A 131,008-nucleotide genomic window follows, 5' to 3' on the forward strand; every position below is an offset into this window, starting at 1 on the left:
CCTACGAGCTTGCTAACGTCTTACGTAGCTAAATCACCATGGTAACTTAGGCTGAGTGACTAACCTGGTCGTTTTGTTCTGGCTAGGATCTGAGCGAATACTAAAGCCCCGCCTCCTGATCAGTCAGTTATCTTAGAAAACAACCTGCCCATTGTTAGAAGATCCTGATTGGCGCAGATCTGACAACTGCAATTAGCAAAGAAAGATTATTGATGCATAAATGCAATTGTTTCCTATACTGATGACATCCTTTAGGAAAGACATAGATTTATATCTAATGGACGGATCTACAGTCAGCTGATGAAGCCTGTGTCTCTGTATGCGCAGACGGGTGAAGTCATTTGTTCATTTTTTCATTCATTCATACATTATAGTAAGGCTGACAGCATCAGCAGGAACATACTACAGTGAAACAACGTGCTCTCATCCTAGTGTGTGTGTGATAAATAGAGGTCTACCTGAATAGAAACACGTGTACTGTAATAAAGTTTAACTGATCAGAGCGCTGTCCGTTTATCATCCATTGGATTAATATCATAAATAATCTCACGCTTTTACGCATTAACAGTGTCAGCAGCTTCCTGCCTGTGTTCTTTCATTCCTGCCTTTTCTGTAACAACAGTGTTGTTTTTGGTCTGAATTATGGATTTTATTTATTCATAATTTTACACCTAACCTGGTCGGGACCAGATTATGAAGTGGATCAAATCTGAGCGAGTATAAAAGCTCTGCCTCCTAACCAATCCCTCCTTGCACAAAAGTCAGTTAAATACATCCAGGATAAAGGAGAATGGGTGGTTAGACAAAGTTTGATCAGCGCTATATTGGTTAAATTGGTTGCACGTTTGCCCAGGCAGGACAAAGAGACAAGGCTTAGTGAAGCCGGCTGTGGATGTTTGAGATAAGTGGGCAGTCGCGGGTTTCTTAAGAAGATCATGAATTAGATAACGGAGTCACCGATGATGCTGCTCTGCAGCAGGTTCAACTTGGAGGCTAAATCACCATAGTTACTTGTCCTGGATAAACTTGGCCGGCTTTTGTTCAACGAACTTGCGGATAAGTTTATCCAGGATAGCTGATTTGTCCAGGCTTTATCCCCTATCCTGCTTCTGTGCAATACCCCCTACACTAACACTGTTGCTCTTCGCTGTCATCATGGTTTTGAATTCATTATATTTGTTCAAGATTATAAACTGTTCCTCCATTGTAAAAAAAAAAAAAAGAGGTTGCTCTGCCAGGTTTCTCCATTGTAATGATTGGTCAGACGCTACAATCTCCACCCCTTTTATGGTAGCACGCACGTAGGCAGGCTGAAATCACTTGGCTTTAATTAGCTTGTTGTTATCAACCTTCGTAGGACAGCTTCTCTCTGACAGGGAATGTTTGTAGGTGAAGCCCGCTAATGGAGATAAATCCAGGATATAATTATCTAGCTTTGTCGTATACCCCCCTAGTGTCAGTGAACCACATCACGCCTCGTTAAACTACCTCACTCCTCAATGCGTTCTAGCTGGGAAGTTGATTGCATTTTATTTTCATAAAACATACTGGGCACTTTTATAAATGTAAGTAGTTAATTTGTAAAAAAAAAAAAAAATCTAAAATTAAGACTTAAATCTGTTGTAGCAGCAAAAGTTAAACTTTTTAAAAAAAAATGTAATTTGCAAGTTTGATAAGCATACAACTTGTTTTTGATATTGGTACTTGGATTACAGTCAGTTACGCTTTACTTGTTTTTGCAAGTTTTTAAAAAATGAAATAAATTGGATTTCATACCATTTTGTACAAGTAAAGGTGAAATTTCTAATTATTTATTTTGCAATATATTGCGATGTATTTTGTATTGTTTAGTATCGGGATATATCGTATTGTGACATACAAATCGTGTATTGTGTCGTCAGATTCATGGCAATGCACACCCCTAGTTTGTTGTCCTTTTTTGTATTTTTCGGTCATTTTGTATGTTTAATTGGGGATCGCCCAAAATTGGTCTGAGGGCCGCGTGTGGGCCCCCAAGCCTGCAGTGGCCATTGTCGGGTATAGAGAAACAACTTGTGTATTTGTGGTCAGGTCTGATAACATCTGTCCTAAAGAACGGATGTTTTCAGGTGTGATAGCATCTGTTTCTGAGGAATATGATTTAATGCGTTACACTACTTTAAAAAGCTCTCAATAAAATGCAGTGTACAGTATAATATGACTGAGGGATTTATTAGTTTACAGGCACAAACTTGGCCAAATAAAGCCCATTCTGACCCTGATGTTAAAGCCATAAGTGCAGAGTTTATGTGAATACACCATAATGTCATTGTTGATTTGCCAAACAAAGCCAGGTCCTAAAATAAAATGTTGTTTTTTTTAATGACACACTGCTCCAAGTGTAATTAAGTTGTCTCTTTAACTGGACAATCTGCCCACACAATACATGCCACACACAGTAAAGCTTGTTTAGGGGCTTCTGTGAGGTGACTTAATTAAATAGAGATGACTCTGTGGTGGGCCTGAAATCAATAAAGGATCCACTTGGTTCATGTCAGGGTGTTTACATGTCGTCGTCCTGACTGCACGTCCAACAGAAGATGGTTTTATTTTAAGGTGGGGTGTATCCGTGGCAGACGGCTCTCGCTGTGGGCCTAAAGGACCCCAGCAGTCCTCCTCATGAAGGGCAGAAAGCACTCAGTGGGAGAGTGTGAGCATAATTACAGCAGTTTGGCCTCATTAGGAGAGAAAAGGCGTGACTCTGCTCTCAGGTCCGACTGTTGAAGCACAGGAACGGTGATGCTGAGAGATGATTCCCACTCAGAGGAAGCAGAGAGGCCTTTGTCCTGTTAGGAATGTATTGTTTTCAGTCATCAGCACCAGCTCAATATTTACCGTATAGTAATTCAAATATTCAAATGTTTGCGTTTAACCAAACAGCTATCCACTTAATGAAACAAAAGTAAATGAAAACACAAAGAAAAGATAGAAAATATAAAATGAGGACTTCAATATTACTCATATTGATAATAATAATAATAAAAATAATAATAATAATAATAATATTATTAATAATAATAATAATAATAATAATAATATACATATTTATTCTCTCAAAGTGCTAAGACAACGTTTCTCAACCTTAGGGTTGTGACCCCATTTGGAGTCGCCTGGAATTCAATTGGGGTCTCCTGATGTCTTGCAATCGATTAAAAAAAATACTGATTAAAATTATACTTTTGAAATGTTTTATCATTATTCTTTTTCAAAATAAATCACCACACACAAAATCTCAAACAACTGTACTCTATAGTTCTCAAATATAAATCTATAGGTAAAAAGAAAAATGTAAAATATCTGAGCTGTCACATCTTGTCACGTGTATTTGTAACACAGCATAACAAACATGATCAAAAATGAATTCTAGGGAAAAAATGTTTCTGGGGGTCGCCAGAAATTTGTGATATAAAAATGGGGTCACAACCTGAAAATGGTTGGGAACTCTTATGCTAAGAGATGAAATAATCAAATAGAAAGACAGAAATAAAAAAGAGATCTGAATGATACTAAAAACTCTAATGATAAAGTAGTCAAAAAAAAAAAAACAAGCTTCTGCCAATTCAAAGTCAAGTGCTGAGAAAAGCATGTTTTAGAAATTCAATTTGTGGCCGAGCAACAGACAAAAGTAGATTTTTTTTTTCTCAGTGAAGCCAGGGAGTTTGACTTCAACCTCACAGTTATAGACTGTCACTGGCTACGTTTACATGAGAGCTTTAATTCTCCATTAATTCAGAATAAAAGTTAAATCCTCTTTAAAAATCACCTTGTTAACACCTAATTCCAAATGAAAATGGCCATCCCGAATTAAACTTAAATCCAAAGTAAGTGGCTGGTTTATTAATAATTCCTTGAACTTGTAAATGATCATTCTGCTTTAAATTAATTACCATCATTCTGCGCATATTCGTCTAGTCACAATGATGCGGCAGTGACGACATAATCCAAGATGGCCGCCCAAAACAAGCATTGGACTCGAGCCGAGACCATACCTGTCAAGTATCCCGTTTTGGCCGGGAAACTCCCGTATTTTACCCCTCTTTCCGCCATCTTCCCGTATTATTATTTTCCCGTAAATATCCTGTATTTGAATGTAATAATAATTCAAAGATGCCGTACTAAACTGAATGCCGTCACTAGCCTCGCGAGAACTGCCACCTGAAATGGCCTGAGTGACAGTTCTCGCAATATTAGTGCCGACAGCGGCAACAAACCCGGAAACAACTCAGAAGAGAGATGATGAATGAAGACGTTCCGGTGAAAAAAACAAAGAACTGGTGTAATTACGTTATAAAATGTGACAGAGAGTTTACCTTCCTAAAGAGCAGCAGGATGGGACACAGTTAGCAATGTGAAATTAACAGTAAATATGCAACCTGTTGACTTGTATATATATTAATCAAACACATGTGCTTCATATACTGTACACATTTATGTTTTTATTTAGGCTGTTTTATAATTTAGGAATTAGGGCTGGGCGATATATTGAGATTCAAGATGTATCGAGTTTTCTATTTTGGCGATATAGAAAACTATATTTTTATATATCATATGTATCAAAATACTAGTTTTAGGAGTCGCTGCTTTTACTTAACATGTAAAGCTCAGTTAGATGGATTATTGAGTGCACATGTTGTGCAGCTGTTTGTTAATAAATGAGCCTGTGTAGAATTTTGCATCAACAAATTTAACCCAGAATCGTCTTTCTGGTCAGACTTCATTTGATAAAATTATCTAGATTTATATCGTATATCACCATTTTGAGAAAATATGGTGAGATATGAGTTTTGGTCCATATCACCCAGCCCTAGTAGGAATGTTCACAGCATTTCAATGTTAATAAAGGTCGACCTACCAGACCCTAATCACATAATTGTATTTAGTAAGTGGTTGACAAGTGGGTATTTTAGATTTCTTGTACACCTATTTTAAAATATAAGGGATACTGGAGCTTGTTTGAGCAGGTGGGACGGCTCGTAGTGGGCACCAGAAAATTTCCCTCATTTTCAAAACCAAAACTTGACAGGTATGGCAGAGACTATTTATTTAATAAGAGCCTTAGAACAGCTGTCCCAAACCTTTTTTGCCCCATGGACCAGTTAAATGTTAGACAATATTTTCTCGGACTGGCCTTTAAGATGTGGCCAAAAAAACAACAAAAAACTATCATTTTCTACATATAATATTAAACGTGAATCCACTGTGTATACAACTTTATCAGCAGCATCAAGGTTAAAAATGCCCTCAACATAAGATATACCACAAAAACAAATATGAAGTGCATGAAAAATACAACTCACCATACCGCTAAATCAGTGGGAGCCCTGAGCTTGTTTCTCTGCAACGAGACGGTCCCTGGTGCGTGAGAACTACCTGTGGTAATAAATCCATATTTTAAGTCGGACTCCTAGTATTGTCTGTTAAATGCAGCTTTATTTTTCTTCGATGTCGTAGGCTCGTCTTCTGTCTCCTGACTGGCTCTTTGGCCGGTGACCGAGGCAGCACCGTGACTTGCGTCAAGAGTGAGAGTTAGACAGATGTAGCAGAGTGAATCGAGTACTTTTCCAAAATAAAACATTGTTCAGGCTCAGATGATAAATACATATATATATATATATATATATATATATACATATATGTGCTACCGAAAAAATCAATTTTTTACTCATATCTCCCTTCTCCTTCTCAGCTGACGAAAGTGAAACAGTATGTTATTATAGAGCTGCTGCTTCAAAACTACAATCAAAATAAAAGTGAAAATAGTACTTATTATGTAATCTTTTTTTTATGTTGTGGCCAAAAATAAAAGATTTGTTGTGTTTTTTTCCTGATAGTCGTGATACGTCACATTCGTCTCCTGTCCAATCAGAATCCTTCCCAACCCCCAGACCGAAAGTGGAATTCAATAAAGGTGATTAAATGTGTTTCCATGTAAACCTCAGAATTACAATTTCTGTGTAAACATGAAGCAGAACACTTTGATTCAGAATTATTTAATTCAGAATTAAAAAAAACATCATGTAACCGTGGCCACTGACTACTTGCCTCTGTTTTTCGGGTTGGGGTGAACTCTGTGAAAATGGTAAAGTTAGGTTAGTGAGTATGGTACACGGCCTATAAAGGTGTCATTGCATATAGTCGTGGTAATGAGTTGTTCAGTAAGTAGTTTAATCAAAACGCCCAGACATACTGTAGTTGTACTCTCCTATGAGATAACATAAAACAATGCTTGTGTCTATAATACCAAACCTTTCACAATAAAAGCATGCCTGCAAAGAGGACAATGGGCAGCCCTGGGTACTGAGATTGCACGAGACCAACGTGATGGAATGAAATGAAACAGCTAACGCACACACACACACCACATACGCACACACACTGGGGCACAGTGCTGAGCTGCTCGTCACACATGTTTCGGGTGTTTCTGCACAGGGCTGAGGGTACTGACTGGGGGATGGGGGGCTGCTGTCTGAGTCAGGATGGGAGGGATAAAGTCAGGGCATCCCACTCACCCACTGCACGGCCTGAGACACTGCTGTGCTGCTGTCATGGCAACAGCAGCAGTCACCACCACCAGCATGGGCCTGTAATCCACATGCCAGGAGAAGTCTGACACACTCACATGTAACGCACACACACGCACAATGAGAGCACAGCACACGGACAGGACACAAACACACACATGAACATCAGCACTCACAACAGAGCCTCCAACTTATCTCTCTATGGACCAATCAATTCATTTCACAGTGGGGGGGTTCGATCTTGGATTGTCGCAACACATAGACACACACTCATTAACTCCTAGTGAAAGACTCATTATAGGGAAACCAACATGCAAACTTCACACCAACAGGTTGTCAATGCCCCATCCAAGAGATAAACACATTGTTTGGATGTTCATCAAGTTGTCTTTTAGCGATCAGCAAAACCAATGTGGTGTCATCTGCTAATTTAACAATCGTGCTTGTGTAAAGAGAAAAAAACTGATTGACATGTGGAAAGGTGATGAGATCTGATTTGGACCAACTGTGGCTGGTCTGGGAGGAAGTCCTGGATCCACAGGTGGATTTGTTTAAGGCCATAATGGACATAATGATGAACATTCAGCTGGGAAAACTGGAATTGATTAGAAGAACAAAAAGCAGTGGAGTGTAAGAACCTCAGGTGCAGCATGTGTTTTCTAGTTGGCATTTCAGGAATGCTGGACTGGATTAAGAACTGTTTTTAAAAGATATATAACAAAGTCGTATTCTGGCTACATCACACAATCCAAAATCATGTGTTAGTTTGATCTGAGCTGAAATCAAACTCTACATGTAGCCGTGCGACAGGCTGGTGTCCTGTTCAGGGTGTACCAAGCCTTGCACCCTGTGTGAGCTATGGGATGGGCACCAGCAGACTGAGTGTAAGAAGAAGTGGGTATAGAAAAGAAATAGATGGATGAATGAATGGATGCTTTACACTTCATAACTGTTTCCAGTATGACTTGTCATTGATTTGGGAAACAGAAGCTCTTTTGTTGGATTTGTCCTTCTGTCCACAGTAGCGACACAAATCCTTGGCCGTGCAGCTCATTCACTTCTTTCTACATCCATTATATGAGTTGAATAGATGCTGACTACTATTACAGTACACCTTACAGTATTTAAGTCCATGCCCATTAATTGTTTGTATATTGTAGGTGCTCTGAAATCTTTAGGGTCAAAAAGTCCTCACTCTCACACCTTGTAAGTGGTGATGGATGACCCAATCGCAGAGAGAGGTTGGGTCAGCAAGCAGGCCTAGCATTCATAGATCCAGTTCATTTTTATAATAACACAAGGAAAACGGGCAGCAGGAGACAAAACGCGGCACACACGGAGGGTAACATTGACAATGAACGAGCAATCATTCAGTGTCCAAATATGCAGCTAAATAGTGAGGGAGGCTTGACTGGGAACGGGCCACACCTGGATGCTAAAACATGAGGCAGCTAATCACTCACAACCCTAATTACTGACATGGAGGAGGAGTCATGAGCAGGAAGACCTGGGAATACAAAAAGACAAGAGTTAACAGAAAAAAAGACTACGAACAACAAGGGCTAAATAACCAAACTAAACCCACCCTGACACTTACCAATTACAATATGTTGGCATCCAACGTCACTCCCACATTTAATATGGAGCAGCTAATTAGACCAGCATCAGATACATTTTCTTAAACACTGATTTTTCTTGTAAACATCAGGATCAGTAGGGTTTGCACATAGTAAAGTTGTGTTTGTGCATCCTGATTTGGATTTGCAACTATATGAATGAATCTCAATCATATTGGCAAGTTATTTGGATTTACATAAAGCAGCTGAAGATATAAAACTCTCATTACTCTCTGAATTAAAAGATATAAGCGTATTGAGTGTCTGATGTTATTATTATTTTTTTTATTATTATTGTTATTATCATTATTATTGTAGTCGAATTTCGATATTATGCAAAGACTTGTATCAATTATTACATTTTAAATCTTTAAAGATATAGATATATTTTTAAAGTGATTTTGAGGAATCCCTGGCGACAGCGGAAACACCAGAGTCTGAGGTCTGATAAGTTTGTTTTGAAGAAAAAGAAGACGGAAAAAAAGGAACTGAAAACAGCTTAGTGCATTTTTTTAAAAGCAGAAATGAGGTATAACAGTTTATGACTAACATGGTTTCAGCTCGCCTTTGCATCTTTTGTTTCTCTGCGCACACACCGCATTAGTCTAATTCAGATTCGAATCACTCTGAATTGTTAAGTCAAATTTCACAACTGTTTTCCTCACAAATGGAGCCCATGGTTCCACCCTCTCCACTGTCTCCAGCTTCACTCGTCTTCAAATCGGACATTTTCTCTGACGCTACTGGTGGCCCGCACACTTCCACAGCAGCGTGATGCACTGATGCGGGCACGAGTGCGGGATAAGGTGTCGGAGCAAAGCGCACATCTCATTCAAACAGGTGTGTGTGCAACACAGACGGTCCCAGCTGGCGCATGTAGGTCGGACACGCTGCAGACTTTCGTGCGTATCCGTGCGCCTTTATAACGTTTTTGTGAGAAAACGTGTCTGAAATGAACGTGTGCTGTTAGAAAGTAGGTCGGAAATAACTAAGAACGACGCCTTTTGTCCACGCGTTGTCTGCTCTTTGTTGTTTGGAGAGGACTGTAGTCACTAGTGGGCTCATTTGTTGTCGGCCCGGCCGTGACGTTTTTACGCACAGGTGGGAGAGCATATAGGACGCCCCCCCCCCCCCCCCGATCTCAGCCGCCGCGGAGGATGTGAGGAGGGACATTTCTTTGCGGCTCGGGACAGCACCGCTCCTCCGCTGCAAACAGGTGTGCAGCCGTCCGGGTCATCTCAGCCCAGGAACCATCGGGACTCAGGCACCGCACCGTCCCTCCAGCACACACCCTTCAGGACGCGGGACGAAAAGAGAGAGAGAGAGAGAAACGACAACCAAAACCCAAGTGTGTGTTAATTATTAGCCTGGGCTGTTTGACACACACACACACACACACGCACACACACAGACAGAGAGGGAGAGAGGCGCGATGGCAACCAAGAAGGCGTGCGCTGTGGATGCGCCCAAACGGAGCCGGAGCCCGGTGGTGCTGGAGGCTGAGATGTTCAGTGAATTTCAGGACTGGTGTCTCCGGACTTATGGAGATTCTGGCAAGACAAAGACAGTCACCCGGAGAAAATATAACAAAATCATGCAGACACTGTTGCAGAACGACGAGTCGGACGGCGTGTACGTGGACAACAGCCACATTAACGCCAAATTCAAATTCTGGGTGAAGTCCAAAGGATTTCAGGTCGGAACCAACGTTTTGGGAGAGCACAACAAGAAAGGAGCTCCAGGAAAGCCCGTCCTATACGTCCCAGTCAAGTCTACGGTACGGTGTGTGTGTGTGTGTTGTGTGTGTGTGTGTGTGTGTGTGTGCGTGCGTGTGTGTGTGTGAACGGGCACGAGGTGTCCCGTCACCGCCTGTAAGTTGCCTTTAATTATTCCAGGCTGTGCATGTGTTTGTCCTGTCACGAGGATTAAATGATAACTTGTGATGTTCTCTGGTCCCGGTTTCGTTCTGCTCTCTGTGTGAAAGCTTCACTTTGTCCTGCACATCCCGAGCAGAAACAGCCCCCTTCTCTCATCCTCTGCTGCCATGGCAACGCCGGTGCCTCCCGGCGGTGGCAATTGTGAGAGGCAGGGTACACGATGCGTGGCCGTCCCCGCCGGATTGCGTGCAGTCCTGTCAGACGAGAACAGCACATAACTGACAATATTTAGCCCGTGCAGGTCTCAATATGACCCGGTACGGTGGGGCAGGATACTATGCGCGCGCACGTGGGATGCAGCGGCATGTCGGTGGCTCGGTGGTCCGTGCTGGAGGGTGGGGGTGGGGGGGGGGGACTATTGTGCAACTTCAGACTCATCTCTATGACTGACAGCCGGTGAATCAAGGTGCACGTGCCCCCTGCACGCCCCCTTTTCGTGCATGTGCGCCCTCTGCGTGCGTGGCTCGTCCGACCAGGAAACAAGGAGATGTCCCCCTGGTTTTTTCTCGGTGTGAGCCGACGTGGCAGGTGCACTTCTCATTGTCCTGCGCGGGATGCGGATCGGCGCGTTGCTCTGGCAACACGTGTGCAGCCCAGGATGGTTTCCCCGCACGCACACGCACGCGTTTTCCTTCTGCAGTAGCAGTTCATTGTGCAGCATCCGAGCAACAGGGGTAGAAACTACAACTAATAAAATAATGATGCATTAATAATACATTTATGTGTGATTGATAACCACGTGACGGAAACAAATATAGGCCCAGCCTGGGTCTCTCTCTCTCTCTCTCTCTCTCTCTCTCTCTCTCTCTCTGTCTGTCTGTCTGTCTCTCTCTCTCAATTTCAAAACAGCTTTATTGGCATGGGAAACAAGTTTACCTTGCCAAAGCAAGTGTGACAGAACAATGTACACACCAAAAGAATAAATACATATTTATAATAAGCTACATTTTTGATGTGCAAAACAATAAAATAGAATAAAATAAAATTATAATAATAATCTCTCTCGCTCTCTCTGTGTGTGTGCGTGCGTGCGTGGGGACCTGCTGTACCAGCTTGACGAAAACCACCATTTTAAATAAGTACCTTTGGGAATGACCTCCCCCCCCCCCCCCCCCCCCCCATACCACCCCACCCCTCTGACAGGGTCTCCTTGGACCTGGGATACACATTGTGTTCTGAGACATGGACCATGTTTGTTGACCTTTATTGTTTTTTTTTAAAGTACTAATCCCTCTACAGGTGTTTTACCTGTGTGAATGAACAGGTTTAGATTCAGACCTTTACAAAAAACGCTGTAATCTCTGCTCAATATTAGGTTTCGCTCTGGGCAGGGGGGCAGGTGTGGTGGTCTGTCTCCACAGGTGCAGATGGAGCCTGTAATGTGTCACTGATGAGCTTTTTGTCTGTGGCTTTTGCCTTTTTTTCCTGTTGACATTGCTCTTTTTTCCCCCCATTCTAATCCAATATATTTATCAGTGAAACATGCTCCAGGTTATTTCTTTTGGTGAGTTTCTCAGCGAGGCCCAGCTAGCTGATATAACTCTGCTGATACAACAGCCCAGAGGACACTGAGAGAAAGACAGATTCCCTTTGAGGAAGCGTCGTCGACTCCTTATTGGATAAAAGTGCACACGCTTTGTAGCAAATATCACAGGGATAGTGAAACCTCCCCCTGACTCAGCTTCACTTGGGAATTTTAAACAACAAAAACATCTGTCTGCTGCTTATGATGAGTCAGATGAGACAAAACATATGAAAATCACAGTATGGGGAAGTTATGGAGTCTCATTCATGTGTGTGTGTGCTGTAAACATCCACACATGCAAGTAGGGTGGACAGTGGCGGCTCGCAGGGCTGCAGGGCTTTGGAGCTCTGGAAGGTCTGCTGCAGCTGCTCCCGGGGTGTGCCAAGTTTCTGTATGGGGGGCAGGCATGGGCCAAAGTGATGGGGAGGCAGTGTGGGGGCAGGGATGGATGCTGGCCGATGAACAGACAGAGAAGGTCTCTTCCAGCGTCGGTGAAGCACACAAGGCGGCTTCAGTGTGAGATGGGACCTAAGAGTGAGGGCAGACTATGGGTGTAGATATCTCCTTTCAGACCGGACAGAGAGTTATTTTCTCTCTGCACTCAGAGAAAGCCAGCAGGCCTCAGCGTGGAGATACAACCTCGTTTAGCTCTCATTATGTCCTGATTAGAGGATGCTGCTGAGGAGGAGGGGAACGGGACCAGAAACAGACACAGTGATGCACACAAAACGGCAAAAGAAATGCCTAGACGTCCTGTGTCATCCCCCTCAGCACAAGTCCATTGTACTAAATATTTGGAATTAAATTATTGCTTTTTGTTTCTATGCCAACCAATTCTGTTAATACCTAATTTCTCAATGATGAAGGGTTTGGTGGATGTCCTTCTGAATAAACTCACCCAAATGCTACAAAACAGGCTGTCAAAAACTACTGGAAAAAATGACCAAATGCTGAAATCATCATCAGTAAAGCATCTGGAAATTTCAACCTAAACACAGCAAATATTAGTTAAAGCACATGATAGCATAAAGCAAAGATAGCAACCTTTATCACAGCGGGGGGCAAAACAAACATGATTGTCTGATCCCAGTGCTACGTCAGCATTTAGAAAAATGAGCAATATTAGCATTAATACAGGAAAGAAAAAATAGAGCGTTTTTCTGTTGTGTATTTTTGTTTTTTGTGTTGTCATTTTGCATTCATCTTCTCTTATTTTGTGCATTTTTGTTGTCATTTTATTAATTTTTGTCATTTTGTATCTTCTTGGGTTCATTTTGTCAATATTCTTCTGTCATTTTTGTTTATTTTTATTCTCCTTGTGTATATTTTTCTACAATTTTGTGTGTTTTTGGACTCATTTTTGGGTTTCTGATTTACTTCGGGTGTTGCACAAACAGTTGCCGATGTTTGCCATATAGTGTTTCAACTCTGCCAACTCTATACTAGGGCTGAACGATTGTGGAAAATGATCTCATTGCGATTTTTTTCCTCAATATTGCGATTTAATATGCGATTATTTTTTTCCAGGGCCTCCTGTCATGTATTTTTCAATGAACACAAGCAATAAATCAATGTGCTTCATAATAAACTATTTCAGATTTATTTAAACTTTAAATAAATATAAAATATACCTTTTAAAGCAGAGATTACCAACAATAAAGCAAACAGATCTGTGGCTTTACCTCGTCAACATATCTAACTAAGTTTATGTTTCATGAAACATGTAAACATGTGGACTGTACTTCTTAAACACTCTCTGAACTTAACAGGACAGGACAAGACAAGACAAGAAGAAATAAAATAAAATTGCAGCCTTTGCGATTAGAACATCGCGTTTTATGATATTGCGATGATATCGTAAATGCAAATGATTGTTCAGCCTTACTCTATACTTAATTATTCAGGATTCAAAGCAGCTTCCCTATTTTTGTATGAGCACCAATGATTGCCTTTCAATAAAAGTGAGATAAGAATTGTTAATTATAATAATGGCGCAAAAATAAAAGATAGCAAGAAATGTTGAAAACTTAAAACTCGGGGTAATCTTTTTTGATGTTTAGTATTACTGAAGTATTTAGTACAACAGATCAAATATATTCAAAATATTTTAACAGAAGTAATTGTTTTTGATATTTGTTTTTAATTACATATGTAAATTTGTATGTAATATAAATGCTTGTTGGAATTTAGTGAATAAGGACGCAAAAAAGTCAAGTGTGTTGGTTTTAACTGACCCTGTAAAATGTTTTATCTTTCAAAGTAAAGTGTTTAAACAATAGAGCATAATTAGTCAATATTAAGAGTGATTTTATTTTTTGATTCAAAAGCAAATATTTTATATATTACTTTTTTGTTGTATTTGTAACAGGTACAAAAGTTTTGGAACTAGATGTTTGCTTCATCAAATTTCAATTTGGGAACATTCTATAAAAAGTTCTTGTTTTTTAGCATTAATAAATAAATCAAAACTGCAAGAAAATGATGTTAACTGTTCTGTGCAGTATGTCAAAGCTCAGCCTGATTACATTTAGCTGCAAAATGTTTGTATGAATATAGATGATCATTTTCAAGCATGAAATTGGCATATTCCAGTTTTTCCACAAAATGTGAATATTCATCTGAAAAAATTTAGGGTTTGAAATTGTCATTGTGTCTAACAAACCTAGGTACATACACAAACTGGTTGTGTATGCACTGCAGTGGTAATTTGTGACTCCAAAAAACACAAAATGACAACAAAAATGCACAGAATGAGAGTTAAAAAAATATACAGAATATCAATGGAAATGCACAGGGAAAAAAAACCTAAATTATAGAATAAGTAAAGCACACAAAATGAGAGAAACATCTGTTTTTGTAATTGAAAAACAACAACAAAAAAAGACGAAATGAGAGTAAAATATACAACAAAAAAAAAACAAAAAACAACAAAAACAAGTAAAATGTCTCCAAAAAAGCACAAAACCCTTTGTTGTTTCCTGTATTAATGCTCAGTAATAATTGGTCAATATTTGAAATGCTTACATGATTGTTGATAATGTGGCCCTCGGATCAGGCAATCACATTTTTGTAGCCCCCATCGTGATAACAGTTGCACATCTCTGATTTAGATCATTCTACAAGTAGTTTCTGAATGTGTTTCCTGCTAATGAGAATAAATTTAGTTTTTGTCTGAAACGCTAAATGCATAAACCTTTTTAGCCTCTATAATCGTATATGTAGTTACTGAGCACTAAATTAATAGAATAATATATGTCACATAAGTTTGTAATTATCAAAGTACATTCCCAGAGTATACGTTGTCAGAGGAACAACAGATTATATCCTTTAATGATTTATTGCATTTGAACTATATTTATATTGATAATTTTTTTTAAATAAATATATTTTTAATCAGTAGTTTAAACAAATAAATAAATTACTAGGCATTTCAGGGAATCTTTGGGTGTCTCACGATTCGAATCCAATTCTTAGGGTCACGATTCGATTCAAAATCATTTCTCGTTTTAACCGATTCTCGATTCAAAAATTGATACAATGCATGCATGTGTTAAGGCAAAGTATGACATCAAAACAATACAGTTTGTATCAGATAATTTTAAATAAACTGATTCCAACGATGCAATCACACAAAGGCAAACTTACAGTAAGACAAAAGGTAACATTTATTCATGCTAAACAAATAAAAACTTACTTACTGCACGAGAAATAACTTAACTTGCATTGTTTGACTTGCAATAAAAAAGAAATGGAAAAAAATTAAAAGAAAAAAAAATGGATTTTTGAAGTTTATGAATTTTAATCAATTCAGAATTGTGGATGATTCAAATCCACATAAAATAAATTCTTATGTGAATCAATTTTTTCCTCCACCTCTGGGGCCTGTGGCTAACTCTTCGTGCTAACAGGTAACAATTCAGAAATAGTTTAACGACCCTCTTATCGCATGAACAGGGTTTACAAAACTTTAAATTACTTTCTAACATACTTATGACTAAAATAATAATAGTATTCTGTGTATATTTTAAAGTTTTAAAGTGTGAAATATGTTAGCTGTCATGATAAAAATAACTATTTTTACATATTTGAAAAAAGTAACTAGTAACTTTTACTTTAAGTATTATTTGATTGAGCTACTTTTTACTTGTAGTTGAGTATTTTATGTATGACTTACTTTTGCTTGTACTTGAGTACAATTTCAATCAAGTAACAGTACTTCTACTTGAGTAGAATATATCAGTACTTTTTACACCTCTGGTATTTTTTTAGATTTGTTTATTGAACTTCTGCTGTTTTTTTTTAAACATTTTTTAACGGGAAGTTTCCTTGTCTGCTTCTGGTATGGAAATGGTCTTTTTCTAATCCGCGCAATAGAAAACGAGTGTTAAATGTTTTGCACCCCTCCATCAGACAGGAAGGGGAACATCATCATTCTTATCTGATTAATTAGTCTGCATTTCCCCTGAGAGCCCAGCCTTTGTGGAGGAGCCACATAGTCCAAAGAATACTGGCCTTATTATTTGGCAGAATTTGCATTTATGCCACTTTTGGTGCCTTTGTCAGGCTTTTATGTGGTTTTTCTCCCCTCATTGGAAAGCACTTAGTAGGAGCAACACATGCTTGTTTGTGGTGGGTTCAAACAGCAAAACAGTCCAGGTGACCAAACAAGGCCTGTATGAGAGGAGAGCTGCTTCCTTCCATGTGGTGTCAGCAACGGAGACGATTTTTCACCTGCGAGGTGGAGACACGTCTGATTGAGGGCAGAGCCTTTTTCTTTGTTCAACATTGAATTAACAAGTTTAAATGTGTTCATCTGGTCATTGGAGACGTTGCTACGTTACAGAGACTCACTGTAAACTGGAGGTGAGCTCCTATGGTGCTGGTTTTGTGCGTACATGTGTGTGCTCGTACAAAGAGGGGGTCGCTGATCGCATGCTCTGCGTTTCCTCCCTTCAGCACCCTCTCTGTTGCCATGGAGAGCCCGTTCTTTGCTTTCCCATAGGAGGAGAAATTAACACCATTTTTAACTGGCCCGGGGGCCTCCCCCCTGTGTGAGAGATAGTCTGTGCTGAGTTGTGCTCTACACACACACACGGAGAGACACACACGCAGACACACACTTAAAGACGGTAATAATCTCCCCGCCGCACTGCCACTGTCATCTCTAATACTGTTGGAGGCCAGAATTTAACGAACTGGGACAGCCCGATGGAGGTCGGAAAGTGGTGGATTGGACTCATGGATTGGATGATATTTGTGCAACTAATTTGCTTCCCATTTTGAGTCAGCGACCAGAACGTCAACAGTGCAAGTCTGTGTGGGCCACTGGGACTGTCTGTCTCCCTGGCTCAGTGGGATATTGAGGATGTCACACTATCAACTATTGCTTATCACTGGAGTGGATGGAAAAGAAACACACACTAGACACACACACACACACACACACACACACACACACACTAGACACACTAGTGCTGGGAAATATATCGAGATTCAAGATATATCGAGTGGCACATATTGTTAAGAAATGTCCCAGTCCCATTGACTCTTTCTGAGCCCTTCTGCGTATTTTTTAGTATGTATGCTTTTCTTGTCCCATTGTGTCATTTTTCCTCCTTTTGTTTATTTGTGTTCTTTTATGTATTTATTTTGTCCCATTATGATTTTTTTTTAAAATGTATTTATCTTTTTGTATCCTTTTGTGTATTTTTGAACACTTTTGTGTACAGAAATATTTTGTGTCTTTCTGTATTTTTGCATATTTCTCCGTTTATTTGTACATTTTTGTAGGTTTTTATTTGTGTTCTTTTATGTATTTTTGTTGTCCCATTTTGCATTTTATTTTAATTCTTTTGTGTATTTTGTTGTCCTAATAAGTATATGTGTTGTACTTCTGTGCATTTTTGTTGTAATTTTGTGTATTTTTTGCTACATTTTGTGCATTTACTTTCGGATCAGCAAATTTAACCCAGAATTTTCTTTCCGGTAAGACTTTATTTAAATTAGAATTATTGAGATTTATATCATGTATCACTATTTTGAGAAAAAATATCGAGATATGAATTTTGGTCCATATCGTCCAGCCCTAACACACTTAAAGACGGTAATAATCTCCCCGCTGCACTGCCACTGTCATCTCTAATACTGTTGGAGGCCAGCGTTTAATGAACTGGGACAGCCCTATGGAGGTCGGAGAGTGGTGGATTGGATGATATTTGTGAAACTAATTCCGTCCCATTTTGAGTCAGCAACCAGAACGTCAACAGTGCAAGTCTGTGTGGGCCACTGGGACTGTCTGTCTCCCTGGCTCAGTGGGATATTGAGGATGTCACACTCTGTCAACTATTGCTTATCACTGGAGTGGATGGAAAAGAAACACACATGCACACTAGGGCTGGCCAATATTATTGAGATTCAAGATATATCGAGTTTTCTATTTTGGTGATTTAGAAAATGACAATATCGCCTATATTTATATATTTCTTTATTTTATATATATTTTGGATTAAAATACTTGTTTTAGGAGTCACTGCTTTCACTATTTCTCAGAACAGCACGATAAGAACAGTTAGATGTATCGCTGAGTGTGTCCTAACCCAGACCTTTATCTAAACAAGCCACACTACAGAACTCACTCGCACGTGCTGTCCGTTACAGGAGAAGAAGCCAAAAGTGGCACATGTCCCTGTCCCATTGTGTATTTTGTTTTCCTATGTGTCTTTGTTGTTCTTTTGTGTATTTTTTGGTAATTTTGGACATCTTTCTGAGTAGTTTTGTGTATTTTTTGGTATGTATGTTGTTCTTTTGTGCATTTCTCCATTTATTTGTATGTTTTTGTATGTTTTTTTTTCTTTTTCTGTATTTTTGTCGTCTCATTGTGCATTTTTTTTCCTCCTTTTGTGTATTTTGTTGTCCTATTAAGCATTTGTGTTGTTATTTTGTGCATTTCTCTGTTAATTTGTGTTTTTGTAGTAATTTTGTGTATTTTTTTTGCTTTCATTTTGTCCAGTTAATTTTGGGGCCGCCAGTTGCCCATGTTTATGACACACACACGCACACGTTTTTTTTGTTTACCAATCTTAAAGCACCATGATGTTATTTTAGCCTGTGTGGTGTTTAGCATCAGCAAATTTAACCCAGAATTGTCTTTCTGGTGAGATTTTATGTAAATTAAAACTATCAAGATTTATATTGTATATCTGCATTTTGAGAAGAAATATTGAGATATTAATTTTGGTACATATCGTCCAGCCCTAACACACACACACACACACACACACACAGCTGTGGACAGAGGGGTTGAGCTCGATGCACCAATAATGACAAGATTGTATGATTTGTGGCAGAGGATATGAGTAGAAAGATGAAATAGAAAGAGGAATGTGTGTCACTTATATAAAAAAAATGAGAGACTGGATTTAACAGCGTTTTTTAACCTATTTTTCCATTAAGCAAATTTTTATCTCCCACTGTCCTCCCCCAGAACAAATCAGGTTTTGTTCCATTTACGTGTCCATTAAGCGATCCATAGATTTTACAGGACGGGACAGGAAAGATGACCTGTTGTCACAACTGCAGTGAGATAATCTGACTCATGAGCTCTGTTGACACAGCCATCTTTACTCCATTCATTCTCGAAAACACACACACGAACGAACGCACACATACGCGCACACACACACCCTTAAGCAGCTTATTGTGCAGCATCCCACCAGTTCTTTGGGAAAATCGTTGACATTGTAAGTTCTTTCTAAACCTTGGAAGTGTTGAATGTTAATATCTGTATGTATTTAATGTCACTCTCACATGTAACCATGGAAGGTCCTGAGTATTTTTGTGCAGTGTTGGTATAACCATCCTAAGCAAACATAGTTTTCATATGCAGTACATTGGTATTTCTTGATTTTACCCTTTACTAATGAACATGTAAGGCAAATGTATTTGTATAGTGCATTTCATGCACCATTGGTGTACATTGGTGTTTCTTCAATGTGTTGTAGGACCGAATGTGTGAATAGACATGGCAGTTTGTTCTTTTGTTTTTTTGCATTGAGGATACCTTGCCAGGTTGTGAAAAACAACAGAAAAATCCTTTACTTACATTGCCGACATCCTACCACGCCTTTTCCTCTAGCTCATTAACAATACTATTGAAAAATATTTAATTGCAGGTTAAACTTTTTTAGAAGTCACTTTTATTATGTTTTGTTTTTAACTTAAAGCTGAGTTTCTGAGAAACGTCTCGATGTCCCGCCCTAAACAGCCTCACTTCCTCCCACTGCCTCTGCCAATCTACCAGAAGCCACGCCTCTACTTTTCTGCACGCGCATCGCGGAACATAACAAGGTCACATTGATATAGGTCTATGGATCAGGTAAGAGCCAAAATCATATTTACCTGTTTGCTGTTGTGACGCGCGGCCTTGTTTCCGTGCACAGTTCGGCATTCACTTTGATTGACAGTCTCAAAAACAGGAAGTTGAAGCTTATTGGCTGGGTGATCACAGCACTTTTCCATTTATATAGGGGTCAATAGGACGAAGGAGGGACTTCTATTCATTAATGTATATGAATGACTACCGGCAGTAGACCGTAGTAAAAGACTAGTTAAGGCTGGGATACACTGCGATTTTTTCAACCGTTGTACTCAGCTTTAGCTCAAACTGTGCGACTCATGTGCAGAGCCCGAATGTGCGCAGCTCAGGATTTATGTTCTCACACTGTATGGACCGACACTCTGACACGATCTGACTGCTCACATTGTACGTCCATATACGACACGTTAGGGTCTTATTTCCGGAAATGCAACGTACGAAGAAGAAGAAGAACTCTGAAGCGTCGCTATTAAGGAAGAACCCGGAAGTGGAGAGACACTTGCAAATCTCAGCAAGAAGAGCTTTAAAAAAGAAAAGGCGGCGATGTGATGAACCAGGAGCTGGCTGGACAGACGTGGGCAGTACAGTCCATCAATTTTACAGCGGCCCTATGGTGTTTGCGCATGCGCAGTGTGAGAGTTTAAGGCAATAGTCCGTGGCACTGCTTCATCTGTGAGATACCCTCACGAGGAGCGACCAGGATATCAAACATGTTTGATTTCCTTACGATGGGGAGCTGGATCGTGAGGTGTTAATCGCTTCTCGTGACCCCATGTATATGTAGCACTTAAATAAGTGTTTGCTAAGCTGAAATGATTCTCAGAATTGTTAGAACTGCATGTATTGTAAAGCCTGTTTTGTTTGACTGTAGCGCCACCCGCGCCACCCGCCAGCGGGTGGCGCTGGAGAGCAAGGAGATGCACTAATACAGTGGGAGAGTGAGAAACAAAAACGTAGCCTTGACTGCAGTGAAGATGTGTTCCTTTCTGAGGCAATAAAGAGCTCATTTTGACAACTACATCAACGTGTCCGGGAATGATGTAACATATACTACACGATGCCCGACACATGATCGAGCAGACACTCGCACAATCCCAAAAATAGACGCACGAGTCGAAAATCACCTCAAATCTAAAGCTTTTGTCCCATTGTCATAGTTTAATCCTAACTTTCCTTTCATTTGTCTTCCTCAGGTGAAATGGTTTTTAATGAAAAACCACAACAAAAATGACTTGTTGAGAAAATGAACACTCTTCAGTCTTCAGTCACTCTTCAGGTTCAGCCTAAATGATGGAAAATGTCACCCAGTTCAGAAATAAAACAATCCATCGAGCTTCCTGTTTGTCCTGCTAGTATTGCACAGCGCAGAAGCCGAGCCTCGTTTACTCAGGACAGTTTGTTGTACATACTAAACAAATCATTAGTGAAACTGGCCATCGTACGGAGATACACATGCTCACATTTACCTCTATGTACTTCCAAAGTAAACGTGTCTGGGCTTTGAGAGATAACCAGAGAGCTCTTTGAAAATTCAGGAACACTGGAGAACAGGTTTGAAAAAAACTAGAACAAACTAGACTTGTAACTAAAAGAAGTGGCCAGGGTAGCAGGGAGTGTGCCATTTTAATGATGTATACACTATCGCATTATTTACATTAAACTATTAAATGCTAAATAGCATCAGATTCACATTTATGGAAGCTAACCTGGTTATATTTTATATTTTTGGGGGAATTAAAGGGAAACAATTTATTGTATTGTCTTCTAAATAAGTTCAAATCTTAAAATCCAAACTTAAACAAGTCCTCCATCCAAACCAAAGAGTGTCCAATCAAGTATAAACCTATAATTCTACTTTAGCTTTCTACTGATACAGGAAACACATGGTTATACCAAAATAAAATATAAGACTGTATTGACTGTAGCTAGGATGGCCATACATCCATTTCCATCTTTCAGTGCAGTCTTATGCTAGACGCACATTTGTCCTCCTTTTGAGACAATCCCTATTTTATATTTAATCTTATTGTATATATTTATTAATAAATAAATGGGCCTAAGTAAAAAAAAGGTAAACAATAAATAAGCATGTCCTTTAAGTGAGAAAAGTACAGTATTAAAACAGCACAGCGGAGACCGGAGAGTGAACGGCTGTAAAGCTGTGTTGCCAGGTTGGGTTTAAAGTTCCAAAGGGGGCGCTGTAGGGCAGACTGGTGGAGTTTAAAACCTTTATGGACAGAATTACAACTATTACATCTGCTCTATCTGGCAATGCAGCGCAGACAGCGTCATGTGTGGTGCTTTAAACAAACACCGACGTGTAGCTGAATGAAAAAGGTACATAAACAGGGGACAGAAGCTGCTCATTCATGGAATTATTGGAATATTTATTTAGCGCTCTGTTAGCCATTTAAAAGTGTTTGAAATGCTAAATGTGCGCTCTGTTTGGATAACGTATAGCACAGGCTACACACTTGAGCTAATGTCAGTTGTAGTTCAAGTTCTAGTAAATAAAATCTATTATTAATGTTTGCTACTGTATGAAGGTATTACTTTTGAGAGTTCTCTGCTTGAAAACAGTTGTTGGTTTTGGAAAAAAACAGTTTTGAATGTGAAAATGAATCAATAAGAAAACAAAGACATCATATTTTGGGTATCAATGTACTGTAGAATAGAATACAACTTTATTTGCCATTGCAACAAGTACGACAAAATGGCAAAAGCCCTTTAGTCAGTGCAAACAACGAGAATTTAAAATAGAATAAATAAGAAACAAAAATTAAAATCAGGGTGAGTGCAAAAGCTGCCATAAAAAATATATATATTTATGACAGTGAGGTTGATTGTTATTGCTATGGCATATGAGGTGTGTTTTTTACTACTTACTGTGTTTAGCAAAGCAGATTATATTGTCAATTAAAAATATTGTACCCGAAACACTGACTATAACTGAGAAGTATGAAACTAAACTAAATCAATTTTGAGACTTGGTTTTGTTCTATTTTTAATATATGAAATTTGACTCTCAACTGTCTTTTTTTCTCAGTTATATTTTGTTGTGGTTTGCTGACTTTGTCTAGTTCTAAAAATGGTAAACTTTGAGAAATGACCGTCATGATTGTAGCTAAATTCTCACATTTTCAATGGAAAACAACGTCAACAAAATGTGTCAAATGAAATGAATCAATCAAATGTGATGTTAGACATTGAAATATTAACAGGTTGAAGTCATTTGTTGACGACTCGACTGGAAAAGTTGAAACCTGAGCATGAGTCCTGACTCGTGTTTCTTAGCGTGTTAAACCCGTGGAGCTAATTTCCTGTGTGGCTCATCCCTCCTGTCTTTGCCGGCCGTCTCTGTGACCCAGCTGCCTCCCATGAACCCCCCCTCCTCCTCCCCCTCTTCCTCCTCTTCCTCCTTTTCCTCCTGACCTGTCAGTGTGCAGGACTAATTCTCTCTCTCTCTCCTCCACGACTCAATGTGTGTGCGACCAACTCGCCAGCGGGGGTGGGGGCAGCCGACTCAACCCCTCCAGTCTCCTAGCAACAGAGCGGTTTGGTGTGGGACAGGAGATGGGTGTGGAGGCAATGGGGGCTGGTTTGTTGTGCAGTGGCGGTGGTGGTGGTGGAGAGCTAAAGTCTTACGGGATTAGAAAGGATGGAGGGAAAGAAATAGAAGGAAGGTGAGAGTGTGTTGGCGACGCGTCTCCTTGTGCTTTTAAAAAAAGCCAAACATCTCCAGAGCAGCTCGACAGCTGTTCTCCTCTGAGACGATTCGGTTAGGAGCTCCACCCGGTGGACATATCCCAAGCCTAACACACACACACACACGCGCACGCACACACACACGCACACACGCACACACGACATGCTGTGTTTGGAGGTGAATGTTTAACTCCCCGTTGACTCGTGGTTGGAAAGACCTCAGGGGGCAGGAGAGCTGGATCAGCCCTCCTTCAGGTGGCAGATGAAGACCTAACAAAAACAGATACAAGGGTTCTGCTCAGTTTGTTTGTTTGTTTCTTTCTTTGAATGTATTGAATTTATTGATTATTTAAAAGAGACGATGCACAATATTGTACAGACATGCTGTAAATGAGCCAGATTTAGCCAAAACAGGCTAGTTTTCATCTGGTGTCCCTGGTTAGATCATAAAAGCAACTCAGAGTGTAAAAAGTATAAAAAACAGAGAGAATACAACATGAAAAAAGAGAACAAATATGACTCAGGACTAAAACTTCCACACAGTATGTTACAACTGAAACACATTTCAAACAAAAAAGTTCTTTCTTTCTTTCTTTCTTTCTTTCTTTCTTTCTTTCTTTCTTTCTTTCTTTCTTTCTTTCTAGCATCATTTGCAAATTTCAGTTTCTGAAAAACTACAAAATACAGTCTAAACATGGATGGCTGTGATGTCAAGCAAATGAATGCATGTTTGTTCAAAAACCGTGGCTCAGTGGTTGAGTCGGGGTTAAAATCCTGCTCTATCCAAAACATTGTTGTGTCCTTGGGCAAGGCACTTTACCCACATTGCCTCATATGAATAGTGCATGAATGTTGGTGGTAGGCACAAAATGGCAACCACACTTCTGTCAGTATGCCCCAGGGCAGCTGTGGCTGGTATGTAGCTTACCACCACCAGTATCAATGGTGTGAATGAATAATGGTTTCTGTGAAGCTCTTTGAGTATCCTTCAAAAAAGGGCTAAATAATTCCAATCATTATTTTAATTTAAATTTTTCTACCATTTTTGGTTAGAAAGAAATGCTCCCCGAAGCATTTTCCTGGTGCACCTTTGAAATGTCAGTGGTGGGGAATGCAGCAGCGTTGTGGGTGAACTGCACAACCCACAATTGTGTGAGATTACCCAAATCCAGTGTGAAAGGACCCAGTACCATTGTCCCAAACAGCAGCGGCAGCTTTGGCAGCAGCAGCAGCAGCAACGGTGGTGGTAGTGATGTCACCAGAGGGGGGAAAGAGGATGATACCTCCAAGTGCGATAGATTACAGCTGTGATGATGAGGTGGAGGAGATGGCTATTATTTCATTTATTATCATTACATTTAGCCCATGCTGACACAGGAGAGAGAGAGAGGGGAGAACGGCTGAAGTGAGAGGGGTAGGGGTGCAATGGGAAGAGAGAGGGGCCGGATTAAAACAAACCCGCTCTGTGAGCTGGTTTTAGTTGCTATGGCAACGATCATTACCTCGCACTTGGGAGAGCAGGAGCAAGAAGGAGGAGAGGAGAGGAGGAGGGGTAGAAGGGATGTAAGGAGAAAAAATAGTCGGGACAGGAAGGTATGGGATGGAGATGGTTCATGGAAAGCATGGGAATGAAAACAGTGGATCTCAGGATGAGCTGAAGAATCACAAATAAAGAGACAACTTTTTGCACCTGGGACCCTCCTTTCACTCAAAAGCATTTCCTTTCATTTAGAGACAATGTTCAAAGTATAATTGCACTTTGACGCGTTTCCATTGAAGGTTGTTTTGGGAACGAGCCTCGTCGTAATTCCTGTGAAATCTCATCCCGTGAGAATTGGCTGCAGAAAGATGGACGCTCAAAACCTCAAAGGAATGTTATTACTGTCACAACATTCCTTTGTTGTGGCAGTAATAATTTTAAAGTATAATGCTAACAAATATCTCAGTCTCTTCTTCTGTCTACACGTACCGCGCCATGTTTTCTCGGGGAGAAGTGGTCATGTGACCCGGTATGTCACGTCATCTGAGCATGTGCGTCACGTCATGTGACGTGTATTTGCGGAAAAAGTGTTTCCATGGTGCTTTTGCGATACATTTCATATTGAAACATCTGAAATTCCTCCTCATGAAAGCGTAAAAACATTTTACTGAAATTTGAATGTTTTTTTTTTTTTGAAAGTCAGGTGTTTCCATTACCAGTTTTTATTGCGCTATTTCGATTTTGCGCTGTTCCAAGTGTAATGGAAAGCCAGCCACTGACACCTACTACTTAATCTTCATTACAAAGAAAACTAAAAGACATGATCTGAAGACAAACGGTGTACTGACTGGACCCAGTGACAGGGTGAATAGGAAGAAGAGCTTTAAAGTAATGAAATAAAACATGTACAGTAGGTGGTGATATGCACCTATTCAAGTTGGTTGCAACACGCCAATAACCAAGAAAGAAGACACTAAACCACACATTGTTTAAACAATTACGTCACACATTTTCTTTGTAGCTACAACCTGTTTCTCGTCAAATCCAATGAACCTAAAATGTATTGCTTTGAATTTTGGCTGGAAATCAGAATCTGCTCAGTGAAAAGATGCAAACTCGGCACATAACCAGTTAGGAGTGTGACGATATCTTGATAGGGCAATATATCGCAATAATATTTAGTACGATCGATTATATGCTGGCGCTAAGTATTGATTTTTTTTTTTTTTTTTCAAAACCTTTTCTGCTTTTTCACTAAAAATGTGCAGGTACGTCTTCACAGAAATGTTGTCACTGTTTGTTGAAGGAACCAATATATTGTTTACTGGAATATTGCACTATAATGGTGTCACTGGTAAGAAAGACCCTATTTTTTGTTTACAGAAATCACTATTGGAGACACTTATTCATTTACATTGGTATGTTGACACTTATTTACAAAAGTGTTACACTAAAATAGTGTCACTGTTCATAGGACACTTTTTCAATTAATTGTCTTTCAGAGATGCAAAATAAAATTTTTATTTTTTCACTTAATCTTTTTTTGTTTTGTTATGTCATAGATTATCGTAGATGAATTTCTGATCAATATACCGATAATTGCATTATCGTCATATTGTGAGATAATCGTTATTGTGAGCTTTGTATCGCGTATCATATCGCGAGTTACCCAGAAGTTCCCACCCTTATAACCAGCACTTGAACCAATAACTCTCATACTGTGAGGTAGCGATGTTACCTAGAGCTCTACTTGTAAAATGTCCGTGAACTTCATTCAGATAATTGGAGCCTTTGGCACATTTTACCTTAGATACAGAAAGGTTTGGTGACCAGTAAATATTTACGTTTGACTGCCGTTGAGTGAATCTAGGTTGTACAGTGTGATGTGTTCTTTAGTGTGGACTTGATGTGAGGTTATACACCTGCCAGAGTGGAGCCTCATCTATGATTACACCTATTTTCTGTGAGACATTTCAGGTTGTTCCCATCGGGCTCTGTGAAATGATAACTCATCAGACATGTGACTAATGTACTTTTTCACTTCACTGAAACAAAGGGAACTGTTCTAGGCAGTGGGAGGGTTTTTCAGGGCTCGGCTTATACACTCGTCATCAAATACCCACTCTGAATTTTAACAGCGCGGTCATGAATAATGGTGAGGAATATTATGCTGATGGCCAAGTATAATGACAAAGGTGAGCTCAGCATGTGTGTAATCAGGTTGGCATTAGTTTCAATCTCTGTCTAATTACCAAGACACAACCAGCCACTACATTCCACCACTGTTGGTGGCAAGGCACTGTTTCCCTGTTAGTAATAATGCTATAAGTAAGTATTAATGTCTTTAGTTTCATCATTAATATAATATTGCATAAAAGAACACTCAGAAATCGCAAAATTCCGTCAAGCACCAAATATCCTCTTTGCCTTGTATTGAAAGTTATCTGGATCAGTGATCCTGACCATGGTACCATAATCATTCACACTTAAACGGCTTTATATTTATATCCCCAATTATAACAATACAATAGGCCCAAATGTTTGGGGCACCTCCATTTTTTGAAAAGTCGCGATTAAATGCGCAATCTATATCCTATTTGGATTAAACTCATTGCGGTAATTGAGGAATCAACCTGACATAACCGAGACAAATTTCCTACAGATTGGTCAATTATAAACCGAGACATGAATTTTTGAAATTTCGCCAATGATGAGAAATAGGGTTTTTTCTGAACTTATACAAAATCTGTATATTGATCTGGATCCCCTCCAAAATGTAATGGAATCTTCCATGACATAAGGTCTATCTTTTGTTAAAATGTTGTCAATCCATTAAGTACTTGTGATGTAATCCTGCTAGCAAACAAACAAACAAACAAACAAACAAACAAACAAACATTAACACTTCTGTGGCAGAGGTACAAGCAATAAATCAAACACTATCTAAAACCAAAGAGACAGAAAATGCCAGAACCGGTCTTTTATTTGTCTAAAGAAGTGAATAAAGTGCCCTAATTAAATGCCTTAATCCATTCGTTCCCTTGCATGCTTGCTATGGGAGTTTGTGTGTAAAACATCAGCAGGTGCAGCAGGACTGCAGCGATAAGATCAGTTGGAAAATGCAAAGTGTTGACTGTTAGCGTAAAAGCAGCGACGGGATGGAGGAGTTATTTAGAGGGAAAGATGGATGCAGAGGAGAGGGAAGCCCCATGTGGTGCTGTGGATGGAGGCTGTTGTCCTGGCGATCGTACTTCTATGGTGTGTCACATGACCCTTTGCCCAGCACACCTGCCCGGGAGAAATCAGTGGCAGTTTCTATGGAGACAGGGTCAGCAGTACAGGAGGAGGCAGGATGGCTGCCAGAGGTGGTGGTTGGAGGTCTGCTGGTTTCATACAGTGTCTGTGCTGTTATTTTTAAACACAGAAAAGATGAGATGATGGTTTCAGACTTGACGACCCAAAGAGGGAAAACTGTAGATTATGGAGAGAAATGTTTCACAAGTTTCTGTTGTCACATTATAATATGGTCTGTTATCATTTTAATTTGTATGATCCAATAGTATTTTTTTTTTAATTTAATCGTCCTCAAATGCAGCATGATGTAGACTTTCTTTATTGATGACATTTTAATAAGTAATCCTCTCGAAAAGGACATTTATGCTTACTTAACGGTAACCTCAGTGCCAAATCTCCTCTTTGCCAATTATTGGCAGATATGGTGCCATGATCATTCACACTATTAATAACAGTAGGTCGAAACATATGGGCACCCTCATTTTTGCAAAGCAGTGCACAATCAAAATCTGATTTTGATAAAACTAAATATCGGTCAATTATAAATCGAGATATGAATTTTGGTTATTTGGCCGATGACGGGAGAGAGAAATTTTTCGATTTTGTCATAAACTGATCCAGGATCAGTATATTAATCCGATTCTGGATCCTCTCCAAAATTTAGTAGAACCTTCCGTGACGTAATGTCTATCTTTGGTTAAGATTTTGGTAATACTGTATAATGCCTTTAAAAAAATACTGGGTTTGATTCTCTGTGATGATTTAGTAAGTTTTATGCAAGGAATGAATATATTTTCTTCTAAATTGTCTAAAAAAGTGTTGAAAAGAACATTTTGGGCCACACTTTATTTGAATTTTTACACTTAAGGCTGAAATTATGGTGTCATTATCTATCACGAGAATGAATAAGCTGTCATTTAGTGTTGTTCGCTAAATTATGACACCTTTGGAGCTATGTTGGCATTTTTTGGGTTAGGTGGAGGGATCTTGTTGGGTTAGGGGTTAGGGTGACAAAGTGTTAGGGTTAGGATAACAAATGACTCTTGATGATATTATTCATGCTAATGACAGATGTCATGTCATAATAACGACAGCAGATGTCAGCCTTATGTATAAAACTTCAAGTAAAGTGTTACCAAATTTATATTATTTGTCATTTTGGCATTTTAAAGAATAGAAAGCTAAGCCATATATGAGCTACATCTCTGTTCACCATAAAAGTATAGTATGATTCAGATGTTGCTGCTCAAACATACTTGAATCTAGGGATGTAACGATTAATCGCAAGGCAGTTAAAAATCGATTCATAGATACCACGGTTCACATTGATGCTCTGAAAATTGAATCGCAGTACTTTTTTTAAACAGCAGAGGGCGCTACATATTAATCCTTCCAGAAGCGGAAGTGACGGGCGGAATCTGCTACTATTTTCTTTCTGGCCGCCATTTACTGTTAAACATGTTCATAAATTATTCTTTTCTCCTTTAGCACCGAAAGAATATCTGTAATATTACGTGAATATCTGTAAAAGTCAGGTTTTTCTATTAACTCTGTCTGCTAGCATAGCTTCTCTTCTTCACTGGTGGAATAACTGCATGCCAACCGACCACTGGGTTACCAGCGCCCTCTGCTGGTCTAAACAAATATCTGATGTAAATACAGTAAAATGACTGTTTTTTTTTTTTAAAAGTCCAATTGTTAAGGCACAAAATACATTTTCAGTTGCACTTTTAAAAAGAAAAAGAACTATTACGCAGTTTTGAATTGTTTATTATAGAACCAGAATTTAAATTAATAGGCTTCTTCATTTGTATTATTCCTTTATTTATTTCATTCAAGATTTATTTTTAGTTAAATTGCATCATTTTGAATAGTTTATCAAGGGATTCTTTTGACAATGAAAAATAAAAGGAAAATAGTATAGTAATTTCCCCAAAAAAATAAAGGAATAATTTTCAGTCATTTGTCAACATTCCCATTTTGTAAAATAAATCGTGAGAAAATCGTATCGTGAACCCAGTATCGTGAATCGAATCGTATCGGGAGTTGAGTGAATCGTTACATCCCTACTTGAATCTAATGAATGTGCCATCTGCTGAAAGCCTGATACTCAACGACTCCTGAGTTGCATTCAGCTGCAGTAAAGATTGGAGGCATTTAAACCCGGTTGGATGGATATGAGCTCCTGGACTGCAGTGGGGAGCCCCTGGCAAACACTATCGATCACCCACTTGCTAATTGTCACTTCCCCTTTGATGCATGACATCACCAGGTGCGACACTGCATGTGTGCTGTTAACACTGGCAACAGTTTGCTGAAAATGAATCGTTGCGCTAGATTTCTGCTGTTCAACCATTTATTTTGACCACATGAGATGTTTGGGACCAATAACAGCTCTGTAATCTTTACCCTTCTGAAACTGTATTGTCTGAAATGTGTGATGAGCAACAGGTGAAGATGGACTGTCAATATCTTAGTATATCGCTGCCTTGTTGGCTACTTTCGATTGATATATGTGCGAATTTTATTGCAGGATGTAAAAGTCCCACTTGTTACTTCTGCTCCCTGTGGTCTTTAAATCAAACTACAGCCATTGTTCACCTTTACAATTTGCACTGCTTTCACGTAGTAAAACGATGAGCAACTCTATCACAGCAGGGGCCACAAACATGTTATTGAATCTGACCCGGGGGCCACATTATTAATGTTCAAGTCAGCATTTAGAATAATGACCAATCAGAGCATTAATACAGGGGGAAAAAATGTTTGTCATTTTTTTTGTATTTGTAGTTTTGTTTGTTTTTGTCATTTTTTGTATTTCTGTTCTCGATTTGTGCATTTTTGAGGTCATTTTCTGTCTTTTTGTTGTTGTTGTCTGTATTTTCCTGTCATTTGTTGTAATTTTGTTAACAGTTTCTTTGTCTATGGAGCTATTCTGCAATGTGTTGTTGTTTTGTGTGTTTTTGGAGTCATTTTGTGTTTGTCTTTGTTATCATTTTATGTTTTAGTAATTTTGTGTCTGTGGAATTTATGTTTTTGTGCATTTGTGTAAAATTTGCTTTTGTAGTCGGCAAAATATTAGACCGAGGGCCAAATGTGGCCCCCAGGCCTCCATTTGCCTATATCTGTAGTAGATCGACACATATTAAAACCTGTGTGTGTCTGTTTCAGTGTTCGGATGGCAACTCGACCCAGGACAACTCCTCTCTAAAACGCGTTGCCGTCGTCGAAGACTTTTTTGACATCATCTATGCCATGCACGTGGAGATGGGCGCGGATCCCGGGAGAGCACCCAAACACGCAGGCCAAAAGAAGACCTACAAGGCTGTGAGTAAACACCAGCAGGTGTCTGCATGCTGCAGGTGATCAGGCTACCACCGTTACTTGTTACACTGCGAAGGCTGACAGTGAAAACAAGCCAAACAGCGTTTAAAGAGTCAATACAAGCAGTGTTGTATCATGTTTCCTTCTGCCGCGTCCATGTGTCTGTTACCGATTGTGTGAAATGAGAATGTGAGCACGTCTATCCTCAGCTTTAAAAAAAAAAAAACAAACAAAAAAATACAAGCTAAACAAATCAACTTTCATGTAAAAACAAGCTGAAATAAACAGTTTTCTCTAAAACTTTACCTGAAATGTTAAGCTTTGTTTGGTGAGCATATGTCACTGGAAAGGCTGCCTGAGACGTGTCAGAATCTGTCTTTTATTTATTCAAAACAAAGAAATAAGTCACCTTATACACGGAGTTTAGAACAGGGATTTTTTCCTCCATCATAGAGCAGAGACATTAAATGTGAAAAACAGGATTAAAGATGTGCATGGCTTCATTAAAAAACTGTATATAAAGATAAATAATATACATTTTATACAGCCATTACCATGTACTCACGTAGCCCTATAGGTTCTAATTATGGATTAAAATTTAAAATTATATATCTCTTCAAATCTGTAACTTGCATTCCTAAACACAATAATTATTTTTAGAGATATCTAAAATATCCTGCTCGCGTAATTTTTACCCTGGTTTTGTTAAACAAAAAAACAAAACAAACTTGATTTAAATTTGCCTTGTTTTTATTTACTAACTAGAAAGACATTTTTTTTTAAGTGTGTTCAGGGGTTCTGAACTGGTCTCAACCTGGGACCCACATTTTGCCATTTGTCATTACAGCGCGACCCCACCCACCAATAACCCGCCCTGACTGGGGTTTCTTTAATTCAATGTGTACAAGTTGTTAAAATGAGTGGATAGTGGAAACATAGTAACATCAAAAAAAAAAATCAGAAAGTCATTACACAGAATGTGGTTCTTTTATTATAAAAAACAGGTGAAAAAAGTTAAGTGAGGAAAGTCTGAAAAAGGAATCTTGAGCCACTCTAGATCTGAAACTTTGAAGTCGACCATAACACATGTTTGTATGAAAAGCATTGAGTGCTCTGTCAGGTTCTCATACATAGCGTTAGATTTTTGCCTGCGCCAAACAAACCACTTCCACCACGTCATGGAATAAAATCTATTTCAACATGAGAGGCTGTGCACGCGGCCTGTGGACAATGTTCGAGGTAAAGAAGCCTTTGTTTGCAGTGGTAGAGACAGCAGTGGGGCAGGGGGTAGTAGTTAGCAGGACTCTGTTACCCCTTCCTCTCATCCCACCTCCCCCAGGAATAAAAAAAAAAAAGTCAACGAGCCAATTCCCGTTGCCCTATAGAGATGTCTTGTCACGTCTCATAGAGCGCACCCTTTTGAGGCGGCAGCATCACTGGGGCAGGGCATAATATGGAGCTGTCACTGTGGCCTTCTGGGAGGTGCACACTCCTCTGGGTGGCCTTTTCCTCTCAGCAGCCTCGAGGGGCCGCGAGGGGTGGGGAGGGTGACGGGCAAAGGGGATGATGGGCAACCCCGCTGCCTCCTCATGGTCACGTGAAGGTCGCAATTTACAGGGAAACGCCAGAGGGGGTGAGGACAGAGGGGATGGGTGGCACAGCAGAGGAGATGAGCTTTAGAGAGAGAGGAAGAGGAGGAAGAGGAGGAGGAGGAGGAGGAAGAAGAGGAGGAGGAGGAAGAGGAGGAGCCCCTGGGAGCAGGAGGAGAGACAAGAGCAGGAAAACACATGCTTTTTTCGAAATCACATGCTAAATTACTACTCACACTAAGTCTGACGTCAAAATGAGTATGTAGTGCGTTCACATTAAATAGTATGAAAAGATTGAGTACGTGAGAAATACCCAGATGTGTAATACATTGGGACATTTTTTAAGTATGCACGGTGTGCACACGAGTCATACTCAACTGCCCCATGATGCATTGCGAGCGGAATATAAAATCGCCCTGGGACCAGCTTCAAGCTAGCAAACATCCCCTTTTCATAATAAAATAATATTTTCTTATCTTCCATTAGTTTTTTAACACTTTTGTAAATAGGGCTCTTATTTTGAAAATAACCAGAAGTTTTGTCAGTTGCACATTGGCGTTTCTCCTAAAATCTCCGACATGAAATGTGAGTTTTATGGATCAAATGAGCCCATGTTGATATTCTACTTGGTCACTTTCTCACTTAAAATGTTTTCAGAACTTTCAAAGGTGGAAAATCAACTGAGATATTTTGCCGCAGTGTGCTTCAGGTTTTTGTCATTGTAGGTTTGAAATGCATCTTGGGAAACTTGGACGTATTCTTCAGTGGGAACGCTCACCAACCTAATGATCCTAACCATACTTATAGTATATCCTAGACACTATATACTCATTGGGGCGGATTCACTAAAGGTTTAGAGGTATTAAAACGTGTGCAAACGTCACTCTGTGCCCTAATAAGCCACATTAAATTAATAAAGTTTGTTAAACATCACTTTTATTTGTTTATTTTGTTTTCTACTTTGTTGAATGTTTGTGCAGCAGACAGAGAAGTTCACCTTCTTCTTCTGTGCACTCACCTCTCCATATTGATCGAGCAAAATGTTCATTTCAATAGAACGGTCTCAACCACGTCTACACGCGCACCAATTTGCGCCGCGATGTTGATGAATTCCCCACAGCAGGTGAGGAAACAGTGCCACCAAACGATTTAGGGACGCACCTGGTTTACTACCCTTTATTTCAAATGTCAGTGAATCCGCCCCATTGAATTTGTAGTGCATAGTAGGGAGTGTGCCATTACAAACACTGCCATACTGTGTGTTTTACAATAAAGCAGAAATATAGTGGCCTGCCTTTGGAATTAGGCCACCCAAAAACAACCAGCCAGCGCCTGGAGGAGTCCTTTGTAACCACTGACCCCAACTTTCACACATGCACAGCAGAGTAAACAACATCTCTGATGACATCCCCAATGGTAACCCTATATTCCTCTTTTCCAAACAGATTGCAGAGACCTACGCCTTTCTGCCCAGGGAGGCAGTGACTCGGTTCCTAATGAGCTGTGGAGAGTGTCAGAAGAGGATGCACATTAACCCCAGCGCTGCAGAGTTCAAAGGTAAAAAGGCGTCGCATCCCACCTGCCTTGAAACGTCGTGGAAACATCATTAACCAACCATCATTAACCAAGACACTTTTAGTATGATCAACCTCTGACAGTCAATGATTCTCAGTTCCTCCGACTTCCTGACACGCAAAATAGTTCATCAGCGTTTTCTAAAGGATAGCTGGAAACCAGTCAGGAATCATTCATGTCATGATATCGTTATAGAAATATTAATGTGGCTGACTGGTGTCATCCTGTCAGACATGAGTGTGAGCTGATATCATCTGTGATGTATTTTGTACTTTAAAGACTTCCTGAGTCCAGCTCTCATCCATAAAACATAATGTGTACATCCATCATCGACATGATGTAACAAAGACTAGAGAGGGCTGCTTCAATGGGATTTCGTGGAGCCTGGAATGTGATCACCAGGTTCCTCTAGTGGTCATCATGCAAACTGCACACATCAGGTGTATACACATCAGGTGTATACACAGCAGAGCACGTTTGGATTTCCAGTTGCGTCCAGGGGTGGACTGGCCATCTGGCATACCGGGCATCGTCCCGGTAGGCCGAAGTAAGCCCTTTCCGGTCTGCTACGCTTTTTTGTTTTTTTTTTGAAGAGCAAGTGGAGGCAGACATGGTAACAAGTGGCCAAAAATGGTCCAAAAGTGGCAAAGAAAAAAGTGACTAAAATGGGCCAAAAGCAGTCAAGAGTGCCCAAAAAATAGGCAAATAAAGAGGAACTAGGTGGTATGTAATGGCAAAGGGTAGCTTAAATGTGCAAAATGTGGCAAACAATAGTGAAAAAGTGCAATAATGTCGAACAAAAAGAGGGAAAATGTAGGGAAAAAAGGAAACAAGTGGTATTTATTGGGCAAAAGGTAAATTATTGGGATGAAAAGCAGCTAAAAAAAATCAAAGAAAGGAGAAAAATTGGATAAAAGTGTAAAAAGAACTTGTGAAATGGAAAGAAATGTATATTTATTGGCAAATGGTAGCTAAAGTCTGAAAAAAGTTTTGAAAAGGGGCAAAAATGGGACAAAGGAAATTGCAAAATTGCCAAAGGAAATAGGTAAAAAGGGTTTAAAGGTTTTCCCCCTTTTAAGGTTTTAGACACAAAGAGACACATGTTGAGCATTACTGACTTAATAATAACTTCTACGTGGTGTCGCTGATAATATAGTGGGCTGGTCTGAACACAAGATACCAGGGCTGAATTTTGGTTCCTGATTGAGTCTGAGTGATTAGCTCATGCTTTTAAGATCAACTTTAGAATCAAAGTCAATAAAAAAAGGACATTTTGCATCAATCCTGTTTGAATGTTAGTCTAACATGCCTTTGATTTGCCACTGAAAAAAAAAAAAGAAAAATACTTTATATCACATCACAGTTCTACCTTCTGTAACACACTGACAAGGAAGAATGTTCAACTCTTCTTCTTGCCAAAGTAAAGGCAGAGTCAGCAAAATAATTGTCGTAAGAATTGCACTTATTTGTAACTTATGAAATTGAACACTTTTGCAGTTATGTGTCACATTGCCTTGAAGCGCCTGTACCGTACTTTAAATGATGAGCAGAAACAATTTATTTCATGCCTCAAAAAATATCAACAAAACAGCTCTGCCTTCTTTTTCCTAAACACATATTTGGGCTCTAAATGGGTTTCTCACAGCCTCAATCATGATGTTTTATTACATCCTTCCTTGCACAGAAGTGTGGAATGAATAGTTAAGGCAAAAAGAATATTTGTAGCACATTTCATGCACAGGGCAATTAAATGTGGGTCACGTGATTAAAAAGTCAAGCAGAAATTGTTAAACTGAATTTGAAATCAACAATAAAAACATGAAATCAACAATGTAATAATTATCAGCCTTTTTGAATAAATAAACTTGAATTGAAAAGAAAACAATAGGTATATTTCTATTTAATTCAAGAAAAATGTATAACAGTCCCACTCCCAACAAATGTAGATTAGATTTGGGGGTAAGATATATTACTGCATACTTTTTGCACCTGAAACCCCCTTTAAAAAAATTACATTTTAAACATATAAAGAAAATTATCAGAATTTTATGTTTACTTCATGCAACCCCAGGATTATCTGCTATTTCTGTTGTTTCAGTAACTAAACTACAGCTGTAATCTAAAGGCGCTAATCCAAATCAAGATGCGCCACAGAAATAAAAAATCCAACCCCGCAGAAGTTTTCCAATAAAAACAACTTTATTATTCCTGTAGAGAAAGTCAATTACTGCATGAGTGCAGTCAAAGTTCTCATTTGTTGATGGTTGAATAAATACATATTTTCACAGTTCAGTTCCATGCTGGTTCCCTGTCTTTTTCTGAACCTCAGTATTATTTCCAAACCAGCAGATGGTGCTAAAGGATGAAACTCCTCAGACAACAGTAAAGTGCTGTGCTTTGACTGGTTGGATGTCTGTTTATATCTGACAGATCTCATCTCTTGTGTTTTTTCTATCAGAAAATGACAGGCCCACCTCTCTGGTCCCAGACCTCATTGACTACAACATGCCCCTTACTGCCACCTACCTGAAACAGATGAAACTGCAATGTATGACGGCTCCTGAAAGGGTAAGTGGCTCCTGATGGAGAGATTAAAGACAGTTCATCAGATCTAAGATGAAAATGTATTATTATTTTTTATTTTTTAGGACTGGCCAAAATCCCCAGTTGTCATTTTTTGTGACCCTGATACATGATATATTTTGATAGTTTTCAGAGTTTTTTGAGTTTCTTTGAGATTTTTTTTAAATGCAATTTCATTTCAGAGTGGATTTGATTTTTACACTCTATGCTCTTCACCTAAACCATTAAAAGAAGTGTACAAACAATTTTTACGATGTAAAAAAACAAAATAAAAAAATGAAAATACGTTCAAAAATTAAAATATTCCAACTAAAAACATAATCTAAATAGTTTGACAAATAATAAGCTAATTTCATATTATGAATCATAAATATTGCATTGTATTATTAGTTGATATATTACTTTATGGGGCATTTTACAAATGTCTCAACCAGGCAAGAATATATCAAATATCTCCCACTTACCTAAACATACAGTTATATATGAAATAAACTAAAGTAAGACTAAATAATGTTTAGATAATTGAAATTTGGTTGCATCCTAAATTTTTTGTTTTAGAATCTGTTAAAAACTCGTAAATAATGTTATTTAACCACCATAAAGTACTGTAAGTTGTCATATTTAGGGGTTGTGTCTTTATTCTAGGATTTTTATTTATTTCCAGAAAAACATTTATTTTCACTTTATTAATGATGTTTCACTCAAGCAGGACAACAGGACTGTAAAAACATACACTTATTGACTGATGATAATAGTTGCCTTTCACTGAATGTCAACCACACATTGTTGTTTAATGTTTTATAGTTTTGTAGGTGTGTGATCTGTATGGCTGAGATCATCCCTGCCACACACTATGTCCTGTTCCCAGCAGTGGCACAATGGGATGATGGATGAGGAGTCCTAAATTATACCTCATCATTAAATCATCATCTTGGTGCTTCCTGAGCTGAGGGGGAAAGGGGCGGGGCCTTGGTGCGCTCAGGATTAGGATCGCCCCTGTGATGGGTGATGTCAGTGGCGACTCAGGCTCCGCCTCTGCTGCCCATCATTGAGGGAAACACTGAGGAGTTGCTTCACTGAAAGCGTTGCTGCTGCTGCTGCTGCTGAGGGTGTTGCTGTTGCTGTTGCTGATGATGAGGATGATGAAGAACTCACTCAGTCATAATTAGGATTATCCAGAGCAATGAGCCAGACTGCGGTTTGTGCGTGAGTACAAGTGAAACTAATGCGTGCATGTGTTTACTGCAGTTGATCTCAGGCGTGTAGCCTCCAGGAGACAGAGCTGTGGTGGTGATGTTGTTGGAGACAGAACCTGTGATGATGCGTTCACTGTCTGTTCGGCTGTGGTTTGGAGTTCAGAGCAGCAGCTGGTTCAATAAAAAGCAGCAGCAGGTTCTTGTTTTGTTGACTCAGCAGGATCACACACGTTTATTCAGTCTGCTCTAGCTTCCCCAAGCGTGTTTGTAACTTTTTAGTTAAAATGAGTGAGTCATGGAAGGGAAAGATGGCATGAATAGTACTAAAAGATAATAACGATTAAAAGCTCACTTTAATATATAAAAAAAAGTTTATTCTAATGGGATGGAATTTACAGTCAAAAGAGCCTATAATTAAGTTTTGATTGATTGGCATTCCATTCCTTGTTGCATTATTTTTTAATCTAACCCTATCACTTCAGGTGTTTAAACAATATTCATGCATGGTTAGCTAAATATAAGGAACAGTGGATTGTAACTCTGCCTTTCCAGCTATAATTTAGTAAATTTGAGCTGTGCTGATTTCAGTCTCCGCTACATACTGCACTTTGTCATTTTTAGGGCACTTCAGTTTGTTAAAATTTGCACACTATCACCTAAATGAAATGCAAGAGGTGATGTTAAATGAATGAGAAAATACTCCGAAACAAAAGAATGTTTCAAATATGTAGGAAAGGAGGGTCGGGAATATTCTGCTAATATGATTTAACTACTTTTTTTTTTTCCAGGAAATTTGATCTCCTGCCAACTGTCAGTCTTCCTCAGAGGCATGCTTCATGCATCCCTACAGAGTTCTTTCATAAGAGCATTTTATAGATGAAATTTCCTGAAAAAATGTATCTGAAAAAAAAAACGAGACCTTAATTAAACCTTTCAAAAAAGAAGAAAAAACGAACTTGCTGGAATAATTTTTCTCTAAAAATAGTTTTTAATAGTTTAAAGTTAAAAGTGAAAACAGGTGAAAACATCTGACAACACATCAGGGAAAAACATGTTCATAATGTCGGGAAGTCAAACAGATTATTAAGAGTTTATGTATTAAAGGGAGCACCGCTTTGTGTCAATGTACCAGCAAAGAGTCACTGTGGAGGTTTAACTGGTTAAATGTCCATTTAAACAGTGGACGTAAAGCCAGTTAAATTCATTTTACATCAGAGGAGCAGCAGAGTTTTGACAAATTATCTTTAATCAACCAAATAAATTCACATCAGAAGTAAGAGAGGGGTTGGAATAGTTTAATCCTGTGGAGATAAAGGCATGGATTAGCATCTCTAAATCAGATTACGATGTGTTGCAAAGAGTTCATAGTTTTCTGAAATAAACAAAAAAAAGCACCAGTCAAAACTATAATATATAAGCGCCGACGACAGGTGATGCAGATAATGCTAACAGTTGGTTTAATCTGGTACCTGGAAATAGGTGAGTTAAATGTGCTTTATATGACTAAAAGTGCAAACACGAATGTTAGTTTGAAATTTACTATTGAATGATTAAGAAGCTCATTCTCAGTCATAAGCTTTTAACTTAGATTTTAAGACTTGGTTGACCAGGGTATCATCTAAAACATGCAGGACAGGGGCCCTCCAGGAGCGGACTTCAGCATAATCAGTGTTCAATTACACACTTTACAACACAGGGATGACCTTCCATGTTTGAAATAAGACGTACAATATTCAAGCAATAAACGACAGTTCTCCGTCAATAATCTTGATATTTGTGTCATTTAGACGAGTTTTGTCCTAATGTTTGTAAGAAAATACAGAATTTCAGAAAAGTTTAAAGTTTTTTTGACAATTTGCGATGAAGAATGACTAGTCGTGTCGTATATAGGCACAGGAAAATTGAGAGCCAGTGCAAATATTGTGGAATTTCATTGAATTGGGAATTTGGGAGTGATATCTGTATCTACAGTAAATTATTTGGTAATTTACATAATGATTTATTTTTCTCTGTCCTTTTTACTGACTCTTGTGTGCCCAGTCGGATGCTCTAAAGTTTGACACGTGAACCAATATGAGAATGATTCACACTATATTAGGCAGGTTGTCATAATGTAGCATAGGTAAGGGTATATGTATATATATATATATATATATATATATATATATATATATATATATATATATATATATATACACACAATACATCTTAAATTATGTATATGCACATAGTTCCTGGATAAATGTGGAACTAAAAAGACTTCTGTAAAACATTTGAAAACTTTGCTGCTTCTAAACCTTAAAGCCAGCCTCATTCTTTAAAGCACACACATACTGTACACATTAAGGATGAAACAGTTCCATCGATGTAATTAGAGCTCCTGTTCTGTCTCTCTCTTCCTCTTTCAAGCTGCACGGCTCACTTGGTGCCTAATAGAGCTGTCACTGAGCATTTTGGTTCTCCACAAACCCCTAACAGAGGGACCGCTGCATATTCCCAGGAGTTTAGGCCTATTTGTGAGCTCGTGTGGGGGAAATTAGATGAAGGGAGTCATATCTGCTCTGCTCCCATCATGCACTGCTCGTTGTGCCATCTCTAAACCAGAGACGCCAGCTGACACACAACAACGTACATGCAAGTCAGTGTTTGCATGAAGGGAAGCCCTTTGAGTTCTGAATTCAAACATAATCCTTGTAGAGAAGAGTCAAAGCCCGGGCCAGCCCAAGGATACTTTGTGAGATTATTCCACCCTCCTCTGGTAATCCTTGCCCCCATGGTTTACCCATGTTGCTCTTAAGCGACAACACGCATCTTCAGGGTCCCGACGTAACAGAGTTAAAAATAGCAGAGCTCCAAGAAACCTATTAGTTAACAACACAGAGGCTCCTGCATGTCCTGTCGTTCAGCATCCAAATAACTGCATAACCTCACTATGAAGACTCAGCTCACATCCTCTCATGCTATAATTGATGAAGTTTCAGCTTCTTTCTTCAGCCACATCCATCCTCAATCCATACATTTATAATCGCAAGCTCACATACACTCTGGCTATTCAGGAAACACACACACACACACACACACACACGAACACACAGAGATAATAGACTGTGTGATATGGACAACACCAATATTATCCCTTTGATTTAAACACCACTATTATGACACCTTTATTCTAATATTAATGTATGAGAAAAACATTTTGCCACTTGAGTGATTCTGAATGAGAATAACTGTATTACACACAATTTTTGAATAATATTATTTACTTTAAAAATCAATTCCATTAATAATAATAATAATAATAATAATAATAATAATAATAACAGCAATCATAATAATAATCATAATGTCGTTTTGTTTGTTTTTGCAGTCATTTTTGTGTATTTGTGTTGTGATTTTATTTACTTGCATGTTTGTGGAGTCATTTTATGTATTCTTGTTGTCCTTTTAAAATATTTCTGTTATTTCTGTGTATTTTTAGCTGTCTCGTGCAACTTTTGGTTATTGTGTGTAATGCTATTGTCATTTTTTATTATTTTGTGTTATTTTGTATATTTTTCTGTAATTTTGAATCTGTTTTTCTATCATTTTGTTATTTTGTACATTTCTCTCTTATTTTTCGTGTATTTTTAGTAGTCTTGTCTGTTTTTGGTTAATATTGTCTATTTCTGTTTCCATTTATCATTATATGTTTCTGATGTTTTTTGTTGTCCTTTTATGTATTTATTTGTCTATCTATATGTCTTCTTAAATTATTTTATTTGTTTGTTTGTTACTTAGACCAAGGGCCATATGTGGCCCCCGGGCCGCCTGTTGCCCATGCCTGATATACTAAGTGATTGCTTTCCGGATGTGGAGTGTGTTTACTTTTTCTTTCTGTACTTTTTCTTTCTTGTCTGACTTGTCTCTCCCTCTCTTTCTCCCTGTCCACCACCCCACCCACCCCTGTGCGTGCGTGTGTGTGTGTGTGTGTGTGTGTGTGTGCGTGTGTGTGTGTGTGTGTTGCCCTTCAGGATGACAGTTCGATGAGCAGTGAGGACATGAACAACGCAGAGCCCACATGGGTCGCAGCTGAGCCGCCCGCAGCAGCCGACCCGAATCCAACTAACGGAGAGCGGGTCAGCAACTTGACAGGCGCCGTTAAAGAGGAGGACGGTAAGATGGCAGCAAATGTTCGTTGCTTTCACAGTGTTGTTTGTGCGTCAGTGATCTGAAGGTGCAGATTGTTGTTTTGCAGGAAACAGCTTGACTTGTCCTTAGTGGGACTAATCCACGTAAATCCATCCTTACGTGGGTGGAACAGCACTGCAGCCTAAATCCATTGTGCACCCCTCTCTGTCAGGGTGCACAGCTTAAAGAAATAGGACAAAGGCTACACAGATTACACTTCACAGTCATTTCAAAATGTCCTTTAAACCCAGCAGACCTATCACACATGTGGAAATCACATTTTTACATTTCATTTTTACCCAGTGAGTAACGGAGGCTCCCTCCCCCACATCAGCATCCCTTCATCCCCTTTTCTCTTTACTGTAAAAACTCATTTTCTTCTTACTTTTATTTGTCCTGACAGTTGACCCCAATACACACTTCCTTATCAGTTTCACGAGGGCTACAAGTCCCCTCCCTCTCGTGGAGTAGCACCACCTCTGCTGTTAGGTCTAAGACATGCCTACGCAGACTCACATCTCTCTTCATCTCTTTCTCTTCCTTCACCAGACGACGACTCCTCTGAGAGCGGCAGCGCCAATGGGTTACCAGCTCTGACCTCCCCCGATGTGCCCCTCGTGGGTGGGAACCCCCCAGATGGTGGGGCATCCTACGGAGAGGTGACGGAGAATGGGCTAAGTGCCCCGCTGGACTTTAGCACCACCTCGTCCTCTTCCTCCTCGGAGGATCAACACCCGGTCAATCTGAGCGACAGACTGCTGCCTGCTGGGAGCTCACCACCCAACTCGTACCCTGCAGACCCCAGCAGAAAGTACGCCATCAAAACAGAATCCACCAACAAGGTGAGAACGACACGACTTGATCCTGTTGGTGTTCTATAGAGAAACCCTTGGGTTGGTGTGGTGTGTGAACGTAGCATTGTGTTGCTCAGTCTCCTCCTTACAGCTCAGGAAGCTATGACTCGGTGAAAACTGAACTGAGTATGAGTGCAGAGGTTCTGACCTCCGCTCGCGCACAGATAATCGATGACGATGATGACGATCACGACGACCACGATGACAGCGACAAGATCAACGACGCTGAAGGGATGGATCCTGAGAGACTTAAAGCCTTCAATGTGAGTCACCTGTGGAGCCTTTGCTTAACTTTAATTTCATGCCTTTTTATCTTTAACCTGTGATCCTCCAGTGGGCTGCTCTTTATTGCTTTTTATTTAGTATTGGCAGCAACACCAAAAGAAAACATGTTTAACATATTGCTACCTAGAACATAACAGAATAAAAATCGAATCGATTTTTATTTGTCATTCATTATGAAAGAAATGTTGTTGCATCCAGCTGATATTGGACACATAAGAAAGAAAGGAATAAAGAGACTATATATAGAGAGAGTTAGCCTCATAAATAAGTATTACACTGAATGTTTCTGGTAGAAAATAACATTTATTTTAACAATCAGCTCCAAAATGTAGAGAGGAAAGTCCTCATCACTGTTTCAAATGCTGGGAGACTTTCTTTGTGTGTGTTTGAGTCTTATCTCCTGTACAAACACAAAAAACTACTACACTGTTTATTACAGCCAATCAGCTCCACATACATAAACTTTCTGCCTGAGCGCAGAGCCTCAATATCTACATATGGAATGGCTCTCATATAAAAGACACACTGTAAGTCATCCTTGTGACAAATCTGGAATCCTCCACAAAGGTGTGGACGATTTGGTAAATAAAAAATTAGGAGTTTTCAGTTTTAAGGAACTGGGTTGAACCCCCAGTTTGGTGCCCTTTGAGAGCTGAGATAGGCACCATTTAACCCCTGCAACCCTTATGAAGATGAATGAAGAGTATGAATATGACCATTTTGATATGACCAAGCTGATTAACCCCAATATTTTTCTCGTAGACTAATCAGGACCAATGTAAAAGGTTTTTTTTGCTCAAGAAGCGTTGCACAAAACCTCTACAGAGAAAATGTTTAAGCATGACATTTATTGTCAAAGGATAGAATGTGGTATTAGGTATGTACAGTACATTTCAGCATACAAGTTCATTTTAAACCTTAAAAAATGATGGCTATGTGTGCTCAGTAACTTTGGTAAACCACTGGAATCCCCCTGGGATTATTAAAGTGTCTCTGATTCTGATTCTGAAGCAGCAAAATGGTTAATAATGTGTCCTGTGAACACATAATTATAATGGACAAATAATGTTAATAATGGTACTGTGTCTAAACTCTTGTAAGCGTTCACAGTCTCCTGTGGCTTTAACCAAATAATTGTAAAACAGCAAATCTGGCTTCTGACACATATCAGTAGAACTTAAAATCAAATTAGATACAGAACAAAACTTGTACACAGAGATAATATTTTATATATATATATATTTTTTTTCTGAAAAAAAATGTCAATCTCAGATTAAACAAAGCAAATTTCATAAATGACAAGGATTTAAAAGTATGTTGTATGAAATCGATTGAAGTTGAAATACATCAAAGACTGTTGGAAAAGATTGACTGCTTATGTATTTAACATTTGTTAAAATAATTTTGGGCGTTAACTGAATGTCTTAATGATGAATAATTACATAAAGAAATAAAAAGATAATCCCAAAATAAACAAACAATTTTTTTTTTTTTTTAAATATATATATAAGTCATGATTAAAAAAAAAATAAGGGCGTGACTGCAACATTTTATTCTTGTTATGTTTTTTGTTTTGTTTTTTGAGCTCTCACATGTGGGTATCACATGATGTGCTCAGTTTTTTAAAAGAGTTAGAGTGGAAACTAGAAACAACACTAACACACTTTTATACGACATGTTAACACCCAGCGAGTGGACGAAACTGTAGATTTAAGTAAAAATCATAAATATTGACCTGCATCAGAGCAATGACTGTTTTCCCCTCCTCCCTCTCCCTCTTTATCCTCTCCATCATCCACTCTACCTCCCCCATCCTCCATGGCTTTCCCCATCCTCTCTTTTGTTCCCACTCTCACACCCCTCGCTCCCCCCCCCCTTGCACCCCCTGCATTCTTCTGCTCCACATCCCCTCTCTACACGCCCCCTCTACGTCAGATGTTTGTCCGTCTGTTTGTGGATGAGAATCTGGACCGCATGGTGCCAATCTCCAAGCAGCCAAAGGAGAAAATCCAGGCCATCATTGAGTCCTGCAGTCGCCAGTTCCCAGAGTTCCAGGAGCGTTCCCGCAAGCGCATCCGCACCTACCTCAAATCCTGCCGCCGAATGAAAAAAGGCGGTTTTGAGGTACAAAGTGTCACCCAAGATTAAATGTTTCCTGCATGAAAGTCATAGTTTCCCAACAAAACCCTGTAAATCATCATTTTTTCTGCACCAGATCCGACCCACACCTCCTCATCTCACCTCTGCCATGGCTGAGAACATCCTGGCCTCAGCCTGTGAGAGTGAAACCAGAAATGCTGCCAAAAGGATGCGACTCGATTCCTACCAAGCAACGGTAATGATCCATCCTAGCAGTGTTTGAGTCAGCATCAGTACGATTTAAAATATTCACATACTTCAACTGAAAAACATTGTGCTGTCTCATAGGATGAACCCATTTCTGTTGACAAGCCCAACCCGGCCCCCGTGGTTTCAGCCGGATTCTCCATCTCTACTGCAGCTTTTTCCCAAGACCAGCTCTACACAAACGGAGGCCTGAGCTACAATCTGCGAGGATACGGCAGCAACCAGCCGGTGTCTGGTGCCGCACAAGCCAACGGTGAGTCCCATCAGGGTTACAATAACATTCATTCATTTAGTTAAAGATAAAAAACACAGAGATGTTTAACGGCAAGGGAAAATATTTGTTCACATATGCTTTATTCAAACTGTTTGATTACACTCAAGTTACTTAAAGCTGCTAAAGATGATCTTTTTTTTTTTATTTATAAAGACAGGCTGTGTTCGAAATGGCACACTCTGTACTATGCACTACAAACTCAATGAGTATGTACTGTCTACTAATTTTCCTAAGATGCATTTCGAACCTACAACAACAAAAAGGAAGGCTAAATATCTCCATTAATTCACCACTTTTGAAGGTTCTGAAAACATTTCAAGCGAGAAAGTGACCAAGTAGAATATCAACATGTGGTCAACACATTCCATGCCGATTTTCGGAGACTCGACATTGTTTACTGACAAACTAGTCCTATTTACAAAAGTGTTAAAAAAAAAATGGAAGACAAGAAGAGATGCTTTTATTTTGAAAAGAAGATATCTGTTAGCTTGAAGCCGGTCCCAGGACAATTTTACATTCTGCACGCAATGCATCCTGGGGTGGTTGATTATAAATAGTATGGCCACCGTACCAATGTCCCGGTATAGTATACATCCGGGTGAACACAGCCACAGTGTGGGTCTCATAGATCAATATCATTTGCCGCTCGAAAGTTTGTTTTGATCTCCGCCGTTAACACTCTTATTGACATTGAAAACTTTCACGCACTGCATTGTGGAATGTGGAGTCCCGTAAACGGATGCATACTGTATTACTTCATTCTTACTGTGATTTATTGTGTTTCTTCACCAGACAAGGAAGACAGTGATTGGCTTGACATCATTTTTGTTCTAGTTTGATTGAATTATTCCACGTGTTATTACCTCACTCTGCAAGACATTAAACTTCAGCCAGATTCAGATATATCTGTATAAATCCCAAAATAAACGTCCTTTTGTTGCAACATTTAGTCCAGTGATTCCCAACCTTTTTTGGGTCATGACCCCTTTTTGATATCACAAATTTTTGGGGACCACAGGGACATTTTTTCTTCCTTGAATTACTCTTTTTAACATGTTTATTAAAGTGTTTTTTTTTTTTACAAATACGGAGAAGCCAGGATTAGTGCATAAAGTGACAAGATATTGTTACACTGCATTTTATTTTAAACTAGATTTATATTCGAGAAATTTTAAGTAGAGAAGACAGAAAAAAAAAAAAAAAAAAAAGTAAATTCCAGGCGACCCCACATGGGGTCAAGACCCTAAGTTTGAAAAGCACTGATTTATTGTTGGGAAGTCCCTTTTTCAAAGTTTTTGGGTCAAGCACAAAAAAATCACGGAAAGAATAAAGTAAAAACACTTTTTTGCATCCGTTTATGGGACACCACATCCCACAATGCAATGCGTGTCTAAACTGTGTGTTTATGGTGGAGATCAAAACAAACTTTTCTTTTTTTTTTTCGAGCAAATTATCTTTGATTCATTGATCTATGAGGCGTACACTATGTTTTTATCTGAAGAAAAAAAAAATCATCCCTATAGCAGCTTTAATACATTGCTTTTTTTCACTGGTGGTGACAATTCCTGTATTTATTTAAAAGGTCCAACAGATCTAAGTATGAAGTCCGTCGCCCCAAACTCCTCCTCCTCTAGCTCCAACAGTCATGGGCAGGGTGGTGGCGGTGGCGGAGCTTCGGCCCAGCTCAGCCCTCCGGAGGTGACGGCGGTGAGGCAACTGATCGCAGGTTACCGCGAGTCCGCCGCCTTCTTACTACGCTCAGCCGACGAGCTGGAAAACCTTATTCTGCAGCAGAACTGAATCCAAACCACACCGTGCCAACGTTGTTCCCAGCTTCGACCCCCTGCCTATCCATGCTGCGTGCACACTACACGTGCGCTCGGAACAAGTTTCACAAGTTGAGTTGTGCATGAATGACATGCGGCGTGCGGTGGGTCCTGTAGGTGCAAAAATCTTTACATGTGTCTCTATTTGGACAAGTCAGGACATATCACAGGCTGAGAAATCTTATTTTATGCATTTGGTTCACTTTGACCTTACAGTGCCCTGTTATCTGTAGCTTATCCCATTCACAGTTCATTTTTACCTCCTGAACCTCCTCCATTTGTCTCAGGAAGCAACAATCTGTGTGAGAGAGTGATGCATGCTGGTGCACAGACTCAGACCGGAATGTCAAATCAGCAGGAGCAGTTAAAAATCAGTGAGTTTGCATCACATTGTCTCACTGATGTGAAGTACCGCCGTACACAGTTCCAATCAAGTCGTTTTCCAAATGACAATGAGCTGAGCTTAGAGTCAAAAGATGAATCGCTGCTAAAAGACTGCGGACCTCAACAACAAATGATAGACAAACACAAGGGGAAAAAAAAATGCTAAAAACAAAAGATGACTCCCTCCCATGTGAGTCAGAGAGGGATTTAATTAGGAAGCATAAAAAGCAAAGTCTAACCTGTTTCTGCCATGTTAAAGAAGATTACAAATGCCCAATGCCAGTATTTTCATACACTTTCACCTTCTGGTTCAGGTTCATGTTCAAGAGGCTGTTTTCAATCTGTTTTGTTCAGAATTCTGTTATAACGTCATTGTAGAATATAACATATCAGGGCAGCTGTTATTTTTTGGAAACTCTCATACAAACATGTCCCAAATGGCCTTAAATGCGCTTTGAATCACATTTGTGTACATTAGAACCAAACAATCTCAACCAACTAGTTTTTATTCGCAGTACCTCCTGCATGTTGTTAAAATCAGAATGAACTGATCCACACATCACAAATAAAACTCACCTTTACCACTTCTTGTTTCCCGTTAGCAGAGTTTGCGGGCCACCTATGAGCAAAACGCTTTTATTTTGAGAACAAAATGTAATATTACCAAAAAATGTTGAGTAAAATATGACTCAAGAATGAACTGAAGAAAAACCTGTCCCTCCTGCAGTGCCCTCTCGATGCGTGGAGTATGAGACCGTTTCCACACTGCAACATTGCCACGGAGATGATGAATGGCAACCAATTCATCTTGTAAACAACCTCTTGAAATGAAACCTAAAGCCTAGGAGGTGTTCTCAGTCCCTGTTCTACTAAGTAGTATAATTATTGGAACTACATTGGGCTCACCGGTCAGAACATGACAGAATGGGTTAGATTGTTTGCTTAGGAAAGAAAAAGTGAAAAAGGGTGCAATATTGATGATAATCATAACATTGCTCCTATTTCTTTAACACAATCCTTTTCTGATGCAACTGTTGAGGTGAAAAGAAAACGATGTCCTGATGCAGCGTTGTAGCCGGTTTAAAACCAGCCTTATTTTGCTGACCTCATGAGAGCAGCACGTTCTTTATTTGTTCTCATTTTGGAGAAGTGGGGGCGGTTCTTTCATCTATACAAAAGGAAAAAAAATGGCACCTGGGAGAGAAAAGCGGTCCCTTTTACTGATGGTGTGAAAAGCATTGGAAGAAATGTGCATGAAGCAGGGCTCATTCGCTAGTTTGCTTTCAGACGTTTTGCATCCATCATCAAACCAGTCAATGAATCCATTAAAAGTTAGTTTGCCGCAAAAAAAAAAAAATTTAAAAAAGAAGCCTTTGGGCTTTAATTTAGCAGGGAAGCTGTTTTTGTGCATGGCACTGACTATACCTGCCTGCAGTATCACACAGATGTCTCAACAGTGATAAGAATATTTATGTTGTCTCACTTCTCATTCTGTCTCACATAGAACTACATCAAATGACATTAGATTAATCAAAATTAGCAAGTTTTAAACCCTTGAATCCATAACCTTGTGGGGAAACAGCTAATCAGCTGTCATAATAAGTCAGTGTCACCATAAATTTAACACTCGTTTACTGCTTCAGCCATTCAAAACTCCCAGGAAAGTCAGGTGTGAGACGTACAATTTCAAACAAATCTAATAATTATTAAGGAATCATTAGGCTGTGCAACAGGGAGAGCATTGTCAGTGCAAACCTGAATCTGGTCACTCTTCTGTGCATTGTTGCAAATCATTTTGTGCCCTGCATGTTGTCATTTGCGCCTTCAGCTGTCAAAATCAGGCTTTTAACGTTGTACGTCTTTTTTATTTTATTTTTTTATTTTATTTTACTTTCATTGAATCTTTGCTCGTGTTGGCAAAGCAAAGTTAAACTTGATTGTTTGAGGACCACAAGGAGCTTATGTCGCTGTTACTTGCTGTAAAAGGAAAGATCAACAAGTGTCGAGGCTGCGCTGATTTAAAAAAAAGAAACAAAAAACGTCTTTGTCTATCAATCCAGTCTGCGTCTGTCCAACTGTTACAGGGTTCAAAACCTGAGAGTCACGTATTTGCTCGACTCACAGACACCATGTGTGAGGAAAAAAAAAAAAAGAGAAACAAACTGTCTGAAAAGAAGCAAAAGACAATCTTTAAAGATGTAATCACATCACGGTTTACTCTCCTGACTTTCTGCTAATGACTGTGTGTGTGTGTGTGTGTGTGTGTGTGTGTGTGTGTGTGTGTGTGTGTGTGTGTGTGTGTGTGTGTAAGTAAGTAACTGCACATCTAGAGCACAGTCTCACATCTTTTAACAGTGAGTTTTTCAGCAGCGTGTGTGTAGGGGGGGTTTCAGGCTCCTTTTGTTGGTTTTTGTTCATGAAAGTGTTGTTAATGTCAATGTGTTGGTTTTCTGTACGCGCGTGTGTGTGTGTGTGTGTGTGCGTGTGTGTATATCTGGAGTGACCCAGTTTGTACGACATCAGTCTGCTAAGATTTATTTCATCTCACCCATTCCTAATGATGACTCTTATTGACCCGTCGATGTTCTGAGAGATATATTTTCTGTATTCATCACAAAACTTATTATTAGTCTGTCTGCATGGCTGACTCTCAGAGATGGATGTGCGTGACTGTCTCCACAGCTCTTGGGTTACATTTATACTCTTATTAAAAATCTATTGCAAGTTTGAAAGCACTTTATAGCTCAGGATTTAGGCGACACAAACACAACGACATGAGCGTGTGTCTTTACCTCATTTAGAAAAGCCTCCTTGGTTCAAAAACACACAGAGAGCTGAGGATTAAAGGACCATCGGACAGAACTCACAGTCAGAACAAGTTGTAGTGGTGAATTAAAAACTTGCCATTACAAAAGAGCTCACATTAAACTCATCTGTCGATCTGAGGCATGTTTCAAAAAGCAGCAGGTTCAGTGAAAAGATGAAGTCTCCTTTAAAATCAGACAGGAATCAATAGTACAGACGGAGCATCGGTTTCAAGGCCTTCTCCTGTGATGTGATGAGATGATTGGTCAAACTCCATTATAGACCCCTCCCTCTATTGTTCGTAAATCTGCTTGTTTGACACTTTAAATTTGATTTAATGAAGTCTGAGTCATTCCCATGCAGAACATCTTTTTAAAGACAGTCACCTATTTAGATGGAAAACCATAATGAGAAATATCCTTTTTGCCAGATATTGGGAGTTATCTGGATCATTGATCCTGATCATGATATCATGATCATTCAGACTTGTAAGAAACATGTATTCCCATTCATTTTAATACCGTAGGCCCAAATGTATAGGCACCCCCATTAATTCCAAAAAATCAAGATGAAACGCAGAATCCAGAGCTGCCTTGGATGAAACTCACTGATACAATTGAAGAACAACCCTTACATAACTCAGCCAAATTTTAGAAAGATCGGTCAAATACGAACCAAGATACATTTTGGAAAATTTGCCAGTGACTAGAAATCAGGAGTTTTTAATCTTTCAAATGAATCCAGAATAAGTACATTGATCCGGATGCCCACTATTTAATGGATTCTTCCAATAGTGTAAGGTCTATCTTTGGTTAAAATGTTGTCAAAATTTGTGAAGTAGTTTTGACGTAATCCTTTAACAAATTTCCCAGTACATGAACATCAAATTCTAGCTTCAGTTTGGTACGGTGACTAATAACCATTGGACATATCTAGAAATATGAAGCTCATTTCTAAAATTCTGAAGTCGTTTTCTGCAGAATCTCAAGCCCTTCTTCATAGTATCAGACCAGTCTCAGAGGGGAGAAATGAACAAAGATATTATTTGTGTGAGTCGGAGGGATTTTCTTTAGTATAGGTTTAACAAAGTCGGGATTTATTAAAACCCAGACTTCCACACAAACCCCCTGCTTTCTGAAACACTCTTCAGAGCTCCACAGGTGAGCTTGTAGACGTCTGCGGGACGCGAGTCCTTCTCCCACACGTCTTCCTCGTCACTCGCTCGTGTGTTTCGTAGCCATAGCAGATCGGTTCCGCCGTCACAGCCAAACGTTTGCCTGCAGTTTGGTTTTTTCCGTCTTAAGTCTGGAGTTGCTGTGGTCGACGATGACCTGTGGTCATGCTGTTGTTGTTTTATTTTTCTTTTATTTTGGTTTCCTATTGATGCCCACTGGATTTTCTCTTCGTATTGACTGGAACATGTAATCTATTGGTGTTGATTAAAGATGCCCTGGTAGCTTGTGGATTGCTAAAGTGGTCAGATAAATGTACTGTATAGCTGTACAAAGAGTGATAAAAGATGTTTTAAACCTTTTCTTTTTTCTGTGAGTACAACACTGTTAAAAAAAAAAGAAAGAAAAAATCTAAAAGGTTTTAGCCCTTGCCTGTTTTTGACTTATCATTTGGTGGTGGTCTGTATTCTATTGTTATTTATATGATTTCCATTGTGGCCTCTGCTGCACCCCTAAAGAGACTTTAGCTTGGTGCAGAAGGTTATACTGTAATTTACCTGTGTGAAGCTTTGTATTTCTCCCCTCTGGTTTTGGACTCAGTGAAAGTGTGATGTTTACATGTACAGTTTTTTGAGATGTTTTGTTGTTGTTGTTGTTATTCAGGCCCATTTCACTTGGTTTCTTTCCTCCCTGGTTTCTCCTGATCTGTGTAAAAAAAAAAAAAAAAAAAAATGTTGCCCCTTTTCTGTTCTTTCATTGCATCCAGTGCAGTCGTGACATCTGTGACTGCTTGGTCACGTGGTTAAAGTGTGCAGGGACACCGTACTGTGGTGGGCTCAGCATTGTGGTAGCTCCCAGCATCCTAAAGAGGGTCATATTTAGCTTATAAAATGGGTTTCATACCTTCTTAAAGTGGAACAGTAAAGTTCTATTCAGATTACTTTAATCTGGATCCTCTAAGATCCCCCAATGCGACAGGGAAAAATCTCCTGGCCCTTTGCCCGACTGGTGCCCTGAAAGCTACACTTTGACCTGTAACACAAAGCCATTCCCCTCTTCTGGCCTTTTAAGGGGAACCCATGAACCTCAGGAAATACTGAATCTCCAAGTTTAGTTTTTATCCTCTGATTTCTTCTGATACCAGATTTAATGTTGAGTCTCCTAACGAAAAGGAAAAAAAAAAAAATCAAAAAACATGAACATTTATATGAGATGTCTCTTGTTTTGTACATTTATCATTGTGATTTAAAAGTGGAGCCTTTTTCCAGTACCTGTGATTTAATATTTTCTTTTTTTTTGGTTTTTTGTTTTTTTTTTTTGGAGTGTTTATAGGTATGGATATTTATTATTATATGTGAAACTACAAAAAGACAAAAGAATAGGTTGTTTCATTTGTATGTTTCATGCAAAACTGTCCAGGTGAGATTCTCTTTGATTCTTACATATCACTTATGATGAGAGACCTGTGTTTGTTTGGAATTAGCGCTTTTTCAGTGTTGCATCAACGCAATGAAAAAAAGGGGGAAAAAACAAAGTGGTTTAACAACAGCAGAGTTGGAAAAACTCTCCTCTTCTCCTGAGATGTCAGTAATTGAATAAAATAGTGCGATGAGCTATCAAACTAAGATCATGTTTTTTTTATTTCTGGAAATGTCTATTTCTGCATGTTGTGATCTTTACAGTGTCCAGCAGGGGGCAGCGGGAGAGCAAGAAAAAGCCTCAAACTACAGGGAACAGGGGCTGACACTGAGCTGTTGTCTATCTAACTATGGAGGTAGATTTGTGTCCTTATTATTCATTCAAAACAAAAATAAAAAATGTTCAATGAAAAAAAAATTTCATTTAAAATCAATCAAAAAATAGATCTCAGAAGAAAAGTGTTCAAATGCAACAAATAAAAACATTAAGACACAAATAATTGCATTTTAACACATTTTTATTTGATTAAGAATGTTTTTTTGATTGAAGTGGTATTTTTTTTTTATTTGAATAATAAATACACAAATGTACTACCCATTATATGGCCGAAAATATATTCATTTGACTGACGTGAATTCTTTTCATTGAAAGTTTTTTTTTTTTTTTTTTTTTGATTGAATAATAAAGACACAAATCCACCTCCATATATATAACCACTATATCATCACACCACGACAATTGGTGAAAACGATTTTAGGAAAAAGGTAACAAACAAATTTATCAAAAGTCTTTTAAATCAGATCTCAAATCCATTGATTTTATATAAAAATGCAATATCCCAACACTTTTTGAAAGACTTCCATTACCAAATTACGAACTCATTATTTAAAATATCCCATTCCCCCCCATATTGAAAGAAATCCATTTTAAGATATTGAATGGAATCTACCCATCTAGTGCTCTGCTGAGGCAAAGATTTGGTTTTGAAACAAATAATTGTATATTTTGTGGTGAAGAAGAAACCACTGAACATCTCTTGTGTACATTCTCACAAGCTCTATGGTCTGATATTCATAACTGGCTTTCCACCAAAGTCCCTCAACTAAATGATTTTTCAGAAAAAGAGATTATCTTTGGTCTTATAATGAAAAACTCACACCATGACTTCCTTATCAATAATATCATTATACTTGATCAATTTTTATATACACAAAGCAAAATACTCAAAAATCAAACCTCATTTTGATGCCTTTCATAACTCATTTTTACAATATTTTAAATCCCTTAAAATGTTAAAATAAATTAAAAAAATAAAGCAAATAATTTGTTAAACATGATTGAAGAACTTACACTGTCAGAAAAACCATAGCCCTCTTTAAATCTGTATTTTACTGTCTTTCATTTATTCCCCTTAAAAGCCCCAATGTTTGTATGTTATTTTTGTTTTGTGATGTTTTTTCTCTCTCTCTCTCTCAATTTTCTCCATTGTGTAGAGATTAAACTTGTGGGTTTGACTTCAGTATTCTATTCTTACTATTGTTAATTCGAACACTGTATATGACATTCAAGTGCCTTGTTTTATGTACATATTCTGTACCTATTCTCTAAAAAAAACAAAAAAAAAAAAAACAATTCCGGTTCCGGGTTCATGACGTCATTGTGTCGCAGTTTTTTTTTTTTTTTTGGGTTTATAAAAGAAAAAAAGGTCAATATTAAAAAAAAAATAGTACTGCTATAAGTTAAGTTAAGTTAATATTGTCATGGTTATTTAATATTTCATGGTTATTTAAATTATTCCCGTGATACCAAACTTGCTTTAAATCGCGGATCACGGACTCCACTTCCGCCTCCGTCTCCATGACTGCTAACTTCAGCGTCTCAAACACAGACTCTCTGAATAGATCATTTGGAACCGTCAGCCACTGGTGAGTCTTTTGCAGACAAGTTTCCCATTGTTTAAACCAAATAACTGTCCGTGTAATTGCTCACTAACGTCAACCCGTTCCATACTCCACCCGTTCAATACTCCATCTGGAAAACTGTGGATTCTCTGTGGTGCCGCGCAAGGAAGCTAATCTCTGACCACTCGGTTCGAAGGTAAACAGTGATGTTTGTTTAAATAAAAAGATAGCCGAATTGTCGATAATACTTTAATTTACTTACTCGCTCATGTAGTTTGGAGCTTTACATTTTGTTTTGTGTGGTTTTGTTACTTTTCTGATTGGCGCTACAATGGCTATGGAGTTTGGTCATCAGCGTCTCAAACATGTCACGGGAGCACACAAGCCCTCACCACACATAAGGTATTTATAATTAAAAAATATACTAAATGAGTAAAATAAAATAAAACTAAACAATATTTATATAAAAAGCACACAAAACGACATCAGAACTGTACAAAAATATACAAAAAGACACAACATGACTCCAAAAAACATACATACAGAAAAATACAACAAAAATAGGGAAATGACTCAAAATACACAAAACTGAATATTTAACCAAAAAAATACACAAAATGACAACAGAATTGCACAAAACTACACCAAAAAAGATACGAAATGACTCCAGAATCACACTACAATGGCAACAAAAAACAATAATTATGCAAAAAAAATGCACAAAAAGACAACTGAAAGATAAGAAAAATACACATGACTCTAAAAAACATACTTTACAGAAAAATACACCAAACAATAAAGATATGAAAATGACTAAAAATACACAAAACAAAATATTTATACAAAAAGTACACAAAATGACAACAGTAATGCACAAAACTACACCAAAAAAGATACAAAAACACTCATAATGACTCAAAAAAAAATACATTACAGAAAAATACACCAAACCAGGGAAATCGCACCCGCAAATATACCCCATTATAACACTACAGAGTACTGAGTATGTACACCTCTTTGTACATCCAACCTTCAAACACATACTCATTTGGCCATAATTGGGTCTACTTAAGCTCCCACTATATGAATACAATACATACTTCCGACGGGCACTGTACTAGTATATAGTCATTATTATCAAACCTGACATATATTTCACAGAAATAGAAAATAAATTTATTTTTTTTAAAAATGTATTTGGCAACGTCAAATGTGTACAAGGTATCATAAATAGCGCTTTAACATGCATTTAAAAAAAAAAAATGTATTATACCACATTTTTATTGTATTCATTGGGACAATCAGAAGCCCATCTTTAAGTTGGTACCCCCATTTTTTGTGTTTTATTGCTACACAGATAAAGCATATGACCAAAATGTTAAATGCGAAAATGAATTAAGAAACGTATTGAGTCCAAATACATTTCAAGGGTACCCCTATACTTTATGCCAAAAAAACAACTTCATCCCAACTTATTGGATATTTTATGTAATTATTTTGTGTGTCTTATTTGCTCCAGATGCCCCGCCCATAATCAAGGCCTTTTAAAGAAATATTTTAAGTTATTCTTTAAGGGTTACTGATTGTTTACAACTTTCTCACCGGTTTTTCATCTTCTGTTGCCTCATTGTATTCTGTTTGTTTTTGGGCGACCGTGGCTCAGGTGATAGAGGGTCGTCTTCTGATCGAGAGGTTGGGGGTTCGATCCCAGTACTTGACTGTGTCGAAGTGTCCTTGGGCAAGACACTGAACCCTAAGTTGCTCCCAGTGGTCGACTAGCGCCTTACATGGCAGTCCTGTCCCACTGGTGTGTGAACGTGAGAGTGATTGGGTGAATGAGCTTGAATTGCTTGCAGTTGCAACCTTCTTTCATCAGCCTCTTCTTTGCATCTGGGTCCTAAATGTCACTGACCTGATAATGATAGTTACTGTGTGAGTATTCCCTTATATTCATATAAATATAGTATAGAATTAAAAAATGTACCACAAATACCTCCAGGGTTGCATTTGAGAACCATGATGTTTTACAAAGTTGTCAGTGATTGTGTGATGAAGCCTTTTCCTTTGAAACCTTTGGGTCCAGCCGTCATATGTGGAGGTGACTTTGACACAGACCTTCTGTCTGTGACTTTGGCTCAGTGACAACACAGTGAAACATAAATCAAAGAATTAGTCTAGAAGCAAAAGTGAATCAACGGTGTTCAGTGTTTACATTGTAACCAGATTTAGTTTGTTTCCCACTCTTAGAATGACTCATTCCCTCTCAGATGAGGTCAGGGCTGCTTTGCCATTATTTGCGATAAGAGGATGACCTGCTCTTCCACTGATCAGCAGCCGGCTTTAAGTTCACGCCTCTGCTTTTTAGGAGTCACACTAAAGGTTTAGCTGCTGAAAACTCTTAATAAAAGTATCAGTAATGATATTGCAGTACAGAACACGAGATTAAGCTATTTTTACAGCTCGACCCAGACCTAAACCCTGAACCCTGAAGGCTGTGAGGCAGCTGCTCTATGACTGTGCACTGCAGTCCAATGATAGAACCACAGTCTATTACAATCATTCAGTCAGAGCGTGGGTGATCTATTTTTGCTCAGTGGGACGTTTCACACAGTAAGCAGGGTTTGGAAAGGAACAATATGTAGCAACGAAGTGACAAACAGAAAAATACTATTCCTGACTTCATCTGTTTATCTCAATCAAAGCCAAATCTGAACTCTTTGGACCCTTTCCCAACTTATCTAGAGCTTTTAAATTAGCCAAACTCATCAACAAGTTTTATTTTTGAACAATACATTTTCTTCTTGAAATCTATCCCATCAGAGAGCCGTTACCAGCTTTGTGAGGGCTTGATTCTGTTTGAGGGTCCTGGTTTGCAGAACTACATGATGAAATTCTTAATCCTTTTACAAACTGCTGAATTATGTCAATCAATGTTGCTATAATACCTGTTGGCTGACGTCACGAACTGCACAACAATAATTTTGACTTAAATAAGGCTCAAAAACACTAGCCACAGCTTATGTGATTGCATGGTCCGCCTATATCCAGAAACACCTTCGTAATAATAAATCTAACCTTTCATGTTGGAATTAGGAAACATCTTAGAAGATGAAATGTGAGTTGTGGGATCCAGCTCCTTGTAAGTGAATATTGAAGAAACAGCGCATAACAAATGTATTAGACCACCTGTAATAAAAATGAAAAACATGAATATATTTTAGAAATCTTTCAAAAACTTGTTTAAAACTAAAAATGTTATAAACTGAAACAACTAGATGGCCTCCTTTAGCCTTGGTAACAGATTGTATTCTGTTCAAATTATTTTTTCTGTGGAGGAATGCAAGTAAATAACTATTACTTGTCATGTTAATCAATAAATAATAACTTCATTCTTTTTCAGGTTTTTTTTTTTTTTCAAATCAGTGGATTTGAAAATTTATGGTTACTATAATAGCCATATTTTAACATTACAAATTATGTTTTGGTTAAAAATCTTTTACATATTGGTGCATTAAACAGAAACGTGATTGTGGTCATTACTAACACTGTTAGTTTAGGGCAGCTGTGGAATATCTCTTACTTTGGGTGGTGGTCTAATACATTTGTTAAACAACTGTACATACATAACTTGGCTGAGTGATCAGTTATTGCATTATTAAGTGATCATGTAAAAACATTCACAACTTTCACATGAAACAAGGGCATCTCTATTTTAAAATTGCTACTGTGGCAGAAGTAAGGGCCCTTTGGGGACAAATAATGTTGTTGAATCTTAAAATTGAAATATGAACTATTGGTATTTGTTTTGCTGGTGTTTAGTTCTTAAAGCAGGGAATCATTTTCAGACCATTTCCCCTTGTTTGACCTTGTTCTAGAAGAATCACTGTTTACTATATCTCTGTTATGCTAAAATCTTTTTTCATTCATTGGTGGATTTTGTCAGATTTTATGTAGTTGTTCTGTTCATTAATACAGTTTATTTTTGTTTAATTCTCATCACTTCTACACTGACTTGACTGACCCTGAATGTCTTTTACTGGCACGTGGACCAGAGCCCAGTAGTCCACGTTCCCACCTCATGCTGCTGATCAAATATAGAACCAAAGTCAGACGAGCTACAGGAGCCTAAAGCAGCTCAAAACCTTTCACCTAAATAGTCAAACACGACTTAAAAAAAAAACCCACTAATACTTTGGAGACTTGCCTTGCACATTATTGCAACACAAAACTTGTGTGTTGAGTTTTAGTATTCTAGCTTGTTAACAGTGCTGAGTCATGAAACCTTTGCCCCAGATTCCTGGTTTACGTTTGTGCTCAAAGACATGTAAGTGTGCCTTATGTATCCATGCCAAGCTTTTTCACTGGCTTCATCCAGTCACAGGAAGATCAGGTTTAATGACTAATGCCAAGCAGAATATTTCATTGTGCATTAAGACTCAATTTAATGTCATTATGATGAGACACATTCAGATATTGGTTGCTAGACGACACAGAAAGACCATATATGATATTTCAAATCCAAAAAGCCAAATCACTAACTCATTGTGGACATAGTGAAATGAAAACTGATTAATACATGCAACACAAACAACAAAAACTAACTAGAATATAACCAGAAGATCACATACAGTATTACTGTCAATTCATGTAATTTTAACAGCAAAAAATGTCAAATACTTTCTCTGTTTTTTGGGGGTTTCAAAGCAAGTCCATGAAGCCTTACTCTCACTACTATTGTATTATTATGTTGTGATTCATACAGTGAAATCCTTGTTTCCATCAATCAGTTTTTTTTAAATATAAATTATGCTAAACGATATCAAAAAGTTAATCTTCAATGGTATAGAACACATACAATGATAAAATACAAAATAGAAAAAGATACAAATAAAAAAAAAGGAAAAATTACAGTGAAAATAATGCATAGGCTAACTAGGACACTTTGCGAAGCAGTGCTGCAATTTAAAGCTGAGTCATGATACATTTGCCCCAGATTCCTTGTTTACATTTTAGTTCTTAAAATGATTGAAAATGTGATCTTTAAAACACAGATGAAACAGGATGACCACAAAAACACAAAACTGATTAAATAGACAATAAACACAAAAGGTTTAATTAGATAGATTTTCTTTGATTCAAATGAATTAAACAAGTAATTCTGTGTATTGTTCTTACATTCAGGTGTTTTTCCTGATTTCTACACGCACTTTGTTTGGCTAAAATAGGTAACCTTACTCATCCTTTGAACTGTGAAGAACTTTGCACAGCAAAACCCAGACAGCCCTCTGCACTAAGGAAAGAACGCGGCATGGGAGAGTCCAATGTCGGACGTGTTTGGGCACTTTTAGATCTGAGGGCCTCCCTGGACTGATGCCAGGAATATACAAAGCTTTACAGGGCACCAAGGACAAATGAAGCTGGTAGTCAGTGGGCAGAGAGACACGTTAATCTGTATGAATCCCATCACTTGTACTTTTGATGCCAGGTTGTTTGTTCCAGTTTGGGACGCTAATAAGGGCACAAACTGGAACTGTTTGACTTTCCTGTTTCAACAGACTGGTTATCTTTGACTGGACCTGCAGACTTTAGTTGGGGCTATTTTTGGCCGTTTGTTTGCACATTGCAAAGTGTACCCTGTGTTTTTTTTTTTTTTTCATGGAAAGATCCATTCAGAGAATTAGCACATGTATCGATTTGTGCGGTGGTTTTTCTAGTATTCTCTGTCAATGGAGTACAGAGTTCAATGAAAAATGCACCAAAGTTCTCACTGGCTGAGATAAAAGCAAAGCATACGTAATATAGATCAATTAATCGAACATAATTTACTCAAAAAAAAAAAGGGAAAAAGGTTGAAATTGCCACTCGAAAGTTTGTTTTCATCTGAATCGTAAACATCCCTTTTGTGGAATTATTTGCACATTGCATTGTGGGATGTTGAGTCACAGATACAGATGCATGGAACATTATTTTTTCACTTAAGTCTGATATCACAGGGAATACCAGAAATAAAACAAGTAATCACCGTACGAATGAAGTAAAAACACATCTATTCATCTGTTTACGGGACTCCACATCCCACAATGCAGTATGTCAAAATGTCAACTGGTTTATGGTGAAGATAAAAAGAAGCTTTGAAGTGGCAATTTTTGCATTTATTCTTTCTTTTTGGAATAAATGATCTTCAATTCATCTTCATCTGAGGCATACAATATATGATTTTATTTCATTTAAAAAAAAATATTTAAAATAAAAGAAGTTCTAGAACCTGGATTTACAGCTTTCTCTTTGCTTTTATTCATCACATTCTAGACAACTTGAGAATCATGAATTGCTGTGATCGAAAACGCATACTAACGTACTCTACACTACATAAGTATGGTTAGGAGGATTTGGATGATAACCGTTTCCACTGAAGTATACTGAGACTAAATATCTCAGTTGATTCTCCACCTTTGAAAGTTCTGAAAGAATTTTAAGCGAGAAAGTGACCGGGTAGAATATCAACATGTGGTCATTTGACCAATAAAACTGCGGAAACACATTTCATGCTGACTTTTTGGAGATTTTTGGAGACCCGCCATTGTGCTACTGACAAAACTTCCAGTTAACTTCAAAACAAGAGCCCTATTTTCAAAAGCGTTAAAATAATGGAAGACAAGAAGAGATGCTTTTGTTTTGAAAAAGGGATGTTTAATTTCTAACTTAAAGCCGGTGTCATGTACTGAGATTGTATCTGAGCAAGCGCACTACCGGAAGAGGAATTTTTGCTACTTCCGCTGTGCTGAGGTTGTTCACTCAATTTCAAAGTAAATGTTCAAAGTTATTTTTTGGCATACTATGCACTTCACTGACAAATAACTTGCTGAAATATTTAAAATACATTATTACACTTCTTAATACACAATATTAATTTGAATCACAACTAAGATATCATTGTAATATTTGCGCATGGCAATTTCGGCACGAGTACAATCCCAGTACGTGACTGCTGCGTACAGCGGGTACAAAGTCAGTACTTGACACCAGTCCCAGGATAATTTTATGTTCCTGTGCAGTGCATCATGGGGCAGTTGAGTATGACTAGTGTGCCCACTGTGCAAAAATTTCCCGATATAGTATACATCCGGGTATTTCTTGCGTCCTCAGTCTTTCCATATTATCTAGTGAACGCACACATACTAATTTTGACGTCAAACTTGGTATGGGTAGTACATATGCGATTTCGAACACAGCCTGTGTTTTCTGCCACTGAGAAAAAACCCTAAACAGGTCTAAGGAGAACTCAATGAACCTGTTGATCAAAGGACCAGAGCTGTCGACTCCATAAAGCTGTGAGGACTCAACAGAATCCACTGTGAACATAACAATCCCCTCGTGGCACCGTTCCTCACATCAACACCACAGAAGTTTCACGTGATGCAGCATCTACAAGGTTTCCTGTTAAATCGCTGTGAGAGGAGCAGCAGGTGGAGGACACTGATAAGCTCAGCAGCAGCTGTTTGCAGACCGTAGTGACTGTAATGTACTTAGCCATGACTTCATGCAAAACAAAAAAAAAAGTGCTCACACATAAGCAATGTTCAACGTGCCTGAGGCATGGATCCCCATGCAGGGGTGTCAAACTCATCAGAGGCCAAATACGAAGTCGTTTGATCTTAAGTGGGCCACAGATTTTAGGCGGGAAGTATGTAATACGCCAAAAATATCCAGGCAATAAGTGACATATATACTGTATCAGTCCCTGCAGGATTTTCTCTTTTAAAAGTCATTGATTTTTGTGACCATTTTTTATTTGGGGAAATTATGTGAAATAATTTCAGGAAAATTATGGTCATTGAACAATTTCAGATTTAAAATGACTGCAGTCATGTTAAAAAAAAAAGCATGGTAAAATTGCAATCCTCCAAATAATGTGGAGTTTCATTACATGTTTGTATTTACTATATCTGAGGTGAGATATCTACAACTGAATTATTTGGTAATTTACACAATCATTTATGTTTCATTTTCTGTCTAACTTTCTTCTGCGTGCCAAAGTGGATGGTTCTAAAGGGCTGGATTTGGCCCCCGGGTCTTAAGTTTGACATATGTGAGTCCATGGATCATTTTGTTCCAGCCAGCAATGAATAAATAAAGTTTAAAAAATACATATGTATTTATTTTACATGTGTTTTATTTTGAAATGTTTGTACTTTTGCTTTAGGGTTCATTACTGCTATTACTCATAGCTGGCTGACCCCAGTGACCGTGCTCAGCCAGCACTTAGTAAAACCACTAAGAATACAAAGAACAAACGTCAGAAGTTACAAAATACTTGTGCAATCTTATAAAGCAACAGAAAAAAACCTGACAATTCAACAAAAAACCAGGAAAGGAACTGTTCACAAAAGATTAGCATGACAACCCAAAAACAAAAAACACATCCACACAAAAAAAATTTGCAAATTATTGCACAAAAAACACAAACTGTCAGCAAAAACAAATGTATTTTTTAGCAAAAAGTACATGATGCTTCAAAACACAGGAAAGGACCACATATACAAGTTCATAAACAGTTTATTTACAGTGAGTTAAAGGAAACTCAGGTGAAGTCTTTCCCACATTAAGGCCGTGTTCTGTTTTAATCGTCCCGCCTGTATCTCACACCAGCACTTTCCCTTATAGAAGCCGTTGACCTCCTTTAAAGACTTAGTGAGAGGTTTTGTAAGTGGTATTAAAACCTGAATTAATTGTTTCTAATCATATTTAAACTGATTAGCTCTGATTGACAAGGACAGTCAATGTTTCTTCCCAGAATTACAAAATAATTATGTAAGAGGGCGCTGATCACTTTTTATATAACATTAGAACTTTTTTTGGATGAAATCCTTTGAGCTTAAATTGGTCACTTGAACCATTTCTTTCCATTGCTATATAAATTCCCACAAGTTGTCAAAATAAACAGCGGATATACAGGTACTCTCTGTTTTGGCTACAAATTTGAAAAGCGTGCTCACTGCCTGTTGTTTTGGATGCAACAAAACTCAATGCAAGCAGTCGTCATGATCAAGACAATTGAGGTTCAAACTGAGCATTAGAATTTAAAATAAATGGTGATCTATGTGCATTTAACCATTGGGTGATGGTACCAGGAAGGTAGAAGGATGAGAAAATGAAGATCTACTCCCTTTAACTAAATTTTAGTTCTGGGACCAAATGGACCAGTTTGACGTCAAGTGGGCCTCAGATTATAGGTTGAGAAAACAGCTCATTTCAATGTTATTGCGCTGTAGTTGGTAAATCCATGAATAAAGGATATGTTAAGTATGTAAGTCACCAACAATATCCAAGCAATAAATGACAGATATCAGTCCCTGCAGGATCTTTACTTGAGTTCCTTGATTTTTTGACAACTTTCTATTTAATTTCTCTAAGAAGTTGAGAGTTACCATATTTCACCAATTATAAGCCAGGATTATAACCGGCAGTCATCATGTAATATGAGGATGGGGTAGCTGTGAAATTGTGGATCTTTATTGAATTGGTGTATCCTGGAGGGGCTGAGATAGCTATAAATAAATTACTTGGTAATTTACACGTCATATTAGGTTTTCTCTGTGATTTTTACTTCCTTCTGCGATCAAATTGGATGCTCTAAAAGCCTTTGGGCCTTGAGTTTCAGACTTGATCTACTGGGATTTTCACTATGAACCATCTTTAGCGCTTAGAGAAAACGGATGAGAAAAAACTAAAATATTCAGCGAACAGCTTTTTTGGGGGACAAATGACTTGCAGATGCCAAATGTGATAAATAGGCTAATGACCACAATTAGTTCAACATGACCACAAAACACCATCAAAGAACTCCAGTTCAGACTAGATGCCCAGTCTGGGTTTGGATATTGTGGACAGGCAGACTCAGAGGCCAGGATTCTATGGAGTGGAGGATGGTGGTTGAATGAAGTCCAACAGAAACCCAAATGGAAACTAATGATCCAACAGGGCAGAGACATAAAATACTTGTTTCTAGTTTGAACTGATCTGAATTAAAAAACCTTGACCGCAGTGGCGCCTGCTGGTCTTTCATGCAGGGGAAGCTCATTTTCTGCCTACTTCAGAAAATGTATCTGTTTATTTAAATGTGAATTCTAGTAGAATTCACATTTTGTTGTCAACAACTATTTGTAGATTATCACACACGCACGCACGTGCGTAGCTGCTGCGCGCTGGAGTGTGAGTGTTTGGTGAAAAGTCTCACAACACAAGCAGTAACAGTCTCCACAAACACCAAAAACAGACACTAGGTTTGTCAGAAGTTAATTCGCTATGAGAGGATCAGCAAAGTCTCCGTGTCAACACAGAGAAACGGACTGAAATATTTGAAAACCCGCCTGTGTGCTTACAACGTCATACTCTCTGATTGGCTCATTTCGCTGTCAATCAAAATTGAATTAGCCTGAGACAGATCATCCAATCATCATCCATTATTCCAGCGTCCGGAACAGACAGATCCAGCCCACTGCTCCATAGACCTCCTGTGAAGCCCGGCGTCCGATGGGCGGGACTAAGTGCGTCATAACCGAGCATTTATCCAATGAGCGTCTAGTTTGACTGCAGTGGATCAACCCCTAAATCCTGTCCCATTGAAGTCAATTGAAGCTGAACTTCACCACTGTTTATTAACACTGTGACGCTGCGGTAATGAATGAAGAACGTCACGCTGTCACTGTCAGTTTCCTGTTATAAGAAGCTGATTCTGAACTAAACATACATGTGTTCTGTCATATATTTAGTCAATGAAATGTACACACAACACTACATATTTGACCACTGATTTTAGGGGAAGCTGAGGTTCCCTTGTAGTCTTAAAGCATCCGCCACTGCTTGACCGATGGTTTGACAGTATTTTTGGTATTCTCGGCTCGGTGACGTCTCATTTATAGCATATTTTAATGTCTAAGATTATGAATTTATTCAGAGTTAAGTTGCTTTGTGGCTTTTTTAAAAAGCTTAATCAGTGTTTTCCTCTTTACCTGTGTCAGCTCACGTGTACTAAAAGTTATTGTAACTGCAAATATTGCAAAGATTCAAACGCAACACAAAAGTGTAGATGACTGTTTTTTATTACATCATAACAATTGCAACTCAAAGAAAAACATGGCAAAAAATGTTTACATACTTTTTAAAATTTTGGTCATAACAAAAAAAAGAGGAAAATATACACAGGAAACAAAGATAAAGTTAGATGTATTCACTAAAGGTGAAGAGCACCAGAGTCTTTGCCACTTGGTTCCATCTCCAGCAAAGGACTATGTGAAGGATGGCAAGATGAAGGGTGAAGGTGATGTTGGTGGGCGGGTGGGTATGGGGGGTGGGGGGTAACAATGTCTAGGAGGCAGTGGGAGGAGGACTCGTCGGTTCAGGCTTTCCAGCGTCACTGTTTTCACTAGCTTGTCTTTTCAGGACCATTTCCCTGGCAATGCAGGTCACCTGACCGTTCTCCACTGTGTAGGTCTTGTTCCTGTAAAACAGAAAAATGACATTTTTAAATCAGGTTTACATTACAACAGAAAATCTAGGTTATATTGTACCAGCATAACTCATCAACACTTACTTTTGGGTTTCAAGGCTGTTCTGAACGTTGGACGGGTGTGCTTTGGAAAAGAAAAATGATGTCCACCAATGTCCAGAGTCTTGCCTCGGAAGAGCTACAAAAAACCCAAAACGGTTACTTTACTTATGGGGAAACCATCCTATTTAGACCTTTTTATTATGGACTTTGTTTGTACCTGGATGGTGTGGAATGACCTCCCCTGTGTGCTCAGCGCTGCCACATGAGCTGTTACTGGAGGCAGACCCTAGGCGCCCTGAAGGAGATGCGTCATATTTTAGTTAAACAAGATATTACGTAAAGCTTTAACACAACAAAAACATTCAAAAAATGAGCAATGGCTTAATTATTTCTAATAGCACGTGTGACTCACTTCTGTAGTAATCATGGGTAGCGATGAGGGATCCACTCGATGGGATTGCCGCCATTTTTTTTTTTATTATTACTACTTTTGGTCAAATTTGAAGAACAGTAACCTGAAACACAAAAAAAACAAGCATTTTAGAAACATTAGACAACTGTACATAGATTGGAACTAGATCCAGGTCAATAGTCTATTAGAGTGTGTTAATGCAGATATTGCTCTGGTGTCACCAATCATCAAAAACAGGATTCTACAGTTTATTCACTTTAAATTGTTGTTAGCCCTGCATTTGTTCAGAATTCCTGGGCGTCTGGTGCTCACTGTTAAAGCAACTGCTGGGAAAACTGGTTTCCTGTAACAAAAATAACCAGGCCATGTACACGTTCAGCTCGAGCAGATAAAGCCTTTGCTGTGCATGCTCTGGTTACGTGACCAGTGAGTGTGACATGTCCTGTCCTTGGTGTGCATGTTTACAATGTTGGTGCACATCCAAGGTAAATAGTCCATCAATGTGTCCGGTGCAGATCAAGTTCATTACAGCCTGTCTACAGTTTATTAAATGTGTTCTAACAGTGCAGTTCTAATGAACAGTACACCATTATTCATTAATTTGAATACAACCTTGCTTATGAGTCTCTGGGGTTAAACAATGTGTGTATTTAACAAAACGTGAGCATAAGTGTTGTGTTGAATTTGGTTCTAGGTAAACGGCTTAACAGCATGTGAGCAGCAGATGGCTTTAAGGATTTCAGCACAGGCTGAACTCCAGAGGCTGTAAAAAACTGGAAAGAACGATAACTCATTAAGGACCACAAATCAGTGGCATTGTAAATCTACGAATGGAGCAATAGTGAAAGTCCTGCATTTCTCTGTATGATGGATGAAAAAGATCAAATGATCACTCTAACTGGAATGACTTGATGTGAATTAAATATCTGCTGTTTTTTTATTTTTATGTATGTATTTATTATTATTAATTTGTGGCAATTACTTGAATTATTCTACGTTCTTATTCTTCACCTTAATCACCATCATGTTGTTTTAAGTAACCTATTAAATTATACCAAAAAATCTGATCAATTTAGATCAGTTGTAAGAAAGTAAAGATGTGATGTCAGTGTCTAAAACATTGTACAGTCTAATTACTCTGTTGTTATGGACTGGTGATGTTAGTTCTTCTTCAAATCTCTAAACTATCAGTGAGTGTTCTTAGTACTCACCTCAGAGCTGAGCGCTGGTTAGTGTATCTCAGGATCAGATGCAGTCAGTGAAACATATGAAAAGCTTGCAGGAGATGCGGCTGACTGACCTGGTTCCGACTGACACAGCTTTATATAGACGGCGGTCCCTGCGCGTGCTGTGGCGCGGCACGGGGAAGGGGCGGGGACATCGAGCGTGAGGACATGGGGGAACGTGAGAGGAGATTTCACAATGTGACGAGCTGCTGACAGAGAATGAGCGAGAGGACTGGAAGGGCTTTAGTTCATCTATGATCTATTTCCAATAGCCTACAGTACCTATACGTTTGAAAGTGTCCGCGTTTTGTGCGTTTCATTGCCCAAATTACTAAACAGCGCTATTTCCCGAAACAGCAACGGTCTCACTCTACTGTAAGGCAGATTTAGGCCACGCCCCTTATTATATATATATAATCTTCCCTGGTGGTCTAATGGTTAGGATTCGGCGCTTTCACCGCCACGGCCCGGGTTCGATTCCCGGTCAGGGAACTACTTTTTCTCTTCCGACGCTACTGCGTTTAATCCACTTTCATAGAGATTTATTTTTACGTGTTTGTAAAACACGATCATAACCTAAGCCAATAGTTCCCCCATTTTTAGACCCCCCAGAAACACAGTACAGATATGTGTAGATATTAGGGATGCACCGAATACAATATTCATGCTATATTAAGAAATTCTATAATCAACTATAGCCACATATGGGTAATATTTTACATTTTGAAAAATATAATACTAAGATTATAACCCTAACATAATCCAAAAAACAAATATAACACGTGTCCATTCACTTTTAAAACAAAATTGAATACGTTGGTTTTTTTTTTTTTTTGAGCAAAAAAAAATCATTTTTGTCGGATGAAGAGTGTATGACGCCATCTAGCGGTCATTCTCAGTAATGACCTGGATTCTGTTGACAGAAGTCCAGCAATGTGCAAACACAGCAGCAAGATTCTTAAACTGCTGAGACAGGAAACGTCACTTTAATGACCTACTGCTCTAAATAGAACTTAATACTCTCACTACATTTATGTATATATAGAAATAGTCTGCCCATGCATGCATGTATATTTATATACATGCATGTAAGTGTTTGTGGACATGTATAACCAGATGCACACTTGTGTGTGTAATGGATATATGTACGACTCTGTACTTAACATTTTCACCTTTTATAACACTTGCAAATTTTGTTCTACATATTTATAGTGAAACCCTATTTGTATTTTATTATTGTTTTTTTGCACAACACAAATGTTGCTATTGTTAATATATTTTTCGTTCTATGTCACACTTGCTTTGGCAATGTAAACTGGTTTGTCATGCCAATAAAGCTGTTTACGAATTGAATTGAATTGAATATCACAAAGTATGATTTCAAACATGAAGCATCGATCAAATCACAGCACGACATTACTTTAATTATAAAATTTTGAATTACAAAAGCCATTATGGTTACACAATACACGTACTTTAAATTCCCATATTCAATAAAGCAATACTTAATACAGGTTACAAATTTAACACATAGCCTACTAACAAGTTATTTACATGAAATACATTTAGAAAGAAAAGAGGACAAACTCAGACAGATAACAACTTTCAAAACTTTACAAGGTATGAAAATATTAATTCTTTAATGTTATGGGTTTATCTCATGTGCTTTGACGCGAGGGTCTCTTTTCAAAGCCCCCGATGTCTTCATTGTTGCTCTGACTGGACGTCATCTTGCCCTGAGGATTCAGACAGGAGGTCAGCACAGTAGCCAGGAGGAGAGCTATCTTTAAAACTCACCTTTACGTTTCCAACCATTTCCTCAAAGGACTTAAAGGTGTTGGAATGTCTGGAAGGAGACGGGAGAACCAATAAATATTCAGATATTTCAGCGAGACGGGCAGTAACTAGGAGAAGACTGGTGGTGTTTTACCTCATGGAGGGCACACTGATGTTGTGACTGAGAAAGAAAGAAAGGAAAAAGTAAGCAAGTCATTCAAATGAAGTGAAAAAACACAAGTAAATAAACATTTATTTTAAAATGTTAACAAATTAATTCAAACAAATATACGTGGATAATAAAATACATGTCAATTGATAAATTAAAAAAAAATTAATTGAAAAAATAATTTAAAAACACATTATTAATAATATCGAAAGTCATTCTTAGAAAAATCTTTGTAAAATGTCTTGATCAATGATCCCTAAGCGCCACTTCGATTAACAGCCTCATTGTTTGCATTGTACAAGAAGTTGATCAATAACTGTGCTTATCTGAAAGAATAATGTTTTTTTTTTTTTATTAACTTATATAAGGTAATATTTTAAGTTATGTGTTTGTTTAGGAATATGGTAGATGATAAATGCAATAGAATAGAATGTTTTTAGTATTGTCATTATACACAAGGCACAATGAAATTAGGAGGCATCACTCGTGGTGCAAGATACAGAGAAATAAAGGATAAAGAGATAAAGAAGAAGAAAGATATTTAAACAAAACATTGTTTCATAACAAAGAGATTAAAATGAACATTTAAAAAGCAACTAATAATAGTTAGTCACACCTAGTTTCACAGACTAGTTGCTTTGAAATGAGTATTTGTGTGCTGACACTTCATTAGCTCAGCTAGTTCTTTACTGTCTATTCTTACCGTGGTGCACTCGGGAGAGGCAGAGCTCTATTGGAGATAAAAACAGACACAAAGATAACGTCACACCAGCTTCTCTCTCTATCAGGACAATAACAACAGTCTGAACAGCCACTGCTGGCCTCCAGATGTACCAATGTAATTGGATTAAAGGTGTTTACAGGCTGAACAAAAGTACCCGAGGGAAGACTTTCCAAGATGGTTTCAGGGTTTAAGAACTTTTACTTTGTAATTGGTGTGAAGAAAAAAAAATATCTGCGTATACTAATAGCTAAGGCAGCGTTTTTCAACCATGGGATTGCCTGGAGATAAAATGGGGTTGCCTGCAATGTTATTAATAATAAAAGAAAAGAAAATGAATGATTAAAATTATATATGTATATGTATTTCAAATTAAAACACCACAATAAATCTTAAACTATTTTATACTTTCACTTTTGCCAATACAAATCTAGTTCAAATAAAATGCAGCATAAAAACATCTGAGCTGGCGCATCATGTCACTTTGTGCTCTAACCCTGGCTACTCTAACTAACATGATCAAAAACTAATTTTAGGGGTCGCCAGAAATGTGCGATATAAAAATGGGGTCACTACAAGAAAAAGGTTAGGAACCACTGAACTAAAGCTAGTAGTAAAATAAAACAAGTTAAATAAATGTGATTTTTTTTTTTTTTTTTTTTTTTACCAAAGCCAGAATTGTGTTGCATATCCTTGGAGCAGCCTAAATGAACCATAGTGTCAGTATTATTTGTGCTATGTCTGATTGATTGAAGGATTTACTAATTTATTGATGTGGGCGTAGGCCTACAGTATACTATGATAGGTGATTTCTCATCTTGCTATTTTAATCTCTTTTTACAAGTACATCAATCTGTTTTTAAAGCCATTTTTTTTGTTGACATATCAATTGAACTGTGTAGGCTAGAGGCTATGCTAGATATATGTAGAAAACAGGAGCTCTATATAATCATATGAGAGCTTATGCTGCATCTAGATATTATAGTGATGTCATTGATAATTGACCTGGCCTGGCACAGCGTCAGAGTATTATTGTCTGCATTGAGTAGCTGCACGGTTGCTATCAAGCTAACCTGATAGTGGCGCCGCCAGGATTCAATTTCATAGTACGCACAGATCCGCCGCCAACCTTCCCATTTGAGTCTACATGAACCACGTGACTGGTCGAGCATTTCGAACTTTCGTTGTCACAACTCTCTCTCTAAACTTCAAATGCTTCAAAATCAGTTAGTGACAGATGATGTAAATGACAATCATTGGCCTTTATGTTAGGCTTCAATTAATTGGCTTAAAAAAATAAGTGGACTCAGCATGTCTAGCCTATTACAAACCAGCATCTTTATTATCCCCTCCCCAAAAACAATAATAAAAAAAACCTTTAATTTTTTTTTTCCCACACGTTCATAAAAATTGTACACACTGCTTACAGGATTCCGGCTGACGGCGCCACTGGTATAAGCTTTTTTATTTGGCAGTGGCCATCCGTACGGTTGCCGTATCAATATACCGACATTCCATTCGTACGCAGCGCCCCTCATTTCAGGTCACGTGACTAAGACTCAACCTAACCGTAAACCTAACCTTAACCCTTCACCTAACCCTAAAAATTGTTGCGATATAGGGCTTTAACCTAACCCTAACCCTAAGACGCTACGTACGTGTACTTTGGTAAACGTACCAATAGCACCAGGAGTTGTCCATACGGCATCTGTACAAATAGACACTCGTTGTTTTTCTGACTTGGTGGCAAAAGTATGCCCACTGCCTTTTTTCTGCTTGCTTGTACAATCGTCAGTGAAATAAAGGAACAGAATGGATTATGGGTGTGCAGTGCCGTGAATCTGACGATATGATACGATTCACGATTTGCATGTCACGATACGATACATCCCGATACTAAGCAATACGATATAAATCGCAATATATCTTAATATCAATAATTACAAATTTCACCTTTACAAGTACAAAATGGTATGAATTACAGTTTATTTCAATTTTTTTAACTTGTGAGTAAATGGTAACCAACTGTAATTCAAGTACAAATATAAAAAACAATTGGTATGTTTATCAAACTGTCAAATTACATTTTTCAAGAAAGTTTTACCTTTGCTTTTACAACAGATTCTGATTCTGTTAAGTTCTTAAATTCTTAAAAAATAAAGTAACCACATACATTTATAAAAGTGCCCAGTATGTTTTATGACCAGGTGTTTACGTGCTATGCATGTTCGTGCAATTAAATGTTTTTTCCATAAAAAACTTGATTAAAAAAATTGATTTGGACATTGTTTGGATTGATGCGATAATCGCTCCGTGATATATCGCGATATATTGTTGAATCAATTTTTTTTTTTCACCCTTAAAATGGAGTGAATAAAGTGAAGTTAATGAACATTCGTTTAATATGGATGGTGGTTGGATGGATGGATAGATGGATGGACATATTGTTGGATGGATACCTCATCTCTGTAAACCTCTTGGTGATGGCCACGCCCACAGTGGACAGTGCAGCTGTTGTCACCTGTCCTGCATGAGAGAGACCGTCTCGTGCCGTCACGTATCTGACCAACGGAGAGAAGAATAAAAGAAAATTCAGGAACACTTGGAACGATTTGTCCATATATTATGCAACAGCATTGCCAACACTGGCAGCAGCACTGTGTGACGTAGCTAACAATAAGCTCAGAGTGTCAGCGGCTGTATAGTCCATCTGGTGGCACAGGATTCCTCTCCTCTACTGATACCTCTGCTCACTGTGCTAAGTCAGGCTGTAAGGCTATTAACAGGGCACCAATCCTTGTTGACCTTTGAAATCCCATTGCATGTTTCTTAGACGTTTCTCATGCTAAACATGCGCGATGACGCACCAAGGAACTCCCTACACTACGACTCAGTGATGGCCAGATATGACGTGCTGTTCTGAAACATGTCACTCACACAGTGGAGTCTTTGATGTCTTCCAGAGTGGCCGACGCGGACAGATATCTAGAGAGAAGACAACACGTAGAGGCTGTCAGATTATTGCACCCCCTTAAGACGATGGCCTCCACTGTCATGTTTGTGCTTTTCATGGTTACGTAATCGTGCCACGCTAAGACAATGAGTAGAAGGTGTTCTGCTGTGACAGTGGGCACAATGAGAAGCTCAATGCACTAATATTTAGGCTTTTGATTATGGTGTCAGGTCCACTTACGGGGTTGAGGTCTGCACCTCTTGCCAGCCTTTGGACAAATTTTGCTTGATGCTACTGAGTGGGCCGAGTCCCAGCTGCCTTCTGATTTCTGCTGCGTATTTCTCTTTGCCGAAAAGTGCCTGCCTGAGAGTGTAAATCTCCTCCTCCGTCTGTGCACGGCGGGAAAAAAAAATCCAATCAATTCGGTGAAAACAACTACAACAACCCTTTTAACTCAAACAGGCTGACCCAACCTTTGCCAGTTGGAATCGAAGATGGTCAATGTCTTCATCTGTGAGGCCTGAGGGTGAATGTCCGTTTCCTGTAATCCTCGTGGAAAAGTATAAAGATGAAGACGCCCCACTAAAATCTATCAAATAACACAAAAAAGACCAGACTATTATCAACCTTGCTGTAGATTTGAAACCAAACCTCTAAGCACAAGTACTAAAGACCTTTAGATCACAGATTAGTAGCGTATGGATGGATATGTACATTCAAATATTTGGGCATAGATTTACATTGTTTGAAGAACCACTGCCGCAATTGATTTTACACACTCAAAGGGTCAGCTGATAAAAAAACCTTTGACATTAATTGGTCCCATAGCGTTAGCCAACAGAAGGAATTCTAAATTTGATGAGTCATTCAGAGCCCAATGACTATGACGGATTTTATTTCTTGTAAACAGAAAAAACGACAACATGCAGCCACGCCTTAAAAAACAACAAATAAATCCTGCATAATTAATTTCAAGAGGGGTGAAGCTTTAACTTCTTCCTTAAAATAAAAAAAAAAACTCCTGTATAACTTCAAATATTAGATTATAGAAGTTTTAAAATACATTAGTGGGAAATAAAAGTCTAATCAACATAAGTACGTGTAATAGATGAAATTGCTGATGTGAAATAATTTAGCCTGGAGCTTTTGGAAATAATGAACAATTCAACTTTTACTCACTATATTGTTGTAACCGTGATTTCAATGTTGCTTTCAAAAATAATTAAAGAAACATTTTATTATAAAATTATAATTACTTTTGGCATTGGCAGAACAAACATTTGTAGGAATTCCAACAAACCTTTATGCATCCCACCCATTCATTAGTAAGTAGATAGGTATACATTATGAATAGAAAAATAAAAAAAACAAAGTTTTAGAAATAATGACTGTCACATATGAACAAGCAAAGATAGATGAATTAAAATACATTTTTAATGGTCCAATATTGTTCTTCAACTTTCCAGCACAACATAAACACTGAAGCGTCACTCAGAGGCTTACTGCAGCTTAATATACAGTACATCCAACCAACTTTAATGCTATAACCTCAACTGACATTAACAAGCTTAGCCATAAATTGGATATAGCAACAAAGATGAACTTATTTAACACAAATAGATACATAAAAGAAATGACTTTACCTTCTCTGTTCATTGCTGCAACTTTTACCTACGAGCGTTTTAAAGAGTTGGTTTGAGCCAACGATCCCCATCAGATGAGCTGAGGAGTGGAGGGAGGAGGGAGGGGGGTAGGATCACTGTGGATATAATTAGCTTCAACACACACACACACATACACACACGGTTGCTGTGTGTGAATGACACTGTGCTTGAAAATACTTCACCTCTCATGTAAAGCCTCCTTTATTTCAGTGACTCCATATGGAGAGCTGCAGACGCCTGATGGGAATGTACAACATGGTTCCAGACAATAGAAAGATAAAATGATAATAGTGGAAGACCATCTCTGACCACTGATATATTGATCCTCGTAGCAGATGGACGATACAGGTTCCCTTTCTGTCACCTAAAAACCAGCAAATGAAGATGGAGATAACAGTAGATGAAGGTGACTGATCTGAATAAAAATTGCTAGTTTTAATGAGTCTTAATTTCAAAAGCCAAATTCAGATGGAATGGTCAAATGTAAGCAACAGAAAGGTGTGGGTCTACTGTATCCTGCCCAGTGTTACCTGTTCAGGCTGGTGGAGAAGATGTTTTATTCTATTTCTCTTCTTCAGTGTACACTAAGCGTATATTTAACTCAGCCAAAGAGGTAATATTTTCACCGGTGTTAATTCATTTGTTTGTCTGTTGGCAGGATTACGTCAAAAGTACTTAACAGATTTTGACAAATCTTTAACCAATGACAAACCTTACGCCATGGAATATTCCATTGAATATTGCAGAAGATCTGGATCAATATTCTGATCCTAGATCAGTTTTAAAAATTGAAAAATCCATTTACTTATTGGCGAAATTTTAAAAATCCATATCTTGGTTCGTAATTGATCGATTTTTATGAAGTTCTGTTGGATTTGTTCCTCAATTTCCTCAAAGGGTTTCATCCCTTTGATCAGATTAAGGCAAATATCTGGCAAAGAGCATGAAAGGCGGAGGTTTGTGCTCTCTGAGTACTTTTGGTATTATTGCTGTCTTTGATCTTCCATTTATGACCCTTTGATAACTTCTATTAGCAAGATAACCTGTCTTTTAATGAGCTCAACTCATCTAAAAGTGGTTTCCTTTTACCTCACTCCAACATACTTCATATTCACCAGATCCCAAACCACTGGAGCACTAATGGGATGTGATGGAACTGGAGTGACTGTGTGGTGTCAATTAGGATAAAGATCTCTGAAGAAAATTACTATATGTTTGTTGAATTAATGACACCAAAAGGGGAGTCAGTTCAAAAGTCTAAAATGGAATCCAAATTATACCGCCAAAGTGTACCTAATTATTTGGCTCGTGACTGTGCTTTTGATTTGGATATTGTTAAAATTAAGATACGGATACAGTTTTCCAGTTCATGCCCACAGGTTTTATGCTTCTTCAACTTCTCATTCCTCATCCTTTCATATTAGCATATATATATATATATATATATATATATATATATATATATATATATATATATATATATATATTCCCTGAAAAAGACACCTTTTTCAGGGAATTTATGTCTGAGAGTTTTAATGACAGTAAATAAATAATAATAAATTGAAAACAGTTTTAAAAAAAACAAAAAACAAACAACTGTTAGTAATAATAATAATAACTAATATATCTATACCTTATACCTAACTAAAATATTTTTACATCCCATTTATGCATATTATTCTGCTGTTTGTGTTTATTGAACTAATCTGAGTTGTGGGGCTTTTATGGGTTTAACTCACAAAAACTAATATTAAAAGCACCATCAAAACTTACCCTCCTTCTACCATAATGCGTTAACGTAAAACTAATTTTAATTCAGGGGATTGATTGCAATTTGCAAGTCAAGTTGCCCTGATCAGAAAGCACATTGTGTAGCAATGCTCGCAACTTGGAATTCATGGAAAATAACTTTCATTTTGAATACATAATTCTTCCAGATTACAGTCAGCCGAGCATTCACTGATGGATATCTGGAACTCAACACAGTGGTCTTTTGTTCTCTGATCAATACTTGCTCAATGCAAAAATATAATTAATGAGCCAGATTAGAAATTCTGAAAGGCAAAATTTGTTGGGCCTTCATGCAGTCAGGCACACCAACTACTGTACTTTGAATACTGGTGCCATAGGTTAACGAGTGCTGCACACAAATCCATAGAATGGAACAGAAAATATACTTATGAAGACCTGGTCAAGCTTCGTGCCATTTATAGTGGACATAGGTGAAAATAATTACTACGCGGAAGTCAAGAAAACTTCAAAGGAAACATCAAAGAAAGTTGTCAGTAAAAATACAGTATGTCAGAAGATCAAAGTTGATTTCCTGAGGAACAATTGTCTGAATAAATAAACCTTAACATACTATGGGTCAACATCGGATTCCTGATTAATCTGCTGCAATTCAGTCGAATATTTTCCAGTAATGAACACACGCACACACAGAGACACAAGTCAGAATGTTGAGGAACATTTATTCAACAGCAAATCAGACCAATGATCCACTTGTTTTCTTCCAGACACACAGTTACCATGCTACAACATAATGGTTTATATCTTATTTGGGCTGAGTCTATGTACACCTACCATAACAAACCATTCCTTGCAAATAGTAATGGCGACATCACAACACCTCAAACCATTTTCTAAAACATGACAAGGTATGAAATAAATAAAACTTTGGAGATGCATCGTAAAACCATTTCACTATTATTACATTATACATGATGTTGTGTTTTTATGGAATCTTTTCCTGATCATTGATCCATTATATTTGATGTCAACACAGTGCATTCAACTCAGAACTTTAACAGTAGCTTTTTTTTTTTTCAGTATTTCAATGAAAAGGCCATGACAGGAACATCTAAGTTTCATCAAAGGGTTACAGGACACATCATACAAGTGCCACAGAGATCAACATCCATACTGTTAATAGCAGAGGGTGGGCGTCAGGGGCTCACCAATTGTAAACCTTTGAAATGCATCATTAGCAGGTATGAAACCGACAAAGTGGCAAAGATGTTAATGGCAATTTATGGCAAAAAGTGTGCGAGAATAGAGTACGAAATATGTCTTTTTACTCAGAGCTGCCTGTCTCGCTGGCTCACCAGTGATATACCCAACGAGCATCATGGCTCCACGAGTAGGTTAATTTAAAAGAGTGCACAATGACAAACGACCACAGCATCGAACAAAAATATAAGAGCCATCAGCTCAAAACACAAAGACTGAGTGAGCACGTCACACCTATGTAGGTGTCCAAAGATCAAGTTTGATTCCTTCGAGGTGACCACACGCACGTTTCATTTTTACACCACACAAAAACATGTGATCCTCCGATAAACCTGGCCTTTCCGTTCTTTCTGGAGCTTCTACACATCCCGATGAACACGAGCACACACACAAACAAGGAATTTGCGACATTAGACAAATGTGTTACACGTGTAATGAATTTCTATGTCTAGAAATAGTTTGGCCATTAGAATAAAGCAACAATCAATAGGAAAGAAAGACTTACAGTAGCTGCACTTCAATCTATACACCAAAAATATGATCTCTTATAATTTAAATACCTCTTTTCTATTAGAGATTTATCTTAATTTGTTGTCAGTGTTCCTTTTAGCAGCGGATATGGCAAAACAACACTGGACTTCCCCGAGGCTGCACAGACTAGTAGTCACTGTTAGTACCGTTACCTTAAACAACTGGACTTGTTTAGAATTCTCATCCAAGAGGATTCTGACAAACGTACTGCTTTGAGAGCCACATTTGGTTTTCCGGCTTCAGGATATTAGCCGTAGGCTTTAAGGTAAAGAGTAATATTTTAACATATTTATCTTAATCTGTGTGGAAATTTATATTTACTTTTAATGAATCTAACGAGAAGAGCACTGTTGGTTATTTAAGTTTAACAATGCATCATAAGCATGTGCCCAAATTACACAAATTGAATACATTTCCATTTTAATGGATTACTTTAAATGTTGACTATAACCCTGGGTGGAGGCATTAGAGCATGCTTTGCTGTTCTAAACCTTAAGATTATTATTAGTATTAGCTGTTGATTGGTTTTAGTGTTTATCATCACCAAACCTTCTATGCAGCTGGTAATGTTGTAATGTTGCCACCTACTGGCAACATTATTGAAAAAAGCATGCCCATAGAAGTACAACAGTATTAAGAGATGTTTTAAGGTCTGTTTATCAGAAGAGTAAACTTCACATTAGCAGGAATTCATTAAAGCCTGCAAAAAAAAATAAAAATAAAAAGAATTAAGCATCATCATGAATACCATTATAACCACTTAGAGGAAACACAATTACAAACTGGAGATCTTATATGGCAGGTGATGCTTTCCACCGAATAATCATCAAACTTAAGTGAAAGTGTCCTAACACAAACATTTGATGATGGGATGCACGGCTGACAGCAAACACACACACACAAACACACACACACATTGAGCCTTTTCTCCTCCTCTTCTTAAGAATAATAAATAAACCTGTAATCTATTTATTTATCTGGCTCCTCCATGAGCTGCTTCACCCTGACATACAGCACAAAAACTAAAGTAAATCTGGATTTCATGTTGTTGTAATAGTGCATGCTACACTATTAGGTAAACATGGGAAGGGTGAGGAATGGTGTGGATAAAGGCTAAATAAACACAAACAGGGGATTAAAATGTAACTGATTGTTGGTTTTGTCTTTTTGCACGTGTAAGGGAGGGAGGGTAAGAAACAAAGCTGGCCAATCGAGGAAAGGTATAAGGGATCTGACTTCATTAGTTCCTATTTGGACCATGCTTACTAATCCCTCTCCCTTGTGATGCCCTCTCTGACGGATGGCCCCTTTGATTTGATCTCACTGAGGTGGAACAGGGAAGCAGGCAGGACCCCGAGGCTGGGACAGGACGGGAGTGTGTGACGTTAGTTGAAGCCGGTGTCGGTGTGGTAGGAGTAGTGTCCATCAGATGTTAGTTGGGTTGTCTCTGTTGCTCCTGGCTGCAAAACTATTGGATCACCACCAGCCTCTGTTTGACAAACACATACAATATTTTTTGTAATTATGCCAACAAAAACAAAATAAAACAGCCTTGTATTGAGAAAATAAGTCTTTGTCTTGGTCCAAAAAGAGAACTAATGAAGCAGGTTTTGCCTTCTTGCCATCTTTCTTTAAGAATGCCATGAAACAACAATACTCCAAGGTTGTTTATTTCCTTTGCAGGACCTGTTATGCTGCAATATTGTCTTTTTTGTTTCTCTTTTTTCTGTGACACTATTCATGTCAAAACTGGCTTTTTGATTTTTTGGTGAAAGTTTCTCGAATGTGGAAGTGTTCGTCTCGTTTATGTTAATCAATTGTATTGGAAAGTTTAAATAATAATAAATGAGAACTTTTGTGTCTTGATTCAAGACAAAATCCTTATTCTGTCTTGAGAAATTAGGCCAGCCAATCTTAAAGGTAGCCTCCCTGATGGCTCCACCTTTACCCCCCTCGCCCCTCCCCTCTGCGCTCCGTCTCACTCACAACAACAAACTTTGCCGTCAAATATATTAAAAAACGTGACCAAAAACAGAGTTTTTTGGTGACGCGCTTTCAGTGTGACCTCGTACATGCAAGGGTTTTTTTCCATTGGTCGAAGTTATTACAGATTTACAGCTGCTACAGTTGACAGGTTTTTTTCATTCCTTTTGCAGAGCACATAAGATCTTAATTTCTGTCAGGACATTAAGACAATTTCAACCAAAAACCTAAAAAGTGTATCTGGAGGAAATCGCCTACCCTCGCTTTAAACAGGTGAGTTTTCATTGCTGATTCTGTGTATGTACCTTGAGACTTGGATAATTAAAGAATTTCTGACTAGTTTTAAGCTCAATTTTTGTCTTTAGGGGCCAAGAAACAAGATTGAGACAAGATAATTTGATTAAATGAAGGATTGTTTTTGCTTCTTTCTTTGCAGTGTTGTAAAATGGTTCAGACTTGCCTCTCTCATCAGATTGCAGCTGAGCCTCGAGGTCCTCTGGAGACACATAGAAGTCCTGGTCTTGACCCTCTCGGGGCCGTGGTTTACATCGTCCACAGCAGCAGTTACAGCAGCAGCACAGGCAGCAGCAGAAGTAGCAACCAGTAGCCAAGCCGCAGAAAACAAACAAAGCCTGCACACGCACAATGGTAGGAGACACAGAAATACACAGAATGAGTTAAAGAGGCCACAGAGTGATTTTACGGCAGGTCCAGACCCCGTGCTCCCATTTTACCTTAGCCCACCAGCTTGAAAGGACAAAGTAAGTGTTGACATTTTCTTCTCCAAACTGCTCAGCCACGTACAGTCCAAGGGATCCGTATTTATCGTAAATATTACGCTTTGTGGGGTCATTCAGAATGGCGTGGGCATTGTTGATCTCCTTGAATTTATCCGCGGCTTCTGGATTTTCTGGATTCTTGTCAGGGTGGAACTTCAGTGCCAGTTTTCTGTGAATGACAACAGAAGCGTGAGTGTCACTACAATAGCACGGGGGCAGGGCCAATCCTCGTAAAATATGAGCTTTGCAGTTAATGGGCCTGGCGGACTCTGCTTCGCGGATGTACGCTCAAGTATGTTTGAGCCTTTAGTGGAAGGCGTCAGCAGCAACCTCACCTGTAAGACTTCTTGATGTCATCAGACGTGGCCACCTTATCGACTCCCAACACATGGTAAAGCGATTCGCCAGCGGTGGACAGAGAACGCTGCCTCTGATGCTCAGCCATGATACTTCACGCCAACAAACTGTAGCAAGAGACCGAGAAATAAGGTAAAAAATGTCTGACGTGAGGTCGTTGGACTGGTCCTCAGATGTCTAGATAAAATAAAGCTGATAAAATGGAGTCCAAGAAGTACCTCTGATGCTGAGAGAACCACCACAATTCACCAGTTTTAAACAACATGCAGAGTATATGATTTAGAACTTCAAAGATCAAAGAGCACAGACACACAGACTGTGAAGTGGCCCAAAGCCGCAGATATTAGAGAGTGGGAAACAATTATGGGTTTGACAGGTAGATCTTGGGAAGTTGGCTACTTGAAAAGTAGATCTTGAGTCATAAAAGGTTGGGCACCACTGCTGTAGATGCTCCCGTTGCATTGTTTTATCTGTCTCATTTACACCGAAGAGCTGTTTGCTTTACGTGACACGGCTTTATTTCACTCACATTTGTGCACACAGGTGAAAACCGATGAGCGAACGACAAAAATATCGATGGATTGGAGCGAAGCGGCTGAGCGCCGGACCTCTTCCCCAGTCTACCCGCTCTGAAAGCGGGGGCAGCATCTGCTGTTAGAGTGTATGTTTTGATGTGTGCGCAAGCTTGTTTTATGTATTCAGCCTGAGCATGTTAAAAGAGAGGAGCAATGCACTCCTGTTTACTTTCGCTTTCATACCGGAGACTTCTGTCCGTTTCAGGGCGGTGGTGGACACAGAAGTGCGCGTGTGTGCGTGTATGAGTTTGCGCCCCACCACTGCTGTGCACAGGGCCGGCTTTCCCGACAGGCAACACAGGCGGCTGCCTAGGACACCAAATTGCACCCACCCCCAAATAAAATTAATAATCCATCCATCCATCCATTTTCATACCCGCTTATTCCCGTTTAACAGGGTCGCGGGGGTCTGCCGGTGCCAATTTCCGGCTCTCATAGGGCGCTTGGCGGGGGTACACCCTGGACAGGGCGCCAGTCCATCACAGGGCAACACAGACACAGACAACCATTCACTCTCATTCACTCCTATGGGCAATTTAGAGACTCCAATCAACCTTACAGTCATCTTTTTGGATTGTGGGAGGAAGCCGGAGTACCCGGAGGAAACCCACGCAGCACGGGGAGAACATGCAAACTCAAAATTATTAATAATAATAATAATGATTTAAAAATATGTAATAAACGTGAACAATCTTACAATCATTGTACATGTTTCTCGTAATTAAAAACTAATATTAAAAATCTGTAACGATACCTGCTGATCTTCTGCCCATATTTATGAATATTTATATTTATTTTATTTGAATTTAAAATTCTATTGTGTTGTTTGCACATTGTGTTCTTTGGTTTTAAGATTTTTGTTACTGACTAGTAAAACCAAACAGGAAAGTAGAAATTTTCTTCCACTGAAACTTTTATATTGATTGCACTGTTTTGCATTGCTTTTGGATTTTTGCACCATTGTTGTTGTTGTTGTTCCTTCAGGACATTTTACTATAGCTATAGGTGTTATATTGTTTTACAGTGTATTATTTAAATTTTTTAAATCGGTTGTATTTTTTTTTTTTTCAAAGGTTTGTTGTGTGGCAGAATTGCATTGTTTAGTCTTCATGTTTAAAAAAAAATAATAATAATGATGTGTACATACTGTGTAAAAAAAAAAATAACACTTTAATTACTTTTAATTTCGATGATGATGTCATCAAACTGTTTCCTGTATTGTGCATGCATACATTCAGTGTTGATAAATCAAGTAAATATGCTTAACGGACTATAAGATATATCCCTATTTTTTGGGTGCCAATTTTAAATATTTTTTTTTATTTAAAAAATCAATTTAAAAAAAAATATATATGTATATATATATATATATTTTTTTTTTTTTTTTTTTGTCTGATATTTAATCAATATGTTTGTGTATTTGTGCAAAACAATGCTTTCAATGTGTTGCAATGGTTACTTGATGCACTTAATTTTATGATGGCAATGTGTAATGCCTGCAATATTTATGTATGTATGTGTGTCATTTTATTTTCATAAATTATAATCTGTTCAGATCAGTGTTTAAACTGATACAAAGGATAAATTATTTTTTCTTATTTTTGTGCATTGTCAGTAACTCAGGGTGATTTATCCTTAATGTTCTCACTTACAGTTGTTACAATGTCGTCATTATGTTGTCATGGTTACTTTGAGACTTCTACACAGTAGTTTCAGTGAAAAGAAAATTGTTGCACTTTATTTTATGATGGCAGTGTGTAAAACTGGGTTTACTTTTTTTCCGTGAAAATGTGCAAAAACACTAATAATAAATAATAAATAGGATGTTTTGAAGAAAATAGTTTTGACTGAATTTTTCCTCTGAATGATCAATATCTTCTGATGAACATATACAGCAACTTGATTTTTTTATCTCTACGTTTAATTTTGATATTAACTAGGTAGAATATTGCAATATATCGCGGTGTATCGTGATAATATGGTATCGTGATACATATCGTATTGCAACATCCTTGCCAATACTCACCCCTATCCCCCACTGTGTTAAAAGTTGCCCATCTCCGTTATACTGCAGATATTTGTGGGTTTTCTCCTGATATTCTGATTTTCTTCCATACTAGCTCAGGCTAGGCTCAGAACCTATAAAAGGAGTTACATGTGTTTTTCTACTAGTAATCTTCCTGGTTAATGTTAAGGCTAATGCACAGTTCTCTACATCTTGGAATTATTTTTAAAGTAGTGTTCTCCTCTAGTATAAATGATCTTGATTGAGTGATGTAAACCAATGACATCATGGCAGAACACAAATGTCTGCACTGATTTTTTAAGTGACAATAACTACGCTAAGACTAATTGAAGAAATATGCATGCCAACAAAAACTACAGGTTTTTTTTTTTTTTTTTCTTTCTTCAACAAATACAATTTCAAATATAACGTTCACAGGGGTCGAAATCCAATCAGAACTAAGTTTATTTTTGGAAGGTATCCAATCAAATCTACTTTGGTTGCGTGGAAGGCGGGACAAACCCTAATACAGTCCCATATCAGGTTGATCAATGGCAATTAAAATGTAAAAAAAAAAAAAATGCAAAAAATTGTAACAGATTTAGTCAACCAAAACTAGACTAACTGATGACTACATTTAGACTAAAAAATAAAATGTGTATTCAAAAGACTAAAACTAAAACTAAATCAATGTTTGCTGTCAAAATTAACACTGCTGCATAGCAGATAAAAACTGCTATTCCATATAGAAAATACACCTGCCTCCAAATGGGTGTCAGCTCCACTCTAATAGTGCGTTTGAAACCGTTGCAGGGTTTTTTCAATCGTTTTTCCTAATTTTCCTTTCTGGTGATTATTTATTTATTTATATCTGTATATGATTACAATCGTGGGGTAAATTCTGTGTAAGGAGGATTACAGTGTGAGAATGCGATGCTGGGATCGTAATCTGTGTGCAAGCATCATCATCTGCACTGTGCACTGCTGTAGCGCACAGCATCCATGTTGGTTGTTTCCCGGCCTGCTCTGGATGCAGAGACGGGGGGAAAGGAGGATAGGAACCGCTCACGGACACGGCGCAGGGCGGAGTGCAGTGCGGGGACTCGAACCACGGAGGTGTGCGGGAGGCTCACCTTTCACTTCGGCTCCGATGCGCTGCAAAACGAGCGATCCCGGCAGGTCGTGATTGTCTGACAGTGCGTGACTATGGCCGCATCTCGCACGTACCCGAGCCTCTGTGGATGGATCCAAGCGCACCAACCACAAGCGGATGCAGCAGTCCGGAGGCCCCGCCCTCCATGGCTCAACGTGCGCGTTCACGACTGGACGCTGAAGGATTACGGAGGTAGATCAGTCTTTATTATTTAAATAAAAATAAAACATTTTCAATCAAAGAAAAAAATGTGTTCAAATGCAATTATGTGTGTCTCAAACTTTTTTTTTTTTTTTTTTTGCATTTGGACACTTTTTTTTCTTGATTGAAAATGTAAATTTTAATTTGAAGTGAACATTTTTTTGATTGTTTTTTCCTTTTTTAAGTCATTTAATTTATCTATTTATTTATGAATGATTGAGACACAAATCTACCTCCATAAAGGATGGATGTAAATATGCGATTGTGGTTACCTGGCTACAGCCCATCATCACCATCACAGACTTAATCTATCGCAAGAGACACAGATCACCAGAATGTTCTTGTGACAAAGATCATAAGCCAGACATGGGCAACTGTTCCCTCGATCTAATTTTGTGCAGCACCCAAAAACAAATCCGCAAAAATGTTATTTCAAGAAGTTGGAAGGAATATTAAGACATAATACACAAAATCACACACAAATCGACAGCAAAATGCACAAAGTACACGACGCACGTACAATTTAAAAAGAAAATACAGAAATAGTCTCATAAAACACAAAATGGCAACAGAGACAGACACACTAACCACTAAAACAAAGAAAATGACTACAAAAACACAACAACACATTACAGAATAGCTACAAAGACACACAAACTGTCAACAAAATTATACAAAATGTCAGGAAAATACAAGAAGTGACCCCAAAAACGCACAAATCATCAACAAAAATGCAGAAAATGACAGAAAACACACAACATTTACAACAAGAACACAAAAAAAAAAGCATAACTGCAAAAAACACACAAATTACTGATAACTAAAAACAGCAAAACCACAAAGATTAAAAAAAACAACCTTTACCCCCTTGTTATGCTCAGATTCGTCATTATTTTAATGCTGACATGAATGTTGATAATGTGGCCCTCGGATAAGATACAATCTCATTTTTATAACCCCCACTGCGATGGAGTTGCCCATCCCTGTCATAAACTGTTCCATAAAAATATATGTATATTTTCAGTTTGTGAGATTAGAGTCTCGCAAATATTCTGTTGTATAATGCTGTCAGTATTCATTAACCTAGACCAGTGTTCTTCAACCTTGGGGTCATGACCCCATGTAGGGTAGCCTGAAATTTAAATGGGATCACATGGAATGTGTTAAAAAAAAATTCTGATTAAAAACATATTTTTGAAACGATTGAATTATTCTTTTTCAACATGAAACTCAACAAACAATTTTAAAAAACTGTATTCTATACTTTCACTATGTCAAATATAAATCGAGTTCAAATAAAATGCAGAATAAAGAAAAAAATAAGTATAAGTATATCTGAGCTGGGGCATTTTGTATGTGTTACAAAGTATAAAAAATAACTAATTATAGAAAAAAAAAAATATTGGGGGTTGCCAGAAATTTGTGATATAAAAATGGGGTGTTTTTTTTTTTTAATTTCTTTTTTTTTTAACTTAAGTCTTTTCACACCGTCGTAAATCTCGCTCTCGTTCAGTTCTCGCGCGTGAGTTCAAAGGTGAAGAGGGATAAACTCTCCTTGGCTGACAACGAGTCTGACACAGATTTAGATTATTTTATACCCTTAGAGAAGTGATTCCTTGAAAGATTTTTTTTTGCGGAAACGTCATATCGGTCTCCAATGCTGTACACGAGCTGAATATCCAGGTTTTTCCTGGATTTTTCAACAGTGACCAATCCGCTTAACAGTGCTGTTTCACTTATCGGCCTGTTTAGTGTCCATCTTGTGCACTTCCTTCAAATTTGTAAATTGAATTAAAAATAACAGCTTAATGGTGTATGCCTCGTAAATGTACCTTTTCAAAGTGAGAACTCATGCTGTCCTATTCACACTCGGAAATCTCGCTTGCCCCAATACATTTTATTTATAAGCGTTTTTTTTTTTTTTAAAAAAAAACAAAAACAAAACAAAAACAAAAACTGAACAACACTTTACAGTTGTTAAAACAATTACTCAAATCAAAATAAGAACTGTAATAAAGATAAATAGTCAGAGTGTGGAGGGGGAAAAAAAAGGCATAAGTGAACAAATAAAGTTATAAAAGGATCCAAACGTTCTTTCTTGTTCACTTATGTCCCATAAATGATGGAAATGCAGAAGATGGTTTTGTTCAGTATTCTCCACCATAGATATCGCTATGTTCTCCACTATAAGAATAACTCTGGACCGGCCCGACTGTTCCTCGGCAACCGTGACGTCACATCCCGCGCCAATCACGGAGCTCGCTGCAGTGACGTTCCTATCGCGAGATAATCGCGTTAGGTTGGTTAGCTAGCCGCGAAAGCCGCAGCGTGTGACAGCTGTTTACATTTTGCTTTTTTAAAACACTCCCACAGTCAGGGGTTAATATATATCTGACTTTTCACGGACTTTTTTTGCTTAAGAGGACGGATAATAAATAACGGAGCTTGTGTTCGCACGGTGAGTTGTTGTCCCTGCTGTTAAAAGTCAACACCGGGTCGTGCGCCGTTCAGTAAGCGGGTTTGTTTTGGATAGAGTGACTGTCACACCCGTGAGAGCTTCATACGACGGCTGGAAAACACCATTATTATCAGTGTTTGATTTTTTCCCCTCTTTGACTGACGGCTTTCTCTGTATTCATATACATATATGTTCCCAGAATCAGGACCAAATACAGGGAGGCATTTTACATTATTTTTTTTTATTACATTTGTGGAACAAACTTGGTGATGTCTGCACAAACTGCCAGCTCTTTAAATCAGGCCTGAAAGCTAGTGATAACATTGTTTTTTAATGGATAATTATTTTTTCTCCTAAATTATCATTATTTGTTATTTTTTAATTATTTGCATTGATTTTTAAATACCTGCTTCTGATGGAGCTTAAATTACAGATGTTATAGTTGTTTTTTAAGCTATGTTTTTTATTGTTGTTCACTGATGAATTTTAGAAATTGTAATATGTTTTGAATTTTGTTTTATTTCACAATTGTATAAAGCACCTTTAGTTACTACAGTGTATAAAATGTGCTAAACAAAGACGTTTTCCCTTGCTTTAACCCTTCCTGTATATGTTGTTGTTGTGCAGTTCCCATCTGTGACCGAGCTGTGTCAGCCTTGCTCATGTTTTGGGTGTGAACCTCCCCTCAGGAACCTAAGGATGAGTTATGCTGACAAACCAGAGGACATCACGAAAGAAGAGTGGATGGACAAACTGAACAATGTTCACATCCAGAGAGCGGACATGAACCGACTCATCATGAATTACCTGGTCACAGGTGAGCTCTCCTGCGCAACACACCACAACAACGATTGTGAAATATGAGTCTTGTAAATGTCACCATGTTTTAACACAGAAAACCACCAAAAGCAAGGCAAGGCACATTTATTTGGCTAGCGCATTTCATACACAAGGCAACTGAACTCTATGTGCTTTACATGATCAAAAAGTGCAACAGAAAACATTCAACAGCTTAAAATATTTAAGAACATTAAAAAAAAAAAAAATTCATTAAAATCGTCAACAAACACATTACATCAACAACATGACCAAAAATCTCACGCTATGGCTTCCATAAACTGTGCACACGTGTTGTCATTTATGTACCTTTTCATTAAACACACAGAAGTAAATGTTACAGTCTTTAACTAAAAAATATACAGAAATGATCAGATTAAGCTAAGTCTCTTACATCAACAGCAGGGGGGTATTTCATCAAACCCAGCTCACAGTTAAGTCCAGGTTTAATCTGAGAGTCCGGCTCTGTTAAGCCGGGTTCTAACTGGAACGGCCATTTCATCAACGAGAAAACACCATGGTTACCATAGTAACGCAGTCCATAAGGCAAACCTGCTCCCTACCAGGTTTAAGCAGCAGCCTTGGCTTAATCTGCAGATGCACTCTCATGAAACCACGTCATTATTTTGAAATAAGTCATTTAGTGATGCTTTAAAACACTCAATAAAGATCTACAAGAGGAAAAAGGAGTCAAAAATAATTCTGTTATTTTTTTTTAAAATACCGCTTTAATATGGTAATTTAAAAGGAAATTAAAGAAAATATCATGGTAAATGTTTTAATATGATTTTAAATTCATACAAATGATGATAGAATCATTGTCTTATTACTAGAGATGTAACGATTAATCGTAAGGCAGTTAAAAATCGATTCATAGGTATCACAATTGACATCGATACTTTGAAAATTGAATCGCAGTACTTTTTTTAAACATTTAGCCCTTCTCTTGTCCAGCAGTGTACCGGCGGGCGGCATCTGCTACTATTTTCTTTCTGGCCGCATTCTACTCTTACATGTTAATGTTACATGTTACGAAATGATTCCTTACCCCTTTAGCACCGAAAGAATATCTGTAATATTACGTGAATATCTGTAAAAGTCACGTTTTTCTATGAGCTCTGTCTATGTCTGCTAACATAGCATCTCTTCTTCACTGCCAGATTAGCTGCATGCCAACCGACCACAGGGTTACCAGCGCCCTCTGCTGGGCCAAACAAATATCTGACAAATCAGTGCAATGACAGGTTTTTTTTTTTTTTTAAGTCCAATTGTTAGGGCACAAAATACATTTTCAGTCGCACTTTTAAAAAGAAAAATAACTATTATGCAGTTTTGCATTGTTTACTATAGAACCAGAATTTAAATTAATAAGCTTTTTCTTCATTTGTATTATTCCTTTATTTCATTCAAGATTTATTTTTAGTTAAATTGCATTGTTTTGAATAGTTTATCAAGCGATTATTTTGACAATTAAAAATAAAAGGAAAATAATACAGTATTTTAAAGAAATATATATATTTCAAAATATTTTTCAGTCATCATTTGACTACAGTCCCATTTTGTAAAATAAATCGTGAGAGAATCGTATCGTGAACCCAGTATCGCGAATCGAATCGTATCGGGAGTTGAGTGAATCGTTACATCCCTACTTATTACATGTTTAATGTGTACCGTATTTTTAATGACATATCACAGTCTCCATGTGTTTAAACCATCAGTAATAATATATAAAGTTACGTGCGTATCCATCGCCTCCATTTACCGCACGGTATAAATGTGTCCATTCATTGATCAGGGATTAATAATGAGAAAGTGTGCACTTAATCTAAACACTCTCATCTGGCTCGGCTCAGCTTTGGAGTTTGAAGCTGAGAAGAGTCTGATGAAATGGTAAAAGCCAGCATGGTCACGGACGGCTTAGCTGAACCAGGTTTAAACCATAAGCCCGGCTCTACTGAGAACACTTTGATGAAATTACCCCCAGAGATATCAACACCTTTAGAGATAATCAGATCCAAAGTGTGACGTTGAGTGTATGTTGAAAAACAGCCACATGTTGTATAAGACCAAAAGTGTTCATTAAAGCATATAATTCTTTGGCATTATTGTCCATGTTATTGTCTACATGAATATTAAAGTCACCTGTTATCATTAATAAGTTGTATTCAGTGCATACAACTGACAGCAGTTCAGCAAACTCATCCATGGTTTCTCCAGAATATTTTGGGGGTCTATAAAAGACTAAAAACAGAACTCTTGAATCACCCTTCAGTAAGAACGACATATATTCAGAGGCGATGAAATCACCAAATGTTATTTCTTTGCACTGAAATATTGATTTAAAGATGGCAGCAACTCCACCACCTTTCCTGCAAGTACGACACTTATTGAAATATATAAAGTCTTTCATTGAGAATAGTATTGCTGATACCATCATTCAACCATGTTTCCTTAAGAAATAAAAAGCTCATCAGTTTAGACTTGAATCAGTAGATGGACAGCATTAGTCACAAAATAATACAAAATGTGAACCATAGCACCCAAAGTCATGTGATACCAACTGATGTAAACATTTGTGGTTAATTTCAGGTTGTTGTTGTTGTTGTTGTTTTTTTTTTTTTAACACTTGCCAATGTTAACAGTTCCTTTCGAGGCTTAATTTTCTAAAGCCTTCAATTTTACATAAAATGAGAAACAAAATTTAATCCTGTTAATACTGTAATAATGAGTTTTATTTGGTATTCACTTTATGTCAAAATAAATCTCAAAATGCTACAGATGACAAAAAATGAATAAACTAAAGTCTGGTCTACAGCTGGTCATTTGTGTAATGTAAAGGTGAATAAACATTTTATTAACATTTGTATAATATTGTAATCTACAAATATTGTATTTATTTTATGATACAATTTTTCATGTTGAGCTTTTTAATTTTTAATTTTTCCAAATAAACTTATTTAAACATTTATTAAAGTTAAGTGATGCATATCTTTTAGTTATGGATTTTCTTTATCACAATCTCATAATGTGATAAAAAACCAAAAGTACTTTGAGGAGAAAATGACATTTTAAAGCTGCCGGACACAAAACATGTTTAGCGTAGGCCACATCGATCAATAAATCAAAGAACATTTGCTTGAAAAAAAAAAAAGATGTAAAAGTTTGTTTTGAGCTCCACCATTTATTGAAATTGCCAAGTTTCACAGGCAATACCAGGAACAAACTAGAATAAAAATGTTGTTAAGAGAATCACTGTCCTCGCCTGGTAAAGAAACACCAGAAATCGCAGTAAGAGTGAAGTAAAAACACTTCTATGCATCTGTTTAGGGGACTCCATATCCCACAATGCAATGCGCAAAAAAGTCGGTTTGTGGTCGGGATTAAAACACTTTTTTTTTAATTTATTGATCTATGAGGCTTATACCATGGTGTTAACTAATTTAGTTAATACTCAATGAACATTCCTGACACAAACATTTTTCTTTAATTTACTTTTCACAAAGGTTTTTTACTGAAAAGGCCAGTTAAGTGTGGAAGCCTGATCTGATGTAATCCTGGTCACAGTTTTAAAACAGGAACAACACAAAAGGGACCAACATTAGAACTAACAAATATTCAAGGTTAACGATGTACAATCTAAGTTATGGAAAGCAAAGGAAATCCCATTTAGGTAAAGTAAGAATGGGTAATATTAATACAGAGAAGCCCAAACAGTGGTCCAGCTGTCAACTGTACATCTGAACCAATTATTTATAGAGTTGCTGCTCTTATGTCATCTCATCTCTGTTTGTGTTTAATGAAGAGGGCTTCAAAGAAGCAGCAGAGAAGTTTCGAATGGAATCTGGCATCGAGCCGAGCGTGGACTTGGATTCTTTGGATGAACGGATAAAGATCAGAGAAATGATCCTGAAGGGCAAGATACAAGAAGCTATTGCATTCATCAACAGTCTACACCCAGAGCTCCTGGACACCAACAGATACTTATATTTTCATCTGCAGGTACACACGGACCATTGCTTTCTGTCACAGGAATGAGAATTCTTAAATGCTATGTTCAATGTGAGAAAACTGTTGGTCAGCATTCATTGCCTGAGTGACTTTTGTGTACTGTAGCAGCAGCATCTGATTGAGTTAATCAGGCTAAGAGAGACTGAGTCAGCACTGGAGTTCGCTCAGACACAACTAGCCGAGCAGGGCGAGGAGAGCAGAGAGTGTCTGACAGAGATGGAGCGCACGTTAGCTCTGCTGGCCTTTGACAACCCAGAGGAATCTCCTTTTGGAGATCTGCTCAACATGATGCAGAGGCAAAAGGTGGGTATGGCTGTCACCATCATAGCTTCAATACATCAATTATTATCTAAAGCCCCATTCACACGGGATAGATATTATCTGGGGACCACATGTAATAAATAAATAAATGACCCCCCCAACATCTGCTTTTTACGTGGCGCATTGACACAGGATAACCGAAGCCTGAGATTTTGCTGAAATTTACGGACATCTCCCGGATATGACGTCAACATATCGTAACATTCGCTCACATTGTTTTCAACGTGGCGGGCGCTAAGAAGAAAATTAGGCACTGGACGTGAGAAGAAACCTTAAAATTAATAAAACATAAATAAACATGCGTCCCTGAAACAAAACAACACGTAATCATAAAATCCTGCCCATTTCTGTCCAAATCACAGAGAGGCCTATTCGCATCAGATTAGTATTATCACAGGACCTCGGAGTTCAGCAAAATATAGTAAATATATATAAATATATCAATTTGCAGGGAAATTTTTACTTTACAAATTACTGGCATGGCCGATTCGCACGGGATTAACAAATTGAAAGAATTCTGATATTTTTTGCCACAAGTTTGGCTCACTTTGGCCAAACCCTTATTATATACTTGTTCATATATTTGTTGTTAGCAAGACTGTAAAACTACAGCTTGTTTTCCCCAGACAAGAGATGGCTGCATATGAGCGCAGTCTTCCTTAAAAGATAACTAAAGGAGCAAGCAACATGCTAAATGTTATCAGAAGCTCTTCATTGTTCTTAAAAGCACACACTTAATCTGGCCTGAGGTAAGATTCTGCGCTTTGTAAGAACCAGAGGGAATACAATATACATTGATCATCAAGTGAAACATTGTAATATTGACTTTCAGATATTCTTTATTAAACACTTTGCACTTTAATTAGGGCCTTCATGGTTGACCTATTTTCTTGTTACGTCTGCGTCACTTTACACTTTTTTGTTTTGTTTTCATTTTATCTTTCCCTTTAGAGGACTTTACTGGCTATTAAACTTCCTGTAACCATATTGAACATGCTAAAGTGTTATTAGAGTCAACTACTGTCATTCATTTTATGTTTTATATGCTTCATGTATAAGATAATTACACTGAAATCTTGCAAAATCTCTACTAGACCCTCAGAAGCCCGTTTGATGGGAAAAATACTATGGTAATGTAGGGGTGGGAACCTGGGTACCTCACGATACGATACAAAGCTCACGATAACGATTATCTCACGACATGACGATACTGCGATTATCGATATATTGGTCAGAAATCAATCTACGATAATCTGACATAACAAGAAAAAAATGATGAAGTGAAAAAATTAAATTTTTATTTTACATCTCTGAAAGACAATACATTGAGAAAGTGTCCTATGAACAGTGACACTATTTTAGTGCAACATTTCTGTAAATAAGTGTCAACATACCAATGTAAACGAATAAGTGTCTCCAATAGTGCTTTCTGTAAACAAAAAATAGGGTCTTTCTTACCAGTGACACCATTATAGTGAAATATTCCAGTAAACAATATATTGGTTCCTTCAACCAACAGTGATAACATTTCTGTGAAGACGTACCTGCACATTTTAGTGAAAAAGTAGGAAATGTTTTGAAAAGAATAAAATAAATCTTAAATCCAAATTTAAAAAAAAAAAATTGATACTTAGCGTGAGCATATCGATAATCGATCGCGATATATCGCCATATTGAGATATTGTCACACTCCTATGGTGATGTGTGATATGGTTCCAGAACAGGTATGTGAGGCATTTCCGTGTCATGTTGAGGTCCAATTTTAAATAAAGAGAGAAAAAAAACCCTATCAGATTGATCTTTAAGTTTCAAATTGCTTTCCTTTTTTCAGAACGTCCATATTCCGCAATCAAGGAAAATCCTAATTAGTGGAGAAGGAATATGAATTATTTTTTAGGTTAATTGTCTGTGAATTGAAGAGTGCATAGATAGCTGAGAGTTTTCTGATTTAGCCCAATTGAAAACCGTATTTCACTGCACTTCTCATTGGGACAAAAAATGCAAAATATTTTTTTAAAAAACAGAACCGTATTTGGCCCCTGGGATAAAATAAGTTTCACACCGTTGTTCGTTCTACATTAACACATGTGCATTAACTTCCTGTATGTCAGTGTTGACTCTGGAACAATCTTCTCTGCTCAGGTTTGGAGTGAGGTGAACCAAGCTGTGCTGGACTATGAAAACAGGGAGTCGACACCTAAACTTGCAAAGCTCCTGAAGTTACTGCTGTGGGCTCAGAACGAGCTGGACCAGAAGAAGGTGAAATACCCTAAAATGACTGACCTGAGCACGGGCACCATCGAGGAACCTAAGTGAACATAAAGGACAAGTTCATCTACATTAACTAATTTATTATCAGTCAGTGACTGCGTGACAAACCAGGTATTGTATGTATAAACAAATGTTCTTTATGTTACTTTCATATAAAGTCAGACTCATTGTGCAAACTGTAAGTTTCTGTATTTGCAAATTGAAAAAAAAAATATTTAAGAATACCGTCCTGAGAATTTAGACTTGGTGATGACCAATTTCAAATGGCTGTTTTATATTTTGTCTTTTTAAAACATAACATGTTATAATATCTATTGTGGCCACTTTAGGTGTTTTTTGCCAGAAACACTTTTGAATATGATTTCATATGAATTTGTAAATTGTTGATTTTGTGTGTGTGTGTGTGGCTACACTCTTTATTGATTTGTATGGATCAGTGATTTTCAAACACAATAAGTTGTGTTTTAACGAAAGAGGACGTAGAGGGATTATTTATTATTGGTCAGTTGGTGACTTGTTTATGCTCGTGCTTATTGAAACATAATGACTCTAAATATTCAGCAAGGATTTCACTGGTTACTCAACACAGGGAGGTCAGTGAGAAATGTTTTCTTATCATGTAGCATCAACAGAACTGTGGCTCAGTGCCTCGAGTGTAAAATGTTTTAGCCCAGAAGATATGTGAAAAAGATGTTGAAAGTGTGATCATTTGTACATGAGGTTTTTGAGTATGCTAAATCTATTTTTTTGGGGATCCACAATGGCAAACCAATGGTTCCCACTCAAAATCAAGAAATCCAAGATGGCCACCATCTGTTATTGCCAATTTGGACTTTTTATCTACATCAGAAGTTTAAGTTTTATTGTACATGTTAGCAAGTGCTGCAAAATGAACACAGCATTAGATTAATGCTTACACATACATGCACCAGGATCACAATGGATATAATCGTCCTCAGAAATAAATTAAATTAGATATACAGTACTTATTTATGTTTTGATGGGGATTTAAATCAAATCGTTCACTCTTTAAAAGGCATCTTTGTCATACACAGTTATGGCGGCAAATAAATCACAATTTCACCTCTTATATCTTGCTCTGGATGCAATTCATGACATTTTAAGCTATTTAATTACAATCCTTGTCCCCGAATACCTACATTTAGCCACAAAGATCATGTTTCTACGTCTAACAGAACCAAAGTTATGGTAAGATTGAAATTCACAATACGGAAGGTGGCCATCTTGGATCTTCCTCTGAGCACAATTTACGGTATTTTAAAATATATTATTGAATTTCTGAAAACCTATAATTCGCCACTGAGATCATGCTTTTATGTCAAATAGAACCACATTTATGATAAAAATCCAAATTGGCAGTATGCATGGTGGCCATCTTGGATTTTCTTGATTTTGAGTGGGAACCATTTGTTTGCCAGGGTGAATCGCATTAAAAATCGATTCAGTATACGGTACTCAAAAAATGTTGTTCCAGAAGTGAACATCTTAGCCTAATATTGCTACATTATCTGTCAGGTTATATGAGAAAACAAGTCGCGCACGTCACAGATACGGTTCATGCTGCTCTATGCTGGCAGGCTTCTGCTTTACACTCACTTTAAACTTACTCTTTTAAGCCTAAAGTATGCTCGCTTTTTGCTATTTTCATTAATATAAATTATAAAAACTATCGTTGTTTGAAAGAGTGTGCTGTGAATTTAAGGCCCAGCATATAAACATGTGCGGTACTTGCATAAGATGCTCTCATTTTAAAGTGCAATTAAAAGACTTATAGAGTGGAGGTTGGGTAGAAACCAGTGTGGTCACCCTCGGGAGGGGCTTTCAGCTGAAGAAACACTGGTTTAGGATGTATTAGATTGCTAATGGAGTGTTTTAAATCATAAAAAAGAGTAGCTTTTTAAACAAAGAAAGGACACTATAAAAAGGATTTAGTTTAAAATGCTTTGGATACTGTTTGATAGTTTGCTATAAAATTGGCTTTTTACAGATTAAACCTTGATGCTATTTTTAGGATATGTCTAAGAAGAATGGCTCTGTAGGTTTTTCACTGGAGGTGAAGTGTGAGCTAAGGCTGATGACTGCCTTTGCCAAACTCCACTCTACACTTTGCACTACCTGCAATGGTTCCTTTGACTTTGTGTTACAGAATGACATCACAGCAAAGGAAATGTTGCTGATCTGGATTTATTTATTTTGTATGATTGAAGCGCATTTTATGGTCAGAGTGAAATATAAAGTGGATTGATTTTGTTAAAAAAAAAAATATTGATACAAATAAAGATCTTTAAAGTTTCTGCTTCATTTCTTGTGAAGTCATTTTACAGCAAAAAAAAATAAATGGTGTTGAAAATTCAACTTGAATCTGTACTTAAGTCTTAAATTATAATAAAATATGCATATGCAAAACATTGTGACATGTAAATCCCAACCAGGACTACTTCTCTTTTTGAGGGTTTTGTTGCAACAAGTCTGACTTGTTGGTCTTGTCCGCCTGAGGATACATTGAGGTATAGTTCCGTGTGTTGCTGCTCAGTCAACATTAGACGTCAGCGCCCTCTGAATGGCTGAGAAGCACACAGCAGACAGTAATGAGGGAATCAGTGGATCTTCACTGGAAGTTAAGAATAATCCATCCAATTCACCCAGCAGAAATGACTCTCACAACAGGAAACTGTGGACCAGGTAAGACAGCAGAAAAACTAATTCTGCATTTATACTCTGCATGGTTCACTGTTAGTAATCTAAAGTCTGCCAACATGCTTAGGATTGGTTTGAAGAGAGGCATTAAAATCACAAAGCACATATATTCCTCTAATGCTGCAAAACTAACAACAGGAACAAAATAATTGGTTGTTTATTGAATAGAATTTTAAAACAACTAAATGGTGTAACTTCTTGGATATGTGATGAAATGTAACTTTAACTGATGAGATTTACAACAGAGCCTCAAATACTAGTTTCAGGTTTTAATGAGAGGTGTTAAGTCTAGTGTTACCAACCTCAGTAAAAATGACATCGTCCCCTATTTTAATGCAAACTATCAGATTTTTGAACTGATAGAGACAAACTTTGACCTGTTGTCCTGTGAAAATAAAAGATTTTTTTAAATCCATGGAAATGTATTGGTTTCCCATTGTGTGTGTCCAGCACACTTCTACTATTTATCTGTCACTGTAACTGGAGTCAAGATATTACACTTTACAGCCATAGATATGATTCTGTTGAAGAAAAATACAGCACGGTGAAGAAAAGAGAATGAATAACAGGATTTTTATAATCAATTATGTCAGCGAAAAAGGAGATTTAAGACCTTAGAAAGAATGACTATTTAGTTATATTTAATATTTATATTACACTTGGTTCTCACCTTGTGGGTTGGGGCCCAATAATGGGTCACGCTTCAACCTTAAGTGGGTTGTCGGTAAAAAGCAAAAAAACTAACATTTTGATCTTATTTTGAATTCTTGCAGATAAAATCACAAAGTGCTGTACAGAGTTGTGGTTACAAGTGCAACACAATAGAATAATAAAACAAGAGTGCATAAACATCATAAGAACATCAACATTAAAGGACAAATAAAAATAAAATCCAGTTAACTAAAAGCTTTACTATAAAGTGTAGTCTTCAGCAGTTTTTTAAAAGTGTCCACACAGTTGAGCTCCCTGAGAGACTGGTGCAGGTTATTCCAGAGTCTGGGAGCTACAGCCTGGAACGCCAGGTCTCCTCTGGTTTTAGATTTAGTTTTTGGGGTCTTTAGGAGACCCTGACCTGAAGACCGAAAGCATCGCCCTGATGAGTAGGGGCACAACAAGTCCGAGATATATTTAGGGGCCTGACCATGTAATGCTCGGAACGTGAGAACTAAAATTTACAATAGTCAATACGAGATGATATAAATGCGTGTATGACCAGTTCCAGATCTGATTTTGATAAAAGATGCCTCACTTTAGAGATATTTCTCAGGTGGTAAAAACAGTTTTTAGTCAATTGACGACAATGTCCCTCCAAAGACATGGACTGATCAAAAACAACCCCAAGGTTTCTGAGGCTGGTTTTAACAGATGAGCCCAGATCACCAAGAGTTTTTAATTAGAGGGATGTTTTTATCAGGAGCAATGATCAGAGTTTCTGTTTTGTTTGAATTTATCTGGAGATAATTTGATGACAACCAGTTTTTGATACAGAATATACAGTCTAAGAACTCTGATAAAAAGTGAAACTCAGAGTCATTAATGGTTAGCTGCTCAGCAACCATTTTCTCCATGATTTTAGACATGAAGGGAAGCTTAGATATTGGCCGGTAGTTTATAGGCACCCCGGATCAAGATTGGGTTTTTTAAGAATGGGGTTTATTATCACATGTTTAAAAAAGCTGGGGACTGAGCCACATAAAAGTGAGCGGTTTATCAATTTTACCACCCAAGGACCAACAACATCAAAAACGTTTAAAAGCAGAGAAGTAGGAACAATGTCTACAGTGCTTGATGAGGGTTTCATCTTTCCTACTAAAACTTGAACATCCTGTAGGCTGACAGGAGTGAAGGAGGACCATGAGCTCACAGGGGCTACTGTAGTGCACAAGCTAACCAAGGGAGGAGAAACAATTCTGGATACTGATTGTTGACTGTGATATTCTGATTTATCTCACCTATAAATTGCTCCGTATTTTCAGTTATGGGTAGATTTTTTTCCTTAGTTTGGCTCGTGTGTGCACAGTCACTTGTTACTTAAAGGTGATGGTAGTCGACAATCACTGTATTTGGCTGATTTATAATTTTTTGCTTTAATGGATAAAATAGATCAAATCGTTGTAATCCAACACACTAACGCACACACGATGCTGAGTGCCTTATGTTTTCACATGGTCCAGGTACCGTATATAACTTTGGTAACAATCTATTATGAGTCTTGAAATAGTGATGTGCAGTCCTGTTATAATGGAGAATCTGTAGCTACTTAATATGTGGAATTTTGAACTCTGCTTGAGTTCATGTGCAACATTTTTGCAAACCGAGATAGTCACTGAACACTCACTGTAGTGCTACTGTATTTGCCCTCAAGTCAGCGGTAATTAGTTTCTTTAATACTGAATAGTATTAAAGAGACTAATTACCTGGATAGTAAAAAACCTTTTATTTACACCAACATACAAGTTACGACAGTGAAGGACATTTAAACGTGCCTCTGCTTGTTTTGGTTTTAAACACTAATCCGTAGCAAATACAACAAAGCCTGATGGATGAAAATGGCTACACTAAACCTCAGTTTGTGAACTCATTGACATTTGGTTTGGTGAAGTGATGTATCATTCATCAGAAACATCTCATGCTTACAGATCCCAGGCTCGGAAATGGACCATCATGCTGTTTATCGCCTCGTGCTTCCTGTACTGTGCCCGGATGGCAATGCCTATCTGTGCAGTCAAAATGGCGGCTACCTTTCAATGGAGTAAAATAGATTCAGGAATAGTTCTGGGAGGATTCTTCTGGGGCTACTGCCTAACGCAGATACTGGGAGGATATGCCAGTGACAGGTAAGGAGTGTATGTAGTGAATTTTGCTCTGAAATTTGGAGGTATCTTATGTTTGTCTGGTTATAAAGTAAATGTGGCAGACATGTAGGAGGTACTATGTTTGAATTCACACTCTGTGTATTGATTGAGGTGAAAGTTGCTCCTCAGGTTTTGACTGTACTGGTTGGTTGTTTGTCAGAGTGGGAGGAGAGCGTGTCCTCTTCATCTCTGCTCTCTCATGGACTCTCATCACCATCGTGACGCCTCTCCTGGTCCATCTCGGCTCTCGCACTCTCGTTCTCATGACTATGGCCAGATTTCTGATGGGTCTGTTTCAGGGTAAGTGCTACTCAGGTCAAATATATTCAAGATTGTAATTTTAGTTATTAAGTGAAGTCAAATTTAATTATAAGTCTACTACAAAAATTTATTTTTATTATAGTATCAGGTTAGAAGCAGAGTGGGGGAATGGTTAGGGAAGTGGGCTTATAACCAAAGAGTTCGAACCCCACTGTGGGTCATCGCTATGGGCCCTTGAGCAATTCTCTTTACTTTAACCCAATTGTTCCTCAGGCAGAAGGAAAGAAGAAGATTGTATCAGGTTAAAAAGGATCAGTATTGCCCTGCCTCCAAACATTCCAAAGTCCCTCCCTCAGAGGAGCTAACAAGCTAACGTTAGCCCGACAGCAACATCACATGCTCTGGTAAAAGCATATTATTGCAACGCTTCTCTCTCTCAATGTGCACACACCTCAGCAGCAGCATCGGCAACAACACAGTGTCACTTACAGCAGCCCACACGGAGGCTGCTGCGCACACATGAACAACACACACATCACAGAGTTCTAGTGTAACAATTACAAATCAAACATAATGTAAATCAAGCAACAGTAATTACCTTTCAAGCAGAAAAGTCACTAAATCCATCTGGTGCTGCAGTCCTGGGAAAAAGATGGGGACTGTGAGCAACAGCTGTCACAGTCCATCAAACACAGTCCTGCATTCTGGCAGATTTAGGAACAATGAACTCGTCAGTTAAATCAATTGTGTTAATCTAACATCTAGCATTGACTTACTGTAATTATCATTATCATCATTATGGTGTTACCGATTGAAATGATTCAATTAAGAAGGAAATTGTTTATTTCGCATATTTAAAACAAAGAAAAGGGAAACATTTTAATATTCTGACAGGTGATAGAGCTGTATGAATGTAGCCAAACCTTTATATGATTCATAAAGCAACTATGGAGCAGCCATGGGGCATCAGGAAGCTTTGGTTCAGAGAAATTAATAATAATCACAAAAGTTGAATTAACATCTCCCCATTGTCGCTATTTGAAGTCCAACCCTCACTTTAATTGATGCAAACACTCCAAACTGATGAAGTAAATTCCTCCTAACTGGAATGGCTCAGACATGATGATGATGATGATGATGATGATGATGATGAGTGAAGACGGTTTAATGTCATGCAGGCGTCTTTTTCCCATCACTGGCCAGCTTGTGCTCCCAGCGAGTCACAGAGAATGAACGTGGCTTCATGATGAGCACCTTGCACAGCGGCGTCACACTTGGGTTTGTTCTGCACACACAGAAAAATGTATCAACATCAGTCCTGGTATAAAAGGCAAATTATCAATTGGATTATTTCACTGTTTTATACCTTTTCAGAACATTGTTAGCTGGGGCGATTGGATCCCTGTTGCTGGAGCGGTATGGATGGGAAAGCGTCTTCTATTGCACAGGGTTCCTGTCTTCACTGTGGACCATCGCTGCATGGCTGTTTCTCATAAAAGGTGACAGGATTAGCTTTATTCTATATAAAAAGAGATGGCAGTAACCATCATATAAAACCATATAAGTGCAGACCCAGGTCTATAAAAAAAGTATGATATTACACACTTGCTTGATTTTATTTCAAAGAAGCTGTTATATGACAGTATAGGATTCCTTGTCTTGCTGTGTTCAAGCACCGTTAAACAGACACTTTCACGGCTCACTACAAGTCAAACATTTGGCTTTGAAAGATGTCCGTGAACCCTTAAAACATCAACATTTCTACAATTTCACTTGACTCTATCAAATAATGATCTGTGAACTTTGAGCTAATGAACGTTTTGAATCCAGGGACTATTTACACATCAATGAATCACAATCTACAGCTATTTCTATACCTCTTAATGCCATAGGAATGATTTATTCTTTGGACGTTTCAAATTAAAAATGTAAGTAAAAATTGTAGTAAAAATCAACTTGAAAAGTAGGCCTACCTGTACTAGTCTTGTATATAACATAAAATGTGTTAATGTATAACCAATAATCAAAATAACTCCACATAATTTGATTTTTTTTTTTTTTAATGAAGTCCTTTTTTTGCATGAGGCAGCCATCGCACTCCCCAATGATATGCGTCATGTTCACTTTGAAAATGATATTTGTTATATTGGTGCATTGATCCCCATATACACTTTTGTAATGATACAGCATGAGCAATTGAAAAAAAAAAAAAAAGAATAGAAATATATCGTCATACTGCACATATATGGTGATGACACTACAGGTGGTACTTGAGAGAAAAACAGTGGAAAATGAACAAATGAAAGCATTAAAAATATGGGCTTTTGTTTTGTTTATTTTTAGTTAAAAATGATAATCATAATAATGATGATGGACATGACGGTATCTGAACAGTGATGACGGGAAATGATAAAAACTGTATAATTAAATCTATTCAGGAGGCACTAAAGACTATTTCATTCTTTTTATTTACAAAATGACTTTGTTTCTCAGATTCTTTATGAGATTCTTATTATTCATTCATTCCATCATTATGGTTTGTAGTGGTTTTTTCATAATATTCTGAGCAAAACAGTCAGACAAATGGATTACTGTACTTATTTTCAGAAATAGGAGAAATGGGGTACTTGAGCCTAAAAAGTTGGAGAAACAGTGCCCGATTATGGCTCAGGGACGCCTGGGTGTCCTCGGAGCCCAGTTTGAGAACCACAGTTCTACCTAATACCATCTCTACTATGTTTGTGTGGCCTTTGTGTTCACCAGGGGAAGTCGTCCTCACGCAGATGGAAACTGCGACACAATCCCAGTGGCATCTGTCACAAACACACTGGCTGAACCTGTTTAAGAAGCCATCTATCTGGTAACGTGTAGATATATAATCTCCTTTATTCATACATAATGATACGTTTAAGCAAAGCCGATGTCTCTGCCTCTCTCCCAGGGCCATGGTGTTCGCTCACCTGTGCATGTGTGGCACTGGTTACATTCTTTTGTCGTGGCTGCCAACATACTTCAAGGAAACGTTTCCTCATGCTACGGTAATTTCTAGTTACGACTGATCTATTACTTAATGCTTCACCCTTCAGATATTTGATCTAAACTCAACACCTTTACCTGTGTTTTATCAGGCATGGATTTATAACATTGTTCCTTGGTTGGTTGCTATTCCATCAGCTCTCATCGGAGGGATTTTCTCAGATTTCCTTATCAGTCGAGGTATCCTGAAACATGAAACAATTGGAGAAAAAAAAAATATGCTGTCTTTGACTTTACAACATTTTTGTTTTGTCCGCAGGGCACAGCGTAGCATTTGTGAGAAAGACAACTCAGGTAAGGGTGAGATAAATGGTTTGATTTAGCACTTCATAATATCCTTTGTTATGTAATAGTCTTTCTTTATAATAAATAGATTCAATTCATTTCGCCCATTAAAATTCTACACACAGTAGGCCATAATAAAGATGTCAATAAAGATTATTTTTAGGAAATGTTTGCAAAATTTATGAAAATCAAAAAAATTGTACCATAGTAACTAAGTAAGGATGTAAGGAATTGTAAAGATGTGCAAAAGTGCAACAACCTCTCATAATTAGGAGCTCTATGTACTGTATAGATGTTGTTTGGGTAGATACACTGTTGTCTTAGTGAGCTAGTGTAAAGCTCCTTTTAGAATTGTTGCCATTTGTTTTAAACATGAATGAACATGTGTGCACATTCCCCAAAGCTCTGTTGCACAAGGGTTCGGGTTCAGGCTTGTAAAAAAATGCACAAAAAACTGGTTCTGTTTTATTTGACATTACATTCTTGTGTGAGTACAAATGTTTAACTCATTGTATCAAATACGCTTGAATTGTGTGTGTGTGTGTGTGTGTGTGTGTGTGTTTTTTTAGTTACAGTTATTGCTAGGTTTTTGTGTGTTTTTTTTTTTGTTGTTTTTTTTACTTTTTTCATTCCTGCAATATATTTAAATATACTTCTTCTATTCTACCTCTTCCTCCTCAGTTTGTGGCCATGGGCGTATCAAGTGTGTTTATCATATATCTCACAGGAAATGTCACGTTTCCCACTGCTGTCACATTCGTCTCCATCTATGTGTGTTTGACCACATTTACCAGCAGGTGTGTTAAGTGATGTGTCATCATCCAGATCATTTATCTATACATTCATCCCTCATCCTACACGACTTTATCCACACCAGGATAACACATGCAGAGACAGGGACTGTTCGTCTTCACACAGGGAATAAAGCAGGACATGTTGCAGGGCAAACACACATTCCTATTGTAACTATGTCTCACCTTAGTTAACTAGTTAATTTGTAACATATTTGGTTAAATGTTAATGTATCACAGTACAGATGATCGTGTAAGCCGGCCTGCGTCATATTCCTAAAGGAAAATGATTAGCCAGTGCCACCCCCACGAGTGAGTACGAGGGACTACATACACTTCTTAGTATTTTACATTTACACTGTTGTTTGTTGTGCTTGTTAGTTTATTTATGTAATGTAAAATTATAATATTTATGTATAATATGTGATGCAACAATACAATAATTGCATCATTAAAGAGGGATAATGTTTTTTTCAGTTTTACATATCTTTACATATTCTCCATTAGTAAAGCTAAGTTCAGAATTTATATTGCATTCATCATCATCATAATAATAATAATAATAATAATAATAATAATAATAATAATAAAAATTGATTTTAAAATGATAAATAAATAGTACCACATTTTGATCATCATCAGAGTCATTGTACATTATAAAATAAAATAAAATAAAACATTTATCGAGGGCTGGGCAACAAATCGATTTAATTTGTAGATAAAAACGATTTTTATTTTGCAAATTCGAGTTACATTTTTTATTTTTAAAAAAATTATTATTATTTTTTTGTATCTATTTATTTTCTCACCACAGTTTTTTTCCATCCCCCTCTTTGTTTACATTTGTTTACCCTTTGAGTAGGCTGTATGTGTACCACAGGCATGTTTAGTTTTTTATTCACACTATGCTGAGATGCTATGGGAAGAGTTTATTTTTTGAACTGTAATGTTATAAAATATGTAGTTATCTGATTTCTTAATCAGAAAATAGCCCAGCCCTATCTGTACCTTTGGAATAATAATAATAGTAATTCTGTCATGGACACTGTTTGAGCTTCACATCTAAACCGTTCCACAGCCTCACCACATAAACAGAAATATTGGTTTGTCCAGGAGATTTTAAGGAATACAACATGTTGGAAGATAGATGTTTAAAATCCAGTCACTATACTATTATAAAAAGTGAGTTAATCACCTAAATGTCAATTGTTGCTGTGTTTCAGTGGTGTGTCTGTTAATGTCCAGGATCTGACTCCATCGTGTGCTGGAGCTCTTTATGGTGAGTCTGCAGCAGCTCCCACTAAGTAACTTACATTAGTCTGATCATTGCCACTTCTTCTGTTTTCTGTTATAGGTTTTATGAACATGATGGGTGCTTTTTCAGGTAAAAATCCAGTCTATTACTGTCATTCCTAAACTTATTTCAGTGCATTCATTTCAAACGTGAACCAAGGGAAGTTGCTGAGCGATGTTTGTGCTTCACAGGGCTGGTGTTTGTGTCCCTGTCAGGTTACCTGATTGAGGTCACACAGTCGTGGGCTGTGATTTTCTCCCTCATCACTTTTCTAAACACGTTGGGTCTCGTGGTGTTCCTCATCTTTGGAGATGCAATACGTGTCGACGTTGATGAACATACTCCAGTTCTAGCATGTTAAAAATAGAGTGTATTATTCAGGTCTCACCTCAAGATTTAGTCGCATTGCATGAACACAGTGAGTGTTTTTTTTTTTGTTTTTACGTCATTTCAATTCACTTTTTGTGTGTGGAGGAGCTGGTGAATGATTGGGAATTATATTTATATTGTATAATAGTATATTTTCTTTGTTAATGTTTGAAAAATGATAACTTTAAAATGAAGGAACCACTCACTGTAACTAAAAATGAACAACTTTGAACACAGGAAAAGTCAGTATAACCTCAGAGGAACTGACATTTTCAAAAAAGTAAAAGCTAGAACAAATTAAAAAAAAAGTCGATGTATTTCTGTACGAGGTGTTAATCTGTGGAATGACTTGGAAGATCAAATAAAACAATCTGGAACAGTCACAGCTTTCAAAAAGATGTATAAATCTACTATAATTAAAATATATATATAAGATCAGGATGAATAAAGTAGCAACTAATGAAAAGAATTTAATAGATCCGTAACGGATTAAATGAATTAAATGATGACACGATTTAAAAACTAAAAATAACAAAACAAAATGAAATTTATGTTAAAATAACTATTCTAAATACATGTGTAATTCTCTTCTGTTGGACACTTGAAATTGTTTATTATAAATCGTTGTGTTTTTGTCTCGTGGAAGTTTCTAAACAGGGTTAGGCATAATAAGTATTAACTTCAGCCTAAATTCTTTCGGTCACGCTGTACACAAAATTATGGGAATGTTTTGTTTAATGTTTAATGGAATGAAATGACCAAATAAAAACTACTACTACTACTACTACTTTGTACAGAGATGCTTGAGAGCAAAACATTTAAAAAATGAAAACTTAAGTGAAATGACTTCGGGCAAATATATTGTTAGTCAACGTATCAACAGGTTCAGGTTCAGCTGTGTTCACTTTGGCTTTGGTTTATTAAATCATTTTTGCATTTTTATTTACCTCTGGTATATATGCAACAAATTTAATATTGTACTATTGGCCTATTAATGCAAAACCTAACGTTTAGCTAAACTGGTAGAGGTGAGCTATAGGTAAACCAAAGCACATTACATAGATAAGAAACTGTACCTCTTCAGCACCGACATTTGACTTTGGGATTTCCAGAGGTTGAACATCTGTTGTGTAACAAACAGACTAATGATGCTACTTAATGAACTGTATAAATTCCTGCCCACCCTGGTGGTGTTGGCATTAGGAGAGGTGAGACTCTTTACAGCTGTAAATATGGTTGTGCATAACTGCACAGCCATATACTAATACTGCATCGACTAATTAGATTATTGTGCACAAATGTGAAACCTTTGCTGATGGAATTAATTTTAAAATGCCTTAATATTTGTATGTGTACGTTATGTTTGTATATGACAAAATGACTGCTTGATAAAGACAGTTTGAACCAAATCTGTGTTTTACTGTGAAATTCCACTATCAGCTGATAAAGTGTGTTCTTCAGTTACATGACGACAACTTACAGGTGAAGTGCAAGAAACATGTATGTGGACCTTTTTCTGAATGCACCATAGTTTGTTTGGTTTTTTTGTTTCTTATCCTAGTATACATTATGTTTTGCTAAGTTTTCAAGTATCCTACAACACAAAATGTAATTTCTTGTGTCCACTTATTATAAAGGGTACCTTTAGTGGAAACATACATTATATAATGTGAACATTTATTTTTTTAAATCTTTTTTTTTAATGTTTTCGTTTTTTTACTTTGATGATCCCAGACAGTTTTAAACTTGTTTCTTTTTAGGACAGTGTGTCTTTTTCTGCACAACATTTAACTCAGCTGTGCATTCAGATTAACCACTTGTTGCAATATTATCATACTTATAATAAAAGTATGTTTTTTAGCTTTGGTCTGATTTCTACGGAGGCGTAGAGCTGCCACAGGGGGAAATATATGTTGGATCACTAAATTGTACAAACAATATAATTATATTGTACAAACATGATATTATATTGTATGAACATGATTTTATATTGTGCTAACACTAATACTTATATTATGTTTGTACAATACAATTCTGTTTGTACCAAACAAGTATATTTACAATATAATATCATGTTTATACGTTTATATGATATAATATGTTTGTACATTATGATTATAAATAGAGTAAAATGCTTTTAGTGTAATATACGCAAGGTACAATGAAATTAAGAGACGACGCTTGTGGTGCAAGATACAGAGAAAATACGAAGAAAGATAGAAAAGTGTATTTACAAGAGGAGCCACGAAGATGATAAATAAACAAATAAATATGCAGTGGTATGGTATGGTTTTTATTTAGACAGCGACACTGCACAATTTAACATTGGCCATTGTTACAGTACAAAAACTGATTTTAAATGTAGATGAGCATATGACCATGGATTTAAACATTTCAACATCATCATTAACATACATTTAATAGCCTGACTTCTGTTTTGAGGTGTTTCAAAAAATGTTTCCCGTTTTTATGCCTTACCTCCGTATTTTGGAGTGTGAAACTTTTCCTCTCCCTTTTATGCCTTACTATATATAGCCTTACCTCTGTTTTGATGCGTTTGAAATTTTATCACCCTTTTTTTTTTTTGCATGTTTTCATACCTTACCTTTGTACCTTGCCTGCGTTTGAAATGTTTTCACCCTTTTTCATGCCTTACTATAACCTTACCTCCATTTTGAGGCGTTTTAAATTTTTTCATCCTTTTTCATGCCTTGCTATAGCCTTACCTCCGTTTTGAGGCGTTTTAATTTTTTTCACCCTTTCTTTTGCATGTTTTCATGCCTTACCTCCGTTTTGAGGCGTTTTATTTTTTTTGCCCTATTTTTTGCATGTTTTTATAACTTACCTTTGTACCTTACCTGTGTTTGAAATGTTTTCACCCTATTTCATGCCTTACTATCGCCTTGCCAACATTTTGAGACGTTTGAAATATTTTCGCACGTTTTCATGCCTTGCTATAGCCTTACCTTCAGTTTGAGGCATTTTAAATTTTGTCACCCTTTTTTATGCCTTACTATCGCCTTACCTCCATTTTGAGACGTTTGAAATTTTTTCACCCTTTTTCGTGCCTTGCTGTAGCCCTACCTTTGTTTTGAGGCCTTTGACATTTTCTCACCCTTTTTTGTGCCTTTCTATATAAAGCCTTAACTCCGTTTTTTTGGCGTTTGAAATGTTTTTTGCCCTTTCAAGCAGTAGGAGGTTGTTGTGGCCGAGTAGTTAAGGCGGTGGATTAGAAATCCACTGGGGTTTCCCCGCGCAGGTTCGAGTCCTGTCAACAACGATGAGTTCAAATTTGCTTGGTAACATCATTCAAGCACCCAGTAGTCTGGAGACTGTCACTTCACACAGGTTTATTGTGCTGAGAATTTTGTCAAAACAATTATCTTCAGTTTCTCTTTCTGACTGTTATTAACCAGTGCCTTACCTCAATATTTTGGATTTCAAAAAAGGTTTGCACGTTTTTGTAGCCTTCTGTTTTGAGGTGTTTCAAAAAATGTTTCCCATTTTTATGCATTACCTCAATATTTTGGAGTTTGAAATTTTTTCTCTCCCTTTTAAGCCTTGCTGTAGCCTTACCTCCGTTTTGATGCATTTGAAATTTTATCACCCTTTTTTTTTTGCATGTTTTCATACCTTACCTTTGTACCTTGCCTGCGTTTGAAATGTTTTCACCCTTTTTCATGCCTTGCAATAGCCTTACTTCCATTTTGAGGCGTTGTAAATTTTTTCACCCTTTTTCATGCCTTACTATAGCCTTACCTCCATTTTGAGGCGCTTTAAATTTTTTCACTCTTTTTCATGCCTTGCTGTAGCCTTACCATCATTTTGAGGCGTTTGACAACTTTTCGCACTTTTTCATGCCTTGCTATAGCCTTACTTCCATTTTGAGACGTTTGAAATTTTTTCGCGCGTTTTCATGCCTTGCTATAGCCTTACCTCCGTTTTGATGCGTTTTAATATTTTTCACCCTTTTTTTTACATGTTTTCATGCCTTACCTCCATTTTGAGGCGTTTTAATTTTTTTCACTCTTTTTCATGCCTTGCTGTAGCCTTACCATTATTGTGAGGCGTTAGACAACTTTTCGCACTTTTTCATGCCTTGCTTTAGCTTTACCCTTTTTTATGCCTTACTATAGCCTTCCCTCCATTTTGAGGCGTTTTAATTTTTTTCACTCTTTTTTTTTAATGGTTTCATGCCTTACCTCCATTTTGAGGCGTTTGAAATTTTTTTGCACGTTTTCATTCCTTACTATAGCCTTACCTCCATTTTGAGGCGCTTTAAATTTTTTCACTCTTTTTCATGCCTTGCTGTAGCCTTACCATCATTTTGAGGCGTTTGACAAATTTTCGCACTTTTTCATGCCTTGCTATAGCCTTACCTCCGTTTTGACGCGTTTTAATATTTTTCACCCTTTTTTTTTACATGTTTTCATGCCTTACCTCCATTTTGAGGCGTTTTAATTTTTTTCACCCTTTATCATGTCTTGCTATAGCCTTACCATCGTTTTGAGGCGTTTGACATTTCTTGCACGTTTTCATGCCTTACTATAGCCTTACCTCCATTTTGAGGCGTTGTATATTTTTTCACCCTTTTTCATGCCTTACTATAGCCTTACCTCCATTTTGAGGCGTTTTAAATTTTTTCACTCTTTTTCATGCCTTGCTATAGCCTTAATTCCATTTTGAGGCGTTTGAAATTTTTTCACCTTTTTTTATGTCTTACTATAGCCTTACCTCCGTTTTGAGGCGTTTGACATTTTTTGCACTTTTTCATGCCTTGCTTTAGCTTTACCCTTTTTTATGCCTTACTATAGCGTTCCCTCCATTTTGAGGCGTTTTAATTTTTTTCACTCTTTTTTTTTAATGGTTTCATGCCTTACCTCCATTTTGAGACGTTTGAAATTTTTTTCGCACGTTTTCATGCCTTACTATAGCCTTACCTCCATTTTGAGGCGTTGTAAATTTTTTCACCCTTTTTCATGCCTTACTATAGCCTTACTTCCATTTTGAGACGTTTGAAATTTTTTCACGCGTTTTCATGCCTTGCTATAGCCTTACCTCCGTTTTGACGCGTTTTAATATTTTTCACCCTTTTTTTTACATGTTTTCATGCCTTACCTCCATTTTGAGGCGTTTTAAATTTTTTCACCCTTTATCATGTCTTGCTATTGCCTTACCATCGTTTTGAGGCGTTTGACATTTTTTGCACGTTTTCATGCCTTACTATAGCCTTACCTCCATTTTTAGGCGTTTTAAATTTTTTCACCCTTTTTTATGCCTTACCTCCATTTTGAGGCGTTTTAAATTTTTTCACCCTTTTTCATGCCTTGCTTTAGCCTTACCATCATTTTGAGTCATCTGACTTTTTTTCGCACGTTTCATGCCTTGCTGTAGCTTTACCCTTTTTTATGTCTTACTATAGCCTTACCTCCATTTTGAGGGGTTTTATTTTTTTTCTCTCTTTTTTTGAATGTTTTCATGCCTTACTTCCACTTTGAGACGTTTGAAATTTTTTCGCACGTTTTCGTGCCTTGCTGTAGCCCTACTTTTGTTTCGAGGCCTTTGACATTTTCTCACCCTTTTTTGTGCCTTACTATATAAAGCCTTAACTCCGTTTTTTGGCGTTTGAAATGTTTTTCGCCCTTTCAAGCAGTAGGAGGTTGTTGTGGCGGTGGATTAGAGATCCACTGGGGTTTCCCCGCGCAGGTTCGAGTCCTATCAACAACGATGAGTTCAAATTTGCTTGGTGACATTGTTCAAGCACCCAGTAGTCTGGAGACTGTCACTTCACACAGGTTTATTGTGCTGAGAATTTTGTCCTGGAGTCAAAACAATTATCTTCAGTTTCTCTTTCTGACTGTTATTAACCAGTGCCTTACCTCAATATTTTGGTTTTCAAAAAAGGTTTGCACGTTTTTGTAGCCTTCTGTTTTGAGGTGTTTCAAAAAATGTTTCCCGTTTTTATGCATTACCTAAATATTTTGGAGTTTGAAATTTTTTCTCTCCCTTTTAAGTCTTGCTGTAGCCTTACCTCCGTTTTGATGCGTTTGAAATTTTTTTCGTACGTTTTCATGCCTTACTATAGCCTTACCTCCATTTTGAGGCGCTTTAAATTTTTTCACCCTTTTTCATGCCTTACTATAGCCTTACCTCCATTTTGAGGCGCTTTAAATTTTTTCACTCTTTTTCATGCCTTGCTGTAGCCTTACTTCCATTTTGAGACGTTTGAAATTTTTTTCGCACGTTTTCATGCCTTGCTATAGCCTTACCTCCGTTTTGACGCGTTTTAATATTTTTCACCCTTTTTTTTACATGTTTTCATGCCTTACCTCCATTTTGAGGCGTTTTAATTTTTTTCACCCTTTATCATGTCTTGCTATAGCCTTACCATCGTTTTGAGGCGTTTGACATTTTTTGCACGTTTTCATGCCTTACTATAGCCTTACCTCCATTTTGAGGCGTTGTAAAGTTTTTTCACCCTTTTTCATGCCTTACTAATAGCCTTACCTCCATTTTGAGGCGTTTTAAATTTTTTCACTCTTTTTCATGCCTTGCTGTAGCCTTACCATCATTTTGAGGCGTTTGACAACTTTTCGCACTTTTTCATGCCTTACTATAGCCTTACCTCCATTTTGAGACGTTTGAAATTTTTTTCGCACGTTTTCATGCCTTACTATAGCCTTACCTCCATTTTGAGGCGCTTTAAATTTTTTCACTCTTTTTCATGCCTTGCTGTAGCCTTACCATCATTTTGAGGCGTTTGACAACTTTTCGCATTTTTCATGCCTTGCTATAGCCTTACTTCCATTTTGAGACGTTTGAAATTTTTTCGCGCGTTTTCATGCCTTGCTATAGCCATACCTCCGTTTTGACGCGTTTTAATATTTTTCACCCTTTTTTTTTTACATGTTTTCATGCCTTACCTCCATTTTGAGGCGTTTTAAATTTTTTCACCCTTTATCATGTCTTACTATAGCCTTACCTCCGTTTTGACGCGTTTTAATATTTTTCACCCTTTTTTTTACATGTTTTCATGCCTTACCTCCATTTTGAGGCGTTTTAATTTTTTTCACCCTTTTTCATGTCTTGCTATAGCCTTACCATCGTTTTGAGGCGTTTGACATTTTTTGCACGTTTTCATGCCTTACTATAGCCTTACCTCCATTTTGAGGCGTTTGAAATTTTTTCACTATTTTTTATGCCTTATTATAGCCTTACCTCCATTTTGAGGCGCTTTAAATTTTTTCACTCTTTTTCATGCCTTGCTGTAGCCTTACCATCATTTTGAGGCGTTTGACAACTTTTCGCACTTTTTCATGCCTTGCTATAGCCTTACTTCCATTTTGAGACGTTTGAAATTTTTTCGCGCGTTTTCATGCCTTGCTATAGCCATACCTCCGTTTTGACGCGTTTTAATATTTTTCACCCTTTTTTTTACATGTTTTTATGCCTTACCTCCATTTTGAGGCGTTTTAATTTTTTTCACCCTTTATCGTGTCTTGTATAGCCTTACCATCGTTTTGAGGCGTTTGACATTTTTTGCACGTTTTCATGCCTTACTATAGCCTTACCTCCATTTTGAGGCGTTTTAAATTTTTTCACTCTTTTTCATGCCTTGCTGTAGCCTTACCATCATTTTGAGGCGTTTGACAACTTTTCGCATTTTTCATGCCTTGCTATAGCCTTACTTCCATTTTGAGACGTTTGAAATTTTTTCGCGCGTTTTCATGCCTTGCTATAGCCATACCTCCGTTTTGACGCGTTTTAATATTTTTCACCCTTTTTTTTTACATGTTTTCATGCCTTACCTCCATTTTGAGGCGTTTTAAATTTTTTCACCCTTTATCATGTCTTACTATAGCCTTACCTCCGTTTTGACGCGTTTTAATATTTTTCACCCTTTTTTTTTTTACATGTTTTCATGCCTTACCTCCATTTTGAGGCATTTTAATTTTTTTCACCCTTTATCATGTCTTGCTATAGCCTTACCATCGTTTTGAGGCGTTTGACATTTTTTGCACGTTTTCATGCCTTACTATAGCCTTACCTCCATTTTGAGGCGTTTGAAATTTTTTCACTATTTTTTATGCCTTACTATAGCCTTACCTCCATTTTGAGGCGCTTTAAATTTTTTCACTCTTTTTCATGCCTTGCTGTAGCCTTACCATCATTTTGAGGCGTTTGACAACTTTTCGCACTTTTTCATGCCTTGCTATAGCCTTACTTCCATTTTGAGACGTTTGAAATTTTTTCGCGCGTTTTCATGCCTTGCTATAGCCTTACCTCCGTTTTGATGCGTTTTAAAATTTTTCACCCTTTTTTTTACATGTTTTTATGCCTTACCTCCATTTTGAGGCGTTTTAATTTTTTTCACCCTTTATCATGTCTTGTATAGCCTTACCATCGTTTTGAGGCGTTTGACATTTTTTGCACGTTTTCATGCCTTACTATAGCCTTATCTCCATTTTGAGACGTTTGAAATTTTTTTCGCACGTTTTCATGCCTTACTATAGCCTTACCTCCATTTTGAGGCGTTTTAAATTTTTTCACTCTTTTTCATGCCTTGCTGTAGCCTTACCATCATTTTGAGGCGTTTGACAACTTTTCGCACTTTTTCATGCCTTACTATAGCCTTACCTCCATTTTGAGACGTTTGAAATTTTTTTCGCACGTTTTCATGCCTTACTATAGCCTTACCTCCATTTTGAGGCGCTTTAAATTTTTTCACTCTTTTTCATGCCTTGCTGTAGCCTTACCATCATTTTGAGGCGTTTGACAACTTTTCGCATTTTTCATGCCTTGCTATAGCCTTACTTCCATTTTGAGACGTTTGAAATTTTTTCGCGCGTTTTCATGCCTTGCTATAGCCTTACCTCCGTTTTGATGCGTTTTAATATTTTTCACCCTTTTTTTTACATGTTTTCATGCCTTACCTCCATTTTGAGGCGTTTTCAATTTTTTCACCCTTTATCATGTCTTACTATAGCCTTACCTCCATTTTGAGGCGTTTTAAATTTTTTCACCCTTTTTTATGCCTTACCTCCATTTTGAGGCGTTTTAAATTTTTTCACCCTTTATCATGTCTTGCTATTGCCTTACCTCCATTTTGAGGCGTTTTAAATGTTTTCACTCTTTTTCATGCCTTGCTGTAGCCTTACCATCATTTTGAGGCGTTTGACAACTTTTCGCACTTTTTCATGCCTTGCTATAGCCTTACTTCCATTTTGAGGCGTTTGAAATTTTTTCACCTTTTTTTATGTCTTACTATAGCCTTACCTCCGTTTTGAGGCGTTTGACATTTTTTGCACGTTTTCATGCCTTGCTGTAGCTTTACCCTTTTTTATGCTTTACTATAGCCTTACCTCCATTTTGAGGCGTTTTGAATTTTTTCACTCTTTTTTTTTAATGGTTTCATGCCTTACCTCCATTTTGAGACGTTTGAAATTTTTTTCGCACGTTTTCATGCCTTACTATAGCCTTACCTCCATTTTGAGGCGTTTTAATTTTTTTCACTCTTTTTCATGCCTTGCTGTAGCCTTACCATCATTTTGAGGCGTTTGACAACTTTTCGCACTTTTTCATGCCTTGCTATAGCCTTACTTCCATTTTGATGCGTTTGAAATTTTTTCACCTTTTTTTATGTCTTACTATAGCCTTACCTCCGTTTTGAGGCGTTTGACATTTTTTGCACGTTTTCATGCCTTGCTGTAGCTTTACCCTTTTTTATGCTTTACTATAGCCTTACCTCCATTTTGAGGCGTTTTAAATGTTTTCACTCTTTTTTTTTAATGGTTTCATGCCTTACCTCCATTTTGAGACGTTTGAAATTTTTTTCGCACGTTTTCATGCCTTACTATAGCCTTACCTCCATTTTGAGGCGTTTTAATTTTTTTCACTCTTTTTCATGCCTTGCTGTAGCCTTACCATCATTTTGAGGCGTTTGACAACTTTTCGCTCTTTTTCATGCCTTGCTATAGCCTTACCTCCGTTTTGAGGCGTTTTAATTTTTTTCACCCTTTATCATGTCTTGCTATAGCCTTACCATCGTTTTGAGGCGTTTGACATTTTTTGCACGTTTTCATGCCTTGCTGTAACTTTACCCTTTTTTATGCTTTACTATAGCCTTACCTCCATTTTGAGGAGTTTTAAATTTTTTCACTCTTTTTCATGCCTTGCTGTAGCCTTACCATTATTGTGAGGCGTTAGACAACTTTTCGCACTTTTTCATGCCTTGCTTTAGCTTTACCCTTTTTTATGCCTTACTATAGCCTTCCCTCCATTTTGAGGCGTTTTAATTTTTTTCACTCTTTTTTTTTAATGGTTTCATGCCTTACTTCCATTTTGAGGCGTTTGAAATTTTTTTGCACGTTTTCATGCCTTACTATAGCCTTACCTCCATTTTGAGGCGTTGTAAATTTTTTCACCCTTTTTCATGCCTTACTATAGCCTTACTTCCATTTTGAGACGTTTGAAATTTTTTCGCGCATTTTCATGCCTTGCTATAGCCTTACCTCCGTTTTGACGAGTTTTAATATTTTTCACCCCTTTTTTTACATGTTTTCATGCCTTACCTCCATTTTGAGGCGTTTTAAATTTTTTCACCCTTTATCATGTCTTGCTATAGCCTTACCATCGTTTTGAGGCGTTTGACATTTTTTGCACGTTTTCATGCCTTACTATAGCCTTACCTCCATTTTGAGACGTTTTAAATTTTTTCACCCTTTTTTATGCCTTACCTCCATTTTGAGGCGTTTTAAATTTTTTCACCCTTTTTCATGCCTTGCTGTAGCCTTACCATCATTTTGAGGCATCTGACTTTTTTTCGCACGTTTCATGCCTTGCTGTAGCTTTACCCTTTTTTATGTCTTACTATAGCCTTACCTCCATTTTGAGGGGTTTTATTTTTTTTCACTTTTTTTTTGAATGTTTTCCTTCCTTACTTCCACTTTGAGACGTTTGAAATTTTTTCGCACGTTTTCATGCCTTGCTGTAGCCCTACTTTTGTTTCGAGGCCTTTGACATTTTCTCACCCTTTTTTGTGCCTTACTATATAAAGCCTTAACTCCGTTTTTTTGGCGTTTGAACTGTTTTTCGCCCTTTCAAGCAGTAGGAGGTTGTTGTGGCCGAGTGGTTAAGGCGGTGGATTAGAAATCCACTGGGGTTTCCCCGTGCAGGTTCGAGTCCTGTCAACAACGATGAGTTCAAATTTGCTTGGTAACATCATTCAAGCACCCAGTAGTCTGGAGACTGTCACTTCACACAGGTTTATTGTGCTGAGAATTTTGTCCTGGAGTCAAAACAATTATCTTCAGTTTCTCTTTCTGACTGTTATTAACCAGTGCCTTACCTCAATATTTTGGTTTTCAAAAAAGGTTTGCACGTTTTTATAGCCTTCTGTTTTGAGGTGTTTCAAAAAATGTTTCCCGTTTTTATGCATTACCTCAATATTTTGGAGTTTGAAATTTTTTCTCTCCCTTATAAGCCTTGCTGTAGCCTTACCATCGTTTTGAGGCGTTTGACATTTTTTGCACGTTTTCATGCCTTACTATAGCCTTACCTCCATTTTGAGGCGTTGTAAATTTTTTCACCCTTTTTCATGCCTTACTATAGCCTTACCTCCATTTTGAGACGTTCGAAATTTTTTCGCACGTTTTCATGCCTTACTATAGCCTTACTTCCATTTTGAGACGTTTGAAATTTTTTCGCGCGTTTTCATGCCTTGCTATAGCCTTACCTCCGTTTTGACGCGTTTTAATATTTTTCACCCTTTTTTTTTACATGTTTTCATGCCTTACCTCCATTTTGAGGCGTTTTAAATTTTTTCACCCTTTATCATGTCTTGCTATAGCCTTACCATCATTTTGAGGCGTTTGACATTTTTTGCACGTTTTCATGCCTTACTATAGCCTTACCTCCATTTTGAGGCGTTTTAAATTTTTTCACTCTTTTTCATGCCTTGCTGTAGCCTTACCATCATTTTGAGGCGTTTGACAACTTTTCGCACTTTTTCATGCCTTACTTCCATTTTGAGGCGTTTGAAATTTTTTCACCTTTTTTTATGTCTTACTATAGCCTTACCTCCGTTTTGAGGCGTTTGACATTTTTTGCACGTTTTCATGCCTTGCTGTAGCTTTACCCTTTTTTATGCCTTACTATATAGCCTTCCCTCCATTTTGAGGCGTTTTAAATTTTTTCACTCTTTTTCATGCCTTGCTGTAGCCTTACTTCCATTTTGAGGCGTTTTAAATTTTTTCACCTTTTTTTATGTCTTACTATAGCCTTACCTCCGTTTTGAGGTGTTTGACATTTTTTGCACTTTTTCATGCCTTGCTTTAGCTTTACCCTTTTTTATGCCTTACTATATAGCCTTCCCTCCATTTTGAGGCGTTTTAATTTTTTTCACTCTTTTTTTTTAATGGTTTCATGCCTTACCTCCATTTTGAGACGTTTGAATTTTTTTTCGCACGTTTTCATGCCTTACTATAGCCTTACCTCCATTTTGAGGCGCTTTAAATTTTTTCACTCTTTTTCATGCCTTGCTGTAGCCTTACCATCATTTTGAGGCGTTTGAAATTTTTTCGCGCGTTTTCATGCCTTGCTATAGCCTTACCTCCGTTTTGACGCGTTTTAATATTTTTCACCCTTTTTTTTACATGTTTTCATGCCTTACCTCCATTTTGAGGCGTTTTAATTTTTTTCACCCTTTATCATGTCTTGCTATAGCCTTACCATCGTTTTGAGGCGTTTGACATTTTTTCACCCTTTTTCATGCCTTACTATAGCCTTACCTCCATTTTGAGGCGTTTGAAATTTTTTCACTATTTTTTATGCCTTACTATAGCCTTACCTCCATTTTGAGACGTTTGAAATTTTATCGCGCGTTTTCATGCCTTGCTATAGCCTTACCTCCGTTTTGACGCGTTTTAATATTTTTCACCCTTTTTTTTACATGTTTTCATGCCTTACCTCCATTTTGAGGCGTTTTAAATTTTTTCACCCTTTATCATGTCCTGCTGTAGCCTTACCATCATTTTGAGGCGTTTGACAACTTTTCGCACTTTTTCAGGCCTTGCTATAGCCTTACTTCCATTTTGAGACGTTTGAAATTTTTTCGCGCGTTTTCATGCCTTGCTATAGCCTTACCTCCGTTTTGACGCGTTTTAATATTTTTCACCCTTTTTTTTTTACATGTTTTCATGCCTTACCTCCATTTTGAGGCGTTTTAAATTTTTTCACCCTTTTTCATGCCTTGCTGTAGCCTTACCATCATTTTGAGGCATCTGACTTTTTTTCGCACGTTTCATGCCTTGCTGTAGCTTTACCCTTTTTTATGTCTTACTATAGCCTTACCTCCATTTTGAGGGGTTTTATTTTTTTTCACTCTTTTTTTGAATGTTTTCATGCCTTACTTCCACTTTGAGACGTTTGAAATTTTTTCGCACGTTTTCGTGCCTTGCTGTAGCCCTACTTTTGTTTCCAGGCCTTTGACATTTTCTCACCCTTTTTTGTGCCTTACTATATAAAGCCTTAACTCCGTTTTTTGGCGTTTGAAATGTTTTTCGCCCTTTCAAGCAGTAGGAGGTTGTTGTGGCCGAGTAGTTAAGGCGGTGGATTAGAGATCCACTGGGGTTTCCCCGCGCAGGTTCGAGTCCTGTCTACAACGATGAGTTCAAATTTGCTTGGTAACATTGTTCAAGCACCCAGTAGTCTGGAGACTGTCACTTTACACAGGTTTATTGTGCTGAGAATTTTGTCCTGGAGTCAAAACAATTATCTTCAGTTTCTCTTTCTGACTGTTATTAACCAGTGCCTTACCTCAATATTTTGGTTTTCAAAAAAGGTTTGCACGTTTTTGTAGCCTTCTGTTTTGAGGTGTTTCAAAAAATGTTTCCCGTTTTTATGCATTACCTCAATATTTTGGAGTTTGAAATTTTTTCTCTCCCTTTTAAGTCTTGCTGTAGCCTTACCTCCGTTTTGATGCGTTTGAAATTTTTTTCGTACGTTTTCATGCCTTACTATAGCCTTACCTCCATTTTGAGGCGCTTTAAATTTTTTCACCCTTTTTCTTGCCTTACTATAGCCTTACCTCCATTTTGAGGCGCTTTAAATTTTTTCACTCTTTTTCATGCCTTGCTGTAGCCTTACTTCCATTTTGAGACGTTTGAAATTTTTTTGCGCGTTTTCATGCCTTGCTATAGCCATACCTCCGTTTTGACGCGTTTTAATATTTTTCACCCTTTTTTTTTTACATGTTTTCATGCCTTACCTCCATTTTGAGGCGTTTTAATTTTTTTCACCCTTTATCATGTCTTGCTATAGCCTTACCATCGTTTTGAGGCGTTTGACATTTTTTGCACGTTTTCATGCCTTACTATAGCCTTACCTCCATTTTGAGGCGTTGTAAATTTTTTCACCCTTTTTCATGCCTTACTATAGCCTTACCTCCATTTTGAGGCGTTTTAAATTTTTTCACTCTTTTTCATGCCTTGCTGTAGCCTTACCATCATTTTGAGGCGTTTGACAACTTTTCGCACTTTTTCATGCCTTACTATAGCCTTACCTCCATTTTGAGACGTTTGAAATTTTTTTCGCACGTTTTCATGCCTTACTATAGCCTTACCTCTATTTTGAGGCGCTTTAAATTTTGTCACTCTTTTTCATGCCTTGCTGTAGCCTTACCATCATTTTGAGACGTTTGACAACTTTTCGCATTTTTCATGCCTTGCTATAGCCTTACTTCCATTTTGAGACGTTTGAAATTTTTTCGCGCGTTTTCATGCCTTGCTATAGCCATACCTCCGTTTTGACGCGTTTTAATATTTTTCACCCTTTTTTTTTTTACATGTTTTCATGCCTTACCTCCATTTTGAGGCGTTTTAAATTTTTTCACCCTTTATCATGTCTTACTATAGCCTTACCTCCGTTTTGACGCGTTTTAATATTTTTCACCCTTTTTTTACATGTTTTCATGCCTTACCTCCATTTTGAGGCGTTTTAATTTTTTTCACCCTTTTTCATGTCTTGCTATAGCCTTACCATCGTTTTGAGGCGTTTGACATTTTTTGCACGTTTTCATGCCTTACTATAGCCTTACCTCCATTTTGAGGCGTTTGAAATTTTTTCACTATTTTTTATGCCTTATTATAGCCTTACCTCCATTTTGAGGCGCTTTAAATTTTTTCACTCTTTTTCATGCCTTGCTGTAGCCTTACCATCATTTTGAGGCGTTTGACAACTTTTCGCACTTTTTCATGCCTTGCTATAGCCTTACTTCCATTTTGAGACGTTTGAAATTTTTTCGCGCGTTTTCATGCCTTGCTATAGCCTTACCTCCGTTTTGACGCGTTTTAATATTTTTCACCCTTTTTTTTACATGTTTTTATGCCTTACCTCCATTTTGAGGCGTTTTAAATTTTTTCACTCTTTTTCATGCCTTGCTGTAGCCTTACCATCATTTTGAGGCGTTTGACAACTTTTCGCATTTTTCATGCCTTGCTATAGCCTTACTTCCATTTTGAGACGTTTGAAATTTTTTCGCGCGTTTTCATGCCTTGCTATAGCCATACCTCCGTTTTGACGCGTTTTAATATTTTTCACCCTTTTTTTTACATGTTTTCATGCCTTACCTCCATTTTGAGGCGTTTTAATTTTTTTCACCCTTTATCATGTCTTGCTATAGCCTTACCATCGTTTTGAGGCGTTTGACATTTTTTGCACGTTTTCATGCCTTACTATAGCCTTACCTCCATTTTGAGGCGTTGTAAATTTTTTCACCCTTTTTCATGCCTTACTATAGCCTTACCTCCATTTTGAGGCGTTTTAAATTTTTTCACTCTTTTTCATGCCTTGCTGTAGCCTTACCATCATTTTGAGGCGTTTGACAACTTTTCGCATTTTTCATGCCTTGCTATAGCCTTACTTCCATTTTGAGACGTTTGAAATTTTTTCGCGCGTTTTCATGCCTTGCTATAGCCATACCTCCGTTTTGACGCGTTTTAATATTTTTCACCCTTTTTTTTACATGTTTTCATGCCTTACCTCCATTTTGAGGCGTTTTAATTTTTTTTCACCCTTTATCATGTCTTGCTATAGCCTTACCATCGTTTTGAGGCGTTTGACATTTTTTGCACGTTTTCATGCCTTACTATAGCCTTACCTCCATTTTGAGGCGTTGTAAATTTTTTCACCCTTTTTCATGCCTTACTATAGCCTTACCTCCATTTTGAGGCGTTTTAAATTTTTTCACTCTTTTTCATGCCTTGCTGTAGCCTTACCATCATTTTGAGGCGTTTGACAACTTTTCGCACTTTTTCATGCCTTACTATAGCCTTACCTCCATTTTGAGACGTTTGAAATTTTTTTCGCACGTTTTCATGCCTTACTATAGCCTTACCTCTATTTTGAGGCGCTTTAAATTTTGTCACTCTTTTTCATGCCTTGCTGTAGCCTTACCATCATTTTGAGACGTTTGACAACTTTTCGCATTTTTCATGCCTTGCTATAGCCTTACTTCCATTTTGAGACGTTTGAAATTTTTTCGCGCGTTTTCATGCCTTGCTATAGCCATACCTCCGTTTTGACGCGTTTTAATATTTTTCACCCTTTTTTTTTTTTACATGTTTTCATGCCTTACCTCCATTTTGAGGCGTTTTAAATTTTTTCACCCTTTATCATGTCTTACTATAGCCTTACCTCCGTTTTGACGCGTTTTAATATTTTTCACCCTTTTTTTACATGTTTTCATGCCTTACCTCCATTTTGAGGCGTTTTAATTTTTTTCACCCTTTTTCATGTCTTGCTATAGCCTTACCATCGTTTTGAGGCGTTTGACATTTTTTGCACGTTTTCATGCCTTACTATAGCCTTACCTCCATTTTGAGGCGTTTGAAATTTTTTCACTATTTTTTATGCCTTATTATAGCCTTACCTCCATTTTGAGGCGCTTTAAATTTTTTCACTCTTTTTCATGCCTTGCTGTAGCCTTACCATCATTTTGAGGCGTTTGACAACTTTTCGCTCTTTTTCATGCCTTGCTATAGCCTTACTTCCATTTTGAGACGTTTGAAATTTTTTCGCGCGTTTTCATGCCTTGCTATAGCCTTACCTCCGTTTTGACGCGTTTTAATATTTTTCACCCTTTTTTTTACATGTTTTTATGCCTTACCTCCATTTTGAGGCGTTTTAAATTTTTTCACTCTTTTTCATGCCTTGCTGTAGCCTTACCATCATTTTGAGGCGTTTGACAACTTTTCGCATTTTTCATGCCTTGCTATAGCCTTACTTCCATTTTGAGACGTTTGAAATTTTTTCGCGCGTTTTCATGCCTTGCTATAGCCATACCTCCGTTTTGACGCGTTTTAATATTTTTCACCCTTTTTTTTACATGTTTTCATGCCTTACCTCCATTTTGAGGCGTTTTAAATTTTTTCACCCTTTATCATGTCTTACTATAGCCTTACCTCCGTTTTGACGCGTTTTAATATTTTTCACCCTTTTTTTACATGTTTTCATGCCTTACCTCCATTTTGAGGCGTTTTAATTTTTTTCACCCTTTATCATGTCTTGCTATAGCCTTACCATCGTTTTGAGGCGTTTGACATTTTTTGCACGTTTTCATGCCTTACTATAGCCTTACCTCCATTTTGAGGCGCTTTAAATTTTTTCACTCTTTTTCATGCCTTGCTGTAGCCTTACCATCATTTTGAGGCGTTTGACAACTTTTCGCACTTTTTCATGCCTTGCTATAGCCTTACTTCCATTTTGAGACGTTTGAAATTTTTTCGCGCGTTTTCATGCCTTGCTATAGCCTTACCTCCGTTTTGACGCGTTTTAATATTTTTCACCCTTTTTTTTACATGTTTTTATGCCTTACCTCCATTTTGAGGCGTTTTAATTTTTTTCACCCTTTATCATGTCTTGTATAGCCTTACCATCGTTTTGAGGCGTTTGACATTTTTTGCACGTTTTCATGCCTTACTATAGCCTTACCTCCATTTTGAGACGTTTGAAATTTTTTTCGCACGTTTTCATGCCTTACTATAGCCTTACCTCCATTTTGAGGCGCTTTAAATTTTTTCACTCTTTTTCATGCCTTGCTGTAGCCTTACCATCATTTTGAGGCGTTTGACAACTTTTCGCATTTTTCATGCCTTGCTATAGCCTTACTTCCATTTTGAGACGTTTGAAATTTTTTCGCGCGTTTTCATGCCTTGCTATAGCCTTACCTCCATTTTGAGGGTTTTTAAATTTTTTCACCCTTTATCATGTCTTACTATAGCCTTACCTCCATTTTGAGGCGTTTGAAATTTTTTCACCCTTTTTTATGCCTTACCTCCATTTTGAGGCGTTTTAAATTTTTTCACCCTTTATCATGTCTTGCTATTGCCTTACCATCATTTTGAGGCGTTTGACATTTTTTGCACGTTTTCATGCCTTACTATAGCCTTACCTCCATTTTGAGGCGTTGTAAATTTTTTCACCCTTTTTCATGCCTTACTATAGCCTTACCTCCATTTTGAGACGTTTGAAATTTTTTCGCACGTTTTCATGCCTTACTATAGCCTTACCTCCATTTTGAGGCGCTTTAAATTTTTTCACTCTTTTTCATGCCTTGCTGTAGCCTTACCATCATTTTGAGGCGTTTGACAACTTTTCACCCTTTTTCATGCCTTGCTATAGCCTTACTTCCATTTTGAGACGTTTGAAATTTTTTCGCGCGTTTTCATGCCTTGCTATAGCCTTACCTCCGTTTTGACGCGTTTTAATATTTTTCACCCTTTTTTTTACATGTTTTCATGCCTTACCTCCATTTTGAGGCGTTTTAAATTTTTTCACCCTTTATCATGTCTTACTATAGCCTTACCTCCATTTTGAGGCGTTTGAAATTTTTTCACCCTTTTTTATGCCTTACCTCCATTTTGAGGCGTTTTAAATTTTTTCACCCTTTATCATGTCTTGCTATAGCCTTACCATCATTTTGAGGCGTTTGACATTTTTTGCACGTTTTCATGCCTTGCTGTAGCTTTACCCTTTTTTATGCTTTACTATAGCCTTACCTCCATTTTGAGGCGTTTTAAATTTTTTCACTCTTTTTCATGCCTTGCTGTAGCCTTACCATCATTTTGAGGCGTTTGACAACTTTTCGCACTTTTTCATGCCTTGCTATAGCCTTACTTCCATTTTGAGGCGTTTGAAATTTTTTCACCTTTTTTTATGTCTTACTATAGCCTTACCTCCGTTTTGAGGCGTTTGACATTTTTTGCACGTTTTCATGCCTTGCTGTAGCTTTACCCTTTTTTATGCTTTACTATAGCCTTACCTCCATTTTGAGGCGTTTTAAATTTTTTCACTCTTTTTCATGCCTTGCTGTAGCCTTACTTCCATTTTGAGGCGTTTGAAATTTTTTCACCTTTTTTATGTCTTACTATAGCCTTACCTCCGTTTTGAGGTGTTTGACATTTTTTGCACTTTTTCATGCCTTGCTTTAGCTTTACCCTTTTTTATGCCTTACTATATAGCCTTCCCTCCATTTTGAGGCGTTTTAATTTTTTTCACTCTTTTTTTTTAATGGTTTCATGCCTTACCTCCATTTTGAGACGTTTGAAATTTTTTTCGCACGTTTTCATGCCTTACTATAGCCTTACCTCCATTTTGAGGCGCTTTAAATTTTTTCACTCTTTTTCATGCCTTGCTGTAGCCTTACCATCATTTTGAGGCGTTTGAAATTTTTTCGCGCGTTTTCATGCCTTGCTATAGCCTTACCTCCGTTTTGACGCGTTTTAATATTTTTCACCCTTTTTTTTTTACATGTTTTCATGCCTTACCTCCATTTTGAGGCGTTTTAATTTTTTTCACCCTTTATCATGTCTTGCTATAGCCTTACCATCGTTTTGAGGCGTTTGACATTTTTTCACCCTTTTTCATGCCTTACTATAGCCTTACCTCCATTTTGAGACGTTTGAAATTTTATCGCGCGTTTTCATGCCTTGCTATAGCCTTACCTCCGTTTTGACGCGTTTTAATATTTTTCACCCTTTTTTTTACATGTTTTCATGCCTTACCTCCATTTTGAGGCGTTTTAAATTTTTTCACCCTTTATCATGTCCTGCTGTAGCCTTACCATCATTTTGAGGCGTTTGACAACTTTTCGCACTTTTTCATGCCTTGCTATAGCCTTACTTCCATTTTGAGACGTTTGAAATTTTTTTGCGCGTTTTCATGCCTTGCTATAGCCTTACCTCCGTTTTGACGCGTTTTAATATTTTTCACCCTTTTTTTTTTACATGTTTTCATGCCTTACCTCCATTTTGAGGCGTTTTAATTTTTTTCACTCTTTTTCATGCCATGCTGTAGCCTTACCATTATTGTGAGGCGTTAGACAACTTTTCGCACTTTTTCATGCCTTGCTTTAGCTTTACCCTTTTTTATGCCTTACTATAGCCTTCCCTCCATTTTGAGGCGTTTTAATTTTTTTCACTCTTTTTTTTTAATGGTTTCATGCCTTACTTCCATTTTGAGGCGTTTTAAATTTTTTTGCATGTTTTCATGCCTTACTATAGCCTTACCTCCATTTTGAGGCGTTGTAAATTTTTTCACCCTTTTTCATGCCTTACTATAGCCTTACTTCCATTTTGAGACGTTTGAAATTTTTTCGCGCGTTTTCATGCCTTGCTATAGCCTTACCTCCGTTTTGACGCGTTTTAATATTTTTCACCCTTTTTTTTACATGTTTTCATGCCTTACCTCCATTTTGAGGCGTTTTAAATTTTTTCACCCTTTATCATGTCTTGCTATAGCCTTACCATCATTTTGAGGCGTTTGACATTTTTTGCACGTTTTCATGCCTTACTATAGCCTTACCTCCATTTTGAGGCGTTTTAAATTTTTTCACCCTTTTTTATGCCTTACCTCCATTTTGAGGCGTTTTAAATTTTTTCACCCTTTTTCATGCCTTGCTGTAGCCTTACCATCATTTTGAGGCATCTGACTTTTTTTCGCACGTTTCATGTCTTGCTGTAGCTTTACCCTTTTTTATGTCTTACCTCCATTTTGACAACTTTTCGCACTTTTTCATGCCTTGCTATAGCCTTACTTCCATTTTGAGACGTTTGAAATTTTTTCGCGCGTTTTCATGCCTTGCTATAGCCTTACCTCTGTTTTGACGCGTTTTAATATTTTTCACCCTTTTTTTTACATGTTTTCATGCCTTACCTCCATTTTGAGGCGTTTTAATTTTTTTCACCCTTTATCATGTCTTACTATAGCCTTACCATCATTTTGAGGCGTTTGACAACTTTTCGCACTTTTTCATGCCTTGCTATAGCCTTACCTCCGTTTTGACGCGTTTTAATATTTTTCACCCTTCTTTTTACATGTTTTCATGCCTTACCTCCATTTTGAGGCGTTTTAATTTTTTTCACCCTTTATCATGTCTTGCTGTAGCCTTACCATTATTGTGAGGCGTTAGACAACTTTTTGCACTTTTTCATGCCTTGCTTTAGCTTTACCCTTTTTTATGCCTTACTATAGCCTTCCCTCCATTTTGAGGCGTTTTAATTTTTTTCACTCTTTTTTTTTAATGGTTTCATGCCTTACCTCCATTTTGAGGCGTTTTAATATTTTTCACCCTTTTTTTTACATGTTTTCATGCCTTACCTCCAATTTGAGGCGTTTTAAATTTTTTCACCCTTTATCATGTCTTGCTATAGCCTTACCATCGTTTTGAGGCGTTTGACATTTTTTGCATGTTTTCAGGCCTTGCTGTAGCTTTACCTCCATTTTGAGGCGTTGTAAATTTTTTCACCCTTTTTCATGCCTTACTATAGCCTTACCTCCATTTTGAGGCGTTGTAAATTTTTTCACCCTTACCATCGTTTTGAGATGTTTGAAATTTTTTTGCATGTTTTCATGCCTTGCTATAGCTTTACCTTCGTTTTGAGGCTTTTGAAATTTTTTTTAGCCCTTTGACGCAGTTCGCAGTTGTTGTGGCCGAGTGGTTAAGACGGTAGACTAGAAATCCACTGGGGTTTCCCCGCGCAAGTGAGAGTCCTACCGACAACGATGAGTTCAAATTTGCTTGGTAACATCGTTCAAGCACCCAGTAGTCTGGAGACTGTCACATCACACAGGTTTATTGTGCTGGGAATTTTGTCCTTGAGTCAAAACAATTATCTTCAGTTTTTTAACCAGTTATTAACCAGTGCCTTACCTCAATATTTTGTTTTTTTAAAAAAAAAGGTTTGCACG

General features: G+C 37.6%; 6 protein-coding genes and 4 non-coding genes across 11 annotated transcripts; 7 read left to right on the forward strand and 3 right to left on the reverse strand.

The window, feature by feature from the left end:
• The first annotated feature begins 9,333 nt into the window (after positions 1-9,333).
• nol4la (nucleolar protein 4-like a) lies at positions 9,334-48,878 on the forward strand. Its single transcript, XM_028453522.1, has 11 exons — positions 9,334-9,953; positions 31,663-31,818; positions 34,850-34,961; positions 37,438-37,547; positions 42,772-42,913; positions 43,478-43,770; positions 43,860-44,045; positions 46,003-46,191; positions 46,283-46,402; positions 46,495-46,666; positions 48,270-48,878. The coding sequence occupies exons 1-11, from the start codon at positions 9,609-9,611 to the stop codon at positions 48,485-48,487; spliced, it is 2,043 nt and encodes a 680-aa protein (XP_028309323.1). The 5' UTR covers positions 9,334-9,608; the 3' UTR covers positions 48,488-48,878.
• An 18,400-nt stretch (positions 48,879-67,278) lies between these two features.
• Positions 67,279-69,493, reverse strand: ppdpfa (pancreatic progenitor cell differentiation and proliferation factor a). Its single transcript, XM_028453412.1, has 5 exons — positions 69,369-69,493; positions 68,158-68,260; positions 67,963-68,040; positions 67,788-67,881; positions 67,279-67,694 (listed from the first exon to the last, which is right to left on the reverse strand). Exons 2-5 carry the CDS (start codon positions 68,210-68,212, stop codon positions 67,562-67,564), a joined length of 360 nt encoding a protein of 119 aa, XP_028309213.1. The 5' UTR covers positions 68,213-68,260; positions 69,369-69,493; the 3' UTR covers positions 67,279-67,561.
• A 310-nt stretch (positions 69,494-69,803) lies between these two features.
• Positions 69,804-69,875, forward strand: trnae-uuc (transfer RNA glutamic acid (anticodon UUC)). Its single transcript has one exon. It is a non-coding gene; the product is annotated as a tRNA-Glu (tRNA).
• Positions 69,876-71,037: 1,162 nt separating this feature from the next.
• On the reverse strand, positions 71,038-76,730 carry LOC114467365 (tumor protein D54-like). The gene is made up of 9 exons (XM_028453586.1): positions 76,646-76,730; positions 75,476-75,591; positions 75,243-75,391; positions 74,987-75,034; positions 74,509-74,610; positions 72,032-72,058; positions 71,314-71,340; positions 71,181-71,229; positions 71,038-71,119 (listed from the first exon to the last, which is right to left on the reverse strand). Exons 1-9 carry the CDS (start codon positions 76,656-76,658, stop codon positions 71,042-71,044), a joined length of 609 nt encoding a protein of 202 aa, XP_028309387.1. The 5' UTR covers positions 76,659-76,730; the 3' UTR covers positions 71,038-71,041.
• A 3,011-nt stretch (positions 76,731-79,741) lies between these two features.
• Positions 79,742-87,207, reverse strand: dnajc5aa (DnaJ (Hsp40) homolog, subfamily C, member 5aa). Its single transcript, XM_028453871.1, has 5 exons — positions 87,039-87,207; positions 83,304-83,432; positions 82,924-83,137; positions 82,650-82,821; positions 79,742-81,695 (listed from the first exon to the last, which is right to left on the reverse strand). Exons 2-5 carry the CDS (start codon positions 83,411-83,413, stop codon positions 81,592-81,594), a joined length of 600 nt encoding a protein of 199 aa, XP_028309672.1. The 5' UTR covers positions 83,414-83,432; positions 87,039-87,207; the 3' UTR covers positions 79,742-81,591.
• Positions 87,208-89,541: 2,334 nt separating this feature from the next.
• LOC114467069 (glucose-induced degradation protein 8-B homolog) lies at positions 89,542-99,476 on the forward strand. 2 transcript variants are annotated; one of them, XM_028453080.1, is made up of 5 exons: positions 89,542-89,717; positions 90,345-90,534; positions 94,357-94,553; positions 94,668-94,865; positions 97,026-99,476. In XM_028453080.1, exons 2-5 carry the CDS (start codon positions 90,417-90,419, stop codon positions 97,197-97,199), a joined length of 687 nt encoding a protein of 228 aa, XP_028308881.1. In that variant the 5' UTR covers positions 89,542-89,717; positions 90,345-90,416; the 3' UTR covers positions 97,200-99,476. The 2 variants fall into 2 exon arrangements, with proteins under 2 accessions (XP_028308881.1, XP_028308882.1); XM_028453081.1 differs by having other exon boundaries at positions 90,407-90,534.
• A 202-nt stretch (positions 99,477-99,678) lies between these two features.
• On the forward strand, positions 99,679-110,094 carry LOC114467052 (solute carrier family 17 member 9-like). Its single transcript, XM_028453037.1, has 13 exons — positions 99,679-99,857; positions 102,512-102,709; positions 102,888-103,027; positions 104,167-104,266; positions 104,363-104,487; positions 105,752-105,848; positions 105,930-106,026; positions 106,117-106,204; positions 106,284-106,318; positions 106,991-107,106; positions 108,324-108,379; positions 108,455-108,484; positions 108,586-110,094. The coding sequence occupies exons 1-13, from the start codon at positions 99,736-99,738 to the stop codon at positions 108,753-108,755; spliced, it is 1,374 nt and encodes a 457-aa protein (XP_028308838.1). The 5' UTR covers positions 99,679-99,735; the 3' UTR covers positions 108,756-110,094.
• Positions 110,095-111,961: 1,867 nt separating this feature from the next.
• trnas-aga (transfer RNA serine (anticodon AGA)) lies at positions 111,962-112,043 on the forward strand. Its single transcript has one exon. It is a non-coding gene; the product is annotated as a tRNA-Ser (tRNA).
• A 7,833-nt stretch (positions 112,044-119,876) lies between these two features.
• Positions 119,877-119,958, forward strand: trnas-aga (transfer RNA serine (anticodon AGA)). Its single transcript has one exon. It is a non-coding gene; the product is annotated as a tRNA-Ser (tRNA).
• A 2,386-nt stretch (positions 119,959-122,344) lies between these two features.
• trnas-aga (transfer RNA serine (anticodon AGA)) lies at positions 122,345-122,426 on the forward strand. Its single transcript has one exon. It is a non-coding gene; the product is annotated as a tRNA-Ser (tRNA).
• Positions 122,427-131,008: the final 8,582 nt, after the last annotated feature.

This window comes from Gouania willdenowi, chromosome 7 (assembly GCF_900634775.1).
Source record: "Gouania willdenowi chromosome 7, fGouWil2.1, whole genome shotgun sequence".
Taxonomy (NCBI): Eukaryota; Metazoa; Chordata; class Actinopteri; order Blenniiformes; family Gobiesocidae; genus Gouania; species Gouania willdenowi.

Bases quoted from the DNA above. Each gene is read 5' to 3' on its own strand.
- LOC114467052 (XM_028453037.1), top strand. From the start codon at position 99,736: ATGGCTGAGAAGCACACAGCAGACAGTAATGAGGGAATCAGTGGATCT. The intron at 107,107-108,323 runs GTGTGTTAAGTG...GCTGTGTTTCAG, and splicing joins TTGACCACATTTACCAGCAG to TGGTGTGTCTGTTAATGTCC. The intron at 108,380-108,454 runs GTGAGTCTGCAG...TTTCTGTTATAG, and splicing joins GTGTGCTGGAGCTCTTTATG to GTTTTATGAACATGATGGGT.
- dnajc5aa (XM_028453871.1), bottom strand. From the start codon at position 83,413: ATGGCTGAGCATCAGAGGCAGCGTTCTCTGTCCACCGCTGGCGAATCG. The intron at 82,822-82,923 runs GTAAAATGGGAG...GTGCGTGTGCAG, and splicing joins TTTCAAGCTGGTGGGCTAAG to GCTTTGTTTGTTTTCTGCGG. The intron at 81,696-82,649 runs GCAAGTCTGAAC...TTTGTCAAACAG, and splicing joins GCTGCAATCTGATGAGAGAG to AGGCTGGTGGTGATCCAATA.
- ppdpfa (XM_028453412.1), bottom strand. From the start codon at position 68,212: ATGGCGGCAATCCCATCGAGTGGATCCCTCATCGCTACCCATGATTAC. The intron at 68,041-68,157 runs GTGAGTCACACG...CATCTCCTTCAG, and splicing joins TACCCATGATTACTACAGAA to GGCGCCTAGGGTCTGCCTCC. The intron at 67,695-67,787 runs GTAAGTGTTGAT...TCTGTTTTACAG, and splicing joins AACAGCCTTGAAACCCAAAA to GAACAAGACCTACACAGTGG.
- nol4la (XM_028453522.1), top strand. From the start codon at position 9,609: ATGGCAACCAAGAAGGCGTGCGCTGTGGATGCGCCCAAACGGAGCCGG. The intron at 43,771-43,859 runs GTGAGAACGACA...TGTGTTGCTCAG, and splicing joins AAACAGAATCCACCAACAAG to TCTCCTCCTTACAGCTCAGG. The intron at 46,192-46,282 runs GTACAAAGTGTC...TTTCTGCACCAG, and splicing joins TGAAAAAAGGCGGTTTTGAG to ATCCGACCCACACCTCCTCA.
- LOC114467069 (XM_028453080.1), top strand. From the start codon at position 90,417: ATGAGTTATGCTGACAAACCAGAGGACATCACGAAAGAAGAGTGGATG. The intron at 90,535-94,356 runs GTGAGCTCTCCT...TGTTTAATGAAG, and splicing joins CATGAATTACCTGGTCACAG to AGGGCTTCAAAGAAGCAGCA. The intron at 94,554-94,667 runs GTACACACGGAC...TGTGTACTGTAG, and splicing joins ACTTATATTTTCATCTGCAG to CAGCAGCATCTGATTGAGTT.
- LOC114467365 (XM_028453586.1), bottom strand. The intron at 71,230-71,313 runs GTAAAACACCAC...GTCTCCTTCCAG, and splicing joins ATCAGTGTGCCCTCCATGAG to ACATTCCAACACCTTTAAGT. The intron at 71,120-71,180 runs GTGAGTTTTAAA...CTGAATCCTCAG, and splicing joins AAATGGTTGGAAACGTAAAG to GGCAAGATGACGTCCAGTCA.